We start from the raw sequence: 109127 nt of genomic DNA on the forward strand, positions 1-109127 counted from the left end.
TTCATAGTGTTTTAAAGAAAACAAAATTACAAAGCTAAATTCTTAATCAGCTCAATATTAAAAAAATCAAATCGACAGGGACAATTTTAGAAAAAATAACAAAAAAAACCAAAAAAGGAAAAAAATCATGTTGGAAACACTGTAGCAATTCATAGTATTTTGTGATGAAAGCTACAGTGCTTCCCCACATAATTTAGCTTTATTTATAATAACTTGTAATTGTAATTCTCAACAATGGTTTATAAGGAAAGCTACAGTGCTTTCCCCACATGATTAAGCTTTATTACGAAGTTAAATTCTAACCAACTCAATATTTTAAAAAAAATTGACGAAGATAATTTTGAAAAAAAATCTTACAAAAAAAGAACACGAAAGAAACTGGAAAAAAAACGATGTGAGGAAAAACTGTATCAATCCACAGTGTTTTGTAAGAAAAAACTTGTATTTACTTGTAATTGCAATTCTTAACCAGCTTAATATTTAAAAAATAAAATTGACAAAGATAATTTTAGGAAAAAATATAACAAAACTGAAAAAAAAAACATTATAACAATCCACAATAATTTACAAGAAAAATTACAATACTTTTCTCATATATTATTCAATATAATATTCTTAGCAGCAACACAAACGAGCTTGAGGTTATAATTTATTGCACTCATAAGGGGACAGATTGCTAGTACTAAAATAAAATACATGATTAATAGTTTAAACAATAGGAAAAGCAGCATCACTCAAGAAGCATTCAGGACAAGAAGTTAGAGTTGATATGACATATAGTATCAACTATTAAAAATAGGTGTATGTATACGTTATTTTGTTGAAAAATAAGAGCAAGAATGTTGAGTAATTGTTCCAAATTTAGAAATAAGATGAAAAAAAATTAAAATCTCGAAATTCCATTGCACTATCAATATGAAATGTTTAGTGACACAAGAATACAAAAGAATTGTATTTTGGTGAAGGCAAAGTAGATGAATTTTTTTTAAAATAAAATAATATATTATTTTGATGTATTTTTTAAATAAAAAAAACATTTTGAAAAACAACAAATAACATAATCTCAATTCTTTTTTAAAAATGTTTTTGTTTTTGCTATTCAATTTATTTTCTTAAAATGCTTTTCATATTGATATAATTTAAAAAAAACATTAAATCAATGTTTTTATATGTTTTTTAATAATTTTAATATATCAATATTTAAAAAATATTATTTTAATATATTTTTAATTAAAATAAATATTTTATAAAAACACATGACATTACCCATCAAAGTATTAATTAATTGTATCTGCCGTGAAAGAAAAGTTGGCAATCATTTTGAAAAAGTTTTATTCATTAATTGACAGGACTTTAGCCTAAGGACCCCTTCCATGTCTTCACAGAGTATTGTTAAAAAGTACAATCTGTCTCATAGTAGGTGTTGAAAGATTACAACAGTTTCTATTAGGTCCATTGCCAACCATGGTTTCAAATCAAGTTTTGGATCTCGTATCTCTCTTGAAACCCGGTGTTGTCCGTTTCTTGAAGAGAAAAAATCAGTAAATTCATAAAAATAATAACTTAAGAAAATAATTTGTTGAAATAAAACACACAATGAAGTACTGTGATCTGCTATGCATGAGTTGTTGCATTTCTTTTTAACGATCATTATTTTACATGTATGTTTCTGATAAAAGCTCCTTAATTCATGTCTATGAACTATAACCTGAAAGAAAAAATTGTTTTTAGTTAAACATATTTATATAAAACAACAATTTTAAAAAATAGATGTAATGAAAAAAGAATCTTATTATTTGTTTTGCATGTGAAACAAACAGAATGAATTCACTGGTAAGCATGGTAATGAATCGTGAATCTGCATGTTTGGGTTCCCCGCATCGAATTGTTACTGTCGCATGAAATGCTCGGACATTACTTGTTAAATATATTCTACCCATACAACCTCCAAGATAGATAGAGGTCTGAAATCCTTTCAAAACACCATGTCTTTCTAGCCTACAAGCTCTTTTTATTTAGCATATTTTTTGGCTTTTTTTTTCGAGCCTCGTACAAAAAATCATGCAACCTATACGGTAGAAATGAATTATCAGTTAATAAATGAAAAATAAAATTTTAACATTTTGATAAAAAAAATATTTATTTTGATTTCAATCTTACCTAGTTACAACGTGATTCTATCAAACTCTCCCAACAATAGTGTTGTCAGCTCTATCCCAATAAAAAACGTTGTTGAAGTTCAAATTTGCAAAAGAATTAGTTCATCACTATTAATTATTTAAGTTAATACTAATCCTGAACTTTCCGAACCATGCATCAATCATAGTTTTTATTCAGGATTTTTGGAAACCTGACTCCATTAAAATAGTGGCACTTCCATTGACGATTTAGCCATCAATGTTATTGTTCGGGCAGCCTCAACAATTACGGGTTGCACCAAAACTAGGAAACTTATGCTTACTAGATTGAAAATCAAACACAATGAGCCAAAATAAAACGATCTAAAAACATTAAAATCAATATATTATCTTGATGTATTTTTTTAAAAAATAAATTAATATATTATCTTGATGTATTTTTTAGTGAAAAACAACAATTACCACAATTTCAATTGTTTTTACTATTCATTTTATTTTCTTAAAATGTTTTTCAAATTGATATAATTTAAAAAAAAACATTAAATCAATGTTTTTTTATGTTTTTTAATAATTTTAATATATCAATATTTAAAAAATATTATTTTAATACATTTTTAATTAAAATAAATATTTTATAAAAACACATGACATTACCCATCAAAGTATTAATTAATTGTATCTGCCGTGAAAGCAAAGTTGGCAATCATTTTGACAAAGTTTCATTCATTAATTGACAGGACTTTAGCCCCAAGGACCCCTTCCGTGTCTTCACACTGTATTGTTAAAAAGTACAATCTGTCTCGTAATAGGTGCTGAAAGATTACAACAGTACTCCCTCTTGTAGCCTTAACCTAAGCTGTCAGGAACTGTGGAAACTTCCGAAGGCTACCCGCCTAAGAGTACGGCTAATTAAGCCCATCAATTTAATCTCACAGCTTAATTATTTAAATTTTAAATTTATTTATTAGATATTTTTAATTTAAATTTAATAAATTTTAAAATCCGTTACATTAGTCGAAGTATATGAGAAAAAAGAAGCACATCAACCTTACATTACAATTTTAAACGACCTGACATCTTCCTCCTGTTACAGCTTTTTCTTCAGGTTGGGAAATGCAAAATTCAATTTTGTAGCTGTTCAAAAACATCATAAATAAATAAATAAGCTTGTGCAGAAAAAAAAAAAGCATTCCAAAACTCTAATTATAATATAATTCTTAATTATTTTGAAGATACCGTAAAAAATTCTCAATGATCCAATAACTCGCTTGTAATTAAGATTGTAGGTGGAAAACATATACATTTGAAAACAAGTGTGATCACTCTATTGATTGTGGATGATTTTATTTTATGTTATTAAATTTATTTTGTTAATATTATTTTATGATATTGATAATGTTATAATTAGAATTTAGCGTTGTTTAGAATTATATTTTTAAGATTTTTTAAAATTATTTTTTATATTTTATAATCATTTTAACGTGCTAATATTAAAAATAATTTATGATATTGATGGTGTTATAGTTAGAATTTAACATTGTTTATAATTATAATTTAATTATATTTTTGAGATTTTTTAAAATTATTTTTTATATTTTATAATCATTTTAACGTGCTAATATTAAAAATAATTTATGATATTGATGGTGTTATAATTAAAATTTCATGTTGTTTAGAATTATAATTTAATTGTATTTTTGAGATCTTTTAAAATGATTTTTAGTTTTAAATTAATTTTTATATTTTATAAAATATTTAAAATAAATTAAAAATATTATTTTTAAATAAAAAGAAATTAAAAGAACAGCATTTAACACATTTACACCACTTTATAAAGACACAAACAAAAAGGAGTAATTTGAAGGGTACCGACTCAACAACTATTTCGGTCTAAACAAGCCTCCTTCGTTTCTTCAATGCATGGTATCATCCCTGTCACCAAAATTCATTCAGTAGCAAGCACCCCTTTAGTCTTTAGATTCCTATTGCCATTTGAGAAATAAGTTTCCAAAAGGATCAGTTGATTTAATTTTATATTTTTTAAAAAAAAAATAAAGATTTTTTCCTGGAAGATTTGAGAATTATATATATTATACTACTTTTTAATGCACAATAGTACCCTCTAAAAATATTTTATTTACATTTTGTCATATAATACACACACACACACGTGTCTTCATGTATGTATAGAATTTGAGTATATATCATTGTATAATACTTATGTTATAATTGTGATCATCTCATGACACTAGAAGAATTGGTTCGGTGATGAAGAAGAATGTATCTTTTTTTTTTAGTTTAAACTTTAGAGCTAGCATCTAGAAAAACATTATTAAAATCCTATGAATGTATTAAAGCAATATGAAGGGTATATTTTTAAAATTATTTTTTTAAAAAAAAAACATAATCTTAATTGATGTATAAACTAGTTTGAAAATATTACTTACAGGCAAAGTCTCTGTTTGTTTTTATGTTTTAAAAGTATTTTAAAAAAAATTTAAAAATATTTTCATTTTTTTTATTTTAAATTAATATTTTTTGATGTTTTTAAATTATTTTGATGTGCTAATATTAAAAATAATTTTTTAAAAATAAAAAAATTATTTTAATATATTTTCAAGTAAAATATATTTTAAAATATAATTGCAACCACAGTACATATATATCAAACGCTAAATAAATAAAAAAAACTGTCATCCCACCACCGAAATAATCTGGCACGAAGAAATGACCAAAAATTATATGCATTAGAGTGGTACCACCAAATTCGCCTGCAGGTATTTATGCGAGAGTTTACGCAGTGGGGGAGGCTTTTGCATTCAAGTTCACGCGGAGTGGAGTTAGCATTCATAACAAGACTTTTAATTCACAATTAAAGATTTTACTTAAAGAACTAATTAAACCACCACCCAACATTTGCAACAACAAAAAAATTATTTTTTTTTATGCTAATGCAATTCTTTTTACTTGCTACTGGGTTTGAATTAAATGCATTATACTTATGGATTATAAAAATTAAATGTACTAAATTGGTAGTCCCATCCCCTCTCTCTTTCTTGGCTGGATTTTACGAGGTAACATCCTCACGGGGTCGGCCATCAAGATTTTTATTTTTATTTTTATTTTCATCTTTTAACATAAGATGCCCCAAGGACAAGTTAACCAAACGAAATACTGTAACTCCACCAGTAGGAATCCCTAGAACTTCAGTGGTGTTTCTTGGATTACAAGGTAACAACAGCATCGTCTAAAAGGTTTTAAAGGGAATGAAAACCAGACAACTTACTAAAAGTTGAGTAAAGAATTGAGACATAGTGACAACGTAGCTCATCTTTCCCCTACTTCACAGCTTTCTTGGCAACCGCAGCCAACAATTAAATTCTCCGGTAGCTAAATTCTCCGTCAGATAGCTGTATGCCCATCAGGCAGGGGACAGCGAGCCTCATCCACGAGACCTGGGCTACTGCCTCGGTAGAAATGAAGTACTTGTTCATGTTGACAAGAATCAATGTCACAACACTGGCTTACGAAATTCAAGAAATCCACATCCTCTAACATTGTTCCTTTCATGGAGTATCAATAAACGACCCAACCTTGTGACCAAAAATAAAATCTAGCATGGCCCAGACAACAGGTTGAGTCATGTACATACAGATGATAACACCATGTAATGTTAACTTAATATATGAAACCCTAATCGGTTTCTACAACGATTTCCCATTCTCATGGACTAAGGATCAAGTCCCCCACTCAACATCTCCTGTAGCAAAGCTTGTCAAGAGCCCAGTAGAGAATCCAGTTCTGTAACTCTATCAAGGAGAAGACAGAGGACTGTACCAAATAGAGATTTTTCCATGGCAGTACCAGCCAGGCTGTTGGTTGTTTGTGAAAGCCTCCACTGCTTTGACGTTTTACCCTTGCTTTTCAGGAACTGGAGAAACAGTTAACAAGGCACTTAGAGATTGTTTTACAAGCAAGTCCTGCCAAAAAGAAATGTCAAAATATGGAATAGGCAAATTCATATTAGTAGGTTTAGTGAGTAAAAAAAATACACTATCTACAGACTACTATAGTTCATCGCTAATTTTCTCAACTGCTCAATATCATCATTTTTTTTTAGAATGTCAATATCCTCATAACAAAGCAATTTTTATGAGACACAATCCAACCAATATTGTTTTATTACAAAATTTAGTGGTCTTTGAGGTAAAGCAGTGAAGAGGAAAGTATGAAATTTGTTGTTCTGCTAAATGCCAATCACAAACTTTATCGATAATCTATGCAGTGGCAGTAGGCTGCCATAGAAGGGTTAATTTCATTAACATGGAGATAACTCATAACAGTAGTCTATCTCTAGGTTCAGCAATAATGACAGGATGATTTCAAGTATAGACTATTTTTCAAGTTTCTTGTCAAGATTAAATGTTAGTGCTTAAAAAGAGCAAAGAACCAGGGGCAGGGTGGAGAGCAGTAGAAAATTTCAGAAGGTCTTGATTAGGCCAGCCAAAGAGGTCTAAAAGGGAGTGTACCTACTTGTCAGTAGATCAAGCTTGACTTCTAAGCAAGTTAAACTAATTCTCGTTTGTTTAACAATAGAACTCAGTTCATGGTCATAAATCAGATAAAAAAAACTCTGAAACCTAACTCAATCAACATAATTTACATTCCAGTCCCATAAGCCTGAAAGCATTTAAATATAAGAAGAAAGAAAACAAAGGGGTCATCAATTTGTTCATTTGGGCAGACACTTAAATTGAAAACTCATTTCGCTAAATAAGTAAATAAGTAGCAGGTTGGAGCAGAGACTAATATTTTGAACGTGTGACAAAGCACATGTTCTGTTTTTCAGCTAAAAAAAAAAATAAGAAAGAAAGAAAACTGAATTATAATAGGAGGGTATAAATATCACTGGGCGTGGTATCAAAGCTGTGAACCTAACTGCAATAAGTGTTAGAAATGGATATTTGTGGTCAGTTACGATTTCCTTAAAGAATTTTTAATTCCTGGTGTCATTGCAGCAATCCCTGCAACATCCTTTGTTTTTCACCATTAAAACACTTTAGCAATTTTTATTTTTGCTCAAAACAAAAAGAATTATTAGCGCGCATCAATAACAACATTCATTCTAGTGGCAATTAAAAGAAGGAAGTTGAAAAGCAAAAGAATCCAATATGCATCTAAAGTAAACAAATGGAATACAGTGGAAAAAGGATTGATCGCAGGTCAAGAGCACAAACAAAGAAACTACAAATAGCAAATTCCCAATTCCCAACTCCCCCATAAAAAAAGATATAAAATAATCTAACAGTAACTGAAATGTCCAATGAAAGAGGATGAAGGACAGGGCAAAGATCAAGTTCAGAGAGTCAAAGCAATCTATAAGGGCTACCAATAACAGCTAACAAGACAACAAAGGGGTGAAGCAAAATGCTTTCAACTTGTTATTCAAATTACAAGCAACATTTTGTTCAAAATCAAAATGACAAAGTTTGAGGCTCTTACAGATAACAGATGTTTTCAACTTCTTCCTCTTTTTTTTATATTCCTTGTCACCACTACTTATCAACTTATGATCTCGTAATGGATGATATTTCATGGACGCCAACTGTTCCATTGCCAACTCAAGTCTCCGCTTCTCATCTCTCTGACATGAAAATGATCAGGAATTAGGAAAGAAAGCTTCCAATTTCTACTAAACTGATAAACTGACTACTACATAGAGAGAGATCAAAGTTTACATAAGCCTTATCAAAGCCTGATATCCGTTGCCTGCAAAGCTTAAGTTCCATCTCAAGTGAATGAACTCGAGATTCAACTGGAACAGCACTCTGCTCCACTATTTGCTTTTGCCTACCCCTAATAACTTCCGGCTGCCACACATTCAGAGCCACAGAAGCTTGCCTGAAGAAGGAAAAAAAAAAAAGAAAAAAGAACTCACATCCATGAATGCAAAAACTTCAAAGAGGAATATCCAAATCAATGAAATTGGGAAAGTAATAAACTGAAATCAAATGCTAAAGGACTGAAATGAGTTTGAGATTCAAACAAATTACAGGCTTCTGTTATTTGAAACAAATTGCTCTGCTATTCCATTTTTCTTTTATTTTATTTGTTTTTGCCATTAATACTCTAAAATCATTTGCAACATGACATTTAATTGTTCGAATACAAAACGAAGAAGGAAAAAGAATGATTTACCTGACCTTGTGTAAATTGGACAATTCAGCAGCCGTGGCTCTCATTTTCTCCGTCTCTTGACGCAATCCATTCTCAATTTCTCTTATTTTCCTTTCGAACTCCAAAACCTCACTCTCCTTTCTAAGCACCGCCCTTCTATGCGCCGCAACCTTCCTCGATTTCTCCCTCTCAAACCTAATCCCGAAAAAAAAACATTCATTAATTTCGAACAGTATTAAAAGCAAATTCATCAAGAAAAAAAACATAAGATTTCGATTTTGAAATAAGGATACTTGATTTTATAAGTTGATTTAGCTGATGCAGAAGTTGAATTGTTGGGGTTGGGGTTTTGTTGATTTGGAGAAGGGAAATCGGAGGAGAGGAGGAGGAGCCAAAGAGAGTTCTCAGCGGATAAACGGTGGAGGCGTCTACAGGAAATTGAGATGCAACACAGATCTTTGTAGTTCAATTTGGAATTTTGGATTCCCATTTCCAGAATTTGTCTCCATAGCTCGTCTGGTACACCTCCCATTATTTTTATTTAATTTTTAAAAAAATTTGTAGTTTTAACGGGTTGATACTCCTCCAGTCCTCCTCCTGCTTCTCTGATTGGGTAAACTTTATCTTACCCCCTTAATCTTTTTTAATGTTTTTTTCCAAGAGGTTCCATTATTAAAAGCTAATAAAATTTATCCTTTTCATTTTTTTTCTTCAATATTTATTTTTTTTTCTTTTCCAACTTTTACATGATGTTTCCCATATAAGAATAAACATATACTATTTCCCTACACTCTTCATTATCTTTCTCTTCCCTTCGCATTATTTCCCTCTTACAATTTATTAACTCATCTCTTCACTTTATTTCCCATATAGAAGTTCATATTCAAGCCCGGATACTTTATCACAGGGCACAACCATGACAAGACTAAATTCAATTTGAAGTTTTTATGATCTGAGCTAAAAAAAAATAAAAAAAAATATCCCATGTATAATTCACTCTCGCAAAACCCCCCCTCCCTCTCTCCCAGTCAACTCTTTTGAGCTTAAATGCAATTGGAAAGGTGGAGCTACCAAATAGGAGCTGCATCAAAACTTTAAATAAAATTGAGATTGGCATTGAAAGGCCCTTTTTTTAAAGAAAAAAAAAGAAGAGGGTTACAAGAGCTAAAATGGTGGACTTTGTTCTACTCCTAAGGTTGTGAATTCGGAAAGAAATGCATTTCATTGATAGTTTGAAGATACTTGCTCTACACTGCACAATATCAAACAGTGGATCGATACACATTCCAAATCCAATTAGAAGCTCAAAAAATAGGTCATCATGATTCGGCATTGATGAACTGATTTGGTTAAATCTCGTTCATTCATCATGGTCTAACCGGACCACAAATTATAGGTTCATAAAGCAAATGGATACACCTCAGTTTGTTTCCATAACAACTCCCTGTAAATCATCCTCCCATCCCAACCAAGGCCACTCATTAATGACTGCATAAATCTATCATCTCAAACATTCCTTCGCTCCAAAAGACATTCTCTCAAACAGGGAGAAGTTTCATATTTGATTTGCACAAATATGGGTATTTTCAGCTGCACTGCAGAGTATGACTTGTTTTTTTTCATTTACTGGCAAATGGGTTTGCATGATACTCCAAGGGAATAGTATCCTTGGTCTAGCTTAGCCAATGTTGCCATCTACAAACAGATGAATATCACATGTAAACCTTGAATGAATTTTCTAAATCACCAAGAATTTTTCGAGTCCTATGCATCTGTTACTGAAATTACAATTTCAGAAGTAGTAAAGGTTCATAAACATGTAACAGTGATGCAAATTCTCTTTCATCCACTTGTAATTGCTGTATGCCAAAAGCGTGAGAACTCCTCGCAAGAAAAGAGCAAAAAACCAAGAAAATTGCAAGCCATTAAATGGGTGATAGCTCATAGCTTTTTTGGTATTCAAATCATGCTAAAAAAAATTAACATGCCAGCAGTAACTCAAATACTAGAGTTTTCTCATTCAAAATCCTCAACTCATAATCTAACATTTCAGAACAAATATGTTGATTCTAATTCTATGCTATGAGCTTACCCAGTTTAAAGTTTAAAAAGAGGATATTAAGAAGATAGCAATAGCTTCAAAGACAGAGAACTTGGTTGTCAAGGTCCCATATAAGCAAAAGCACAAGCATATATGTGTGTGGGTCTGTTCAGAATTAAATGTGACATTGTAATTAAAATTAATTAAATTTTCCACATAGCATTTAAAATACAAGCTAAAAGAAGACAATAATGTCAACACAGTTCAGAAGTTCAGCATCAGAAAATATGTTCCGAATTTGACAAAGCTAACAACCTTAAACCTGAGTCAGATAACACTCGTTGAATTTACCAGTTACTTGACTTCGCTGCATTATCTAATCATGGACTAGAATCATGAGGACCTTGCATGACCTAAAGGAGTAGAAATTTCAGGGGTTAATACTTACAGCTATGTATCCAAAATTCATGTCTATTTGAAAATTTTCTTTGAACAGTAAAAATCTTCTTCTTATAAAATAGAGGATTAGAACATCATCAGGTGTGTTGCTGTCCCAACAATATAAGGTTCCATCAATAACCGGGTCAAGAAGTAAAAGATGACACCCAAAGCTATTGAAATAGGGAGAGCTGGCAGAGCCTGGCGCCACACTGACAACAAAATAAGGGTACAGCCAAGTCCAGAAATAATTGCAAGGTAACATGCATATACTGTCATCAGATCATACATTGCAGCCCTGCCCACAAGAACGCTGTAAAACACAAAATCTCCAAGACCAAGTTTAATACCTCTACTAGAAACGTCAGAATTCTCCAAGCCATCCCTCATCTGTTCCTCCCCATTCCTCATTTCTGGTGCACCAACAAGCGGAGACCTTTCCTCATCAACAACTATCTCAGAGTCACGAATTCCAACCACAGTTGAATACTCTGATGAGCTACTGCTAGATGAGTGCCTCTCATGCAAAATATCCACTGACAAGGACCTCCCCCCTTCATCTCTCCTTTGTACACCTTCCATGTTTCCAAAATTCGTATCCTGAATAACAGTATAGCCAGAATTTGCACGATTTTGATTCTCATTTTGATCCACGTTGTTACTTGACATAGCTTGCATCTCCACTGACCGAGAGTCCGAAACACCACCAACCAGAAGGTCCAAACTCCGACCCTGCACAATCCCATTTTGTGAAACTGTTGGACGAGCCTCATAAACCAATGCTGGAAGTTCCTCATCTCGAGTCTGAGCCAACTCCACCAACATCTTAAGTGGCCCACCAGGTGCCAGAACTGCCACCAAATCATATAGTGCCAAAGCTACCAGCAAAGCCCACGTAGTCCACTCTGGTAACTTAGTAAACCAAGCTGCCACAAATATCCCCAATGCCACCATATATCCTTGCCTCACAAAAATCGGTACCCCACTTGAAAACAATGACATTACGCCCACAATTGTAAAATTAAACAACAGAATAAAACAGGTAATTGAATCAACAGGAATTGAGAAATGCTGAATCATTGATAGAAAAATTGAGCCGCCCATTGTACCTGAGAAGCAGCAAGAACACAAAGCTAAGAAGAACACCTAAAATGGCATGTCATTAACAATCAAAAGTCCCAATAATAACTCACACAAATCATAATTGAGTCTAAAGGCATTGGAATATGCTAAATTGTTGAGAAAGAGGATCTATCCATCCATGAAATAACACAAAAACCAACAACAAAACACCATCACAAACACAAAATCAAGTCACATCTATGACATGACCGAACTGGTAACTGTACTAACATGCAATCATGAACTTGAAAAAGCAACAAGAAAATACATAAATCATTGAATCAAAGCGAAAATACATAAACCATTGAATCAAACCTTCAATCATGGATAACAAATATCAAACTACAAAATGAAATCTACAAACATTTCAAAAACCACCACATCAAACTAACAAAACACACTTTAGGAGCTACATCATAGACAAAATTTTCAGCCCAGTTGCCCAACTAAAAACCCAAAATAAACCCACGTCACTGAAATCAACAATCAGCAAGAATACAGAAATGAAGATTCAATACAATAAACTCACAAGATAATTCAAAAAATGTAACATAATTAACTTCACAGCCCCGTAAAAAAAATATACACGAACAGTCGAAGTATGAAATGTACCTAGCACGAAAAAAGCCGAGAACCGCATGTAATTCTTCAAGAATCCAGTACAATTGTAATAATACAAGAGAACAAGAAAAAAAGTAACCACGGCAATGAGAATAACAAACACGAGCGCGTTTAAAAGAGCGCCCTCGAATTTCTGGGAGGTTGAGTCGGAGGAGCTCTCGAGGTAGACGAGGTTAGCAGCGGTGCGGATCGGCGGAGCGGAGGCCGCAGAGAAGGGGTTCGAAGAGGAGAGAGAGTAGACGATGAGAACAACAAGGAGCATGCAGATTGAGACTGGGGACATGACGCCAATAATTTCGACACCGATTGAATCTAAAATGCTCGACTGCATTTTTTTGGTCTTGGGATTTCGCCGAGCAGGTTATGGGTGTGGCTTTTTGTGAGGGATTGCATTCGTCAAAGATGTAGATAGTATTTCACTTCACAGCTAGTCTTCTGTAGATTTGACATTTTTAAGCAATGGGTAAAATGTTTCCTTGTGTTTGGCCACTTTTGCTTTTTGGTTTTTTTATTATTATTAATATATATGTTGTAATATTTTTAATTTTTTTATTATTATAAATGTCTGATTCATGTTGGATGTACCTCAATTAATTTTATAAACTCTAAAATTAATGATTAAAAATCTAATTAATTAATTACACCACTCTAAATTAAATTTTAACCCTTATTAGTTGATTGTGTTATTAGTTGATTGTGTTATTGCGAGAAATTATTACACCAATATAATTTATCACTTAAAATTTATAGACCAAACAAATATAAATTTTCTCTTACATTGTTAAATCTATTCATACTAAAAGCGTCAACAATTATTTGTTAGGCTTGTGTTATTTCTAGAATAAAATTGAATTTGAGCACCTTGTTGAAATCAACACAATTTATTTTATAATAAACTTTAAGATAATATAATGAAGTGAATATATATAGCTTGAAATTATGTAACCGTTTATCAACATGGATTAGTAGATGAGTTAAGTGGACCGCCATATGATTTATTCTGAGCTAAAAAATTATTAATATAAAAATATGATATTCAAGTAATGCCACTATATTTTAAAGAATAAAAAAATTTTGTAACTTGAGATTAACGACTAGGTCCAATAACTTGTGTAGGTTTGTGTAGTTTTTTAATTTTATTATTTAGTTTTGGATTGTTTGAAATTGAATTTTTTAATATATTTTTTTATATAAGTATTTTTTTTATGCATGTCATCATAATCATATTTTCTTTATAAATTTAGTCTATTTACTATTATTTTTTTATTATATAATTAAATGAAATCATTAAACATGAAAAGAAAAAAAGAATATAGAATATAAAATGATATAACGCTCGTGTAAATATTTTAAACTAAAACACAGTTAAATCATTAAGAGGTGTAGGCTCTGATGCTTGTGTAAATCCTTTTATATTAAAATCCATGTAAATATCCAAAATTAAGGGTGATTATTTTCGGTTCGGTTTGCTTTTTATTTACAAAACTAACTAAATTGAATTTTATTTAAAAAAACCAAAACCGAACCGAAACCGGTTCCAATCGACCGGTTTCGGTTTGGTTTGATTCGGTTATTTTGCAAAAAAAACCGAAAAAACCTGTATTGTTTTTTAGGCTGTTTTTTAGCTTTCTGATGGGATTGTAATTGATGTTAATATTGTATAATTTTATTACAAGATTCTAGAATATATTTAATTTTTTTGACACTAAATATTCATTTATATTACATTATTAGTGCTAATATTGTGTTCAATATGTTGCAAGCCTTCCTAATCATATTGTGTTCAATATGCTGCAAGCCTTTCTAATATTTTTTTGGAGTAAAACTCCTACATCAAAGTTTAAATAACACACAGACCAAGTTAAAATTTAAATTACAAAGCATTGCCTTCAAAAGGACTTAAAAAAATAAAAAACCTTATCATAAAGCATTTCATGCAAAAAAATATAAATATACATCATCCCAATCGAAAAACATATCAAGGACATTGCACTTTATTCTTTAATACCATTGACATCAAAACCTGAAAAAAAAAAAAAACGTGTTAACAACCATAATTTATATGAGAATGATAAATTATAAATTTGTTTACACTATACAAATCAAACAGTGTTTTTACATAATTGACTCCAATACAACAAATGTCTTTTTCAAAGAGTTACATCTCTATCAAAGTTCAGCAGTTATACCAGATTATAATAAAGAAAAAGGTGGGGAATGAAAACAAATTATTCTTCTTCAAGGTCAGAAACTGACTTTATACCAAATTCACAAACTTTATACTGTCTATAATTGCTAGCAAATTAATCACTAAAAAAATACCTCTTTTTTCTCATAATCAAAACAGTTTCTTAAGGTCCTTTTTTGCTTCCATTAAAGGAAAAGCAAAAAAGTTCTAACCTTTGAATATCATGCTTTCACCCTTTTTACTTTTTGCTTCACCTGACCAACAAAAGAACATAAAAAAACAACGAAACCCAGAATTCATACTTTGACTCTCTTATTAATTCTTATCAGTTTCCAAGCAACCAAGCAAAGTTTCTAGCTTTAACAAAATTACTCTTAAATTTAAAAACATATAAGGAAGAAAAAGAAAAAGAATACTTAATCTTGAGGAACTGGTTAAAGAGAGGCCTGAAGAGAATATATAATGAATCTTAAAAAAGCCTGAGAAATTTTGACAAATGGATCAAACTGAATTAGAAAAAGGTAAACTTGTTAACAAGAACAACAATAATAATGTTGACAATCTAGTAGAGAAAATGAAAGAAATATCAAAAGTAAGAGGGAGAGCACCAGAGAAATAAAATTGTTGTTTGCAAAGAGAAGCAAAATATGAGACCAGCCGCAGAAGTGACGGTCTCAGACTCACAGAAGACAAGTGAAAAGTATCTCAAGGTTTCTCCGCTTCTTATTTCAAAATATCGCAAAAATTCAACGCTCTAAAAAAAAGGCCGGAAGGCCCCAGATCTACCAGTTTGCAAGATGAAGATTGAAAACTTGTTAGACGAATAGATCTGGCCATGAAGTTTTGTATAGTGATGGAGAAATCATTTTTTATCAGGCTGAGAGTGTGAGAGATTGAGATTTGAGAGTTGTGAGATTTGTGAGGGCTGGGGGGGCAGCTTGTGATGCGAAGTAAGGAGATGCTAGGATGTAAAATTATAAAGCGCTTTTATAGTATTTTTTTTTTAATTGAACCGGTTTGGTTCGGTTTTTTTGGTTTCAGGCTTATAAAACAGAAACCGAACCAAACTGGTTGGTTTTTTAAAAAATCTAATCGGTTTAATCGGTTTTTTTCACTGTTCGATTTTTTCGGTTTAATCGATTTTTCAGTTTTTTCGCTCATCCCTATCCAAAACAATCAAATTCAAATCGGATCTTTCAATTCCGTACTAAATGTGTATTTGGAAGTGTGGCAGCGGTTGCGTTTTAAAGTGTTTTTCATCTAAAAATATATTAAAATAATGTTTTTTTTTATTTTTTAAAAATCATTTTTAACATCAACATATCAAAACGATCTGAAAATATAAAAAAATTAAATTTAAACAAAAAAATTGAATTTTTATGGAATACAGTTTGCACGTGTTCCCAAACGGTCTTTAAATCCACATGTTAAACATGTTTATCCATGGTCCAAAAAGGAAATTCATACATCCCATTTTGCAAATCAACGATGGAAAAAAAATTATGAATTGTAGTTCGAGAATAGTCGAGAAGGGGGTTTCATGTTTTTACTGTATCACTAGAAACATTTCACTCTGGAGTCTGGACTGACACAATGAAATTATTAATTTGCCTCTCATTTAAATAACAATTAACCTTACCTAAGAGGTTATTATGGTCCTTTTGTTTTACATGAACAATGACAATACTAGTTGCTCCCAGAGATTAAAAAAAAAAAATTACATGCCTTTAGTCCAGGTGTATTATCAGTTTTTTATATTTTAGACCCAAACGATGTCAAAAATGTATTGAGATATCTTTTTTTGGTCCAATAATGAAATGTCAGGTTTAGACCCAAAGGTTATTCATCAACTAGAAGTAAAAAATAGGGTTAGACTTGTAAAATAGGCTCAACGTGGCTAGTAAAAAATAGGGTTAGACTTGTAAAATAGGCTCAACATGCCTTTCTTCCTAAACTCATTTCATAAATTGTTGTCGAAGTTAACAAACTTATAAAAATAGGTTTTATTCATGAGGTCAAGTATCCTACTTGGATTTCAAATATCGTGCTAGTGAAAAAAAAAAAAGATGTCAAATCCATGTTTACATGAATTTTAGAGACCTTAACAATGTTTATCTTAAAGATGACTTTCCACTTCCAATCACTAAGATCATGGTTGACGCTATTATAAGCCATAAGAGGTTAAATTTTATGGATGGTTCATCGAGTTATAATTAAATTTAAATGGCACCTGAAGATGAAGAGAAGAAAGCTTTTTAGAATCCAAAAGGAATGTTGTTATAAGGTCATGCCTTTTAGCTTAAAGAATACAGATATCACTTATCAAAAGGAGATGAAAAGAATTTTGTATGACATGTTTCACCAACACGTTAAATGCTATGTTGATGGCCTTGTGATGAAGTTAAAGGAAATAGAAAATCAATTACAAGATCTTTGTCTAGTGTTTGAACAATTATGTTGATTCTACCTAAACATAATGTTTTTGGTGTATCCTTAAGCAAACTCCCAAGGATTCATAGTTTGATATCGAGGAATTGAGATTGTTTAGTCTAAGATTGATGATATCCTAAAGATGTCGAAGCCATGAAACATTAATAAATTGAAAAGTCTCCAAGAAAAATTAGCCTATATACGAAGATTCATTTTTAACTTAGCTAGTAGATGTCAACCATTTACTTGTTTTATGAAGAGGGATGTGTCATTTCATTTGGATGAAACTTGCACTAATGACTTGAACAAAGATCAAATAATATTTGTTTAATCCATTAGTGCTACAAGCACTAGTACCAGGATAATATTTTATTCTCTATATTATTGTTGAAACATGTTCATTGGGAGTGCTATTGGTGTAATAAAATGATGAAGATAAAAGGAGTGTTTTCTACTATATAAATAGGACTTTACATGGGGTTGAACTAAATATACTATATACGTATTACTTTAAATGGGCCTGAACTAAATTTTTCTCTAATAAAGAAGACATGTCAGGCTAATGTTTGTCATAAAAAATTGAAGGCATTATCTTCAAGCATATTCGATGTGGTTAATCTCTCAAGTCAACCCTATCAAATACATTATCTTAAAGTTATATTTATAAGGAAGATTAGTAAAATAAGTGTTATTACTTTTAGAATTTGAATTTTTTTTATGTCTCATAAAAGACAATCAAGGAGCAAACATTAGCTGATTTGCTCATCAATCATCATGTTCTTGATGAATGAGAGGTTTTTTAAGACTTGTCTTATGAGAACATTTTTCTCACTGAAATGTCAGAACCTTGAAAAATATTCTTTAATGGTGGCATCATGACTAAATGGAGTTGGCGCCAGGGTAATTTTACCACACTCGAAGGAGAAGTCTTGTAATTCACTTTCTCGCGTATTGAATGTTGTTCCAACAACATGGTTGAATATCAAGCTTTGGTTATTGAGTTAGGGATGACAGTGAATATAAAGATGCTTTATATTAAAGTGTTTAGAGACTTTCAATTAGTTATTAAGAAAATCATTTCACTTTATAATATCAAGAATCTATAACTCCTTTCATATCACAAGTACACATTGAAACTAAAGACATCACTTGATTGCATTACTTTGTAGCATGTACTATAAAAGAAGAATATGTTAGCCAATGTCATAGCAAATATGTCATCAATACTAGCATCATATAGTGAAAAAATCAAGGTCCCTATATGTTAAATATGGATGGTTCCACCAATAATGAGTGATGTAGATGAGAAAGAATAATTGAGTGTGGTTTTTGTCTGTGAAATTGAAAAAAAAATAGACCATTACCAACTGCTTATCAACTATTTAAAATATAGTAAACTACATAAATATCTACACCACAAGATAGTGGTTAGGTAAAGAGCTTTTCACTTTTTATACTTCTAACGCATTCTTTGTCAATGTTATTTTGATGGACTTTTTTACATCATCTTTGAGAATAAAAACCTATAAAAGCTATAAAGGAAACAAACTTTGGAATTTATGAAGCTCATCAATTGGGTCATAAACTTCTCTTTCAAATCAAGATAATTGGATACTATTAACCTATAATGGTGAAAAAATGCATTGATTATGCTATAAAATACCAAACTTGTCAATTTCATCCTAATTTGATCCATCAACCATCTGAGCCTTTACATATGATAGTTGCTTCGTATCCCTTGATGCTTGGGGACTTGATGTTGTAAGGTCATTATAAAAAATCCTACGGGCATCTTTACATATTGGTCATGACCGATTATTTATCAAAATGGGTTGAAACTGCAACATTAAAATATGTTAATAAAAAGATAATTATGAATTTTATTTAGGAAAACATCATCTACCATTATGAGATATTAAGGAATATCATAACTAACAATGAAAAGAAGTTCTACAATATAACAACGAACAAGTTGTGTGCACAATTTAGTTTTAAATAACATAATTCATCTATATACAATGCTCCAACTAATGGTTTGGTAGAAACATTTAATAAGATATTATACTAAATTTCTAAAAAAATGGTTAATCGCTTAAAAAAGGATTATCATGATAGAATTAAAAAAAAAACACTATAGGCTTATCATACTATATTCAGAATGTCAACTAAAACTGCTTTATATTCTTTGGTATATAATGTCAAAATTGTTCTTCCATTAGAATATCAAACTCCATATCTAAGATTCACAATCCAATAAGGACTCTCTAAACAATGTTCATCTACATCTCAAAGAACTTGAAACATTAGATGAAAAGTGTTTCAAGACAAAACAACATTTAAAACGCTATGAAGTTTGACTTTATAGGGCTTTTAACAAGAAAGTGTGATTATGCTGATTTCAAGTTGAAGATCTCATCTTGGCGGTACAACATTAAATAAATATGTCAAAACATATGGGCAACAAGTTCTTCTTCAAATAGGATGGACCTTATGTGGTTCAACAAGTTCCTCTCTAAATCATCAATGAGAATGAATTGAAGATTGAGCCTATTAATAGTAAATTCATAAAAAGATACTATGTTTGAGACCTAACGTAGCTCCTAGCTCACATGAGCTAAAATTATGGATGATAAAAAAGATAAATTAAATTATGATATGATTTAATCCTTTAACAACAAAGGTATGTATACAACTTGAAACTTGTTTCGAGCATAGTCACATAAATGTTTTCAACTAAAAATAATATTTTAAGTTGCATTGTGACTTGATCCTATATCCATAAAGGTACGTAGGCAGTTTAGAAATTATTATAAGTTAAATTGCATCTCCCCTTAAAACTATCATGATCTATATAATTGTTCGCATGGTGGAAAAAAAAAATAACCTAACAACACAACCATAACATAAAAGCATAGTAACAAAATCACAAGTCCAATATTGTTTACAAGTCTAAAAAAAATATAAGAAGAAGAAGAAAAAAATTTTGAAAACTACCTTAATCAAACATGTAAAAGAAAAATCTACTCGTGTTTAATAGGAAGTTGCGAATCATCGAACTTGACGGTTTGTTAAAAGTAGCAACCGTTGATTCATCAAAAGTAGCAATCATTAAGAAACGGTGCGTCAAGCTCTATAACCATTAAGAAATGGTTTGTTAAGCACCACAACCGTTGAGTAATGATTTATTCAACACAATAATTATTGAGAAATGATTTGTTAAAGCTTCATAATTATTGAGTAATGATTCATCAAACGTAACAACTGTTGTGAAATGGTTTGTCAAGCTCCATAACTATTGAGTAACAACTTATCAAACATAATAACTATTGAGAAACGTTTCATTGAGAATCACAACCAGTGAGTCAAGGTTTTTTAAATGCAGCAACCATTAAGAAATGGTTCATTAAGCTCCATAACCATTGAGAAACAATTCATCAAGCACCATAAATATTAAGTAACAGCTTGTCAAACACAATAATCATTGGGAAATGGTTCGTTGAGCACCATAATCGTTGAGTAATGGTTTGTTAAATGCAGAACAATTTAGAAATGGTTCATCAAACTCCACGGCCATAAAGAAATGGTTTGTCAAGCTCCATAATTGTTGAGTAACTTCTCATCAAACACAACAAGCATTGAGAAATGGTTTATTGAGCACACAACCGTAAAGAAACGATTCGTCAAGATCCATAAAAAGAAACAATTCATCTAGCACTACAGGAGTTGAATAACAGTTCATCAAACACAATAACCATTGAGAAACCGTTTGTCAAGCTTCACAACTATTGAGTAACAACTTCTCAAATGTAGCAATTGTTGCGAAATTATTGGTTAAGCTCCACAACTGTTAAGTAATGATTCTCCATATGCAGTGACTATTGAGAAAATGCTCTCCAAATGAAACAATAATTGAGAAATAGTTTACACACCAAATCCCATGAAAAAAATAGCATCTGTTAAGAAACGGTTCACAACCCAAATCCTGGATGAAATTCTTCCCACAAATCAACCTTAATTTCTATAATGACTGGCAAGATTATGAGCACAAGCATCGTCATCTGTTAACCCCATTTTGGAGAAAAATTGTCAAAAATACTTTGGTCTATAGATACTTGAACTTCAAATAAGTCAAGCATGTCATTGAAGAACTTTGTTGCACCATTACGGGAAATAAATTCTTGCATTAGATGATAGAAAGTGTTATACAGACTCCCTACTACTGGATCAAAACAAAGGAAAAAGTTTGTTGGTTTATCAGTAGGGTTTTGGATTAATGCTTCAGAATGATATATATTAACAAATCGATCAACATAAAATTTGATAAAGAAAGCTTTAGAATATGGTGGTGTTTGGTTGGCTGGCAAAATACTCTAATCTTTACAAATATATAACTTCGTCTATGGTAAAAGAGATGTTATTTTGAATTGGAAATGAAGTTACTGGAAAAAAAAATATAAACACACAAGAAAAGAGGAAAAGTAAAGTAAAAGAAAAACAAGTTATGAGATTCGACATACCTATTGGAAATAAATTTTAGCTGATGGCCTACATTGTTTGTAAGAGAAAACAAGGGGGTAATGTGATTTTTTTATAGCCACGCTGGACTTTGGCCTGATTAGAAGAAACAATTCCAATCATATAAGAGAAATTTGATTAAATTTTCTATTTATAAAAAACTTTCCTCTTAGTAAATTCATCTCTCACCAGCAATGCATTAAACATGAAAGAAATTGATAAATTTTGAATGCACAGAAATTGAGATAAAAAAAGAAAAGGGAACTGATGTTTATCCTTATCCATAACTTATCAACTACTAGTTAGAGTTGGAGACACATTGTCCATTGGATTCAAGACGATGAAACCTTCAAAACAGAATTATACAATAACCATTTTTTAAGAAAAAAAAAGTTTTATAGGCAAATCAAAATTGCTAGTTACTATTAATGCATAAGAGAAAATTTTATGATTTTCGCTTTGCTCCTTAAAATCTGCAATTGCTTCAAATCCAACAAGAAATTTTGATTATATTATTTGATTTAATTTAATATAAATTAGTCATTAAATTTTCAATTTTGACAATTATAATTTACTTTCACAATGAAATATATCTATATTAATTTATTATAAAAAATTAATATGATCAAATCAAATTTTAGTTGAAATAATATATTCAAAGTATAAAAATCTCTTAACCTTATTTTTCAAGTTGTGTCCACTTAAAATTTATTTTAAGGTAAAGTGAATTTGTTTTGATATAGCATATGTAAAAACAAAAATTTTCTACTAATCAAATTTCACTGCGTGTTATTTTTATTTTATTTTCACATAAAAATAAAGTAAAATTGGAATAAATGATGAAAAATAAATAGATCTTTATATATTTCTTGGTGAATAGAAGGTTGATACATGATTTGTATATTTAAAATATTTTATCATAAATACAAGATCCTATAAATAAGAATCAACCAATAAAAAAAAAATATCATATGACATTGACAAAACACTTGAGTGCCCCTACAAGTCTCTATAAATAAAAGGTCTCACCCTAGATAAAGGGAAAAGAATTCTTAAAGATATAAAATTTCATTCAAGACAAACTCTTCAAGTAATAAAGCTCTTCCAAAAACTCTTAAGCCTCCTTCATTTATATTTGAAGTCTATAAAGAACAGAACTCTCAAGCCTTCTTCATCTATACTTGAAGTCTACAATAAACAAAATTTAGTTGGATCAAGCCTAAATACCTCATAAGAATTTTTCAAAATCATAAGAGTTCTTCAAAACACTTTGAAGATAAATCAAAGATACTTTTCAAAACATCAAATCAACAGATCTCGCTCTACAATACACACTTAAATTTATGTTCTAACAAAGCACAAATCTTGACTTGATTACCATAAATCAAATTCAATGAAGTAATTGGATGATTGTTTTATAGTTATATATTTTAATAAAATCTTGTTTAATTTTCAAGTACTCAAAATTATGTTGATAGTTTGACTAACAAGAAGATTAAGTTCTATTCAAAACAAAAATCATCAATAAATTAAAGTGGCAAGTGTTACAAATTAGTTGGAGTGCATATGATTAATAAGAAATAAGATGTCTACAGATAGAAATTTAAATTGTATTAGAATTCATAATATAAACTTTTTATATTTTATAAACAATTTGTATAAGCTTTGAGTTAGAAGTTTATGAAACTATGATGGCCAACTCTATATATGTAATTTTATTCACAAGCTTTTATGCAATTTATCTCTTTCCTTTTTAGTTCTTCTCTACCTTTTACTGCTTTATTTGTCGTTACCTTATTGTTTATTTCTTTGGTGCACAATGATTGTTGAGCTTGGTTTAGAAGTAGAATCCTAGACTCTATTTGATTTGTTTAGTTCCTAATTATAATTTCTCCATATTGGAAGGAAAAAACGAAGAACAAATAGCATTTTATCAAGAAATCAATGGTTGATCAGCAACTTGGTGTTAGATCGATCATCACAACTACCTGTCTAGGGTCTGATACCTACGCAAAGGATCCTTGAGAAAATTCTGAATTAAGAACCGGAGTACACCATTGCAGATATGGCAACTCTAGCTGCAACAAGATAAATGATGGGTGAGTACACCATTGCAGATATGGCAACTCTAGCCGCAACAATATAAATGATGGGTGAGTACACCATTGCAGATATGGCAACTCTAGCTGCTACTGAAATCCACTCAGTTTTCCAAGTAAATGATGGAATTACCATTGAACTACAACACAATCAGAATTTTACACAACATAGAAAATACACAGTGGATCTTTGAGCCTAGAAGCATAATTATCTAAATTACGAGCGAACAAATGACCAGCCATTTCTTATGAGCAAGGAACATAACATACATCATAGTGGGTGACAAATGATTTAGAGAGAAAGTGTTTACTGATTACCATTCCCAGGCTAGAGAGCTGCTCATGAAGAGACGCTGGCATGACTTTGCAGATGACCATCTTAGTGAAGAACAAGGCCACCATGGGCAACGTATGCTTGGCATGAATGGATTGATAGAAGACTGCGAAATGCTAAACCAGCCATAATCACCTTTATAATTGTGGAAAACAATACCAGCATCTGCACTGCCTTCAGTTTTGCATGATGCCATAAGCCATTAACATTGATCTTCACGATCTGTCCCATATGAGACCAATAGGATACAGAATCAAACAGAGATGACAGCTGACTGAAAAGGTTCACTACATTAATGAGCACAAGAAAACGCGAAGGCAACAGTTTGATGGCTCTTTCACTGGCTTACCGTGACAAACAATTTTTGTTCCCAGTGCAACCTAACAGAAAAATCCAAATAGCCTCAAGATGATGATCTAGATGAGACGATTCCATCACGAGATAAAAATGACCAACAGCAGATGTTGCCATCCACAAAACGTAATCACCAATATCAGAAAGCAACCAAGCTGCTTTAACATGTGAGCACAACCAAAGAGGAGAAAGGACTGAGGATTAATAGTAACTCTGTTACTTACAACCCTCCTAAGTTAAAATGGCAAGACAAGCCCGCCCCATGAAGTTTCAATTTAGAGGTGCCTATAAATGAGCTTTGTCTGGATACTGTGACGGCTTAGGGGAACATCTTAATTTCTCATCTGCAAAGACCTCTGGCTTGCATGACATAGTATGCTTTTGTACTCAGACTCACTACTGAACCGAAATATATCTTAAATACCCAATAGCGATTATGTTACTATACAAATTAAAGCTGCAATGTTATCATCATTCAACAATTTTTGTATCCATAAAACTTAATACATGTATGAATTAGAGAACATCCAAAACTATAAGTGAGCTTTGCAAAAGGGGAAATATATCTGATACTAGCTGGTACTAAAATTTGGGAAGCCTGGTTGTCATGATAAAACTAGCTTCTCTTTCACCATATGATAAAAGCCAGGTCACCAACTTGGATGGTCATATGCCAAGCCCAGGTTTTGGAATGCTTTGGCATCTCCGCTCAAAACCAGAAATTTCAACATTGCAGAATTGCATAACAATCAACATGATGATTGGAATACCAATCAGTGAAAGTGTTATGCTCAAACACAAACAAGGGACTGAAAGTATTGAAAGGCATCATGCCCTTCATAACCCAATTCAGCAGGAAATTCAAGTCCTGGCTCTAAAACACTAAGCATCTTCAATGTACCATCGAAAACATTCAAGGACACGGATATACTGTCAACTGATATCACAACCTTCAATTCTTCTTCCTTTTCAGCCAGAAGAACATTCAATATTGAAAATGTATCAAACTTTTGTTTAGGAAATGCCCTTTTCATACTATGAAGACTCACACGGTGCAGAAAAGACCATCCAGAATAATCAGAAGCCATCTCCCAAACATCAAATCCAAAGATGAAACAGCGTCCTATGCCTGCCAAGTGCAAACGGCCCCTTGATTCCCCAAAGTACATCATTTCCCGAAATCTGTTTACAGTCGAAAATATAGGAGGCATTGGCATTATCTTCAAACTTTCAGTATTTACATCGAAATACAATGTGGTTTGTTCATAACTGCACCAATGAATAGCATCATTGCAGAAAACCCCATTTACAAAACCATACAAAGTTGGTGCTTCCAAAGAGTTTTGCAAGAAGCTCCAAGAGTTGGTACGTGAGGAATATAGATAAATTTGGGGATTTTTAGAGACTCGATAATCAACATGAAGACAAATGATCTTGTAGTGATGTGATTTTAAGGGATCAAAGGCCAAACCATAAAAACTTGAATATGTTTTAGAATTCCCGAATTTAGGAACGGGAAAAGAAAGAGTCTTAAATTGCTTGGTAGTGGGATTACAAATAATGCCCTTGAGTTCAGAACATGCATCATCAAAACCACAGCCATAGAAGATGGACATACAAAGGATCAATCCGTTGCAAGAATTCTTTATCTTGAGCCGATAGTTCGGAGACACATTCAAATAGTCAAAGACTGCAGCTTGAGAATAAGAAGATGAATCATCACCAATGAGAGGGATGAACTGGAAAGTCGGAGTGGATGAGTAAAAGTTGTTGAGCAGGAGAGCATTGGGTGTGGGGTTCGGGACTCGTTGGTGGCAAGCATGCCAGATACAGAATTTGGGGTCAGAAATTAAAGAGAGCCACTGTTTTGATACGCACTTGAATTTCAGGAGAGGTTTTGCAGGTATTCGGATGAGAATTTCGGTCAGAAGGTCTTGGTTGCTGGCAATTATTTCCGCCGAAGATAAAGAAACACGCTTCATATCTAAAAATTTTGGTTTTTTGATAACAAATACAGAATTTGGTGTGAATTTCGTTTTATCTAACAGGCTGATGTCATTCTCTTATAAAGATAGCAACTTCAACAAAAACCCAGATCCCAGAATGCAATAAAATTCAAAACCAGAGATTTGGACAATATATAATCAACTAAAAGTGAAGACCCATTTACCAAAAAAAAATATTTAGCTTCATCTCTGAACTGTTTCAAGCTGGTGGAAACATGAGCGTCGTAAAGGCTGCAATTACTTAAACAGCAAACCGGTCTTCTCTCTGATTTCTGTTCCACTCCAAAACGTGAAGTGCTTGCTATCTCCAGCAGTATGAGGTTCTTAGCAAACCCCCTCAGGCTTTCAGGGCTCGCTCTTGAGGGTTGAGGCCGATGCTTTCAGTTACAGTGAAACCATGAGAGCAATTCTTGTTTTTGCAGACAATATTTCTTGATTGTCTCTCCGTCTCTCTATTTTGGTAAGCTACAATTTTCAGTTTATTTGGAGTAATTGTGTTGTTTTTTAAAATATTTTTTATTTAAAATTATATTAAAATAATATTTTTTTTATTTTAAAAAATTATTTTTATTATTAATATATTAAAATTATATAAAAATATTAAAATTATATTAATTTAAAATAAAAATTTCATCTGCCCCCAAACTTTCATTGAGTTGGCATTCACCCCTGTCAATTTCGGTTAGGAAAATTTATTTATTTTGGAAGCTTATGGTTTTATGCATATAAATTCATAAGGCAATAAGTTATATTTTTAATATGTATTTAATATATTAATAAGATATTTAATATGTAATAATTATATATAAATATAAACTTTTAATATATTATTTTAATTGAATAATTATGAACATATCTAAATTAATTCTCTCGAGTTAATAAAAAAAATTAAAAGATCAAAACCTAGATAGCTGTTACAAATCTTTATAAGTTTTTTTGTGAGTATTTCAGTTTTAATTTTTTTTATTATTTTTTTTTTGAATTACAAAATAAATTTTTTCTATCCAAATTATATAAAATTTACATAATTTTATGAGAAGCATTAACCCAAAAGAATGACATGACAGAATTTTATAATCTAAAAAAAATAGAATAAATGCAATACATAGAAACTCTATTTAATATTACAATCATTTTACTATCAAAAACACAATCACAGTTTTTTAATATTTATAATCATCCATCATTAAAAGACATTAATATACATAAATAAATATATTTCATGTTTTAATTCTAATTATTAGCTTTATGTGTGATTTTATAATAATATTTAGAAGTATTAAATCAAATCTAATTTAATAATTTCCTAAATTTAGTAAATTTTATTTAATATTTTTTTCTTAAAAAATCATTTTTTTAAATTTAATAAAAAAACAATCATATTAAAATTCATATTAGCATCCTAAACTATTTTAGAATCAATTAAATAAATTTTTTTGGTTTAAAACCTCTTTTTATTTAGAGAAAAAAATATTTTTCTAAAATACTTTAATTAAGAAATTCAATTAAATCCTAATCCGGATAACATAAAAATCAAAATTATAAATTAAATACTTTAATTAAATTCTAATCCAATTAGAAAAACTAATTCAACATCTAACTTAATTTAAGATTTTAATTTTAATTTTAATATTAAATATTTTATATGTTTAGAAATATAATCATAATTCTACCTAAAATACCTATTGTAATAAGTAATAAGGTATATTAGCCACACCGAAAAATCATTATTCCACCCCTAAAAATTCTATTATAATATAATAAAATATGCAGGGGCATAATTGTAAGTTTGCTCCTCATCTTCTTCTTTTCTAGTTGTCGCCGGCAGTGGGCACACTGTCCACAGCCAATGGCAATGCCAGTAGAGGCAACCAAGGTTGTCGCTGCTTATATCAGAGCGAGGCGCAGTCCTCACGCAACCTCTCTTGCAGTGCGAGCAATAGCCTCGCGGTGTGTCACGAGAAGTGCTGGCAAGCTGGCGGTGCTCTGGCGAGGCAACAGCCAAGTCTATCGCCCTCTCCACCTGCGATGACCTAGCCACAGCAAGGCTGGCGCCGCAGCTGGTGCTTTTTCCAGCCACCCTTTATGATTTTTTTTCTTTGAATTTCTGACTAGATTTAAAAAAAGAATTCTGGCTAGATCTAGCCGGAACAGTCACAAGAGAAAATTGATTTTTGTTTTTTTAAAAAAACATGAGAATTTTTTATTTCAACATAAAAAAAATAAAATTTCACATAAAATTAATTCATAATTAATATCAATAATAATTAAAATATATAATTAATAACTTTAATTATCTAACAGTGACTTCGGTGCCACTATTAAGTTTCCTTCTAACATATGCAAAATATAAACGATAAATTTAATATTTTTTAGGAGTTTTAATGGTTTTATTAAATAAATTTAAAGTTGTTTAGGATTTATATAAAAATCATAAAAATTAAATAATTTTTTTATTTTAAATAATTGATTCAGGGATGACTTGTCTTAAATCATAAGCTATTTAAATATTTAACTTCTAACAGTAATTCACATGAACTATTAATAAAAAATCTCTTAAACCTTTTCGGAATAGAAGAATTGCAATGTCTTTAAGTGCTTACTCTTTTCTTTTATATTTTTTAGGTGTTATGTAACTTATATAGTTTTTCTCTTTGTTGTGTTAAAAAATAAAAAGCATGAAATTCTATTATAGAAAATTTGAAAACTTTATAAATAATAAAATATTAATTTTCCTCCTAAATAATATTATGTATATTTTCAGGATAATTTTAGAAATTTATTCAATCAAATTTTTACTTAATTTTTTTTCAAGTCTCTAATTATAATCTCGTATATTAATTACTTTTTAATTTCTAATCTCTAAAATTTATTTATAATCAAGTTATATTTAATTAATTATTTCAATTTAATTTTTAACTAATAATTTCTAAAATTTAACTTTCAACAAAAATTGACAGTGTTTTTCACTTATTTATTCAAGAGGAGTTGAAATCTATACTTTGGTCCATTGATTGAATTCTTTTTCCTACTTTGATCTCTTCTGGTTTTGGATTTTATTTTATTTTTTTATTTTATTTTATTTATTTTACATTTTATTTTTTTAAATTTTTTTAAAAAAAAAAATCATCAAAAACTTTTGAGGAAGAGATAAAGCTTTCAAGTGACTAGATTTAGCCATCAATAATTACAATTTTAATATCAATGGCTTATCTTTAAAAAAATAACTTAATAAAGATGGTTTTCATCTTAAATAAATTTATATCCTGATTTTACAGACACCAAAACCATCTCCAACAATTGGAAAAAATGATAAACAAGTGATGCTTGTCTATCCATACAAACAACGTAGTATTGTACACCAAATTAAAATATATATATATATATATATATATAAAAAAAAAAAAAATGGATGTCCGCCAAATTAAACAAAAAATAGAAACCAGGTATATAACCCTAGGTTTCATGTGGGCCAGGAGGGCAAGCCCAACTTAAGCTTGCCTGACTCATTTTTTATCTTTTTTTTTTATTTTCATGCTTTTTAATTAAATTCTTTTTAAATAAAATTGTTTAAATAATGTTTAACTAACTATCCAATTATAACATTATTTTTAAATGATGTTGGCGTCTTTCATGGTAATGTTATCAATTGCTTTCTAAATAGTTGTGTATAAGTATAATTTTTTAAATGCATGACATATTTATAAAAAAAATAATTGTAAATTCTTTATATAATTTTTATTAGCATAATTATTAAAAATAATATAAATAATTCTTTATATTATTTTTAAATAATGTTTAACTAACTATCCAATTATAACATTATTTTTAAATGATGTTGGCGTCTTTCATGGTAATGTTATCAATTGCTTTCTAAATAGTTGTGTATAAGTATAATTTTTTAAATGCATGACATATTTATAAAAAAAATAATTGTAAATTCTTTATATAATTTTTATTAGCATAATTATTGTTCTATTTTTTTTAATATATTCACGTCAGAATTATCAATTCATTATTTTATTATTTTCTTTTAAAAATAATACTTCTAAAAAATTGTAAAAAAAAAACGCATTATAAAAGAGGTTTTGATTAAAGATATACATTTTTTACTTATTTCATATCATTAGAATTTTTTTATCTTGGTTTTAATTACTTGCAATTTCTATGTAATAAACAACATAGTTAAAAGAAGATGTATATATTTTTTTTTAAGAAAGATAAATTAATTAATTATAAAAGAGAATTTATACTAACAGTTACATTTTTTTTACAAAATTTAAACTATTGCATTTGTGATGATTATCCATTTTTTATTTACATATAATTAAATAAAGAAAGAGTTTAATCTATGGTTTCCACTTTAATTTTTGTCGGCATTTTTCACAATTTATTACAAGACCGTATCAACTTTTTAATTTTCAATTAAAATTTTTTATAATGCAAGAAAATACATTCATAATACTAGCATATTTTTTCACATTAAAAAATAACTTGAAATCCTACAACAAAGATACTGCAAAAATAAGAGTTGGTCTTCTTACAACTGTGCATTGGGGTCCTAATTCAAGCTTCGAGAATCAGCAAAACATAAAGGTGATGGTGGAAAAACATAGAAGCATGATGAAAAAAAGGAAAGGGAAACTGCAAAAACTCGAACAAAGCAGGCCTCGAGCTCAGCGAAGCACAAGAAACATGCAGAAAGCTTATAATTAAAAAGGCTGTAACCAACCTTAATTGTAATTCATTAAATCAAAGGGGATTTTCGTCAATAGAAACCATAAAACTTGATATCTTGCTGTCATTTTACAGTACTTCTTCAGGGAGCATTGCACAAGCAGAGTGAAAATGGCCACGACAAAATGGTGTTTCCTTTTGACCAATATCAACTACTACTAAAAAGAAACAAATGGCAGTAGAAGTATATCATCTTTTAACGACCACAACCCACCAAAACTGGGGTCCTAAAGATAAAACTAGGCACAACAACGCAGCTTATGCTTACAAAACTGAGTCTAGGCTATCTTGTCTTCTAAGCAGACTCCTCTTCTGTGCTGCCACCTTCACTAGTTCCACTAGTAGCCTCAGCTTCTTCCTCTGATTCCTCTACTTGTTCAGGTTTCACAGGCCCTGGACCAGCAGACACTTTCACCATTGATGGACGCAAGAGCCTGTCACCAAGCTTGAACCCCTTGCGATATTCTTCAAGTACAGTACCTTCTTCAAATTCATCTGAATCCTCACGCATAATAGCCTCATGCAACTATCACAAGAGAGGAAAATCTTGATTTGTCAGAAAATTGCCCAAAATCTTCTATAATCTAAAAAAAGCAAAGAAAGCCAGCTAACATCCTAGGAATACACAAACTTTCATGAACCACAAGCTTATTATACCATCAAAAACATGAGAATTAACACAAGATTTGGTAAAAGTTCGCTTCTTGCCTATCTCTTTTATATGCAAATTCATGCTATAAGTACAATCTGAAGATCATTTATATATACATTGCTACACATTCAAACTCACCGAGTTGGCTCGAAATAAGCAAAGACTTGGTTTGAGTTAAAAGCGTGTCCAAGCCTTCATAAAACCAGAACAAACTTGATCAAATTTTCGAAAAAGTTGATCAGTACTTGACTGAATTTCGAGCCAACTCGGTACCTCGCCTGCATTAAGCCAACGATCCATTTGACTGATCATTATGCCAATCAATAAAAGGGTAATAATTTTAGGTAAGGGTTCCCATTTCAACAAGATCATTAATTATCAAGGCGTGCATATAGTTCATGAATACTACAATGACAGTCTTTCTTGCATCTAGATGCATCATTTTTACCATTTTTTCCCAAACCTTAGCAATTTTACGTTGTCATGTATACTGAAGTTGAGTTGAGTTAAGCTAAGCAACTCACCATTGGATCAAAGGGCTTCCCAATAGTCTCCACAGGAACAACGCCAAGCGAAACTAGAATTTCCATGAATTGCTTGTATATGTTCTGGTAGCTGTTGTTGATCTTCTCTTCTCCTTCTGTTGCTGTCTTAATCTGGGTCTTAGCTCTCTCAAAATTATCCAAAACAGACAACAGATTCTCCACAACTTCCCCTTGGGCATTTGTTACTAGTGAGAGGCGTTCTCTATCTGTCCGCTTCCGAAAATTATCAAAGTCTGCACTAATCCTAAGAACCCGCTCCTTTTCTATTGATAATTCTTCAGTCAAACTGGCCACTTTCCTTTCATTGTTGATTTTCTCATCTTCAATGGATTTCAAAAATGCTTCTATTTCAGCAATTATTGATTCATCATTACTTGCCAAAGCTTCTTTGTAAGACCGGAGGGAAGCCATGACGACTGAAGATGTGTCCTCAGCATCAGCAACCTCTTCACTGCTTGCAGCATCTTCCACCTCCACAGCACCATCAGATGAGTCCTGCTACATAAATTTATCAGCTAACGCATGCAAGCAAAGAAACCATCTCTTTAAACAAAATATATGCAAAAGAAATTGCACAAAACAATAATTTATACTGTCAACTCAGATCTAGAACATCAAATTACCAACCAATCCAAAGATAAGTTATTGAAAACAGATAAAACATAGATAACCACTGCATCAATAAAGTTGAGCTTACACAACATCATAGGTCAAGCAACAATCAATCATCTTAATTTTGTATGGTACATTTAATTTCTTTGTGATCAAATATGTTTCCAGACGAAAAATGTTGGCAGAGCCAACATCCTTGCAAGCCAGCTAGAGAATCACAATTATGTTTAAGGCATATAAATGAATTAGAATTCTTTCCGTGACAAACAAAAAATAAGGAATAAAGGACTGCTGAAGAACAGAGAAAGAAAAAAGTCCAGATCATTCCTTCCTTATCCCAAAAACACTTAGCATTAAATGGAAAAAAGTCTTCTAAGAGCAAGAATGATAATGAAAATGAAGCCAAATCAACTTTGAAAAAGGCAAAGGTCATTGTAAATGAAGAAAACAACTAAACAACACCATTGGCAACAAACTGATGGTCGAAATTGCTTTGATTTGTGAAATCATGAAATCATGTGCCTTATATTCCTGAAAATAAATCCTTCAGGGTTTTTAAAGCTCTCAAAATAAAGTCTATCAAACATCTCCTTCTAGTGTGGTGCATATGGAAGTTCTCAAGATACAATCCATCAAATGTCTCCTTAGATACGGGATGTATATGCCTAGTAAATGAGTTAAGTGTGAAATAAAAATATGCTTGCTAAAAACATTTTCAGAAGTGAAAAGATATAATACAACTTCTCAATCAGTCCAAACAAACTCTTAACTAAATTCTTAAAAGTGAATGGCCACATGGAATTGGATCCTCTATGCCATTATGATATATCTAGAGAAATTCTACTAGAATCTTCTTGGTTGTTTAATAGATTTCATTGTGTGAAGGTATAGTTATATTAAATTGTTTGTGTTATTGTAAGATCAGTAAACTTCATTGCTTTAAATAAAAAATGGAAATGATGGATTGAATCATCATTCCAAATGCAGCCACGTTAACCATACAAAGCAAGATCTTAATGCATTTTTCAATAGCAAAAGTACAAAGTAGATGACAGAATATGGTCCAAATCATGATATTTTTTGGCAGTTTTATTTGAGTTGTAATAAAGATACTGTAAAAGCTTTTTTATTTTTGACAAAAAATTAATTTAGTATTTTTCAAGAAAAAGGTTTGTATTTACAATGTTATTGAAGAATTTTTCACACAACAAACCACGCACTAAGAAGTTAAGTCCACTCAAGCATGGGTTCCAATAACTTTCATTATGCATGATATACTCACAAAAACAACATATTGACCAAACCCTCACCTCAAACCGCTCTTTAAAGAAGGCGATCCAAATTAAGCATCGTATTCTGGCATATAGCGGGATCTTTTGCATTCTGAAGTTCTTATTTGAGATTCTTTACTGGCTAATGTCCGAGTTTGGGAAGCAGTAAAACTGAAATTTATGCTCACTTAGTGTCGCCAAAAACCAAAAGGTTACATGGGGCTCCTAATGCATGGGAAAGGAAAGCTAACTCTAAATTAAGTTTCACTTTTTACAGGTAATTCTGAAACTACAACCCCTCTTTAAGCAATCAGTCTCCTATGAGTAAAAAATGATATTGATTTGAGAAAACAAGTACCTAGTTTGCATACCCTGAAGGTTAATTTAAATGATACTATAATTTTCTCTGATAAACAAAAGTTATACTGAAGCTTAGCACTTTTTAACGCTTTAAGTACACCCAGATATCACATTTCTGCTTCATTATGAGAGATTTCCAAGACATTGTATGACGAGGTTGGTTGCAACCATAGACCTTGAGAAATCACAGCAAGTCTACAAGTTGAGACCATCATCAACAGTAGAAATCTTTCTTTCTTGTTCAGTAAAAGGACTCGAATATAGAAAGCAGAAATATGTGTGTGTGTGTGTGTATCCTAATCTCCCAAAACAAATTCCATTAGAACCCTATCTACTCTTCACTCTCCAACAAGGGAATGCAACTAATTTCAACTCAAACATGATATTCAATCTTTATTTTGCAATGCCAAACTCCTCAAAATCTCAGCTTCCAGTGTGCTTCCTTCAGTCAACTTTTCTGATCATCAAAATACAGCTTTCATGATAACCCCTAAAACACTTGATATCCCTCTTCGAGGTCTTCAAAAATGAAAAATACGCAGTAAGTAAAATCCCAACTTTCGCCCAAAATATGAATTCTTCCCAATTTTCCAAAACAACAATCCACTGCTATTTCTTAGTCAAATTTCAATTGCCTCCAAAATAATAAAAGCAAAGCAATAAAACCAAACCAGTAAGCAAATAATAATACCTCAATTTCTGGTTCTTGGATTGTCTCCTCGGTCTCGGTGGTTTCGGTTTCTCCTTGTGAAGAAAAAGGAACGAACTTTACGAACCGGATGGAAGGTTTGGTGGGGAACCGGAGAGAATTTTTGGTAAGGGAAAAATTGGGAATACTTCTGTTGTTGTTGTGGCTAAAAGAAAGGCATAAGGGATTTGCATATTTTAAGGAAATGCTGCTGCTGTTGATAATCCGTGGCGCACTGAACGGCGGCGTTTTGATTACAGTGGCCATTCTCGTTTTGGAGCAGAGAGAGTGGGGGAGAGATAAGAGTGGAGAAATGGAAAGAGCGAGAGGAGAATTATCTGGAAGAGAGGATAGAGTTAAAGGTTTAATTAAAGAGGGGGGGATCGTCGAATGGCTTTGAATTTTATGTGACCCGTTGGATGGATTCTTACCTTCTTTTTTTTATTATTGTTTTTGTATTATTTTAAAATGTTAATATAAAAATAAATTTAAAAAATATATATTTTAATATATTTTCAAATAAAAATCATTTTAAAAACATAAAAAAAATTAATAATGATAAAAAAAAAAGAGAAACATAAAATGATTTTAAAAAAGAGGGAAAGGAAGAAAGATCATTTAAAATTGTGTTTTTTTTTCTTTAGATATAATTTTAATTTTAATACAAAAAATTTATGCTTGAAATGGCATAAAATATCTTATTTTGAAAAATAAGTTTCAAATTATTTTGATTTGAGAGAAATGATTTAAAAAAGCTTTATTTTTCGAAAATCTCCAAAATTCCAAATTCCTATTAAATTAAAAAGGTACACAAAGCTATTAAAGAAATGAGAATATGGCAACAAAATATAATAAATTATGCAGTGGTTCTTGTAAATATCATTAATAATTATATCCAGTAGGATTTTGAATGTATTTTTGCGTTTCAAAAATATTTTTAGAAAAATTTAAAAAAATTTATATTTTTCTTTATTTTAAATTAATATTTTAAAATTATTTTAATGCATTAATATCAAAAATAATTTTTAAAAAATAAAAAAATATATTATTTTAATACATTTCTAAATAAAATATTCTTTAAAAAAACAATCAAAATTTCATTTTCAATCATACTATAAATATCTTTTGTTGCCATGCGCACACAACTATCTGAGATACCTTGCACCGATGTGTGAGGAATTACTACAAGCAATAAAAATGACTGGAAAGGATAAAAACGTAATTATGTTAGACAAAAAAAAAAGTTAATTACCTTCATCTCTTTTTTCTTCCAAAAAGGAAACGTTTATTTTTCTTCTATTTCAGTCTCCGCAGACGCAACAAATTGGAAAAAAAAAAGTTTTAGGTTTTTTTCAATAGTATTTAATATTATAATAATAGTTATTTTTCAAAATATTTTTTATTCAAAAATATATTAAAATAATTTTTTATTTTTAATATCATCACATCAAATCAAAACAATCAAAAAATATAAAAATATAATTTTAAACAAAAAACCGAATCAACACAGTATTTATCATGTATATAAAAAAGAAATCAATCTATAATTAAAATCGGTAAACAATGTTGAAACTTGAAAGATCGAGGTGTTCCATTTTTAGTGGGGTATGAAAAAATAAAAAATTATATAGTACTTAAGTTTTAAATAACGATATTCTATAAGTTACAGATTTTTTTCATTGACTTATATGTCAACTCTGAAAAATTAGATTTCTCTCTCTCTTTTATTCTTTGGTTTTTCTAAGTTGGAAGAAAAGAGAGAAGGTTGAATATAATTATTGATTTTTAAGGATTTTTGACATGTTAATGACATGGCATTGGTTGCCAGAACCAAACCTGATTTCGATTACGTTTGGGAACGCAGCTGCGGCGTATTTCCAAAAAATTTTAAATTTTTTTTAGTTAAAATTTAATATGATTTATATGTTTTGAATCATTTTGATTGCAGATGTTAAAAATAATTTTTAAAAAATAAAAAATATTATTGATATGTATTGTAGCACGAAAAGTTATTTGAAAAGCACCCACAATCACCATGTCAAACATACTCTCATCGCCTTAAAATTTCTTTAAGAATCTGGCATCTAATTTTTTGATTAATTATTATTATTATTATCATTATTATTATTTTGTCATTGGACTTGATATGAAAGAATTTGTGCTGGGAATGCCAATTTACAAATGGTGATGCAACATGTAATGTTGGTGGTGTTGAAATTGTAATTTTTTATTTATTTATTAACATAAACATTTAGATTAATTTATATATTTTTTAATTAATTTTATAAATTCTAAAATTATTAACCATGTAAATTTTTATAAACTATTATATCAATAACTATACAGTTCAAAACTTAAAACTACAAAAAAATAAAATTTTCATCCCAAACTTTTATTTTTCAAGTGGTTGTACATTTTGCCTTAAAACTGCCTGTAATTTTCTATCCATTTGACAAATCAATCATTGTGAAAAATATGCAGTCAATCTAACTCGATGTATTCAAATTTTTGTCAACTCTATCTAATTGGACTAAATTGCATTAAATTATATGCATTCACTGAAATAAATTTTAAAAATATTATTTAAAAAAATACGACAATATGCATTCAACGAAACTTTTAAAAATAAATTTAAAAAGTGTTTAAGAATTTTTAGAAAAACTCAAGACCCTCAATTAAATTGTGTAAGAAAATTAATACAATTTGGTCTTTCAGAAAAAAAAAATCACGGTTTATGAAAATGTCAAGAAAATAAAAAACTAAATAACAAAAGATATTGAAATTCAATATATATATATATAATAAAAAAATATGAAATTGACCTGCCATTAATTTATTTCAATAAATAATAAAAATTAAAAAATCCTCAAACAAAAATAGAAATTTTGCACCATTGGATTGTTTGTAAAAGATAAGAAAATTGATAAATTGCAATTTAAAAAAAATTGAAAATTTTCAAAACACTCTACAAAAATGTTAATTTTTAAGAGATAAAAAATAATGTTCTTAAAAATCTTTGATATTTTTATTTACCAAACATTGTAAAAAAAATTAATGTCTGATAATTCAAGAAGTGTTTTTATTTATTAAATATTTTAATTTTTCCAAAGATAATAATTTTTTTCTTGATTCTTTGGAAATATTTTAATGATTGAGTGATATTGGAATTTTTTATTTCTTAAAATTAAAGATTTTTTTTAAATGTATGATTTTTTAATTCTTCAAACATTTTTTGATTATTATGTTTTTTTTCTTTAGCATTTCTAAAACAATTGAATAGCTAATCAATTTAATTCAATTAGATTGAACTAGCTAATATTTGCAAATATTTTGATAAAAGTTCTTAAGAGAGATTTATTTGCTGAGTTAAATCAAATTTATCGATAATATGAAAGGTTCCAATAAATTTTATAATATTTAAATTGTAATTAGTGTAATTAGTTATTCAATGAGGTCCACTTTATGAAAATAAATAAATTGGAGAGAAAGAGATACTAGATGAATATATTTTTGTTACTTTTGATGGGTCATGAAAATTTTATTTTCTCTTTCACTTGTGTATGTCTCTTTATTCGAAATAGATTCAATTGAATAACTAACAGGAAGTTATTAGTTTGAATATCATAAAATTTGTTATCAGATTAAGAAAACATAACATGCTCGGGCCTCCAAACAAAAGTCCCCGTCACGCAAGTATGAGGCAAGCCACGCATATTAGCCTTCTAAACTTTTTTTTTTGTCTCCTGCTAGTGATTTTTTTTAAAACAGTAGCAGGCAAAAAGTCATCTATTGCAACAAATGATTAAAAAAACATCAATTATAAAACATTATTTTGACCTAAACACTCAAAGATTTAAATAAACTCATTTATGCTTTTTAAAAAACCTAAAAGAGTCAAAATAAAAAATCAACTCGAAACTAAAAACCTTCTCGAGATTAAATATATTTTTTCAGACAATCTAAAAATAAAATAAGAGCTTATTGGAGCTATTTTTATTAAATAGAACTTGTAGTCACTAAGATCAACTATTTTGATAACCAAAATAATTGTTAACCAATATTTTTTTTTTCTATCATCGAAATGACTTTCTTTCTCCTAACACAAACTAAGAAAAAAAAAAACAAGAGATGATGTTTTGGATAAAAAGTGAAATTTACAAAAAAAAAAATAGTGGGATGGAAATTGGGTATGGTGAGACTAGAAGGACCAAAATCAACTTTTTTTTGTGCTTCAAGTTCGGCATCGAGCTCGACGATGTGGTGAGCCCTCCCTCCCTCTTCTAATTTTGTTTTGATTGATGATGTTTCGAATCCAAAATCAATCAATCAATTTGACTCGATGATGATATCAGACAACTGAGAAATCAATTATTAGAAAAGAGAGGCACTTGGATGAAGAAGATGGAGGAGTTGGTGATGACGATGGAGAAATCATCTACAAAATTGAAGTTCCTGCTAACAGGTAGGTTCGGTTTATCTATATTTATATTTGTATTATATAAACAAGAAAAGATTGTGATAATATCCTTCTGTTTGATTTATATATCCTCAGATATGATTTGCTCTGCCTTGAGGGGATTGCCCAAGCCCTCCGCGTTTTTAACGAGGAGCAGCAGACACCAACATATACACTTGCCAGCATTCCCAAGGACTCAATGCTTAAGATGCATGTCAAACCACAAGTATGTTCTCTTTTATTTTCTTTTTCCTAATAGCCACAAGCATGCTTGGAGTAATTTTGGCATCACATGGCCTGCTGCAGACATCCTCGATTCGTCCCTTTGTTGTTTGTGCTGTTCTGAGAGATGTTACATTTGATGAAGCTAGTTACAACAGTTTCATTGATCTTCAAGATAAGCTTCATCAAAACATCTGTAGGTAGTATTAATATTCTTGTCTGAATGCTCTTTTATTGTTTTTATCCCTCTCCCTCTCATAATACTCACATCCATTGTTTTCATATGTTTTAGGCGAAGAACCCTAGTTGCAATTGGGACTCATGACTTGGATACACTACAAGGCCCTTTCACTTATGAGGTGGGCTCAATATCTTTGGAATCATCTCTTTTCACATGCATTCTGTATTGTCTATAATGTGATGTAATACTGCAAGTCTGGAAGAAGAGGACCACGCAACTCATTTGGCCTGTGCTATAATTATAGTATGCGCAGTAGATGCTTTTTGTAAGATGGGAATGTTTCAACACTTTTGCAATGATGTTTTTATTGTGTCCCGTTATATATGGATAAGTGGCCTTTGGATATTGTCTACTGCAACTTTTTATGTTTTTTCTTTTTTCCTTTCTCTGCCGGACTAAATATTGGTCTTGTAGCAGTATCTTTTCTCTTTATGGATACAATTGTTTGTTGCAAAGTTCATTCATGTAGGTTTTGCATGTCTCCTTGATAGGTTTTCTGACTTTCATTTGCTTCTTGAAAATCAGGATTGTTTTATGAGAACTGAAGGAATACATACTAAATTATAACATGTTTTATGCGCTCATTTTTCAGGCTTTGCATCCCAAAAGCATTAATTTTGTGCCACTGAAACAGGTAACTTGTGCTATAATATTTATTTTGTGATTTGTATGTTTGAATGTATTCCCATTTGCACTGCAATGGTGAGTTTTGGCCATGTCACAAGAAAATCAGTTTATACTAGGGGGACTTGAACTATAAGCCTGTCCTTTTCTGCCCCTTTGCTTAGTTTTATAGGTCTTTTTCTGAATGTACTTGGCACCATTTAGTAGGATTGTGTTAGTTATGCCTTGTTTCTTATATACTCTTGTTAAACATCTTAGTGTGCTTTCACACCAATATTGTCAAAGGCGAAAAGCGCTAGAAGGCGCCAAGCCTATAAAATGCCCAAGGTGCTAGGCGCGCCCCCAAATGAACCAAGGCAAAATGCTATAAATTAAAAAAATATTATATTATATTATATAAATCTAAAATATATACCTTCCCAATTAAGATTAGATCATTCGAAAATCAAAAGAAAATATAAAATACCATAACATAGTCATATAAAGTTATATTTTTCACCCTTATAACAAAATAAGATAATTTAAAATAGTAAGTAGCCAAATAGATTAAAAAAAAAAATCAAATATCATCATCATTATTCATTAATCTTCAAAAACATCTCCATCCATGCTTTCCTTTCCTTCACTTGAATCCTCCATATCCTCTTTTTCATGATTATAATCGAAATCCTTATCTCTCAAACTATTTTGCAAATGTTTAGAAAAAATTAAAGTATTAGCTGTACAAATGTGTTGTTCTTCGACTCCCACCATTGAAAAAGAAAGTGTGGTTGGTGTTTCTCTTCTAAGTGTACTTCATTGTCTGTTTGTTTCCCACTTTAATGATTTCTTTAATTTTTTGGTACCCTAATCTTTGTTTTTTACAGAAACAACCTTAATTTGTTTCTTGTGGTATATTAAAAAAATAGACAAATAGGTCAAAACATAAATCATTAAAAAAAATCCAATAGAAACGGAATAACTTCAAGCAGGCGCTAGCCTTAGCGCCTTGCACCCACTCACAAGGCACTCGCCAAGGCGACTCCTCATTGAAATCCAACGCATGAGGCTAATAAAGGTGTTGAGGCTTTGCCTCACCTAGACCGCCTAGGCGAGTGCCTCTTGACATCACTATTTCACACACAACAAATACCTGGAGAGAATGTGCATGCTTTTGGAGTTAGAAATCTATCCAGACAGTCTTTCTTAACCTTATTTCACATTTCATGGGAGCTTCCTTGTGTTTCTTTTGTTGGCTAATTTTATTGCTGTCTTATTGTCATCTGCTTTGTGCTTTACACTCTCAGTGCCATAAACATTTATGACTGACTAATGGTGATTTCTTTGTCTTTGATTCTCGTAATTTAGGAGAAAAGCTTCAGAGCTGATGAACTGATGGAGTTTTACAAGGTGATTTGGAAATTATGGTGTCTTCATTTTGTTGTCCATTAGTGATGTTTTCAAGTTTTGATATTGCCTTTATATTGTTTGTTTTTCTAATCCTTGAACAACTGTGGTGTTGATGGTTCTAAGCCTATCCTTTGTGAATGATTTTCTTGTAATACGCAGGAGTTTGCGAATTAAATTGTATGCTAGGTGCAAAAAATGCAATTATGCCTTTTTGTCTTGCTATGGGTTCTAACAATATTTTCTTGGCAGTCTGATATGAAGCTGAAGAAGTTCTTACAAATAATTGAGAATTCTCCAGTGTTTCCTGTCATACATGATTCTAAAAGGTATGAGTAAGTTTCTCGATAAAATCAAATCGTTATGATTTTGTAGTTTCTTGCCTGTCAACCTATTGATTTGTTATTTAGTTTTAGTTCCTTTTATTGAATGACATCTTTTCTATAATTTGATATAGTGTTCAGTTGCTTTATATACCCCTGGTAAGAGAGATTCCATCACCCTATGGAGGATGTGAATGCACAAGAGTTAGATTTCCCCCGCACATCACTCAATTCTTTAGATTTCCCCTGCGCATCACCAAATTCTGGAATTAGGGTGCATCCGTAGTTTTCCTTTTCCAATTACTTGCTTTGGCTTCATCCTTGTGCATTATTTGTATCTCTATTTTAGTTTGTGCCCCATTTTATTTTATGATATCTTGTCAAGAGAGGGCACAAATTTGAGTCAGATACAGATGGGGCAGAAACCTTATGTTTTATTTGTATATATGTGGAGTTCAATGGAATTGATTTTTTGAAAAATGAGCAACCCAGCCTGGTCCAATTTTCTTAGGGGGGCAGGGCAAGGCAGATATCAGCAATTACAGTGACAATAGTCCTCTTTTTTTCATGTGGTTGTTTCGATGAGATATTTTAGGTTACTTATTGACACATTTCATTTGATCATTAAGTATGAATGTCGTGCTCTTTTATAGCCTACGGCATCTCTCTTTTGTGCTTTAAGAAATGCAAGTTACTGCCTGTATATATATGCATCTCATGTTTCTTTCTGCAGAACTGTTTTATCTCTACCGCCAATTATTAATGGTGCACATTCGGCTATCACTCTGAAGACTAAGAATGTTTTCATTGAATGCACAGCCACTGATCTGACAAAGGCCAATATTGTTTTGAACACGATGGTAAGAGACTGAAGTTCAGGTTTCTTTTTCACGGTAATTTTTAGATTTATGTACACATTTTCCTTGTTTTCTTAGGTAACAATCTTTTCAGCATATTGTCAAAGAAAATTTGAGGTGGAGCCAGTTGAAGTGATATATTCTGATGGGAGGTCATTCATTTACCCTGATTTATCTGTCTATAACATGGAAGTTCCTCTTTCATATATTACCGGCTCAATTGGAGTCTCTTTGGAGGCAGAAAAGGTATTGTAATTCCTGTTGTTCCTACACTTGTTACTAATTTTGTGCACATGCTTTCATTTAAATTTAAATGAAGTGCTGCTCCATTTGATTTCAGCATTTTCATTGATTAAGTGATGTATCATAAGTAAACCAATTCTGCTTTTGATCATATTAGGCTTTAATTTGAAGATAATTGATGGTGTTGAGTTTACTCAATTTCCTGAAGCAAAGGACTTGTGTGGATTGTTCAAATGCACAAAGCTTTGAAATGGACAGCACATTAAGAAAGATCACGACTTTGATTTTCCTTCAATTTGCAAATTTGCTCAATGATACCTTGAAGTATACTTGCATCTGGCTTTACCAGAGAAAAAGAATTACTGATCTGAACATGATTTATTGTACTTACAGTGTTTGATTTCAATGAGCAGGACTATAGTTTAACTTTGGATAGTTTTCAAGGAAATGCAAGTTGGTTCCTTGCATGTAAGTTGATAACTGATGGTAGCATGTTTAACTTTAGGTGATACTTGATGATGCAGAACCACCTGCCACTGAATTCTAGACTGCTTATTTTAGGAAGAAGTTTAGGATTTTTTTATTTTTTTTAGTCTATCAGTTAGTCCTGTTCCTAGTGGGTTTTTTTTTGGATTAGGTTTGGTATTCCTATTTTCTAGTTGCTTTGATGCTAATAAATAGTGCCCTGGTTAGACATTCAAGATGTAGGGACAAAGATCGATTGATCAAATAAATTGAGTGCTCAGAGACTTAGTTTTCTTGGATTGTGTTAATTTGCCATTCACTTGATTCTCCATAACTTTGTTTACAAGTTATATTAAGAGGAGAATATAGTTGGGGCAGCAATCAGTCGTGGATTACATCTAGTTTATTTGAGAGTCAGTGGACTTCTAGGGAAGTCATCTAAAGTTGTTTTAGCCATTTAAAACAGAGCTCAACAACTGCTGTTGTTTGAGGTGTAATTTTATGTGTTATCAGCATCAAGGAAAAGGAAAACAGATGTTGAGGTGGTGAAAATAATTGAATTTCTGATTAGTTTTAAAAATTTATTTAAGTTATCTGAAAGCAGTTGAAATTTAAGAATTGTTAAGCTGTGTTCAATCACAGGGCATGGATTTTGATGTTGATTCATTCTTGTATTCATTAACCATCCACTGTTGTCATTTACCTGGTAATTTTGGTAAGAATATTAAGGAACGATTTTCATTTTTTTTCCCGATTATCATATCGAAATTGCTTCTGTCTTGAAGAAACCATCTCTTATCAGGGGATGTTGTACAGCACATGTTTTCTGTCGTTGGATGTTGTACTGTACATGATTTCTGTCGTTGGAAGTTCTGCACCTGATGGGTATATTAGCCCTCTAGCATGCTTTCTTCTAGGATTTTCTGTCAGCTATCTGTTTATCAATTATGGCATTGCTGACACTATTCCCTTGTGTCTGTCCATGCAAGAAAGTCTGAGATAGCAATAGCATTGTTTTGTATTTTTTTTCCTTTTTCATTCAGGTTACTAATTTATTAAACCGGATGCAATTGCGTGCTGACCATTCTGTACTTGATGACAACAAATGCAATATCAATGTATCGGTACCTCCAACAAGAAGTGACATTCTTCACCCTTGTGATGTTATGGAGGTATACAACAATGGTTACTATTTTTTTCTGTGTTTATAACATAGCCAATTTGCATACTTTTCTTTTTGCGAATGACAAGGCATCCACTGTCTTTCAAGGACGTTGCAATTGCTTATGGGTACAATGACATTCCAAAGAGAAGGCTCCCATCAATGAAGCCACTGCCCTTGAATCAGCTTGAGGATCTTATCAGAGCAGAGGTACTAAAAGGAGATCTCTCTCTCTCTCTCTCTCTCTTCATGTTATTGCTTTGCTAGCATTTTCTTATTGTGGTTTTTATTATTCTACTTTGATTTCCATGGGCTATTTTATTATTTATTTATTTATTTTGTCTGTAATTTCTAGATTGCAATGAATGGGTTTACAGAGGTCTTAACATGGATTTTATGCTCTAATCGAGAGAATTTTGCCTTGTTAAATCGAGAAGATGATCGATCAAGTGCAGTGATTATTGGAAATCCCCGTTCCTCAGATTTTGAGGTTTGTAATCCAAACAAGCATGCCTAAATGGGCAGAAAGTAATTGTCTGAATTGCTATTTTGGTTCCTATGTCTGTGGTTTAAATAATCTTTGCAGCTTTTGCATGCTACCTATTTTGGCATATCTATACATAATATCTTCACCTCTTTTTCAAATTTTAATTTCCTGTACATTTCTGTAGGCTGTCCGAACAAGCCTCATGCCTGGTGCTTTGAAAATTATTGGACATAACAAAGACCATCCTAAGCCAATCAAGGTACTTATTTCTGGTTCTTGATAGTCCTTGTTATTAGAGAATTGTATATTTCTTACACTATTTTGACAACTCGAATGCATAGATAATTCTACTAATCTCTGGAGTATGCTCAAATATCTATCAAGTATGATAGTGTTCTTGATACTCCGTGGCAATACTTTTTACCCTCATTGGTAGGAGGAAGTTCCTTCATCTAACAGAACAACTATCTAGGGTGCAATTTTTTTATGCATGTCCAAGGGTGTTTGGTTAATGCATCGAGTCCAGTTCATTGCAAAATAGAAGTTTATACTGCTATTTTTATGCGCACATGTGCACATCCTCCCATTATGTCGCTGGTAGCTGCTATATCAATGAGAATCAATAATCTTTTTTCAGGTGTGATAATTTGTTCCTGCTTTTGGCAGGATATATGTATATATATGTGTGTGTGGATAACTTCTCATGTTTGAAATTGGCCAATAGATTTTTGAAGTGGGTGATGTAGCATTTTTGGATGAGAGTAAAGATGTTGGTGCAACTAACCGTCGCCATCTTGCAGCTCTGTATTGTGGCACTAACTCAGGATTTGAGGTATAGTTTGTTATGTTGTTGAGCTTCATTTCCAATCTTGTATGGAATGGCTTCATTACAAGTTTTTGAATGGTTATTATCTGATACTTCATCAATTCATTGATTTTATTTCCTTGGTATTCTTTTTTTTTGATATCTTGCCACCCATTAAAGATCTCTCTAGTTGATTTTCTTATTTGAAGGCATGGCTTTTGCCAAACAATATTCAAATTTGTATGCTTTTGTGCAGCAATTATCTAGCCTAAGGATTAAGTGTGATTTCGGTGTATAGGTAGAGGGTCCAAAATCTAATAATTGCTGGGAGACAAGTGTTTCTCTAGCTATAATTAGGAAGCATAAAGTATCTTCTGCTTAGCAAATTTTAAATTTCTTGTTTATTTTTTTATTATTCTAAATGGTAGTTGTGTTTTTACTCGAGAGTCAAACTCTATTGGTGACATCAGGCAGATTTCAAACCCATAAATATGCTTATAATATTCTAATTCCAGCTGCACAATTTAATGAATAAAGTTGCATCCTATATCTCTAATTTCTTGCACAGCGTGAGGCTTTAATAAATGGATTTCTTTCATAATGCTACAAGCCTGCAGTTAGTCATCCTTTCCCCTTTATCATTCAATTTTTACATCAAATCTGATGTCAATGTCTAAATTCATAAATCCAAAATCCTAAGACCACACTCCATGAAATTCATCCGAGGACTTTTCCTCTATTGTTCTACATCCAGCAATTTTGTCTCTAAATTTTATTAACCACGTACAGAATTTATAGAGTCTAATAAGTTAAATGGATGACATTTTAAACCGTGTTTGCAGCTTATTCATTCCTTGTTGGACAGAATTATGGAAGTGCTGGGAACCCCTTTTGTGCCAATCGGTGACAATACAGGGTACTACATACAGCGGTCAGATGTAAGTATTTCCTGTGCTGCCTATTGTTTTTGAGGTCATTCTGGCATTATTGGTTATGACAACCCTCATTTGTTATTTACTGAAGGCACCTGAATTTCTTCCCGGTAGACAAGCTAGCATCATTTACAAAGGGAAGCATATTGGTGATTTTGGTATTGTGCACCCCCAGGTATCTAGTGATCTCATACCTAGAAGTTTTATTTATTAGCACCATGATATTTCATAACAATAGTCAGTAACAAAATATAGTCTCTTGTTGGTGTCAATGTGTTAAAATCTGAAATTTCCAGTAAACTTTATTGATTGTGCCTTTCTTTATCCATGAAATTGATTATTCTATTCTTGAATTTTTTACTGATTGCTATGTTGGACTCTTTAACAAATTGTTATATACAGTTGCACAGTGCTCCAGAAGTGATTTTTAGTGAAAACAGTGACTTGTAATTTCTGTTGTCCATACATTTGTGGAGAATATTTTATATAAATTGGTAGTCTTTTTGGTGCTGGCAGCGGCTGTTTATTAGGGTTGGGTGGTGGTGAAAAGTATTGTTTTAGCACCGTAATCTATTTTGGAATTTAAGCTTTATTTTATGTCGGCATCAACACTATAAATGAAAAATGAATTTCACAACTGATTTTACATAACAGATGGCCAGTGGCTATGCGGAATAAATTTGTCATAGAAAAGTGTTCCTTTCACAAGTTACATTCAATTTCCTGCCAGTTCACTTTTTCTATGACTCCTTTTGTATGGTTTAAACATCTTTCTGATCAGCAATAAATTACTCAGGTCTTGAACAACTTTGTCATTACGGATCCATGTTCCTTCTTGGAAATTGACATTGAGCATTTTTTGTAAGGTCTACGGTGACAACAAATGTAAGTAACGGTCCTTGTTTCTAGTATAACGGTCCTTGTTTCTAGTATTCGTTTCCTGAAAGCATAAAATTCTTTCGAGCAATGTTACACTTGTCCATACTTGTGGGTGCCTGACATCTATGAGCTGGGCTTAGCATTTGCGCACCAGGATCTGCAAATGCAGGCACACCAATTAGCTCGCTGGCCCCCTTATTTCTTGTTATTTGTAAGTGATCCGTTATTTTTCCTCTTGAGCATGCAGGTCAGCTGGTGATCTGGTGCAGTGGCTTGAATCTTGTTTTGCCTGAGATGGCGATTACTGGCCTAAAATCTGGAGAGAAATTACTGGCCTACACCTGCGAGTACATTGTTTTCTTTAGAGTGTTCGTTTTCCCAAGACAATGAAACTATCGGTATTGATTATTTAGACAATTAAAACTCAGATTTTGATGTGAAATATCTGCTGATGTTTTCCTTAGCTAGGTCTTTTCGTTTCATGTTCTGATTTTTCTCAATATATGTGACTAGAAATATAAAATCAGTACTGTAGTTTGTAGTTTGGGTTGAGATGATTGTTTGAAAGTATTTATATTTTTCCATCCTGAACATTGCTTTTAGATAAGAAAATACTTAGAAAGATAAATTATGCATATAGGTTATATTTTTATTATATTTATTATCCATGGTGTAAGAAAATTAGATATTTATTTTTAATTTATCATGTTTTGTGTGGTAAATATTGGTTTGTCTTGGGTTGTGAGTAGTGGTGGTTTTAGATTTAGTTTTTTTCTTCTAAAATAGTGTTTGATAGTGTGGTAGCGGTTGCTTTTCAAATAATTTTTTTTGCTGAAATGCATGTTAATGATGTTTTTTTTAAAAAAAAAAATTATTTTTGACATTAGCATATTAAAAGATTCAAAACGTATAAATCATATTAAATTTTAAAAAAAATAAATTTTTTAACAATGTTGTTTATACCGCATTTCTAAATATAGTCTATGAGCAAATCTTTGTCAAACAAATTTTAAGAGTTATCACACAAGCTAAGCCCACCTTGGGTCAGGTCGACCCTAGGGCGGCGGGTCTTGTAATTATGGGATGGGTAGAACTAAAATGCATACAACGATTTTTCTTTTCTCTCTCTTTATTTATATAAATTACGCTACATGTTATTTGTTTTTTCATTCCAGTAAAAAGAAACTACAACTAATAACTTAATTCGGGGTAGAGATAGAAAGTAGCTACACAAATCAAGCTAAATATGGGTGTCCAATGTTACAAGTCTTAAATATAAAGAAAGGGTTTATCATCCCATGTATCTGTCGGGTAAATAAGTAGAAAAAAAAAAGTAAATAATTTCTTTCTAAAATATAATAAGAAATTTACTTGAAGGCTAAACATGATTTTTAATAAAATTATAAAAATAATTGAAAAAATAAATTATGAAAATTTCAAAAAAAAAACATTTGTTTTCTAATTCAATTTTTAAATATAATAAGGAATAAGTTAGCAACCTCCTTTATGATTTTTAATATAAATATTTTTTTAATGAAAAATTATATACAACTAATCTTAATGATTAGATGGAGATTTCTCTCTCTCTAATATCTATTAACTTCTTAAGTTACAAAATATATTAAAAAATTTAGGATTTCATTGTAATAATCTATAGTATTAAAAACAATTTTTTTTAATTTTATTTTTAAATATTTTTTTCAATCACATTGTTCTGTGACTAATTTCTAAAAAATGGCCAAGGAAAGAAATTCCAACAATAGAGAATCAAAGTGCAAAACAAGGAGAAATCACATAGCCAATCTTAAATTTTTGCGAAAAGTACTTTTAAGTTTGTCTATTTTTATTTTTTCATTTTCAGTCCTTATAATTTTTTGAATTTTAGTTTTGATGTAAAAGTTTATTTTATTCATTTATTTTATTCATTCTTCAGTCCATGTATGTGATATATGAGACATAAATTTATTGATTGATCATATTCTAATGATAAAAAAAAAAGGTTGATCTTAGTGTCAACAAGTTCCATTCGACGATAAGGGTCACATTAAGATGTTTTTGTTGGGTTCCCGAAACACATACACACTAAACTTATTTACAATGGAGTCACACTTGAGTAATTATTTCATTTTAATTTCTGACCAATGGTTTTTGTGTGTGTGATTCATTGGGTTCTTGATAAATTAGCCAAAATATAAATTACAATTCTAAATAAAATAGGATTAAATAAATTAATTTATTATTATTTTAATAATTGGTTGATTTATATTTGAAAATTAAGTATAATATTTAACAACCTTTCATGATCCTTCAAATATTAGAAAAGTCGTTAGAGATTTTGCTTGACCTTTCAATGACCTGTTACTCGATGTAATTATTATTCATTCGTCAATAATTTCTGATTTATATATTATAACATATAATGTGTTTACTCTGTCAAACCATGTTTGTTCTCAATACTATAGTCATTGATTATTTGAATAAGATCTGAAACTCTTTCCAAATTTCATCTCATTTTGCAAAAGGATTTATAATCAATACTATTTGAGAACAAATGAAACATTTCCTCTAATTCACCTAGAAAGATAAATCATCTCTTGATTACTTAAATACCTGCATATAGTTCATGTTATACCTAATCCATTTATTACCCTTGATTAGAACAATATGTAAAAAGATCAAAGCATAACATTTCTTATATAAGATAACATAGTAATCTCAAGTATAAAGGTCACACAACTGTCACTGGAATTTTTCCATAGACACATATGATCTCTCCACATGGAATTCTCATGCGGGTCATTTGAGCGTACATGTCATCTAACAAACACCTACATATTACTTCTAGGCATCCCGCATATCTCAGCTTATGAGAACAATTACTTCCTTTCATAAAATAAAGAAGATAATATGTACAAGTTTGAACAATTCTAATTAATATTCAGTCTTAATAAAACATTTACTATGAACATTTTAGAAACAATGTTTTAATGTAATCGAAACCTCATAATTATAACAACTTGATAACTTCTTTTGCAAATTACTTTTGTCCTGATAACTTTATTTTTACTTTAAGTTCATTAATAAAATATTTGATCAATATTAGAAAAAAATAAATTAAATATATTTATATGAACAAAGTTGATGCTATATGTACCTAACCAATTAACTACAAGGCATATACACAAACAATTTTTTAACATTCATCTTGCCTGAAAGAAGTCTTTCAAGGTCAAAAGAGAATTGTTTACTAGTTTAATTGTGTGTTTTTTGACTGGTTGAGTTTTTGAATTGATAAATTGGTTTTTTGATATTTTAAAAGCGTTTATTAGTTATCTTTAGGTGAAAATAGACATTTTACTATAGCAATTCACAATACCTTTTTTTCAATTTCTTTCTAAAACTATTTTTTTTCAATTGCATTATTCTATGTCCAAATTAATGCCCAATTTCTAAAAATTTATTAAGGAAAGAAAAATTCCAACAAAAAAAGATCAAAGTATAAAATAAAGAGAAATCAAATGGTCAGTCTCAAATTCATGAAAACATACGTTTAAAGTCTACCTCTTTTTATTTTTATTCCTTTTCAGTTCCTATAGTTTTTAGAATTTTAGTTTTCATTCAAAAGTTTATTTTATTTATTTTTCAGTCTCTGAATATGAGAGAGGAAAAAAAAAGTCGTTTATTGGCCACATTCCGATGATAAAAAAATTGATGGTGGTGTGAACGAGTTCTATTCAATGAGGGGAGCCCATTAATGTGTTTTTGAACATTAATCTTGTCTAAAATAGTATATCAGGATAAAAAAAGAAAAATCTTACCGGTTTGATTTTATATTTTCCACCTTTTTTAGTACTTTGGGTTGACAAATTTGTTTTTTGATGTTCCAATGATATCTATTATGTGTTTTTAGATGAGAATAAGTTCAAAAATGAATTTTTAGATAAAAAAAAACAATCTCTCAATTTTTTAACTACCATTGTAGCCATCAAATTTTAGGTAGGTAGACAATAGGTCGTTAACCACTTCTATAAGGAAAAAAAAAGGGGCAAGTATAGGGTTTTGCCTTGCATGCTGGTGTGCTAGCTTCTCTAATATGAGCCAAGCATATGACCCTTTTTTAGCTTTGATTTTTATTTATTTTTTATTTAAATATAATTAATTAAAATTGATTAATTAAGCACATGTGTGGGATACCCAACCTAACGAGTATTTAGTTTTAATTGAGATTATTTAAAATAAATTGATTAAACAAAATTTTATGAATTTTTTAATAGAATATCATTTTATTTTTACTTAGTTTATGAAGAAGATTGCAACATATATATATATATATATATATATATATATATATATATATATATATATATATATATATATATAGGCATTCTTTTTATGCAGCCTTAATTTTTTCCTTCAATTTTATTCAATCTCTTGCCCATATTTGTCTTTTTTATTATTATTTTATTAAATAAAAAATTGATTCTAATAAATAAAGTTGTTAAATACAACTAGATTTATGACTGTGTTTTGAGACCATATATTTTGATTCATAATTATCTTTCAACTTTTCAATTTAGTCTTTAATTAAATATCATTTGGTTTTTACTTCGTTTTCACATAAGATAATATTTTTTTCTAATATTAGTATGTATTTTTTTGTGCAATCTTGCATAATATTTTTTTTCCTTTAATTTTATCCAATCGTTTTTATGTGTATGTCTATTTTAATTATTATTTGATTAGATAAAAAGTTGATTATAAAAAACTAAGTTATTAAACATTTAGTTGTAAGATCAATTATTTTCATCTATATTTATCTTTCAGTTTTCTAATTTAGTCTTTGGTTATCTTTAACATTTTTATTTATTTATCGACACATATAATTTTTATTTTATTTAATTAAATACATGTATCTGCCTTTTGATTTATGATTATAATAGTTTTTTCTTGGTATCAAAAAACAGTTGGAAAAGCCCATGTATTTATTTTTTTGTGTTGAATTTTTTTTATTCAATCCACAATGAAGCGCGAACCAAGTAGTTAGTTAATTACTTAATGACAACTCATTGATTTTTATTTTTTAAAAAATATATATTATAAATTGTCAAACTTTATACGTAATTTCTTGTAAATAATACTTTTTTTAGATAACCTTTATTTTCCTGGGAAATGAAATTTAATATCTTTATTAAATTATCTTTAGTAATCGGTAATATTTACATATATAATTGATAGTTTTAGAATTGCAATTTTTTATTTGTAAATTAGCAATATCAATTATTGAACATTTAGAATTTATGATTTTTTTCGTTTTTCCTATTATATGAATAATAATTAATTTAGTGAGCATTCTTTTTTCTCTATTAATTTATTTCTTCATATAAAGATTTTAAATAACGTATATAAAATTTAGGTTATATTCACGATCCAAAAAATGGAAATTTCCTCAATAAAAAATGAAGCAACTTGAGGGCCCTTAACTAGAATTCACTAGTTAAATTTCTTTTAACGACGTTGTTTCGGATTAAAAAAATTGAATGTACAAAAAATCTGAGTAATTGTTTTTAATTACTGAGTCGGATTAAAAAAATTTGAACAAAAAAAATTGTCTAAATATTTCTAACATGTTTTTTAGTTGAAAAATAAAATTAATCATGAACTCAAAATGTAATTCATACATTTAATAAAATAAACTGAGTAGTTTTATGCCTAAATAAATGCTAAATAAAAAACTTTAATGTTAACAAAAGACTACGTTAGGAAGTTGAGAGACAAACATAAATAAAAATAATCAATCTAAATGAGTGTTAAATGACTAGACAAAACTCAACTTGAATTAAAAAATATTTTAAGATGTCATTTTTTTTTAATATTAAGATAATGAAATCTCATAATAACTTTGATCAACTCAGGTTAATTTGTTAAATTTGTGATTTAAATCATGAATTCTGATTGAGTTTAACAACTTTTTTAAAACTATATTTTTTTTTAATCATGTGATAGCTAAAATTGACACTCGTATGGAAAAAAACAAAAAAAACAAAAAAAAAAGTTTTATAAAAAGAATGCTTTTTAATTTTTTTTTAAAACATTTTTATAATCTTATTTGGAAAACACAGTAAAAATCAAATATTATAGATAAAATTGCTCATACTGAAGAAAACAAAAAAAAAATTATGATAGATTGAATAAAAAAAATGTTTTTTAATTTTTTAAAAAACATTCTATAATATTATTGGACAATACAATAAAAATCAAATGATATTTTAAAAAAATAGATCTTTTGTAGTAGACGATGCTTCACCCCTTACTTGAATTTCAACCACCAAAAAGGTGCTTGTAAAAATGAGGGAGTGTTTTATGATCTAAAAACTTATTTTAAACTTGTTTTTATTTAAAAAAAATTAATAAACACCTTTAGAACACCATAACTAATAAATCAATCAAATAACCCAAAAAACTATTAAAAATACAAAATTAAACCTAAAAAACCCCACCGCAACACTAATCTACTTTTCCCCATAATATATAATTTTAAAAACATCTCAATGACCCTTCTCTTGACAAGAAAAATAGTTTGACATTAAATTTAACCATTTTATCAACAAAAATTGATAGATTAACCACTTTTTTTCATCTCCATGATTTGTTAGCAACTTTTTTCTCATTCTTCTCTCCTATCAAGGATACACTAAAAATTAAACAAAATAAAATTTTGGATTAAAATATTTAATTGTAAAAGTAAAGAGACCGTAAACAAAATTTGCCACAATCCCAAGCAAAGAGAACTCCCTGAAAGCACCGACAGCAAAGTGCTTTAAAAAATGGCTGACATTTCTTTCTTTTTTTTTCAATTCTGGCACTCTAATTTTTAATTTGTTGTGAAAAATTAATATATATATATATATATATATTAAAAAAATCTAGTATCACTCCAACATTAAGACTTTCTTTCAAGCCTAAATGGACTAAATAAAACAAAAAACTATATACTAAAAATATATTAAAAGACCTTAAAAAAACAAAGTCATTGTGCAAAACCACACCAACTTATCAGTGCATTATTTGTGAAATTGCGATCCCTTTTAGATTTTTCTTTAATCTATAAGGCTGTAATCATATGGTAAAAAATAAATTATAAAAAACTGATTTTTAATAAGCCAATATTTAAAAACTAAACACAAAAAATAATTGAAAGAACATAAAAAACCCCAAGTTATGTTATTCAACTTGTTAACATGGTTATTAAACTCGGGTTGACCTGGCAGGATAAGCAAAACTTGGAAAAACCCGGTTGAGACTAGATTTCTTTGACTCGCTGGATTAACCCGTGACTTGGCAAAACCCAGCTAAGATCAATTTTTTTTTCAAATATATTTTTTCTCCTAGCTAAAAACTCATCTTTTTATATATTTTTTTAGTTGGTTATCAATCATTTTCAAAGTTCATTATATAAATACTAGAAGAATATTTTATTTTTTTTAATATGAAATTTGAAGTCTTTTAGTATACTAAAACTCTATGTTTACAAGAAAAAAATTATGTTATTTTAATATGAGGTAAAAAAATCTTTTTAATTAAAATACTTCAATTTAAAAAAATAACATATTAAAATAATATTTTTTAAATACCAAATATAAAATCTTTTAAACTTCATTATTTATAATATATATAACTCATATTCACATGAATTGTTTCTTAATTTTTTTCCTTGAAATATTAAAATTTTAAATAATTTTTTAATTTTTTAAAATTAATTCAAGTTCACCTAAATTAATTTTTATAATCTAAAATCTAATTTTTTGATCGGATAACTATGCTTCTCAGGGCATGAACAATGAAACCAAGACTCCATTTGGATTTCTTCTTAATTCTTAATAATAACAAAATCCAATCGTAGCATTCCAAAAACATAGAATCCCTGTCTTGTCAGCTCGCGTGACACTCACACGCGCACAAATTCGCTAGCTACAGGGGATAGATAAAGCCCTAATCCAGACTATGTGTCATTTGTACGGTATAATTTCCCGCCTAGTCTCTCCCATTTCCCGCTCTCAAAACCCTAACCCACCCGCTATCAGAAGAAATGGGGCAGAAACAACAACCCACCGCCGATCCAATCTCCGAGCCTAAGAAACGCCGTCGTGTTGGCTTCTCCAATATCGGTTAGTCAATTTCTCATTAACTTTGCTCACTGGTTACCAACTCTTTCCAGTGATTTTTGCTTAATTTAGTGATATTTGTGTTGATCTTTGATGCAGATGCTGGAATCGAGGCCAATCAGTGCATCCTAATTTACCTGGGTACATTATAATCAACTTTTAAGGTTTTTTTTTTGGGAATTTTATTCTACTTATAACCTGTTTGGCTGGTGTCATTGACTCGTTTTTGTTTACTGGGAAAATGTACGAGCAGAGATGCAATTTTCTTTTTGTTATATTAATTTTAGGAAAAGAATACAACTATTAAGAGTTTTTTCGTTCCTTTGTCCTTTCTCTTTATGGAAACTTCGGGAATAAGCTTTGTTCTTGCTCGAGCATTATTAAGTCATTATTAGAAATAGTATCAAGCAGAGAATTGGACAGGTTTTTGCTTGTTTGATAAATAAAAGATTCATGACTTTGAGATGGCTGCATACTTGAAGAGTTATGCTCGTGATGATTGGTTTTCTGTGTAGTTGCATTTATGGCACCCTCTGAAATTTTGGATTTAGTAATTTATTATTTTTTTATTCTTGTTTTGATTTTCATGTGTACTTGATGATCGGTATCTTAGTTTCTAGCAAGGAAGAAGTGGGTGCTTCACACAGTTTTCGTATTAGTCCAGTTGACTTGAATAGCTTTTTTGATGAGGATGGGAAAATCTACGGTTACAATGAGTTGAAGGTAATGCACATTTTCACTAGATTGCTGCTTACCAGGGTTTTGCATGTTGAGCATGTTATTTGTGTTAACTATTTACCATCTGCACACACTCAAGTTTCAATACAAGATTATTTCTCTATGCTACCATGTTTTGTTTTCCAATTTTGTTCAATATCTTTGTATACAGATAACCATCTGGGTTAGCAGCGTATCATTCCATGCATTTGCTGATATTAAGTTTCAGAGCACATCTGATGTGAGTAATGACATTCTTGTTATTCAATATATTGAGTAACTTGTGTTATCGATCAGTTTAGTTTTGAGGGTGGTTCTAGCTTTATGTTCTTAAATGGAATTTTACTGAGTGCTGTGATTGTATGTTGTTAGGGGGGGAAAGGTATCACGGATCTCAAATCATCTCTTCAGGTATACAATGACTGCAATGCTACTGCTTTTCTTCATTTCTTATGTCATTGGGGCCTGCTGATTGGTTTGTTGTTACCCACAGAGAATTTTTGCCGATACTCTTGTTGACAACAAAGATGACTTCCTTCAGACATTTTCAACAGAGAGTCATTTTGTTAGGTGCTTTGTTATGGTTATATTGTGCACATCTAACTCAAGCTTTTATTTAGTCCTTGCACTGCTGTTTGATTTATGATTTCTATATTTTAAATGTTTGCAGATCCATTATCTCAGATGGAGAGATATTGCAACACAAAACCTCCAATGGACATGTTGATTCTAATAGTCATTTAGGGACAGCTATTTCAGATGTCGAGGTACTTGATTTCATATTCAGCTATTAAAGTTTTGTTTATGGTTAGAGTGGCTTGTCTGGAACCTCTTATGTTGAGTGGGGGAATGCAGAAAAACCCTAAACTTCATTCTTGGGTAATTTATTGGGGAACTAGGTATTTAATAGAGTTTGATTTGGATAATATCTGCGAATGATTGCAATTTGATTTTAGAGAATTATGAAATGAAAAGTGGCTGGAACATTACAATGCTCGTTTGGTTTTAGATCTGATTTGAAGTAGATTGTGTGCACAATTCAGAAAGAATGGGAAGGATGTAGATCAGGGGAGATTAAACAAAGGAGAGAACTCTCAAGGCAGAGTCCCCGTATACAATCATAATTCCTGAAATTGTTGCAGTTCCCAGATTGTTCCTGTCTTTGAAATCTATATTAAAAGCACAGTGCTTTTATGACTAGCAGACAAGAGATATATAAAAGATTTATTATCAGTCCAAAAAGAAAAGGTCCTTTGTTTTCATTACCTTTGTCTCAGTTCTATTTATTTGGCGGGGAAAGAGGGTGTTATGGGGCTGGATGCTGACACTGGAATAAACAGTTTCTAGTTCTATTTGCATCTTTTTTCCTAGTGTATTTTGTAGAGGTTTGCTTGAAAGAGATGGCTGTGGTTACTGTTCTTTCCTGCTTTGTCAGGTTGTTCGCATGGTTATAGGAAATACAGCTGCTGGACACCTATACAGTCGCCTGGTTCCTCTTGTTCTTCTTCTTATCGATGGTAATTCTTTACTGGCGTTGGTCTGTCGAGGAATATGCTATTTTTATTGTTTCCTTCCTTGCTGTCCAGGTGTTTGATTCTGAAAAGTTGTATTTTCTGACTCAGGTAGCAATCCCATTGATGTTGATGATCCAGGATGGGAATTGTATGTCCTAATTCAGAAGAAAAGTGATGAACATGGGGATACTCAACATAAACTGTTGGGTTTTACTGCAGTGTATCGTTTTTATCATTACCCCGACAGCACACGTTTGCGGCTCAGTCAGGTTCATTTTCTTTTATTTTAATACATCAGTGGGGGAGCAGGTAAATACACTTCATGTGACTTTCTATAGTAAATTGATGAGATTTTCTATTGATGGCAGATATTGGTGTTGCCTCCATACCAACACAAGGGTTATGGTGGTCACCTTGTTGAAGTACTCAGCAATGTTGCCATATTGGAAGATGTTTATGACTTGACAGTTGAAGAACCATTAGATTACTTCCAACACGTGCGCACCTCTGTTGACATAAAACGTCTCCTTCTCTTTGCCCCAATCCAAGATGCAGTCAATTCAACTGTTTCGTATCTAAAACAAGGAAAACTGTCAAAGAAAACCCATGTGCCTTGTTTTAACCCACCTGTAAGTGCAGTTGAAGATGTTAGGAAAACCTTGAAAATCAATAGGAAACAGTTTCTTCAGTGTTGGGAAGTTCTAATTTATCTAGGTCTTGATCCTGTTGACAAGTACATGGAGGATTTTGTGGCGATCATCTCAAGTCGTGTGAAGGCTGATGTCTTAGGGAAAGATTCTGGGAGCAGTGGGAAACAAGTGGTTGAAGTTCCAAGTGATTATAATCCGGAGATGTCATTTGTAATGTTCAGGTCACAGGACAGTGAAGCTGCTCGCGTTTGGATGGATGAAAACCAGACAAATCAAGAAGAGCAACTCCAGCAATTGGTAGATGAAAGGGTCAAAGAGATAAAATTGATTGCGCAGAAGGTGCATCATGTCTAAACTGTTGAAGCATTCTATTGTATTGCCCCCCCTCCTGCGACGCTGATGCATCTGCCAGAAATTAGAGCTTAGGGTACTAGAGGCTCCCAAGCTGTATGTTGAAGCTGGACTGTAAACGATTAGCTGTAGTTTTTGGGCTTATAATCTTTTTCATGTACTATATTGGGAGACAAGTTTTCCATCCATATAGTTATGCTGACTTTATTGCTTTGGGTTCTGTTTGGCAGATGCCGTGGTGTTTATATATATATATATATATATATATATCCAATTGCGAAAAAAGAAATAAAAAAGAAGAAAATAATGCTGTCATAGTTTAACGTCTCTCGCTAGCCATGTCTTTGTGATATAGAGGAAGAGGAGCATGCTGTTCCAAGTTCCAACCTTGCAAATTATTCTCAACTAGGGGCTGGTCTGATGATACGAACCCATTTGGAAAAGGAGTGTTGAGGGAATGTGGGTGAGGTTTTTGTGAAGAAAATACAAATCCAATAATGGATTCAGTCCAGAGAGATGAAAGGGAGAGGACATAACAGGGAGAAGCTTTATTAGAAAAATAGAAGAATGAGAGAGAGAGAGAGAGCGCTGTCTTAAAACATTTTCTCTCAAGCTCAACCACTTGTACACTTACAGAGTCATCGGTCTTCTGTCAGTTTGAGTCATCGTACAATGCAATCTGTCAAGGATGTTTGTTTCTTGACTTTTTTAAGCTACTTTTATTTATGTCATGTAAGGAGGCTAACCTTTTCATATGCCTGCATCATGTCCAGGGCCTAAAATTAACTGTGTTCGGAGGTGTGTTGGGGCTGTTTAAAAAATAAAAACATATTAAAATATTTTTTTATTTTATTTTTATTTTTTATATTAGAACAACTACTTAAAAAACATTCCACTTGAAAAAAGTAAAAAAGTGTGTACACTCACACTACACTATGAACATGTCTTTTTTGTTTGTTTGTAAGAAACGGTGGCTACACATAACAATTGTGATTTAAAAACATAAAAAAACTAATAATTTAGGTTATAGTCATGAATGAGTTTAATAAGTTGGTTTTATTTTGATGAGATATTAAAAAAAAGACAATGATAGTAAATAAAAAAAAGTATTTATATAAAAAAAGAAAAATCATGATAACTTGAAAAAAACATTTGAAAGCATGAATTGGAAAATAAATAAACAAAAAATCCTAGCTCAAGTAAACCTGAAGTATTGTGATAGACATGTAACCTGGATTAACTTATAAAACCCATGGTCGAGGTCATTAGATCAGGAAAACTTGATTGAAAAGGAATTGAAGAAAACCACAAAGTCATTTTAAAAAAAATTACATTGAACGATGAAATAAAAAAAATAAACCAAAAAAAATGTTGACTTGCATTAACTTCTCAAACCCGTGACCTGGATCTTTATACCGGAAGCACCATACATAGAAAAACCGAGAAGCCCAATCCCTAACAAATCAAACATTGAAGGATAAAATTGAGGGAAAATCAATTACATAAAATGATCTAAAATAAAAAAATGATAATTAAAAGAATGAGGGTGAAAATAAAAAAAAATAAATTGGAGGCCAACTAAATTTTTTTGATTGAAGGGTTAAATTGAAAAGAAAAATAACTTTAACAAAAAAAATCAAAAGAATGAGGACTAAATTGAAAACAATAATACACCATAAACTTGGATTGAATGATGAAATTCAAAACCAATAAAATTTTTACAAAAAGATCAAGGAAAAAAATAATAAAAAAAAATAATATAGGACAAATTGAAATTGAAAGGCTAAATTGAAAACAAATAAAAATTTCACAAAAGAGCCAAGAATAAAAATTAAAAATAAAAAGAATAAGAACTGAAGTTGAAATACCAAAAATAAAGAAGACTAACCTGTAATTTTTAGGGAGGCAAGAAAAAAAGGGTTCACCAGGTATAAACCGCTTCACCGCAGCCAACGCACACCGCACTAAGAGGAAGAGGACACGATCGCTCTTTAAACAACATGGATGAGGGCAATTTTGGCCATCGAATAGCGCCACATGTGTCGATTAAAGTGTACGGATGCCTCCCACTCGCTGATATATGGACCACACGCCCTAACAACCTTTTCTATTTCAATATTAATTAATATTGATTAAAAGACTAAATTACCCTCGATAAACCAAGAAATTACAAAAAAAAAACAAATTGAAAAGACAAAGATGAACCTGGACCAAAGGTAAGTTTTTTTCTTTTTTACTTTAAAGGCATTTAAGTAATTTAACAGTTAATTGAAAAGTAAAAATCCAAAATTGCTCCTACATGCTAGGGATTTGTTTTTCTCCTTGGGAATTTTAGTCTTTTTATTATTTATAACAAAATAAAACGACCTTACTACCCCATCACCAAATCAAATTTTGTGGACTGAAAGGGTAAAATCATAACTTCATTGTTGAATTTATGAATATTGAACTACAATGAATATCACTATTTGAACCCCTTTTTTTTTTAGTTTATTTGTTATATTTTGCTCAAGAAAATTAAGTCATGACCCATTAATAGGGCATGATAGTGATCATCTCTACGTTAATTTTAAGTATGTCATTTTCTAGTTTGATATTAAAATTTTAATATTTTTATGATATCCCCCACATAAATACCATTTACATTCAGGTGCTTGCACACATTATAATCGAACAAAGGTCGAGTTCAACTGTTAGACTAGGTATTCAATCGAATGTTTAATGTGTCACCATTTAATTATATTAATAAATTTATTTTTACTGTTGAATGTTTGTTCAGCCTCTAAATCAAAGCTTTCTAGCAAATGTCTATGACTAAGTGTCCAATCATGAGAAACAACAAATGTAGACCTAAAAGCAGCTCCAAATTTAGGAGCATAAAGTATTATTTCATCACTAACATCATCATCAATATCAATATAATTATCAACATCATTATCAATATTTACTATCATATTCGAGTCTAACATCTCATTATCTTCATTGTCACTAGCTTCAAAATAGTCAAATCTATGCTGATAAGTGAAAGGATTGTCAAATATATTATCATCAATCATTTGTAGCAAATCACCCAACAATAAACTGTTTTTCCCTCTATTAACTGACTTTGAAGAACTGACAGATTGTGTGGACTTATACATATTTGACCAGAAGTTAGGACATATAAAGTTTTTGGTCGACTACTCGTATACAATACCATTATGTTCAATCTATTTTGGATGAAAGAATCAATTATTATCTTAAAACTTCCATCATATATAATTGGTACAAGATAATACCAATGTTCATCAATTTGAAACCTCTAAGTTATTTCAATATCATTATAATTCCACCTAAGTTCATGACAAATAGTTTATTTCATTTCCACATATGATATGCCTAAATTATCATTTAACAACAAACTGCTCCTGTCATTGTATGTGATACTACTGTTCATAGCAGGAACAATAACGTCATAATAATATAACATAAATATGTTATAAGACATTATATATATATATATATATATATATATATATATATATATATATAATTGGATTATGATCAATTGGATGTAATTTTATCTAAATTGCATTACCCCATACCCCTGATTGTCAAAATTCATATCAAATTCAAACAAATTCTCAAAATTTAATGCAATGCGTTCTTGACCAAAATTAAACATCGTTCATGATATCAAATCTAGTTGATATTTTCATGCTCAATTGCATGAAATCAAATCCAAATTCAACTTATTTATAATTCAATGCAACATGTAATTCATCATAATTCTACTAAATTCATGCTCTATTGCATGAAATCATTAAGTGTAGTTGATAACATTATTGGTTGATTACATGTTGCATTAATTCTTATTTAATTTAACTTATTTTCATGTTCAACTATATCAAATTAATCCTAATTGATGCTATTCATAGCTAATTTATCATTAATTCAACAGATCCTAAATCCAACATAAACATTAAACAATGATTTCATTTCAACTAAACCAAACATGAATTCATAGAGATGTAGTATATTTACATTGCTTGTAGGACTAGAAAAACAATTGGGACAATAGGGGCAACGACGATGACGACGACAGATTTTGAAGAGAAAAACACCATAGGATGTTTGAAAACTAAGATGAGTTTGATTTTTTTATGTTTTAAGAAAAAACAAGTGATTGGTGCGTTTTTTTTTTTATATAGAGAAAGGGTGTGGGCATAGGTTTTTTGAGAGAGAAATGTTACATCTATCTATATTTTTAAATTTGGAAAGAAGTTTAAATTTTACAATATGATATGCTTCTAAAATATAATTTCTTAAGTTATCACACTTTAAAAGTGCGATAATTATTTTATTACGCTTGAAAATAATGATATTTATCACCTATCATTTTTTTAAAGCATTATAAAATAAAAATATATTAATTTACCAAAAAAATTTCAAATGTTATTACGCTGCTAAAAATCTTAAGTTACTATACTAATTCAAAAAAAAAATCACAAAAAAGGACTTAAGCCAGGTGGGCAGCCAGCATGCAGCATCTCTTATCGAAAAAGACGTTACTATAATTATGCAACTCCTCCTATTACTTTTACTTTTCAAAACCCAATAATTAACATCCAGTCCATGCCAAATCATCGCATGTATTGAAGGCACTGTATTACAATAACTTTGATATGAATTTTTAATTTACAACCATACAAAAGATAGGCTGCTATTGCGTTGTTAATAATAAAAATCCCACATATTTCTCAATAAATAAAATAAAATTTATGGATGGATTAATTCATTTATCCGCAGGGGAATATATCAAGTCACCTTGTCTTCTATTTATTTATGACAAAAAAAAAAACCAATATTGTATTATAAAATGCTGTGGAGCTGAGCTGATTTGATCTCCTTTTATTTTGCGAAAGAGGAAAAGGACTAATCGAGTTCCTCCTCCTCTTCCTTTTTCTAACTAAACGAACCCTAGATTACCTCTCTCAGTTTTTTCTTCGCAGGTTGATTGATTTTACTGGGCTCTAAAAATAGAGGCTTTGGATTCATCGAAAGGAAGGAGACGTTTCGATATTTCTTTGTTTAGGGTTTGTTTGGCTTGAAATCTGTAGAGAAATGGGGAGTAGAAAAGAAGAAGAGAGAAACGAGAAGATAATTAGAGGTCTCATGAAGCTTCCTCCCAACCGTCGCTGTATCAACTGCAATAGCTTGGTAATTCTTGTTTTTTTTTTTTATAGTTTTTAATTAGATGAATTTGTTTTTGTTTTGAATCTTTTTATATATTTGACAAATGCAGGGTCCACAGTATGTTTGTACTAATTTCTGGACTTTCATTTGTACTACTTGCAGTGGGATTCAGTGAGTATTTTCTTCTGCTTTCTTGGTTTTCTTGCTGCTTGTTATAGTATTTTTATGATTATTTTTTTTTAAAAAATTGATAAAGTCTGTGATTGTTTGGATTTGAAGCAATGCCTTGTAGTCGGTGTGAAATTGCCTTTCATTTTCGACTGAAGCCGACATTTATGCATGGGTTGTGTACTACTCATTTTCTTGTTTTGATATATATATGTGCATGTTATACAGTCGAGAGTTTACTCATCGTGTGAAGTCAGTATCCATGTCGAAGTTCACATCCCAAGAAGTTGAAGCTCTTCAAAATGGTGGCAATCAGGTTGGGTGGTGGTGAATTTTTGTTGGCTTTGGGAACAGCTGGGTTTTTTTTATTGTTATGTTGACCAGACATTAAAATGTTTTCAGCGTGCAAGGGAAATATATTTGAAGGATTGGAACCAACAAAGGCAGAGATTGCCTGATAACAGGTGCAACATCTTTTCTGTGGTCCTACTACTATGCTTGTAGTTGATAAAAACGGAAGTTGTTTGATTGTTTTTTCTGCTTGCAGTAAAGTGGATAAAGTGCGAGAATTTATAAAGGATGTGTATGTGGATAAAAAATATGCTGGAGGAAATACCTCTGATAAGCCTCCAAGAGATTTGCAGGTAACATCGCAGTAAACAACTGATACACTATATGGTAACATTTTACTGAAATTTACACTTCAGGTTTTGTGTTAAATCAATTCCTGTTTTCAAGATGTAGTATGAAAAGGTGTGATGGGCTATTTTTTAATTTTTCTTTTGGAAAGAAAATATGGAGATTTTCAGAATTTTCTATCTCCCTGGAACATCAGAATGGTGTTTTGCGTTTCTCTTCTGGGAAGGGCAGATGAAAAATATTTTTTTGTTGGATGTATAGGGATGTTGTAACTCATTTCAAAAAGTTTAATGAATGAACTCTTACTATCTATGTCATGTTGTTATATTTCTTTGCAAATTCTCTTTCTTCAGCCTTGAATAAGGGCCTAATAGGTGTGATTCATAAATGATGTTGACAGAGGATTAGAAGCCATGAAGATGAGACAAGACGTGCATGCTCTTATCATTCTTATTCTCAAAGTCCTCCTTATGACTTTCAATATGAAGATCGTCGTTATGGAAAGCAAACTAACACACTTACTCGCAAACCTGGTTCAGATCGAAGTCTTAATGTTGGAAAGATGGCTAGTTTTATTTGTAGTCCTACCCGCTTAAATGAAAGGGTGTTTGAAGACAGGTTTGCAAATGAGGGTTCTGTTTCTCGAGTTTCAGACTATTCTGTGTCTAGTGGTGGAGATCCAGTCAGATCTGGTGCAGAATCACCAAATTTTCAGAAGGATATTGCTTTTAGTCCACCTATTCAGCCTTCAAGGGATGGTTTAGGTGACGTAAAGCATCAAAAGGCAAATTCATTTTCAGAGGCAAGCTTTAAAAGAGATGCAGATGGGATTCCACATCCACAGGTCATATTTCACCTAGTTTTTATGCTAATAATGTGGATTTGTTTGGGCAACGTGTGATTGGTGATTTTCATATAAATGCATGCCAATGGTAATGATACTGGAACATTGTTGTGATTTTCATACACAATGTGTAACCCCTTGCCTTTAATTTGTTTTACTGTGTATTAAGACATAGATCATACTAACTGGAAATCTTTACTTGTGTCAGCCTATTGATCCAAAACAAAATAGCAATTAAGCCTACTTTTATTCTTATTTTATTTTTGATACTCTGATCCTATATTCATGTCAATGCCAGACATCTACTGGTAGGCTGGTGCAGGCAGCGTAGATGTCATTGGCTTTGATGAGTAATTTATTAAGAAATAGTCTTTGACTAGCTTGCAAAAATGATGGCTTTGATGAGTAATTTATTAAGAAATAGTCTTTGACTAGCTTGCAAAAATGATTAGTTACTGGGATGCCACATTAACCTATTGGCTTTTCATCATGAACCTTGGAATTAGCTCATTACATGAATAGTTGTGCAAGAGATATTATAGTATATATGCTTCAAGTTACCGTCTCGACAACACTTGCATTAAAGTTGCATTATATGTGTGCCTGTGTAAGATAGTTGCATTGTAGCTGTATATTACAAATCATGGATTAGCTCTTTTATTACATATGTACACCATAATATGCGTGTGTATTCCCTCCGATATTATTTAGGGAAAGCTAAAGCCAATCCTAGCAGATTGGCTTAAAAATGGCTTCATTTGGATATGGAGAACTAGCAATTGATACATTTTAAAAACTTAGTTAATGATTGTAATGTTAATTGGACATTTAGAGCCACCAATTTTTTTCTTATGGCTTTAACTGTGGCATGAAAGTTTAAAGTTAATTAGCAAATATAGCATGACATGCCAGCTTAATTTATTTCAAACACAGTTCTGAATATTATGGTATTTCCTGTTTTTTCTTCTAGACATATTTAGACAAATGAAAGACCTTTAATTTTTGTCAGTTTTAAGCTGTAGATAGCATCTTGTTTTTGCAATAACAGTAGTTTTATGGTAACCTTTATGTCAGGATTCTTACAAAGTGATTCTGAAATGGAAAAATGATTGGTTAGCCAAAAAATATCACATGGAGTCCGTATACTATATATTAGGAGTAACAAATCAGTAAGGCTAATTATTGCACTAAAAATGTTTAAAATGCCAGGTCTCTTTTTTAAGTTTAATAAATTAGCTATGATTTTTGGACATAGGTGGAGGTTTTGGATACATATCTGTGTCAGATGTGAGTGCCCTTGTGTTCTTATAAGTTTGTATAATTGAAGGTTCGTACTTTAACAAAATGGGTATGATGGTTTACAGAATTGTAGTTACAAAGAATATCAACATGTACAAGTCTTTGATTCCGTCTGTCCTTGTAAATTAAAACTTCTTAAGAAAATCAGTTATGGTCAAATAAAAAATGCTAAGGGGTCATTAATTGCCAGTGTATAATAACCACTGGCAACTTGGCAAGGTTTTCATGCCATGTACAGGAGTATAGGTCCTTGGGATGACTATTGCCCTTTGAGGTATACCCCATTATTCACTGATTGCTTTCACCTGTATATTTTGGGGGATCCTTAATAGTTTGGAAACTGATAGAAGGTATCCTTTTATTGTTCTTTTAGAAAAATAGGCATTGCTGATATGGATTGGACCAATAGGTTAGTTCTCATTAGCTAGATCACTCTTTTAATGGTACGCGATAAGGGAAAAAAATATATTTGGTCTGTATGTGGCATCATTTTTTTCCTACCTTGTTACTGTTTGTGGATTACTTTGGCCTCACTTTTTTAACAAATGATACTGAATTGTCCCTCTATTCAGAGAACTACATCATTAGGAAGCATGGGATCATTTGATAGCCTTTCTGTGTCCATCAAGTCATACAATTCGGGAAGTTTGCTGGATATTGTCGCAGAAGCTGGGCAAGCTGCAGGAAATCCCCAGGAAAATATGCCTGCTTTTCCAGTGTCATCCGTTTCTAGTCATGCTAGCTTGGACCTTTTCAAGGAACCAGTGGCTCCAGAACCAGCCTCTCCTATGGCTCCACCAATCGATTTATTTCAGTTACCAGCAACGTCGCCAGCTCCATCTGTAGATTTGTTTCAAGTGCCCCCAGCTTCATCTATTAATTTATATCAGCCTTCCCAAACCTCTCTTCCTTCAACTCTAGACCTCTTTGGTGGTAGCTATCAGCAGCAGTCAGTTACTTCCTTGGATGAAAAATCTCCACATTCCTCACTGCCTAAAAATGAAGGATGGGCAACTTTTGATGGTCCTCAGCCCATAGCATCCACCCCAGGGCCTGAGAATCTCACATCTTCAGTAGGACCTTCCAATGTAGGTTCATCAAATTTTGACCAAGTTCCATCATCACATACAAGCATGCAATGGCCACCTTTTCAAAACTCTGTTGATCATAGTTCATCATCAGTTCCTGATCCCTGGCTTGGTGATGTGCACAGTGTACAAGCCACTGACAATACAAGTTCTCAGGTATGCTATCTATGGCCACAGTAAATCTGTGTTTCATGTATCTGTTTTGTGGTCCTATATTGAATAACCGGTGTTTCTATTTGCTGATGGCTAAATTATGCTGTACAGAATTGGAGTGCATTTGAGTTTGATGATTCAGTGGCAGGCATTCCCCTGGAGGGCATTAAGCAAAGTAGTGAACCACAAACATTATACAATCCTTCACCAACTGCTGATCAGTATTTTGGCTTTGGAGCTTCAGAGGTTGCTTCTACCTCACAATGCTTAAAGATATTATAGTTCTTCGAAGTTAGACTAATAAACTGTGTTTTGCAGGACTTTAACAAAGATGGGATTCAAAGAACTGCCTATAATGGAGTACTTCCTGGTCCTAGTGAACCATCAGATATTGTTGCGGGGCCATCATATACTCCTTCAGGACATCCTTTGGTGGTTTGTAATCTTCACTTTCACTAGTTTTATGCCTTATGCAATATGATCTTAGCCATGATAATTTTAGATCAGTGAATTATTTATCCATCTATGTCAACAGGAAGAAACAGAGTCTCATGCGGATCATAAATCAATTAACCCGTTTGATCTACCATACGAATCTGATTTGGAGCCGAGCAATATGGTATGAAATAGTTAAAACAATTTGCTGATTGGTGCTTGATACTGTATTAAGTGCTTTGACTAGATGTTGTCTGAAATAGTGTCTACACTATCATCCATATCATTTCCTTAGTTCTGTTAGCTCTCTTGTCATCCATATCATGTTGTTTCATACTTGTATAAGCTCTCCTCTAATGTTTGCTCGTTTGTGCTACTGACCATTTCAAGGGAAAATATTCAGGTGATGGAAAGGGTTGTCTTAGATTGTTTTTTTATGCACTTGAATATAGGGTTTTAACTCCTCTCTCTGTTTCTCTAGGCTGGCTATTAGGCAAGTGCTTGTGATTATTCCAAATAAATTTGAATTTATCACTATTTTGTGATGTGTAACCATCGTGTCAAATTTAATTGATGGAGTATGGACTAATGTTCAACAACTCTTAATAATTTAGAGTTTCATCAGTATAATCAGCAGTAACCAGTTCTCTGTGAAGGAGAAGGTAATCCAATGGGGAGTAGTACTTTTGTGATTTCATCCCTTGAAAATTTGATGTTGTTGTCTCTGTTGGTTTGTCATTTAGATGTGAAAGTGGAAAATGTAAGCATATTGAAAATTTATCATGTCCAATCCAGGGGCGAACAAATTAAAATTAAAAGGTGATAGTTGCAGATCCACTACATGTAATAATCAAGAGCAGCCTATGATGTTCAAGCCTTAGTTTGTTAGTTCATGTATAATGTTGTTTGTGCACTTGTTGTGTATTGCAAACCAAATATGAGAATCATCAAATTCAAAAAAAGTAGGAGTGTGTGTGTTTGTTTTGGTGGGGGGGTTGGGGGTTTGTGTGCAAGTTGTAGATGACTATAGTGTCCTCAGCTACCACGGTCAACTTGTAATATGGCACCCAAAAGACTGCTGGACGAACATCTTTATTCTTATGCAGATGCAATAGTATGGCACCCGTTTGATGTGCTGATGTAACACAAATTTGAGTATGTTGTCTGCATTGGCCTATCTTTTCATGATTTATAGGATTAAGAGGGCTGCTTGCCAAGCTTTTTGTCCTTATGCCTTGCAAGATATTATAAGATGAACAACCTATGAAATGGCAACAGTTCCTTGTTTAGCACGAGATTGTGTTGCTATATCATTTTTAACTGATGTTGGTAGGAAAGATGTATGAACTCTATTCCATTAAAGGGCATTCTTCATGCTACCATCAAATAACATTTTGATGTATTAACTTCTGTGGCATTTTTTAACAATTAGCTATGAATAGGTATTTTGAGAATAAAATGTCACTAATAAAGCTGGGGTGTTATTAGTTCTTTTTGAATGTTAATAATAATTCTTGTAATAATACTTGGCAATCATGTTTCTAAGTGATGGATCATATGATGGCAGGTTCATTGCTAAACACATCCTAGATGACATTAATAATCTAATTGGGGTAGTATTTTGTCTACTTTCTTGGATATGTAACAGTCATGCTATGTGTTGCATTGTAATTTGCATTCTAGCTCTGGGGTGGTAACATTGTTTGGGTTGAAGTGACACTTTTGTGAAGTTTCATCATGCTTCTAATGAGGAGCTTCTTGCCAGAATTAGGATATATATGCTTCCTCAATGAAAAAAAAAGAAAGAAAAATGATTGGTAATCATGCATCCTTCTCCTTCTATCTTACATGACTGTATTTAGTTTACTTTTGTTTTAGATATGCTTATCTAAAATAAAATGAAGGGAAAGAAATTGTTGTATTGTCTTCTGAAGAGAACCTGAAAGGTCTTATGGATGCTTTGTTCTGCTGAATTCTATCATCACTGTCCCCCTTTATTAAAAGTTAATCTTGGTGTGTCATATTTCAGTTCGTGGACATGAGCTCTTTGGAAGCTGCACTGCCCAACGCTAACTCATCATCCAGCTTCCTTGGTGGTGTGACTCAACCATGGTTTCCTCAAGATCTAGCGATGACATATATCCCTGCTGCACCACAAGGTTAGCTGTCCACTGATTCCGACGGGAGAAACTCTTATTTGTTTCAGCTTTTGTTCTTTGGGGATTATTATGGCCAGACAGCACACTGAAGCATTATGTTGGATGCTTAGATGCTAATCTGCCCAAGCATTCAAAACAATGCGCAGCTTCTCATTACACAACTATGAAAGCATTGCATACATCTCTGGCAATGTAACTTGCTTTTATTTCATCCAATCTTTCTTTTTGTTTCTGTAGGTGGATTAGCATTTATGGCGGGACAAGCACCCAGCCCTCAATTAGGGTAAGCTTCTGTTGTAGGTGGTGGTTGTGAGTTTTCTGTCGTTGTCATTGTTGTTGCGCTTTTGTTATCGTAAATTTATTGCGGTAGCCTCACTTGCCTTCTCAACAGGAATGTTCAAACACAAGGGCCTGTTGCTTCTGTTGGAGGGAATCCATTTGCATAGTATTCAGTAATCGAAAGTAGTTTTCTTAATCACGTTAAGTTTGCTGTTGGAAGTTTTCCATTGACCTCTTGTAGCCAGCCACTTGGTAAGTCAGGATGATCGAGTTACGTCATTATTAGTAATAATATTATTTGTCATTTTTTCCCATATGAATTATTTGTGAAAATAAATGCTTGATGTGAATAACTTTCTAACAATATGCGAGGCCATTTATTCTTTTAGTTTTAACACTCAATATTCGAGGCCTAGTGTTTGTATCCTAATTATATTATTAGAACTGGTTCTTGGCACTACAAATTGTAATGTAGCTGTTAAAATGTTAGTGTGGTCTTTTTCTATCTATTTGAGAAGGGTGAAATCGTTCGCGGACAAACTTTGATGTTTAATCATATGGCACATGGTTTTCTATTCTATTCTATTCTATTCTATTCTATTCTAGAGCATGGTTGCCTGTTTTTCTTATTTATTGCTCATCAGATTGCGACCTTGAAACATAAAAGGGTTAAAAGGCCAGTATTTGTTGGCCAATCCATGAGGGTAAGGGCTGCCATTGGTGGTGGTGATGTTTGTCTCAGCAGCCAGGAAAAGGACTGCTCGAGGCCTTTAGAGTCCCAGGGACCCAAATTCTCCTTGATGAAAGAGATAATGGACATTCTCGTAGAAAAGAGAGAGAAATTATGGAACTGCAAGCCCCATCGAATTTCAATTTGTTTTTATTTTTTTAACTGAATGGACAATCTAAATTGCATAAAAAAAAAATTGATTTTAGCGTCTGTGAAATTAGAATTTGGGGACCAAAATTGAGATTGAGGGGGTAAATGTTTTTTTTTTGGCATTGTTTATGTAGTGCTTTTTATGCGGTGGAGGTTTAGCAAAATTTATTTTTAGCTCATTTAGTTAGATATTTTTGTTTTGGTTTATAAATTTTATTTTATTTATTTTTAAAATTTTAGATTAGAAAAAAAAGAAGAGAAAGTTGTTCATCGGTCATTTTATGACAATTAAAAAACTCATTATTGGTATCATTAGGTTGATGAAATGGGTTTAATTGAGGTGTTTTATTTAATCTTTATTTTATAGGGGATTTATCTTATGGGGAAAAGTTAATTGGGATAGAGAGATTTCTTTTCAACTTTTTTTTTAAATAATTTTGGGGTGTTTTGAAATGGATTGGTTTTTAAGGTTAAAAAAATGTTTTTGAATTAAAATAGATTGAAAATATTATTTAAATTTCAAAACTCATTCCAGGTGAATGACAAGTTATTTGTTAAAAAAAAAAACGGTTAGGTGTGTGGAATTGGCCTTGCATGATCTCACACACCAATTTTTATTTTTCTTGGGCTTAGCACACAAGCCTTAGATTCTTGGTCCCCATGTATATATCTCTTCTAATTTTTTTTTTAAAAATTTTATTTGTGATTTTCGTTTGGAAGAAAAACCTTAATTTGATATTAAAATTATTGTTCATCCTTAAAATAGTTTTATAGAATTTTATGGGTGTTAAGGGTTTTTTCCAATTACTCTAGGAGATAAAAGATTGCTCATGAATGTTCAATAAAAATAAAAATATGGTTTTGCTTGTGATTAAATATATAAAACAACTACATGATGTTAGACTTAAGTAGCATATTAAAAATGATTATTTCTTGAAGCAATTTTTGCATGATGAAATGGTTAGATTTGCATTGATGTAATGACAATGAGTTTGATGCCTGCTATTAGGATGAAGATGCAATGCGAAGGAAAAGCATGGTAAGAAATAGACTTGCTTAGCTTAGTAAGGACATAATATTTTGTAAAAAAAATAAAATTATAAGGAAAACAAATTAAGATATTGAAGGAAATTAATATTTTTTTTCTTGGTTGAGCAATAAGATAATATACATCAATTTGCAATGGTGATAATATTGGAGTCTGATTCTAAGACTGGGGCAGAAAAAAACTGAAACGAAGTTATCAATAATGAATCTAATTAAATGTCGATAACATTTTATTATTTTGTATTATGAGAGATATATCAAATGATATTTTAAAACTAACCCATTAGCATAACTTCCCCGATGCCAAAATCTCCACGTGGTCAGTATAAATGATCACTAAAATCTTGAAATAATATGTAACAAAAAGGTTAAATAAAAGCTTTTTTATATAAAAAAAAATATATACCTTTTGATCATGCTGTTCGTATTTTACTTCAGGTAGGAAGTTGTAGCTGCCATGGTATACATATTGTTAAATATAATTTATTGTTTAATATAAATATTAAGTTGTTATCTTTGCAAGAACATCTTCGTCATTAATGATTTAATAGAAAAAATAAGTTGGTACATGAAATTAATTATTTAATAAAAATATTAAGTTGTTATCTTTCCAAAGAAATGTTCCATCATTAATTATTTAATGAAAAAATTAACTTGTTAATGAAATTTAACTGCTCTTCCTTCAAAGCCAGTGAAGTCATCTTACTCGTCCTGCCGATCCGTTCAATTCTTAACCAATCCGTTCTATTCCTTGACCTGATTCGTTCTGAAGTAGCCTATCACGTGAGGCCAGGCATGCGTGGCCAGTCTTTGATGTGATATCAGCCCAAGTACAAAAGTATTTTTTGAAATAAATTATCTTTTACTTTAAATTATTTTTTTATCGTTTTAATATACTTATATTAAAAATAATTTGTAATAAATCAAAAAAATATTATTTTAGAGCTATTTCAGAAGCAAGTTTAATATCAGTCGAGCTATTTCACAGGGAGGTTCGCTGGTGATAAAGAGAGACAGGATAATGATCGTGAGGGTTGGAGACGGGTTTGGAGTCGCTTTGTCAGGCCATTCAGACAAGATTGATTTGTATCCACTCATGTGCAGGAAAAACTGGCAAGCTTCGTTAGAACATAAGCTTTGTATTCAGTAAAAGATGATGCTGGCAGATGTATAGAGATGCTATGGAAATATGACGCTGGCAGATGCATAGAAATGCCACGCTCCGACAACCTTATTAATGGATTTAGGAGGCGGCGGTTTAAGGGGGGCCAAGGTTGCTATGAAAGGGAGGACCCAAAAAAAGAAAGTACCAGAGCTTATCCAGAGGGCGGAGCATCGTTCCAGTGATGAGGAAGAAGACCCTTTGAGGTAAGTTCACCTGCAGCTTTGAAATAAAAAGACACGTCAACCTCGTGCTTTCTGTAGAAATGATGAGCTAAAATTAAAGATAAGGCCAAATGTATATACATTGTTTGAACTGTACAAATCTCTATCCCATCTGATGCACATTTTGGGTTGAGATTTTTCTCGATACCCTTCATCTCTGCGTTCAGGCTCTCATACCAACCACTAAAACCTTCTTCCCCAGCCTCCCACATCGATCAGGAGAACCAAAAAAAAAAAAAAAAAAACTATGGGGAAAGAAAGAATGGGGGAAATATGCTCGGTTAAAACGCCAAAATTTTCTTTTTCCTAACTCAACCACAAATATACACTTTGTACATGGGATGAGAAGCCAGGGTTCAGCTGTTAAGCTTGGCCAAGAACTGGGACAGATTGTACTCTTCAGTGTACTGTGATTGATCCCAGAGCTCCTCCAGTCCACCAAGGATGGCTTTTAACCCCTTCCCAGTGCCCATTAATTTTGGATCTCCATCAAAGCTGCCGTCTGTGCGCTTTGATGCAGTAGCTCCCTGGAAATTAAACCACAACGAAATGTCACCAAAAGGAGATTGGGGAAAAAAAGGTTGGTCAAATTTAGGCTGGCCTTAAGATAAAAAAATAACATCAAAGAAACAAAAATGTCAGTAAGTAAAAAGAAAGATGCAATGCATTTTCTCAGAACATATTGGTTACAACTTTTCTTAGCAATACCTTTGCTCTAGTTTCAGCTGACGCAAACAAATCGAGCAATTGATCTGTGTTCATCGTTTTCAGACTGGCATTCTCTGCATTAATAACAGCATTGGCAACCGACACTTTGAACTTTTGGAGACTCATAACTTTCTCTTCCAGAGTGCCACGCATGATCAGGCGATGGACATTCACAACTTTCTTTTGCCCCAATCTGTGTGCCCTGTCCATTGCCTGCAAGTACATCATATGACATAATTAACTAGATAAGCCATTTAAAATCAAAGAGAGGCGGAGAGCTACACCTCTTTGACAGAAATTCAAGCATATCCAAAATACAAAGTTATACAGGAAATCATGGGGGTCCATATACTAACAAAAGACCGCATTTGATTTCATCATCGAAATTGCTTATTATAATTTGGGTACAAATCACCTGCAATGCCCCAGCTTCTGAAAGAAGAGCAATGCTTACAAAGCAAGGTCAGTTTGGCAATGTGCTGGTAAGTCACTTAGATGAACGCACTTATAATGATATATTCATAAATTCAGAAGTGTACGTAACATCCAACAGGGCCACTGAAATTTTGTAAGGTGTTGAAGGTTGCCTGGCTTTCAACTAGTAGAATAACCTTTGGGCAGTGAATTGGTAAAGTTCCTAACAAGTTACATGACAGGCAACACATGGTGCAAAGATTACAAATATCATTTGGACAAAATGATGATGGGAAAACATCTCAGACAGAGAGTTTTCTTACCTGAAGATCTCGCATTGGATTCCAATCATGCTCCATAAAGACAAGGGTGTCAGCAGATGTAAGATTCAAACCAAGCCCGCCAACTGCCAAGAGAGCCATACGATAAATAAACTTTAGTAACTTAAACAACTGGAGAAGCAAGGTTATCAAAATCGCAATCTAAGCCATAAAATCACACGATTTCATGATGCAATATAAGTTAGCCGATTCAAATCGCTTCAAAAATTGCACTGTGCTAAGATCATGATAAAATCACTTTTTGACTTGGTGAAATCTAGAACTCATGATTTTAACAATCCCAGTTTGCAGCCTTTTGGGCTTAGTTTTAACTGTTATTCATGATTTAACACCTCCCAAAATTAGTCTATCATTCACTCAGCAAGAGCTTGAGTGCAGCTCTAAATGCATTCCAAACTTCCCAAAAGCCATAGAAGACGAACATAAAGAGAGATGAATAGATGACAGAATGAAGAAAAGAACAGAAAGATTGAGCTCGCAATAGTATCCCTCGAGATCATGCTCCTTGTCCCACTTAAAGAAAAATTAGCCCTCTGCTTGAGATGTTTGTCAGTCAAACCTGTGATAGAAAAGTAATTTTTTTTTTGGGACTGGGATAATTGAAAGTGTTCTTATCTGTTTGTTTGATAAACAGGCGAGGATATGAGAATGAGCGGTAGATGATGTGATTCATTCCTGTTTTTTTTTAATTGATACAGTAAAATTTAAGAGATGCCCATGAGCTGAGGCTTTCTCTGCTTCAATTGACACATGCTCGATATAAAGTATTGGGCTATCATGTCTCCGTTATGGTTTCTTTTCTTTTTTTCTAAATATACTTTTAATTTGTTATTACAATAATAAAATTTTCTAAAGTTTTCAAATATATGCTATCTTTTATCAAAATAATTTGAAAATTGGTTAAAAAACACAAATCCTAATTTTTATTTTGTTCAAGACACGTGTTTTTTCATTTTATAAGTTTCACAAAGTTGATTCCTAGCATTTAGAGTGTTTATTGAACAGTCATTATGTAAAATATGTAAAATCTTACAATTTGATTTCATGATCTGACCTTTTGGACCCTTCATCGATTTTAATTGGAAAAGCGATTTTAAAAACCTTGGGAGAAAGAGTGACTTACCATGAGTCGTAAGCAACAAGGCATCAATAGTAGGATCTGAATTAAAAGCTTTTACAATATCAAATCTTTTTTCTGGCTCAACAGATCCATCCAGCCGCAAGTATGTGACACTGCTCCAAAACAAAGTGCAAATATCAGATATTTTAAATTTTATCGCTGTACAATGAAGAAAAGCAAAAGGTTGCAGTAAGATATATTTTCCCTACGAAGAACTCTACTAAATGATGACCAGAGCATCTAATAAATGATGACCAGAGCATCTGCTTCTCAGCAGCAAGACATAGGTGGAATGGAAAGTCGATTGACTATGGAAACAATATCCACTATCCATTTACCTGTGATATTTGCATTCTATCATTGACAAACTAGAATTCTAAAAATCATCCCATTAAAAGAATTTTGGGTGTAACCAAGTATCATAACAAAACACTGGAAGGCAGGATTGGATGGGTTATAGGGTTAATGTCATTTTACCAATAATGACAAATTTCTTTAGTACACATACATCATAAGTGTGTTGCTCATGCATGTGATGCCTCGCTTCAATGCTGCAATCCTTATTGAAGCAATTCAATTATGTGTTTTGATTTAGAGAAATTACATCCCACTGGCAATTCAATGATAAATATATTTTTTTATTCTTGCTGTGACAATTCCTTTTCTCAGTTCAGGAGGATAATTCATATTATGATGCCTTTAATACTCTGACTAAGCAATTACCTCTAGCAGGAACCTTTCTGCATGCAAGCAATGAAATGGATAAAGAAAGGACTGAATGAGTAAAATGAAACCATGTGAAGATAAGACAGAAGTAACTACAAACAAAACGAGATATATATAGCGAATTTGAAGGTATAGAAGGTTAATGAAAAGAAATTCCAAGAATGGACCCGTACAATAGAATTAAACACAGAATTAAGGCATTCATATAAATACAAAGCACAAAAGGTTAGTTTAAAAACAGGAAACAGGGAACTTACTTCTTCATTTGGGAATGAAACAAGTCCCTTTCAATAATGTCAAGAAGGGCCTACATGAAATTTGATTATTAAGCAAAGAAGGATCATAGAAGAGAATGCAAGATGAACATTGTAAAGAAGTAAATTTAGTAGAAGAAAGTCAATTACTTTGTGCTGCGCAAATATCAAAACTCGGTGCTGCCCAACACTCACAGCATTATCAGAACTTGAAGCATCCACACCTATTCCACACTCTTCCAGAATCTCCTGGAGAGCAACTAGTTTTGGAGAGTGGTGAAGCTTATGAAGTTCCGAAAGTATGTCACAATTTGGAGGTAAGAGTTCATGTAACTGGCAGACAAGTGATTCGGGCATTTTTTCACCAGCAACAAGCAATGGATGACTACAAAGTTTTAACAAGTATTGAAGTGCCTGAAAGATTAAAAAAAGTGGCACAACTTAGTTTGTTCAAAACTATTACATCGCACAACTGAGGGGGAACAACACACTGCCAACAAAAAAACACATCACCTGAAAAACGTGTGTGGAAGCTTTTGGTGAAGCACTATTTCCTTCTGGTTGTGCTGAATCATCCAGCTTTACCATGCTTGAAATCTCCTGTCTAACAAGGGAACCGGAGAACTGTTCGTAAAGTTTTAACTGGACAGGGCTCAGGTCACAATATCTGTCTTGAATAATTTTCTCTGGCAGGTCAGATAATACTTCATCTTTTGTTCTTCGTAAGAGAAAAGGCATGACCTGTTGTATAAACAACATCAAAAGACAACCTATAAGATCTGCAACACCCCAACAAGGTACATTCCCCTACTCCCTCCAAGTAAGGGAAAAGGGAAAAGTGAGAACAAAAGGGAAAACGACAGCACCTGCTTGTGCAATGCTTCCATAGCAAGTACCCCAGCTTCAGCATCCTTGGCAGAGCATTTAGGATCTCTAGCAGCCAGCAAAGGTTTCCCATAAGTGGCTTGAAACTGCCAAAATTTCATCAAATCAATAATCATACAGGAGAATGGATCACACAACATAAGAATGGAATTGAAGCACTTGGTAACATAAGAGTTTTATAGAACCAAGCCAAAGATTTTAGTAGTTTGATTAGCCTACCAGGAACAGGAACTAGGAACTAGGAACCAAGGTATAAAGGTTGCATCTTTTTTTATTTAACCAATTTTAGCTATCTTATATGTAATTAGCATGATATTTTATTTTATGAACACATGATAAAATAGATCTCAATATGAAGATTTTGGTAAAACAAAAAAAAAATGTCTAAAAGATAAAAATGCTTGAAATGAAAATAACAAAACAAACATTAACAATCACCACCATAATCAAAAGACAATCAAGTGGAAAAAATTTGGAACAAATGTTACAGAGTGCTAGTAGATACTGTGATTATGTTTGTGTGTGTGTGTGTAGGAGATCCCAAACTCCTAAACATGTGAGATAATATCTCATAAAAATAAATGTACTCAAAAAACAATTCAAAAATTGGGTTGCTGTTATCTGTCATTAGCTGTACAAAAAGTGCTAATTTACAATAACCAGCTATTGTTTTCATAACAGAATTGTAATTTCCAGCAAGTTGGGCCAATGGAAAAATTAATAATACACAAGTTCTGCACAAGAATCAAGTGCTATAGCATGGCTGAAGGTTCTCAATGAAGTTAGAATGCTGCACGCACACAAAAAAACATATTTTAGGGAAAGGGAGAAAAGATAGGTAACTACATGACATTATCATGAAAAGCAGGTGAAAAGATAGGTAACTACATGACATTATCATGAAAAGCAGGTGCAATCCAATACAGTAATTTATGGTAGCTAGAACCATCAAATAAAGGAACCACACAGAACATAATTAAATCCATTAATGCTACTTAAAAACAAACAATTAACATGCTTCAATGCTTTCATCTTCAGGTTTTCTCTTCTAATATTCACATACAACAAGTCCACGAAACAGCATAAAGAGAACTCAGCATTCAGAAACGGTTCATAAAATAAACAGCTTCCTAAGAACCAAGACCTAGGACACTTACTTGTCTGTCAGTTCCAAGGAACCCTGGCATTAAAAAGTCAAACAGGGACCATAAATCCATGATGTTGTTCTGTGAGAGAAAGCAAGTCATTTGTCAGAAAAAGAAAAACGTTATGTTCAGTGTGTTTTTGCACTAGTGTTTGACCTGAATTGGTGTTCCACTAAGTATTAGGCGATGCTGGGCTTTCAACTGCTTCACGGCCGCTGTAATTTTGGATTTCGCATTCTTGATTATATGTCCTTCATCTAAAATACAGTAATTCCACAGGGCCTGTCCAAGGTAATCAATATCTTTGCGAACCACATCATATGATGTTATGATGACATTGTGCTTAAGAAATTGTTCTCGAAGACAGATGCGCTCTTGAGCAGAACCACTATATTGTAGAGTACTAATTAAAGAAGCATCAATGTACTTCTCTATCTCAAAGGCCCAGTGTCCCACAAGTGTCGATGGGCAAACAATTAAAGATGGTTGAACATCCTCACAGTTATTCAAAGCACGAAACTCTGCTACATCAGATGCCACAATTGCTGATGCTTGCAGGGTCTTACCAAGCCCCATATCATCACATAGAATTCCATGAAGCTTGAATCGTTTTAAGAAGGCCAGCCAATTTATACCTTCTTGTTGATACCTGGAAGCACCAAGCATATTATTATGATAGCTTGGGCGCATGAAAAGAGCACCAGTAGAATTAAAAGATGGGATAGAAGATAGAAACCCATGGCAGATGAAAGGCACATCCTTTGAGAAAATTCAAAGCAAGAGTCATGGGATCCTTGCAAATCAAGAGGAGATGCTGGTCAAACACAAATGATCCTGTTTTAACTTTTATGTCTTTGATAGGTTAGTTGGTCATTTTATTGCTTAGAGTTATTTAAGATGCTACTTCTATTTTAAAAGTGAAAAACAGATGAGTTACTGGGTTTAGTGTTGTTGATTTATTGTTCACATGAAGGCAAAATTAGGTATTTTTCTTTTTTAGCTTCTATTAGCATGGAGTATATACCAGCAGGGAGACCTAAAAACATAAACATGAAGATCATGAGTTACAAAATATGAGTAAGGGAGAACTAAAAACATACAAAGAGCGCAATCAATTCTGCTGCTAAACTTCACAAGATATGAACAGAATATATACCTCCTCAATGTCACTTTTAATTCAGTGCAGAGCTTGTAATCATCAATATGGGAATTGTCAAGTAGTTGCTCCAAAAATTGTGCATCCTCTGCATTTCTTGCCAACCCTTCATTTAGTCCACTAGGAGGGGCTAGGCCTCGAGCTAAAGGAAGGAGAGGAACAAGAGCAGCAAAACTACGTGTCACACTCTGTCTGACAGAATGATCACAATCACTCATGCAACGTAGAAGAGGAACAACCAGTAGCCTAGCATAGGGGACCAGCTCCACTCCCAGTCCCTGAACAAGTGAACTAATAAGCATGCCAGCACCTTGTCTGGCATGGACAGACGTTACATCCCCTAGCATAGGAATGGCATCCTCAATTACAGCTGCCATGACATTTGTTGTCATAGATTTGGCCATTGAGGTAATACACCTTGAGGCAGCTAATCTAACTGCAACATGAGAATGGCGCACACATTTGAAAATGCAAGGGAGAAGTGTGAGCAATTTAGGTTTCAATGCCTCATCCAGTAATGGAGCAATAGATCGCACCACCTGCAATTCATAAATTCAGAGAAAATAATAAGCTAACAAAACACTCCCTTCAAAAGGAATAGGAAAAAATATCTAGCTTTTTTATCAATCAACTCATCAAGTGTCCTGTCCAGTAATGGAGCAACTTCACTTTTCCTCTTGACCTCTCAAGCACTCAAAAGCTTCCTAAAGTGCACTCGCTCATCATTTGTAACAGTAATGTGTTCTTCTATCTATGTAAAGAAAAAAGGCAGATAAAGGAGCATAGCCTTCTCATTCTTCTTTTGATTTAATATTAGAGTTCCTGAAACAGGCGGATAATTAACATGTCCAAATTTCAGTAGTGAGTTGGACTTGAATTTAGCATCCATACTTCAGTCATGTTCTGTCAGTGCGGGTAACTCAGATTTTGCCCCATTGTAACAGAGTAGAGGACTGATTTTAGGTTGATTTCCAAAAACAAAAAAGTCTAGATGATAAATCAGGATGGTAACCACCTGGATATTATTTATAAGGATTTGAGGATCCTTAATGGATGCGATAGTTTTTTCAAATTGTTGTTCATCTGCAGGACTTCCAGGCTTGAGAACTTCGACAAGGCAATCCCATAGTTTTGGTAGCTTATCAAATAAATAAGCCCCAAACTTCTCACATAAATGTTTCAATGCATGTTCAGAACCTCGTCTGCTAATAAAGCCCTCAACTCTTGAGCGGTCTTCACCACCAGCTAGCATATGAACCTTGGACTTTTGTTTCCCTGTACTAATCCCAAAGGAGAGGAGATCTTGATCATCAACAACCTCTGTGGACCCAATGATTCCAGCCTGGGGTGTCTCACAAGGATCCATGCACGTCAAACTACAAATATTCTTAATCAGCTTATCATTTGGACCAGGCTTACGTGCAATACAACGTGAAATTAGCTCTGCAAGAGCTTCAGCAGCCTTTTGTTGCAATATCTCCTCCTGAAAATGGCATGCAATATATATCAGAATCCAGAAACAATTGTACTTAGTGATCAAAACTGATTCCGGTTTATGGCAGCAGCAACAAACAATTGTACTTGGTGATCAAAACTGAATCCGGTTCAAGACAACATCAACAACAACAACAACAACAGTAGGGAGGAAAAAGACCTGCTCTCTTTTGATTGAGGCCATCAGGGGCAAAATGATCGGATTCAGCCGTGCAGGAAGCTCTGACATCCAGACAACTGCAGCAGCAACTAATGCGGAGACAGTAACATGCAAATTACTCTGGAGAACACAAATTGTAACAATAAAGAACAATTTTATCAAATGAGAGAAAATGGAGAATGGAATACTTAAAAATCAAGTCAGAACTCAGCAAGCGATCCAGACAGGGTAGCTGTAGACATCTAAATATCAGCCAAATTTTAGATCTAGATAGATGTGTAAATGATAAATCAGGTGATATCGAGTTCTCCAACTTAAAAGGATACAAATGCTCAATAGAAAAGCATTAGACAAACACAATATCACACCTGGAACATACCTGAACACATTTTAAATAGCCCGAAGTTGTCAGAAGTCGCTGTTTTGATGAATCAATATCATCAACAATGTTGTGTCCAGTAGATTCATCACCAGCACTATCATTGCATGATAATGGTAATTTTGATGCAAAATTGATTGCCTCATCAGGACTCAATTTTTCCACGTCTATTTTAATAGTTGACAATGAATTCTTGAACATGCCAGATGACTCGGTGACATGTAATAGCTGGCTGGCCTCATTGCGCATCTTTGTATAAGTCCTTGAGAGCTCAGAATATGGAAGAACTGAATCTTTTGTTGGAAGTGCAGGGTCAGAACAAGATAACATATCGAACAGCAACTTCTCAACATGATTGGGAAAAGCAGGCATAACCCCATGGATTTCAGAGGATTCCTTCCTTTTAATCTCTTTGAACAACGATATAAGAACCATTGATGCTACCTGATGAAGTCCAACAACTATTAAGAAGAGAGAGGGAGAGAGAATGGTAATTTAACTTTAAATATGACTGCTACCTGCCGCTGAACCCCTGATAAAGAGGTGAGAGCATTCCACAATGGATCTATTACGTGTTGCATAGAATCCCCACGCAACTTAGAAGCGAACATTCCCAAAGCTGAAGCTGTAATCACTCGAGTATAGGTTACTGAGATTTCAGCATCAGCACCTACAATTATCTTGACTGTGCTAGCAGAAGCATCCCCATTTCTTTGCTGAGGGATAGTTTCTTTCTCAAAATCTAAGCCAATGCTGCTGCAAGACTCATTTTCAAGCCTTACAGCTCTCATTTTAGCAGCTGCTTTAAAATGAGACTTTCGAGGTGGAGCCACAGGCCAAAACATCTTTGTAGAATCTAATGGTGAGCCATATGGAGTAGTTGTAAGTTCTATCCAAGAAGCCATGTATGAACTTGCAGCAGCTTCCAAGTCCTCTGCTGGGCACTAATGTCAGCGAAGAAATTTGAAAAAGAAAGTAAAATTAGCAAGTACTTGTAGAAAAAGTGAGAAGCAAAGGAACTAGCTGAAAATTATAAACATTAGAGAAAAATTTCCAGAAACACTCGAGTTAGCAAATAGAAAAATAAAATGTAATTTTAGTCGGCAACTAGAAAAGTTGCCTCTACAAAAATAGTGCTTGTCAAAATTTTAAATTCCAAAGTATCAAGTTACAATTGTAAGAACTAGTCTGACCAAATATAGTTTTTACAGGAACAAGAATTTGCAATTCAACTCACTATTGAGATTATTACTGCCATGCCTCTAGTTTTGTGAGTATCCTCTGAAGCATATGAATACATGTATAGTGTCCTACTCTTTGAACCGGATAAATTTATGCCTCGAAAATGAAAATGCTATAGTGCTGCTTCCAATGCACAAGAAGTTTATGGAATTGCATACTTTGTTGAAGTGACAAAAAAACAAAATGCAAACAGTGTATGAAAAAACATAATGAATCCAACAATGAAATGAAAAATTCAACATATCTGATGCACATCATTTCATGCATCCAAGTTATATAGGAAACCTGGACAAGGAGCCTCCAAACCCTCTCTGAACAACGCAAAATTTCATCATTTGATTCCAACAGCAGATTCTGAAAAACAATACGCAGGGTATCTCCCAAGATAAAAGAGGGCCAAAATGATGTACTGGATGGCTCAGAAATGTTCCTCTTATAACCAGCTTCAAGCAATCGCTCCTGAAAATCAGATTCTTAAATGAAACATGATAGAATAGAATCCTCAGCATATAGAACCCCCATGCTAGCATATGCTTAATGACATTAAAGGAAACATATATGAAAGGAATGAGAACATTTGTTCATGAAGAGGTCAGATGAAATAGATATGCAAGAATTCTAGTTTCGGTGAACAAATACTTGTGAGGGAATGAAACAAGTGTCATTGCCATGATGATTTGACTCGGTAATTTTAAAAAATTGAGATACTGAAAAGGACACTTGAATAAAAAGAAATTTAAAAGACTTACCAAAGTTCGAATCGCTGAATGTCGGACTGATGTGATACTATGCCTCATGAATGGCCATAATCGTGGTGCCAATGTTGATAACATGTATGGATTTTCTTGTAAGTCTCTTCCTTCTCCAACATCATCAACATGTACCACTTCATTTAAATCCAACTCTTGTTTATCTTTTGATGTTTTCTTGGGAATCATCTCTTCCTGGGAATATATTTCTGCCAGCAGGTTCATCACACTGCAACAAAATAACTGATGTTCAAACATAAACTCTTTTATAATATTTAATTGATTCAGACTACCATAACATGTGAATAGTCACACTTGAAAGATAGTCCAAGTATCAAGATATCACCAAAGTCCAATGGATTGAAACCCTGTCATTTTTGACAAGTTATAGTTCCAAACATTAACCAAAGATTATAATCCTCTGCAGATGGAAGGAAGGATATATGACTTTGTTCCAGGAAAGGGAAGAATGCTAGCACCGATTCCAAGAAAAAACATTCGTAAATAAAGCCCAGTGGTAAGAACAATAAATAAAGCTGAAAGAAAATAGCCATATTGTATATGCCGCCAGTAAATGTTCCCAATGCCAGCAACAATGAATTGACATGGAAATTTTCCTCTTAAAACCCGATCCCCTGTGCTTTCAAAGGTCAGGAGTACAAATGTTTTAAAGTGCTCCTGTTTCAAGGTTAACAATGGATCACATAATAGAATGTTGATTTTGAGGAGTGCACAATATTAGGAGATACAAACCTAGTGCAAGTTCTATTAGTTGATTTATAGAATAAAGACTAGGTGGGAAGAAGTTGAGGCCAATAAAATCTTAAAGGAAAGGTCACTTCAAAGAAAATCATTCTACATAAGAAATGGTGCAAAGTTAGGCACCATATCAGCAATCTTAACTTTGCACAATCTTCTATGGGGAGAAAAAGTGATAATCAATGTTTCAGTGTAAATCCGGTGGGTTAGAGATTTGTAGCATAGGAACATACAAAATGGATTTTTATGTTAAGCATCATCCAAATTTTGTGTTTTATGACAGGAGGGAGATGGATTTTACCTTCTTGTTTTCCTTCTAGAAGTTAACATAGTTAATCTAGAATCTAGCATTTGTGGGATACATGAATGGTTCCAGGTTCAATTGATAACATTTCTTAAATGCTTTGGGAAGGCTTTGGGGAAGGCCAAAGACTGCGAGCTTTTTTTTTGGATTCTAGAATATGTAATCACCACATCAATGGAAGCAACGCTTTGAGGGATAAGAGTAGGATTTTTACTTTATAGGTTCTTCAGCTCAAGGGGCCTTTGAGTGTATGTAGCAGACATCCAAAGAGACTAGAAAGCCCTATTGTGAGTTTTATTAGCTTCAGGATATCTTCATCTTTTGGAGGATGCCCATGGTGTAGAACAACCAACAAGAGAACCATTTCTCTGACAGAAAACATAGGCACCCAAAAAAATGAAATAGGAAAACACAAGGAAACTACAATATCAAAATAAAACTTCTTTCTAAAGCACAGTCCAAAAAAATATCTTGTGGTCCTGCATTGCCCATCCTCCTTTCATGCTTATTCACTTCTGGTGTAATTGATGCTTGATGCCAGATGTGGCATTTTATCACTGTTGGGAAAAAATAAACAATTTTGCTGGCTGATCTTTTTGTAATAAAGACTTGTAAACTAGCATTGCCTAGTGGTTTGAGATATGGAATAGATGTTTCGTGATTTGTTGTGAGGATTCAGTAAACCCAGTATAGTGGAGTTGTTATGGATTTGTGTGAAGGAGTTTAAAAGAAGGAATTTCATAGTTTTATGAAATTTTGGGCAGAAAAAATTATAGAATTTCAAGAATCAATTTTCACCCATGCAGCGGTTCCAGTATCATAGATCTTTTTCATTTGCATCTTTATAGTCTACTAGTGTAGTACTTCTAGGACAGTTTAAGGTCTCCTTTACCTTTCATCAGAGGGGACTGAAAAGTCCTCAGTTTTCTTGTATCCAGAAAAAGAAAATCATAAGAAGTGAACATGCAATACAGGCATCAGATATCAAGAACCAAGATGAAGAATGGAAACATGGAAAAAAACAAAAACATAGTGGCGGTGATGGCACCAAGATGGCTTATGCCATGGGCACATTGTATATATTACATCATACTTTCCAAGCACACAAATAAGAGTATATAAAGCTTATTTTTACTAGTAATATTGCTTGTCACCCAAAAAATAAAAGCAAATACCAAGTCACCCAGTGTGTAGATGTACCTGCTAGTGGAAGGACTTAGATCATCCAAATCAAGCAAGATATCCCAAAGTAGCATAACAATGGAATGCAATGTCCGACCCTTCATGGAAACAATTGCAGCAGAAGTAGGTATTAGAGCATCTGCAGCAACTGCCCTGACATCATCATCAGGGTCCTCCAGTCCAGCTTTACAAGCAGGTAGAATGCAGCCAAGCAAATCAGGCAGCATCTCCTAGTGTAAACAAAGAGCAGAGATGCATGATGAAGAAAAATACAAATGACACAGAAAAGAAAAGAAAAAATAATTACAACTTTAATGTGTCTGTAAATTAATGAAGTGGATGCATGAAGAGGCCAATGCTTGAAGCTCAAAATCTTAAGCATTGGTTGTTTCTCTTCTGTCTTCTCTCCACTTGCTGGGTGTTAGTTCCCTCCTTAAAACATCAGTACCTTGCCTCGATTTTTTTGGGGCATGTTTTTCCAATCCAGTGCTAGATATCTCTCTCCCTTTAAGCCCCCACACCATTGGTGTGAACAAGACCCAAAAGCAAACCCTCAGGATCTAGGCAAAGAGAATTACTACCAAAGCTACCTAGACCCATGAGCAACAGTCTGCTTGGCATATTCTTTACAAGGCAAACACAATAAATTTTGGGCCACTAGAAATATCTTTCCCATTTTCCTAACTCTATTGGCATGTGTTTTTTTCTAGCTTTCTATCTCATCTGTCTAAGAAATATTAATTAGAGCTTGCAGAAATCAAGAAAACAAGCTAAATGTCCATGAAACCCTCAAAAAGAGAACAAGATCAATTCACCATGGCATTTTCCAGAGTAGATGAAAAGAAAAGATAAGTACAGTAGAACCTGCATAGAAAATAAAGGCAGGAAATCTATGTGTAGTACATATAATTAGTTGGTTTGGAAGCTGAGAACATTAAAGAAAGCATGTGCATTACAAATGATGAACATTTTGTTATTCAAGGAATAAAGAAACAGAATCTGAAACTGCCACTAATCCAAGTGACTTGCCCCATCATGCCACAAAATAGGTAAAGGATGTAATACATTATCTATCCCAGCCGTGGAACCAAAAAGGGGCATTTGGACTTCAAATTTAGTTTCCACTTTCCCAAAGAAATATGCATCGAATATGGGAATAAGGAAAAATTGTAGATACACAGGAAAAAGGGAAGATCAAGTGGTTTAAAAAGGGTCAGGCACGACCCAAGTTCCAGTTTCAGAAACAAGATACTCCAGTCAGGCCAGCTAAAACCTGAATGTCACAGTACAGACAAGGTTGTTGAAGCCTTGATTGGGCCTATTAAAATCCACCCAGTGATCAGTTCTTGTTCAAAATTCTCTACGTCGAAAATTTTGAAAAGTTCAAGACACTGGGTTGAGTCTCTCACTTCTAGCTACAGTCCGTGCTGTTTTTTTTTTTTTTTTGCCCCCTTTTGCATGACATGTGCAATGAACACTTCAGGGGGTTATAAATGGGTCTCTCTATCTCACATTCAAGGGGAATGGAGGGATCCCCTACCTTATCATACATTCTGGATCTTTCCAAGTTTTCCTTTTTTTTCCTACATCTCTGTCCTTTTGGAGGATGACTCCCTAACGCAAAGCACTTTTCTACACATGTTTCATTCAATTTTCTGATAAAAGAAAAATAAATAAACAGTTTGAAATAAATTTCATCAGGTCTAGAATAAGCACTCAATAAACCAAAGAGAGAGAAAATTCACCTGTCGAACAGCAACCAAATACTTGATGCCCAAAAGGCTTCCATGACGAATTTCCCATTCTGGCCTACGCTGAATAAGGAGGAATGACAGAAAAATAAAAATCACCGAAAAAGCACCAGGTATGCATCATACCCAGCATCTCCAACATAATAGAGACTAAAAAGCATGTTGTTATATGATATCTACCTGCATTTGAAGCAGAATATTCAATGTTTCATAAACTAAAGAGTGATGCATATACTTAAATGCAGCACCTAATGCTTGGGCACAAGTTTCACGTACTGGAGCAACCACCTGGTCAGATACATAGTCTCCAAAACTGCACAAAAGAAAGAAAATTCAAAAGCATCACATACATACTAATCCGAGGATGGAACGTATAGCCCATGCAATAATCTTAAAATCAATATATATAGTTCCCAGCCAAATAATGGGTGAAAGATTGAAACTTAAGAAGCAACAATTTATAGGCAATCTAAAAGAATCTGCACACTTACCGATCTAGTGATAATATGCATAAGAAACGAATTGCACAATCTTGAAGAAATTCATTATTTTTTATAGAAGAATGTCTGGCCAATTTAACCAAATTCATCAGCTCGCAATTTTCAGGAGAACTGTTCTGCAAATTTGACTTCATAAAAGAACCCTGATGTTCAGGGTAACCCTTTGACTCTACCATGCCAACAGCTCTTTCAGCAGAATAAGATGCAACATTACCCTTTGACTCTACCATGCCAACAGCTCTTTCAGCAGAATAAGATGCAACATTAGGGTAAGATTCGGGCTCCATCTTAACACAACTACCGATATCAACTTGGCTATTAACCTGCCCAACAGGCAAATTCCATCCACTATGCTCAAGTTTTACACAAATGTCACTACTACCGAGATTGCTAGTAGAGACCATCATATCCATTGTCTGGGATGACACATCTTCAGATTTATGTCTTTTTGGATTTGGCTCAAACTCATCTGTTAAAACTTGTAAATTCAAATCAATTTCTCTCTCTCTTTTAATGGCATTTGAATATTCTCTCTCTCTGAGTTCATCAAAAGCACCATCCAAGCTCAAGTCAGGCACAACCAATCCAGCAGAACCACCATGATGAGTTACGATTTCTCTCAAAGCCATGACACTGCCATGGCGAACCTCCCAAACTGCCAAAGAATTCTCACACAAACTACTGTTAGACAATGGAACCACAGTACAATCCTAATCTAGCAAAATAAAAACAAAAAACTCACCAGGGTCAAACATATCAACAATAAGTTGTTCAACAAAACCATGGAAAGGCCACCTCCCATCTCCATCATGCTCCAAGTTGTCTTCTTCATCAGCATCTGCCTGCATAGAAAGAAAGCATCAAATTGCAGCTCGACACTGATCAGGTAGAACAGGTAAAAGCAAAGGAGGTATAAGAAATATGACTTTACAACAGCAAACAATGATAATATAAGTAAACTATGATGGATGTTTCACCAATGGTATTTTGTCAGTTAATCAAACCATTTGGCACGTCCCATTTTGTAGATCCACTTTCCAGAATAACACCACAATTCTGTTACCTTCCAATATTGAATTATTCTTTTATAGAACAAGCATTGAATTGATTCCATTGACCAAAGCATATTAGGGTAGTCTCCAAAAATGTCTTCCTTAAAACTTAGGATTCACAATGATAGAGAAGTTATTCAGTATAAGAATTGATCTTTGTCTCTTACAAATGTTTCCAATTCCTGTTGCTTGATGCTCTCGTCTCTCACATAAACTAGATGAAGGACAGAATGAAATATATAGATCTTATAAATGGCTTTTGCAACCGAAAATTAGCTATTTCTTTCAATTGTAGTTAAAATAAAAGAACAAAAATAGGACTCTTGGTAAAGTCAAAAGATGAATCATTGTAATCAGTATGGAGAATTACAATTTATAAGCCCAAAGATTTCTGGTGCATACCCTTATCCATTGTACTCTGATACTGTTTTTAAAGTTTGGTCATCTAAGACCCTTTCAGTCTCTCCAGTTTTACCCTTCTTTAACAGATAAGAAATTCCATTCAGTGAAAGAGAAATGAATACCACATGGAAAATTAGACATTTGCCCACTGATACGATGTACTAAAACAAAATAGCTCCAAATACGTATGAGTAGCAGCCAGTAGGCTCTAGACACAAAACATCAAAACAGGCAGGGAAAAAACACTACTTAACAGTTTATTCTAGTACATGTGGTTTTAGGTTTGCCAGCTTAAAAGATATCTTGCTCATGCCCTTGGACTTGGCAAAAGTCTGCAATAAGTGGGCACACATGCACCTTAGATTGATGTCTGTCTCTCAAAAACATCTTCCTATTTGAAAAACTAAACAGTATGACCCTAAGATAAACCGATCAGCATTAAAGACTTTAAATCTGCACAAGTAAGATAATGAAAGAAAATAAAATGCTCCCTCAAGAAAGATGAGCGATCAAATGCATGAAGGAAACATGCATAATGGAGCACATCATTTACTTCTCAATGTCTGTATATTCAAGAACAGCTGTGCATAAGCAGTGACAAGGGGCAGTAAGAGATATATTGTGGTACCTTTTTAAAGCTAAAGGTGTCTGTATTTGAGCCCTTTGGAGTTGTACTCTGAGGACAAGCAACCTCTGTATCCCCATCCTCTGACCAACTTTTCACTTGGTCTTTGGAATTTATTTTTGCTTTTCGCTTTAGGAGATTCAGCTCCCTTGCACTTGGTCTTTTGGAAATTACACTTGGAACCATACTTGCAACAAGTTGCTGGATGTTATGCACAGACGGGTGTTTGTAAAATCTATGATCTAAACCGTTTCTTTGAGACTCTGGTCTGTGGACAACAAGGTCTTCATCTTTAATCACATCGTTGACATCCATAAACTGCTCACAAACATCTAAACCTGCACAAAATTTCAAGGTATCTGAGCGAAAACACTTCAGACAATATGTCGGCAGTCCATTACATCAAACAGACATTCAGGAGACAAGCCAGCGAGAAGGAGATAGCATATTGAACATTAGTGCTTTTCTTTTTCTTTGTTTTTTTTTTTTTGTGTGTGGGTGGGTTGGGGTGGACAAAACATTGGAGAATATGCATTTTCCCTTCTCCAAAAGATGAAAAGCCAGAACAACAATTGCACAGAACAGCTGGAGGGGTTAGTATATTCACTGAGGACACTCTTCTCCAAACCAGATGAAAGCACCATTACTAGGCAAAGAAAACACTATTTTGTCGCAAAGGAAAGAAAGGTAATAATGGCATCAATTACTAACCCAAACGACGTCGCAGGTTTTGTTTCTGGCGAGCCAATCGCTCCCGTGGATTCTTAGAATTGTCATTTGCAATGTCATATTCCTGGGATCAAAAGTGATATCAGATCTTGACATAGATGGATACATATCAGAACATGGACATTTGAAAGGAAGTGGACCTAGCCAAGCTAGCACCAAGCAGTTTTGTGTCATGCAAATTCCTTGCCCATCCAAAAGAAAGTGAACCACCCCAAATATCTAATAAAGGGACCTGTACAAGGAAGGGGGATGGGTGCAAATTCCCAATGAATACCCCAACAGGTTTGTGAAGATGAAAAGTTATTACAACTCAGAGGTGCAAGTTTGAATGATAAATGATGAAATTTCAAGTTTTTTTATAAATTTTCACAGCATATGAACAAGTCCCCTGATCAGCACCATCAGAGATTACTATTGTCCTAGTAATGCTGATGCATATGCAAGGTGTGGATACCAGCAATGTTCATTACTAAAATAATTCTTCAAGTACTGATGAAATTGATAACAAGGAAAGCCTAAAGATTCCTCTTGCTCCCTCAAACCAAATCATTTTTTCTTTTTCTTTTTCTTTTTCTTTTTCTTTTTCTTTTTCTTCATTTCTTCTTTTTCTTTCTTTCTCTCTTTTTTTTCCTGAAAAGTATTCTATATATCAATACACTGGTACTAAATCAGCCAACTTCAGCTAAAATAATATTTACGCAGGACTGGTAGCAAGTTTCCTTCACAAAATGCCTTATGTTGATTTAACTTCATAGATGAATTATCTAATATAGTCAATGGCACAACTCCTCAAAAGTATTCATCAATTTTGTTCCATAATGCAATCTAATAGGAAATTGGCCCTGCAAACTCTTAAGTCATCCCCACAGAAAAAGTAGTCTTCCTTGATTTTTTTTCCATCCACCAAAATGTCACATGGCAAGTTAACAGTACCTAAGCAGTCAGGGCAAAAAAAAGTAACTGAATACCCATCCACTAAGCATTTGTATCCACCTAAAATGAGTTGAGTCCTACTGAAAACACTGCTTCTGTGGGATATACCCAAGCACCACTCTACACGTCATTCCGTAGAGCCAAGTTTTCCAAACTCAAATGACATGCTCAATTTGCACTGCCAATTCCTCTCTTATGGCACCCCACTCAGTTAAAGAAATACCTTGAAGGGGGGAATTCAATCTGTAAACCTATCTAATCAGGTTATGACATTAAGAGTATGGGTTCAGAATGCTAACCATCCCATCTGGAAAGAATAATGATGGATGACCAATCCATGTAGAGAGCCTCTCCTTTATACAGATGCATTATGATAGATTTGATGACAGTTAAACACGTCATAAACACTGAAGAAATTGAGTTCTTTGTTGTTTCTTCACTTCAACTTCTCTAACCTCTTACATCTTTATCAGCATTCCAGCACTCTCCAAAAAGAAAAGGTGGCTGGAATCCCATTCCCTTGGTTCAACAGTTAGGAATGTACCCCGTTCAATGGTTTAAGTTGTTTTAATGTTACAGTCAATCAAATAACAAACTTTGTATAATAACCAGATTCCTAACTAGGTAGAAAGCCAGAATGTAATCCCTTCCTTCTTTTCCTAAATATTACGTATAATCAAAAGAAAAGATTAAATAGTTGAAATTGAATCAAATGTAGTCATTCCAAGAGAGTTATTGGCAAATTGGTGCTATCTTTTCACAAAGCTGCTAAACCAGTGAATCACCTGTTATTACACTGTTTTCAGGCTCAAGCACCAAAGGAGTTGGATTATGGAGCCATGGTTGTCACTTGGGGCATTCCAAGCTCCATAGAATATGAACTGTGAAAGCATTCAGGGGCAAGGTTCTTTGGAGGGAGGGGGGGGTATCAAAAGATACGGGGTTGTATTCCACTTCCAGTACTTCTTTTTAGGATGACATGCAAAGAAGAAAAGACAAAAACACTTGACAGAGAATAGATTTCCTTTATATTTCTGATATACAATGGAATCTTTTATCTAATGTACATGATGCCAAACAGTCTACTCATTCATTATTCTTATAAAACTTCTTTTGCTAATCAAGAAAAATCCAAAGAGCAATGGAATTTCATGACAGTGCAAGAAATAGTATTACCTGACCTCCAGATGCCAACAAAGCACCGAACTCCAACACTTTGTTCATATCAAAGCTGTTAAATAGGTGAAGAAAAAATAAATATCAATGCACAAGAAGACTTTTTTTTTTCTTGTACACTAAATAAAATAAAATCCACATACAATAAATGTAAAAGAGTGCAAAATCAATCAATCAACAACCTTCTAAATAAACCGTTTGATATTATTTGAGAATGAAAATTAGGGCATGCCACCAAATCTTCAACATGACCCGAAACCCCAATCTCAGACATCTTTGTTTCGACAGAAGCAAATAATTCAGTCAAAGAAGTGTGCTTGACATTCTGAGCAATAGCCCCAATCGCATGAGCAGCTGCAACTCTTGTATCCCAGTTTTTACTATGGAGATTCTGAGAAACCTATTTTCACAAGGCACTTATATTAAGACTTGATGTCAATGATAACATTATTGCAAAAATAAAATAATATTATCATCATCATTTCCAATATAATTAAACTGATATATTACAAGGAATAGAACCATTCAGTAATAGTTCACAAGAAAAAGGTCACCACAAAACTACGATATCATAACCAATTGACCCATACAAGAGGTGATTAAGCCAAAAGGGTCAATTCAATCTTTGAAAATTACATCAAAATGACAGGCGAGCAACAATTTCAATAATTAAAAAAACATTGCAAACTAAGTGATTAAATGTGCATTAAGGCAACAGCTCATGTCTGGTACACTTCAGCTTAGTTACAATTTTCTCTACATTTACTGTACCAGCCACTTTTCACTGGTTAGAGAGGCCCTCTTTAATACTTAAGAAAGGATGTTCATATGGGACAGAAAGATTTGGTCATAGGAATTTAGACCACATACATGCTGGTAAACAAAAACCACCTTGACCAGATCAGAGTAAAAAACAATGTTGAATCAGGCTGCCATTTAGCTATACCATCTGGGACCATATTCTGATATGTCTATCATCATCTTCACTCATACTAATCGAGTCCAATTACTCTTTTACCTTATGCACCATATGTTTGCATAGCACACTTAACTAAACCATCACAAGTTAAAACCCCTCCCTACATTATCCTAGGGGGTGCCACCTCTCCCTCCTTAAAAACATACTTTTATACAAACCTTACATCTACAAATACCCTCATCTCAACTAGCGCAAAGTATATGGAATCTCAAAGAACACCCTCACAGGTCTTTAACTATTCCTTAGATGCTCATGATCAGGACCAATGGTAGTTTATATCAAAGAATGAATGAAATGGGCCAGGCATCAAGTGCTTTTTTTGGTCTGTAAAGGAGTTTTATATGTTTTAGGTCGTTTTTTAATCACCAAAGAAACTAAGAGAATTTAGTCAGTACTAGATTTAACAGCACACATTCTCCCATTGACTGATTAAGATAACTCTAAAATCAAGTAATCCACCTTCACCTTGATTTTTAAATTTTCTTTCAGTTCAATCACATTTTATTATCCCCAGCTCCCATCCCATGTACCAATAAAAAGTCATGGCGAAAAGTTTCACAAAAAGCTCAAAAGTAGATTGAGGTCCACATCACCTCCTTATCATTTCCAAAAAGACATTTTACCCCTTATGTCCTCTTCCATAGTAAGCATTCTCCATCAATGAAGCACAGAAAAAAGAGCACAAAGAACCCATTTTCACTGACAATAAGTCCATTTTTTCTAAGAAAAAGTATCAATAGATCCCATACACCATCTATGAATGCCTCAAGATAACATATGAGCACAATTTAACTCTTAATCCAACTTAGTAAAACCATTTGTGATTCTCTTCTTCCTTGAAAACATATATATAGTTCAAGAAACAACAACATAAAAGGCATTTCAAGAAACCAAAATACAGCATGACACCAAGGGCCTCAAACCCACCCAAAGAAAAATAATACAAAATTGGCAAACTTTCCCTAACCTTGGTGAATAACCTCCACAAAAAACAGCCACGAATGTTCCTATTTACTAATGATGGCAATCCAACCCAAAAGAATTTTTTTCGTTTCATAGAAGAAGATATATTATAGAAATAACAGAATGGCCGGCCATAAAAGAATTCGAGCACAAATCATCTCTAACAAAAAGAAAACAGAAAAGAAACAAATCTCAATACAAAAGGTGAGTAATCTAGTCCCACTAAATTTATGCCCACAAAACTCCTCTAAGAGCCCCAAAGCATTATATCATGAGGAAGGAGCAATATTGACCCGCCCCACAACAGCCATCTAGTCATGAAAAAAACCTTCAAAATCCTAACATTTCTCCCCATCTAGTTACACCAAAAGATTACAAATACCACATGCTGCCACAGAATCATACCCATCCTTTGGGCCTATTGAGTCCCCACATAAAAAGATCAGCAACAAATTTTATCATTAAAGAAGATTAAGTGCTCGAGAAGATCCTTGTAATCAATATCAGGCACCCTCTTTGAAAGATTCTCGCCAACTATTCACTTCTCCATTTTCCAAGGATCAAATCCCACACTGTCCAACCCAATGGAAAATGCTTAACTTGTAAAACATGAATCAAGCTTCCGAAAAAAGCATCCAAAACTTCAAATCCTACACTACAAGTCACCCTTGCCTCACTTTAACCCAATTTGATCTGGAAACATAGCCAACCCACCTCTACTTCCAGCCAGGCTTTAAACACAAACCCAAATGCTCTAAAAGAAACATCTAAGGCATGGTTGTTTCTTTCGATTCACGATATGAATCACAGGATGAATCTTAGATGTACATGAATCCTATGATTCAGTCACAATTCCATTCCATTCAGTACAATTCAGTAAATTGTACGAGTCGACTCAAATCAAAAGGTAAAATGCATAATTTTAAAAGAGTAGTCAGAATTGGGAGGCTTTAGTCTAGAATTAATGGATCATAACAATGTATAAGAAATTTTCTTTAATAAATATTTCTACTTGAAACTGAAATGAATTATATATTTAATTTCAGAAAGATAGAAAAGGGTGAAAGAAAGCAAGATTCCAAAGACAACAAGAATAACAAAGGTGATATCAACATAGAGAAAGTTATTACTTTTTATTAAAACTAGGAAATCTAGTAGTTTAACTAGTTAGAAATGGGTTATTTATTTAACTTGGTAAGGAGTTCATTTATAACAAGGTTAAATAAATAAGCCATTGTTTATAAATAGTGCAGTCCAATAGGTGTGCAGAAAAGAATGGTGCAACTCCAATGAATGAGATGTATACAAGAAAAGCACGCCTAACTAAAAGTTCCCCTCTGTTGTCTGCTTAAGAGATTGAATACATCGCTAGTTCTTTTACAAATTTGAAAGTCGAAAAAACTTATGGGGATGACACTACAAGAGAACAATGAACGCAAAGTTCCATTTTTTTTAAAGCATCCACTACCTAAAGTGAATAGAAATAACAGAAATGAACAAACTCTTGAGCCCTAGAACTTCAATTCCCAGAAAAAAAAAAACAAAAATTCATAAACTGTCTTAATAATTCTGCAAAGCCACATAGATAATCCCTTAAGAAACTCTTTCTTTTCACCAAAATTTTATACGTGGGGACATGGTATTGAGCCATTCTTTAACTGTCAAAAAAATCCCTTCAGGATACATTTACAACTGGCTGAAAACAACCCTAAAGCTCTAAATTTCCCTTTGAATGAATCACATTCTATCGACACCTATGCCAGAACACCATATGCTATAATGGGAAATAAAGAGCTCATATGGACATTCCAGATTAAAAGCTCCATCCTACACATTTATAATTATGTCTCATTCAACTCTTAGCAGACATAACAATTTCACTTTCACTCTCAAATCATAGCATTTGCCAAGTAAGTTCATGTTAAACAACCTTAACCTTTGAAAATCAACTCATCTACATAAAAGATGGAAAACAAAACCTGGCATCTCAACCATTAAAACCAAGCACAACCCACGGCTAGCTACTTTTTTTTTTAATAGGGTCTTCTCGGCAAATGAAATTGAAATGGTGCTGACAAAAGCTAATCAGTTAACTTCAAAGAATCATGTGCATAAAACCACCACACAATAAGACAGAATAAAAAAAAAAACCTTCTTCAGGAGAGAATGCAAGTCTTGAGGATGCGATTTCGCAATATCCCCAATCTGTTTCGCAGCAGTCAATCTTGTAGCTTGTGTCGAACCAGCTTAAAAAAAAAATTACATATATATATTTTTTATGTAATTAAACATGAAAACTTGAACAAAATCAAATCAGATCCAAAAATGACAATTAGAAAACAAAAACTTACTGTCTAATAAAGTGAGTAGCCGATTGAGACGTGAAGATTGTTGCTGAGCCATAACATAAACTCAAGAACCTCTACCACTTCCAATTCAACTACAAAACCGCATCGTTATTATCCAAAATTCACTCACTCACTCACTCCTGCTACCAATTGATCCCAAGAAAAAACATTCAAGAAAAAAATGCGTTTCTTTATGCGAAAAATGCTTTTATTAAAATGAGAACGGAGAATCCAAAGGATGGATGATGCACGGATAAATGCATGTGTGTTATAGAAGGGGGGGGAGATTAGGGTTACCAGACGAAAAGGAGAAGCAAAACGGCAGCGTGTGACGGTTGTAACAAAACGGGATAACGAAGCTACTTTTTACCCTTTTCTCTCGTGCTATCTGTTTGTTTATGAATATAAAATATGAATTTGTAATGCAAAAATATATAAATGGATAGTGTGCAAACTTCCGTTTCATCCCTATAGAATCATCGATATTCTAATTTTATCCTATAAAATTTTCAAATATCGTCCTTCTAGTTTCCAAATTTCCAATCTTGTCTTAATGCCAACTTTTTTAAAATTCGATCTCTTAATTATTATTTTTTCCGGGTTTTATGTCTCTCAACTACATTATACATATTATTATTTTGAGAGAAAAATAATGAAATAAAAATATGAAAAAACAGTTAAATGGTCAAAGTACCATATCAATTTAGTTTAGTCTATCTTTATATTGTTATTTTAATATATTATGTTCCTAAATTATATTTTCTTGGCTCAAAATATACATCGGCTAAGAAAATAACAAACTATAGCCAGAGAAAAAAGTTTATTCTTTTACTGAAAAATTTTAAATAAGGAATTACAAAATAAAATTCTTTTTAATTTTAATTCTTTTTCTTTATTTATAATGTTTTTACTAAAAAAGCCATGCCTCTAGTATGACACGTGTCACGTTTCAAATACATAAAGTTTGGACACGTGTCACGTTTCAAATACATCGTGTATTCTATACTGAGCAAAGAAAATTAGTTGATGGATATAATAAACAAAAGTAATAGTATAAGCACAGGCTAGAATGATACAGGGACATTTAATACTTTAATTAGAAAACATATCAACTTGGTTGTTACTGTAAAAGGGGTTCTGCGCTACACAAGGCTAATCTAATTTTTTTCGGACGCAAAAAATAAAAGATGATAAAGTAATGTAAGTGTTTTCAAAAAAAGCAAAAACAACCGATACTTGACTCATTAATTCGACTAAATTTAACGAGATTAGCTAATTTAATAATACAAATAAAAAAATACAATGATAAATAAAATGGAAACAAATTACTGTGAAAAAAGGGTCAAAAAATCCGACCAAGCTCCTTTGAGTTAACACGTCAAATATTTAACATGGTCATGACACTAGAGTATTCTGACGTTAAAGAAAATTAATTAACACCAAAAAGTTTAATTATCAAACAATTCAATATTGAATGGTGAAATTATAAAAAAATAAAAAAAATACAACAAAAAAATATCAAATCAGGTTAACCTACTAACATTATGATAATAGGCTTAAGATTGAGATGACCTTATAAAAAGAAAAGTAAAAAATAAAACACTTTAATTCTCAATCAATCAAACATCGAAGATGAAATGAGATAAAAAATTAAATGTGGGAGAATCTTATTATCTAGCAACCAAGAAATAATAAAATGAAAATATTATAACCCCATTGGAAATAAGATGGATAAAATTTAAAGCTCAGTTTGTAGCAAACAAATATTGATGAACAAAATTGATAAAAAAAAAATCCAGAAAGGTTCAAAAAACCCAACCCAAGTCTAGTTAAGTCAGCATGCAAAATTTGCAATCTAGTTGTGATATTAGGGTAACTCCATCAAAAGTAAATTGAATAAAACTTTGAACTTAATTATCAATCAACTCAATGTTGAAAGGCAAGGTAATCTGGATCATTTTCAAAACAATTAAGAAATCTAATAGAAAGCAAATAAAAATGATAATGGAGTTCAATATCTAATTAAATAAATGTTAAATGATAAAACTGAAAAAACATGAGTTAAAAAAATAGAAAAAAAAAAAGTAAACTCATGCGAATATCTTAAACCTGAGTTAATATCTCATATTTACAACTCGTGAAATTATAGACTTGAGCTCAGTTAAGAAAATTAATATTCAATCAATTTAATGTTTAATGATAAAATTAGAAAAAAATCAATATAAAATACTTACCAAGGTAAAAAAACATAAGAATCAAAAGAATGAGTACCAAATATGATAAGAAAAAAACTAAGGGGGGATGAAATCACAAAACAAATTCAATTTTAGAAATTATCTTAAATAAAATAAATAGCAATCAAAATATTAAGAACTAAATTTGATACATGAAAAAATTAAATGAGGATAAAATTAAAATAAAATTTCAATTTTATAAATTATTTCATATGAAAAAACAATAATTAAAAGAGCATGGATCAAATCTGATAAACAAATAAATTTAAAATTTTGAAATTTGAAAGCTCATCACAAAAATTGAGGGACAATGAGAACAAAAGGAGGGAAAATGTTGAACGCTGGCCACATGGACCATCGCATCATAGAGGTGCTGTGATGATGAGTTATGGAGCGTTTGGAAATGCGGGTCAACCCGTGTTTTTAAAAAAAATTAAATTTTTTTGCTAAAAATTAGTTTTTTTATGTTTTGGATTGTTTTGATTTGTTTATCTCAAAAATAATTTTTTAAAAATAAAAAATATTATTTTAATATATTTCTATATAAAAAATACTTTAAAAAATAATTATAAATATACTATGAAACAAGTCCTTAATAGTCATCTCGGGAGGTGGCATTTGATAGGAAAAAAAAAACCGATACATTAGCGTGTAGAGTCCTCTCATTTGCTGGTAATTGTGTTATGCATGTCAATTATTTTTTCAACAATACTGTTGCTAAATTGGTTGGCCTTGATATTAGCTGTGGTGACTACAGGTGGTGGCTTGGACTATAGGTTAGGTTTATTACTTAAGGTGTTTGTTTGTTCATCTTTAAAATATGGTTTGTTTTGATTTTTTATTTTAATTATAGGGATTTGCACAATTAGGCTTTTAGAATTAAGAACCAAGATATCACTAATGCATGGAGAGCATTCGAGAACGAGGTTGAAACCGTGTTTCCTTAAGTTTTAATTATTTTTTTTGCTAAATTTTTTTTTATGTTTTCATATCATTTTGATGTGCTGATTTCAAAAATAATTTTTAAAAAATAAAAAAACATCATTTTGATCATAGTTTTGAAGTTCGACCCGGTCTAATGATCGGGTTACGGGTCAGATAGGTTGACTCGGGTCAACAAAAAAAACACCTATAGAAAACACCTAACTAGTTATAAAGCAATACTTATATAAACCAAATTTAAATTTTAAACCAACAATATAAATTTAATTCAATATCCAAAACACAAACCAAATATAAATTCTAAAATATTCAAAACAAAACATCCAACAACATAAATTCTAAAACAACAACACATTCACTTTTGTTGAATGAACACATTAAGTTCTTCTATGTCTATAGGAGCAAAATTTGAATCAAATGTCGATGGAATTGAGTCAATCTCGTTAACACTTAATAAATCATCAACATGTTCCTTTGAAACTTCATCGTCACAATCATCTTTAGTCTCATTAATATTTATGAGATCTACATTTCAAACACAATTGACAAATAAATATTACGTGTTAAGAAATACTTTATTTTAAATAATATTTATCACTAAATAATCAATCATTAATTACCATCATCTAAAGTATTTTATATGGTCATAGTTGATAGAGCTTGGTGAAAACTTAATACAACATGTTTACATCAACTTACTAATGAAGTAGTTGTTCTTGGTAAGAAATCATCCTGGATAAGAGCAATATGTTTATATTAAGGTATTGCCTTTAACACTGAAATAGAGTGATCTAAGTAAATTACAACATTATTACAACGCAGATTCAAAGAATAGCATTAAACATCTAGTACTGGTATTCTAATTATTTTCACAAAAGTATGGTTGATTATAATGCACACACTCAAAGAATGTTGATTTGTTTCATTTTATTTAGCTGGGAGGCAAGGTACTAACTGCACCATTCATCAACTTATTATGTCCAAAATTCTGCGCATCATACAATACGAAACATAGATTAATTAGATTCTGCAGCAACCAGGCATTTAAACCATGAAAGCACCAGTTAAAATGAAATATCCAATATCTTTTTAAACGATAGTTAACTGCAAAGTCCTATAATTGCCTTAAAAAAAATTCAAACCCGAAAGATCTTATCAGAAAATTCAGCATAAATCAAACTCTTGACCAATCAGCATTAGAAAAAAATACACAAAACAATCAAAACTAGTAGCCTTCATTGGCATCACAGATCAAACAAAATCACATAACCAAATAAATCAATAAATACCAAACAACCAAATAACACAATCCATCGACAAAACTAACTTGCAAGATAACAAAGTGAATAACATCAGCATACTTAATATCCAAATTAAGAGACATGCACCTTGTCGTTCACCATATCATCAAGATCAGTATTAACAAGTGAAAGAGTAAAAAGTTAATTCCCATGATAGACATCAATTAACAGTTAAACATTCTGCTAGAATCATTTACAAGCAAATTAGTCAGTAAATCAACCTTACTTGAAGAAAAGAGATCAAGAAAAGAACATGCTTGTTGAATCAAGAAAAATGAGGCAGAGATCAAGAAAAGAATAGAGAAACATACCTGTGAGTGTGAATTGCGAATGAATCGTTGCAGAGATCAAGAACTGCAAATCGATGCCAGATCAAGAACTGCGAGTTCAAAGAAGGCATAGAATAAAGAAAAAAGAGAGTGAAAGAAGGAGATTCATGAAGAGAAACAAGAGTCTAACTTTATTTGCAGATTTGAAACAGTGATCAAGAGTCTTCTGCTTCTCTACTCTTTGCGATTGAAATTGCTTTTCCTTAATTAGGTTTTATCTTTGTTTACAATTGCAACAATTCTGCATCGTTCATCTTCATCATTTGATGTCAATGTGTGTGTGTATGTGTGTGTGTGTGTGTGTGTGTAAAAAGAGTTTGGGTCTCGGCCGGGTTTACCCGAGTCGCTCGGGTTTCGCCGAGCCAACTCCTAAGCGGGTTTTTGCTTAGACCCGGACTGGTCCCAGACCTGGGTCGACCCGCCGGGCTGGGCCGGGTTTCAAAACTATGATTTTGATGCATTTAAAATAATATTTTTAATGTTTTAAATTATTTTGATGGGTTGATGTTAAAAATAATTTTAAAAAAAATAAAAAATATTATTTTAATATATTTCCAAATAAATTTTTTTTTGAAAAATAATCATAACTATACTTTCAAATACTCTTTTAATTCTCTAAAAAAAGCTCTTATTATTGAAATGAGAAATTTATTTTGTTTTTTTTTCTTAAGTTTTGAAGGCAAGATAATGAATTGCTAAGGTGCATTGTAATTAATCACTTGCTTTGACAACAGTAGCAAAGGATCTCCCAAACAAGTATGCATAAAAGTATGCTCATTGGAGAATGTCCAGCAAATTAGAGAAAAGGATGGCCTTTGTATATTGCCAGTGCTGAATTTCCATTTGAACTCAAATGGGAGATGAGAAAAATGCTCAATGTATGCCTTTGATCCATAGGAGTTGCTCGTCAGGCAAACTAATCCTACAATTTACTTGTTCATATGATTCCTTAAAATATAAAAATTTAGGAGAACTTCTTAGCTTAAACATGTTTTTGGATAAAATGAATAGTTATTTCTATTTATAGACAGTTATAAAAAAAACTAATTATTTGACTCTTAAATATTTTTGTTCAAAAAAAAATTAAATAGGCAGGCTTTTCCAACGCTTTTTTTTGCATGAAAAAATCATGATAGATAAAAAAACTTACAAATATATCTAATTAAATAAATTAAAAATTATTTGTGTAAATAAATGAAAAAAATTATTAACGATAACAAAACACAAAACTAAAAACATCTAGAAAAAATATAAATCAAGATATTTGATATTGTAACATAAGTTGTTTATACGGTTATGTTTAATGAATTTATTTATTAAAATTAATTTTTTATTCAATTAAACGATAATAGAAACGTGTGTGTATATATATATATATATATATATATATATATATATATATATATATATATATATACACTTGGAATTAATTTAATAAAATAAAAAAGAAAAAAAATATTACATAAGATTGCACATATTAGAAATATTATATAAAAATAAATATTTTTTTATTTTTAAAAGTAAATTTCATCTATATAAAACATAAAAAATCCTAGATGAATCAAAATAATATCTTCAAAAAATTAAACACGTATAAAATATTTTTAAAAATAAAAAAATAAAGGAGGGATATTAATTGAAATATAAATCAAAATATTATTTTAAAAAATATATCAGTGAAAAGAAAGACCAAAATTAGAATAAAAGAAGCAACGATAGTCTAGGTGCTGCAAAAATAAGAAAAAAAACAAATCAATTTATAGCTTTGATCAGGTTCAATAAGTTGATTTTGTTTTAATTAGACAATTAAAAAATAAATAACAATAATGAACATACAATTTTAGTTTTTTAAAAAAGAAGACCTCGATTACTTAGAAAAAATATATTTGGAAGTACAAAACTGGATAAAAAATGGATAAAAAGAATCAGCCCGATTCAATTTGAGTTATCATGATGGACATATAATCTGAGTAATAAGAAATAAACTATCCCGGATTAACCCACAAAACTTGTAATTAAAAATAAAAACTAAAAGTGAAATATTAAAAAGATAAAAGGGCTAACTTGTAATTTTTTATGAATGAAAAAGAAAATATCATCGGTAACAAACTATTTATCCTCTGCTATCACGTGACATACCATTAAGAAGAGTACGAAACCGTTTGGGAACGTGATGCAAACAGCGTTTCCAAAAAATTCAATTTTGTTTTTGCTAAAATTTAATATGGTTTGTATATTTTTTATTGTTTTAATATGCTGATATGAAAAATATTTTTTTTAAAATAAAAAAATATTATGACATATATTTCAGTATAAAAAATTATTTGAAAAGCAATCGTGATGACACTACCAAACATCCTTTGTGATGTCATGCTTCCACTGTTCCACCAATGTCGCGGGGTTGGTATCTCCCAATTTTTGTTCACGCGCTATGTTGCAGGGATGTTAAATTGTAATGATACATTGAATACATCTAAAATAAAAGATATTTTCTCAGGAGCATGAGACAAAAAGCTGAGATGACCATGAGAAAAATTGGTAGCATGGCTTTTACTTCATAATAATTTGGAGATACCAACATTTGGTATATTTATGATTGTGTTTTAAAGTATTTTTTTAAAAAATATATATTAAAATAATATTTTTTTTGTTTTAAAGTAATTTTTTAAAAAATATATATTAAAATAATATTTTTTTATTTTTAAAAAAATATTTTTAATATTAACATATCAAAATGATATAAAAATATTAAAAAAATATTAATTTAAAATAAAAAAATAAAAATAAATTAATTTTTTCAAAAATACTTTGAAATATAAAAACAAACCGGCATAACAATACTACTAGTTGTTTATCTCTTTTTTTTTTTTCCCACTTAGATATGGATCTTCCTGCTTTGTAAATGGAATGACACAGCGTAAGTCAGGAGTTGAAGATAGTTTATTTTATTTAATCCTTGTAAGTTTCATAATTGTTGCAACATTAATCTTCGTTAAACAAGCAAACAAGAAGACTTTCTTACAATGAAGGAATTGATGTTTGGACTATTAGATATGGATAAAAGATGTGGAAGAATTATTAAAATACATGTAGTTAAACCTATATAAATTAATACCTGTGGAGATATTAAAATTTACTAATTAATCAAAATATTGTTTAATTGATAATTAATTAATTTATACATCAATTAATAAAAAAAATTAATTTATCAACATATTCTTCTTCTTACACTGAACTTAATACATGAATTATGGATTGTGATTATACAAGTATTGCCTAATTATAATTATAATTATTATGTATATTTACTTAACCAAAACAAGTTCATAGAAATAATCAGTGCCATTAAATACAAATCATGAATATATCTATTTTTGCAATTAACTAAAATTACATTTTATGTATATTTAATTAATATATTCCATGAATAATAAGTCGAGCAAAAAAATCTATATAAAAAAACATACAATATCATAAATAGTAAACTAAATATATTCTCTTCTCATCTCAAAGGTGAAAAAAAATCAATAATAATGGATGAAATACAAAAAATATTATGTGAGTACAAGATATATATTCCAATTTATTTCCAAAAACAGTTGCAACAATGTTTGTCATAGAAGTTTAACATGTAAATGAGCTAAGCAACAATATAAAATAAATTTAAGAGGTCATCAAAGCATTTATTAGCTAATATTAACAAAGATGATACCAAACAACACATAATCATAATCATAAAATTTATAAAGCTAGCTAAAAAAAGTTTTTTTTTAGTGATTTGTTCATTACCAAGAACATGTAAATATAACTGATGAATTAATCATGGGGGAATGTAAAAGAGTTTTTAAGGAACATGTATCACGTAGAATTCCATAATTCTATTTTTTCAAGGTTAGCTTGAAAAGGAAGGAATTAGAGAGTGTCTGGGAGTGTAATAGTGATTGCTTTTTAAAATACCTTTTATTTTCAAATATATTAAAATAATATTTTTTTATTTTTTAAAAATTATTTTTGACAGAAATGATACCAAACAACACATAATCATAATAAAAAAAAGGATTAAAAAACATTGTGGAAAAGAAGCCATATATGAAAATAAAAAAGACATGACAGATGGATACGAGAAATTACATGGAAGACAAGAGTTGAGAAAAATAAAATAAAATAAAATTATTGTACAATTAAGTTCATTATGTGAACCAAGATAGAGATTGGTAAAAATTTATTTTTTTAGTTTGTTTTAATATATTAATATTAAAAAAATTAAAAAAAATTATTTAAATATATTTATAAATAAAAAATATTTTAAAAAGTAATTATTATCACACTTCAAAAAACTTCTAAATTGAGTAAACATGAACCATTAATAAATGAATACTAAACCAAGCATATTGTTTTAGTTTTTTCTTGGTTAATTATTAATATTAATGATTCTTTATATTTACATTATAAAGCATATTCAAATCTATTTATTTAATCATATTAATTA

At 31.9% G+C, this 109127-nt stretch overlaps 8 protein-coding genes and 1 long non-coding RNA gene across 19 annotated transcripts; 3 read left to right on the forward strand and 6 right to left on the reverse strand.

Annotated features, from left to right (window-relative positions):
• Positions 1–5670: 5670 nt before the first annotated feature.
• Positions 5671–8951, reverse strand: LOC133669154 (F-box protein SKIP24). 2 transcript variants are annotated; one of them, XM_062089191.1, is made up of 5 exons: positions 8609–8951; positions 8337–8510; positions 7877–8039; positions 7641–7782; positions 5671–6069 (listed from the first exon to the last, which is right to left on the reverse strand). In XM_062089191.1, the coding sequence occupies exons 1-5, from the start codon at positions 8845–8847 to the stop codon at positions 6050–6052; spliced, it is 738 nt and encodes a 245-aa protein (XP_061945175.1). In that variant the 5' UTR covers positions 8848–8951; the 3' UTR covers positions 5671–6049. The 2 variants fall into 2 exon arrangements, with proteins under 2 accessions (XP_061945175.1, XP_061945176.1); XM_062089192.1 differs by having other exon boundaries at positions 5671–6118; positions 8609–8948.
• Positions 8952–10034: 1083 nt separating this feature from the next.
• Positions 10035–13000, reverse strand: LOC133668940 (presenilin-like protein At1g08700). 3 transcript variants are annotated; one of them, XM_062088951.1, is made up of 3 exons: positions 12529–13000; positions 11145–11903; positions 10035–10196 (listed from the first exon to the last, which is right to left on the reverse strand). In XM_062088951.1, the coding sequence occupies exons 1-3, from the start codon at positions 12866–12868 to the stop codon at positions 10108–10110; spliced, it is 1188 nt and encodes a 395-aa protein (XP_061944935.1). In that variant the 5' UTR covers positions 12869–13000; the 3' UTR covers positions 10035–10107. The 3 variants fall into 3 exon arrangements, with proteins under 3 accessions (XP_061944935.1, XP_061944936.1, XP_061944934.1); XM_062088952.1 differs by lacking the exon at positions 10035–10196 and adding an exon at positions 10550–10769 and having other exon boundaries at positions 12529–12999; XM_062088950.1 differs by lacking the exon at positions 10035–10196 and having other exon boundaries at positions 10550–11903; positions 12529–12998.
• A 9510-nt stretch (positions 13001–22510) lies between these two features.
• LOC133669363 (uncharacterized) lies at positions 22511–26941 on the reverse strand. The gene is made up of 4 exons (XR_009833887.1): positions 26628–26941; positions 24088–24325; positions 23659–23748; positions 22511–22858 (listed from the first exon to the last, which is right to left on the reverse strand). It is a non-coding gene; the product is annotated as an uncharacterized LOC133669363 (long non-coding RNA).
• Positions 23878–26628, reverse strand: LOC133669362 (F-box protein At5g07610-like). Its single transcript, XM_062089462.1, has one exon. It carries the CDS (start codon positions 26437–26439, stop codon positions 25249–25251), a length of 1191 nt encoding a protein of 396 aa, XP_061945446.1. The 5' UTR covers positions 26440–26628; the 3' UTR covers positions 23878–25248.
• A 4228-nt stretch (positions 26942–31169) lies between the features above and the next one.
• LOC133670064 (uncharacterized) lies at positions 31170–35717 on the reverse strand. 3 transcript variants are annotated; one of them, XR_009834003.1, is made up of 4 exons: positions 35332–35717; positions 32377–32895; positions 31991–32130; positions 31585–31726 (listed from the first exon to the last, which is right to left on the reverse strand). XR_009834003.1 is itself a non-coding variant. In XM_062090488.1 (3 exons), the coding sequence occupies exons 1-3, from the start codon at positions 35593–35595 to the stop codon at positions 31496–31498; spliced, it is 1014 nt and encodes a 337-aa protein (XP_061946472.1). In that variant the 5' UTR covers positions 35596–35712; the 3' UTR covers positions 31170–31495. The 3 variants fall into 3 exon arrangements, 2 of the variants coding, with proteins under 2 accessions (XP_061946472.1, XP_061946474.1); XM_062090488.1 differs by lacking the exon at positions 31991–32130 and having other exon boundaries at positions 31170–31726; positions 35332–35712; XM_062090490.1 differs by lacking the exon at positions 31991–32130 and having other exon boundaries at positions 31170–31726; positions 32377–32892; positions 35332–35711.
• Positions 35718–39504: 3787 nt separating this feature from the next.
• On the forward strand, positions 39505–48994 carry LOC133669908 (phenylalanine--tRNA ligase beta subunit, cytoplasmic-like). Its single transcript, XM_062090237.1, has 19 exons — positions 39505–39588; positions 39681–39790; positions 39881–40010; positions 40091–40206; positions 40299–40365; positions 40840–40881; positions 42219–42260; positions 42510–42586; positions 43314–43440; positions 43516–43683; positions 45189–45317; positions 45416–45517; positions 45663–45797; positions 45979–46053; positions 46519–46626; positions 47442–47537; positions 47623–47706; positions 48328–48416; positions 48658–48994. Exons 1-18 carry the CDS (start codon positions 39505–39507, stop codon positions 48394–48396), a joined length of 1761 nt encoding a protein of 586 aa, XP_061946221.1. The 3' UTR covers positions 48397–48416; positions 48658–48994.
• A 7340-nt stretch (positions 48995–56334) lies between these two features.
• LOC133670262 (histone acetyltransferase type B catalytic subunit) lies at positions 56335–60024 on the forward strand. The gene is made up of 10 exons (XM_062090790.1): positions 56335–56575; positions 56672–56713; positions 57186–57295; positions 57462–57530; positions 57662–57700; positions 57783–57859; positions 57960–58056; positions 58725–58806; positions 58912–59072; positions 59172–60024. The coding sequence occupies exons 1-10, from the start codon at positions 56497–56499 to the stop codon at positions 59805–59807; spliced, it is 1392 nt and encodes a 463-aa protein (XP_061946774.1). The 5' UTR covers positions 56335–56496; the 3' UTR covers positions 59808–60024.
• Positions 60025–64621: 4597 nt separating this feature from the next.
• On the forward strand, positions 64622–72623 carry LOC133669730 (probable ADP-ribosylation factor GTPase-activating protein AGD14). Its single transcript, XM_062089973.1, has 13 exons — positions 64622–65003; positions 65089–65150; positions 65376–65463; positions 65550–65611; positions 65695–65791; positions 66187–66630; positions 68502–69173; positions 69282–69416; positions 69489–69605; positions 69706–69789; positions 71635–71764; positions 72002–72047; positions 72156–72623. The coding sequence occupies exons 1-13, from the start codon at positions 64908–64910 to the stop codon at positions 72208–72210; spliced, it is 2088 nt and encodes a 695-aa protein (XP_061945957.1). The 5' UTR covers positions 64622–64907; the 3' UTR covers positions 72211–72623.
• A 2446-nt stretch (positions 72624–75069) lies between these two features.
• On the reverse strand, positions 75070–100227 carry LOC133670034 (TATA-binding protein-associated factor BTAF1). Of its 6 annotated transcripts, XR_009833995.1 has the most exons (30): positions 100130–100227; positions 99836–99924; positions 99636–99730; positions 95725–95942; positions 95543–95597; positions 93416–93497; positions 92708–93042; positions 91368–91467; positions 90617–91280; positions 90306–90438; positions 90120–90188; positions 88393–88604; positions 86130–86358; positions 85666–85839; positions 84657–85082; positions 84139–84582; positions 83760–83879; positions 83121–83588; positions 82106–82644; positions 81106–81598; positions 80962–81030; positions 79786–79890; positions 79433–79660; positions 79070–79333; positions 78923–78972; positions 77943–78052; positions 76802–76884; positions 76065–76277; positions 75438–75883; positions 75070–75354 (listed from the first exon to the last, which is right to left on the reverse strand). XR_009833995.1 is itself a non-coding variant. In XM_062090434.1 (28 exons), exons 1-28 carry the CDS (start codon positions 99885–99887, stop codon positions 75713–75715), a joined length of 6201 nt encoding a protein of 2066 aa, XP_061946418.1. In that variant the 5' UTR covers positions 99888–100221; the 3' UTR covers positions 75387–75712. The 6 variants fall into 6 exon arrangements, 1 of the variants encoding a protein (XP_061946418.1); XR_009833994.1 differs by having other exon boundaries at positions 75070–75348; positions 99836–100221; XR_009833993.1 differs by having other exon boundaries at positions 99836–100221.
• Positions 100228–109127: the final 8900 nt, after the last annotated feature.

The sequence above is a fragment of the Populus nigra genome, chromosome 12 (genome assembly GCF_951802175.1).
Source record: "Populus nigra chromosome 12, ddPopNigr1.1, whole genome shotgun sequence".
Classification (NCBI taxonomy): domain Eukaryota; kingdom Viridiplantae; phylum Streptophyta; class Magnoliopsida; order Malpighiales; family Salicaceae; genus Populus; species Populus nigra.

What these genes read in the sequence shown, in the direction of transcription:
- LOC133670064 (XM_062090488.1), bottom strand. Translation starts at nt 35,595, where the DNA reads ATGGCCACTGTAATCAAAACGCCGCCGTTCAGTGCGCCACGGATTATC. An exon ending in TCCAAGAACCAGAAATTGAG is followed by an intron (nt 32,896 to 35,331) that starts GTATTATTATTT and finishes AAATTTATGTAG; the next exon opens with CAGGACTCATCTGATGGTGC. An exon ending in GGAAGCCCTTTGATCCAATG is followed by an intron (nt 31,727 to 32,376) that starts GTGAGTTGCTTA and finishes CTCTTGTGATAG; the next exon opens with TTGCATGAGGCTATTATGCG.
- LOC133668940 (XM_062088950.1), bottom strand. Translation starts at nt 12,868, where the DNA reads ATGCAGTCGAGCATTTTAGATTCAATCGGTGTCGAAATTATTGGCGTC. An exon ending in CTCGGCTTTTTTCGTGCTAG is followed by an intron (nt 11,904 to 12,528) that starts GTACATTTCATA and finishes GCTGCTTCTCAG; the next exon opens with GTACAATGGGCGGCTCAATT.
- LOC133669154 (XM_062089191.1), bottom strand. Translation starts at nt 8,847, where the DNA reads ATGGGAGGTGTACCAGACGAGCTATGGAGACAAATTCTGGAAATGGGA. An exon ending in AAATCAACTTATAAAATCAA is followed by an intron (nt 8,511 to 8,608) that starts GTATCCTTATTT and finishes TTTCGGGATTAG; the next exon opens with GTTTGAGAGGGAGAAATCGA. An exon ending in TCCAATTTACACAAGGTCAG is followed by an intron (nt 8,040 to 8,336) that starts GTAAATCATTCT and finishes TTCCTTCTTCAG; the next exon opens with GCAAGCTTCTGTGGCTCTGA.
- LOC133669730 (XM_062089973.1), top strand. Translation starts at nt 64,908, where the DNA reads ATGGGGAGTAGAAAAGAAGAAGAGAGAAACGAGAAGATAATTAGAGGT. An exon ending in CAGAGATTGCCTGATAACAG is followed by an intron (nt 65,612 to 65,694) that starts GTGCAACATCTT and finishes TTCTGCTTGCAG; the next exon opens with TAAAGTGGATAAAGTGCGAG. An exon ending in GCACCCAGCCCTCAATTAGG is followed by an intron (nt 72,048 to 72,155) that starts GTAAGCTTCTGT and finishes CCTTCTCAACAG; the next exon opens with GAATGTTCAAACACAAGGGC.
- LOC133670034 (XM_062090434.1), bottom strand. Translation starts at nt 99,887, where the DNA reads ATGGCTCAGCAACAATCTTCACGTCTCAATCGGCTACTCACTTTATTA. An exon ending in GCTACTCACTTTATTAGACA is followed by an intron (nt 99,731 to 99,835) that starts GTAAGTTTTTGT and finishes TTTTTTTTTAAG; the next exon opens with CTGGTTCGACACAAGCTACA. An exon ending in CAGCTGAAACTAGAGCAAAG is followed by an intron (nt 75,884 to 76,064) that starts GTATTGCTAAGA and finishes TTTAATTTCCAG; the next exon opens with GGAGCTACTGCATCAAAGCG.
- LOC133670262 (XM_062090790.1), top strand. Translation starts at nt 56,497, where the DNA reads ATGGGGCAGAAACAACAACCCACCGCCGATCCAATCTCCGAGCCTAAG. An exon ending in AGTTTCAGAGCACATCTGAT is followed by an intron (nt 57,531 to 57,661) that starts GTGAGTAATGAC and finishes GTATGTTGTTAG; the next exon opens with GGGGGGAAAGGTATCACGGA. An exon ending in TGTTCTTCTTCTTATCGATG is followed by an intron (nt 58,807 to 58,911) that starts GTAATTCTTTAC and finishes TTTCTGACTCAG; the next exon opens with GTAGCAATCCCATTGATGTT.
- LOC133669908 (XM_062090237.1), top strand. Translation starts at nt 39,505, where the DNA reads ATGGAAATTGGGTATGGTGAGACTAGAAGGACCAAAATCAACTTTTTT. An exon ending in AACTGATGGAGTTTTACAAG is followed by an intron (nt 42,261 to 42,509) that starts GTGATTTGGAAA and finishes TTTTCTTGGCAG; the next exon opens with TCTGATATGAAGCTGAAGAA. An exon ending in TTGGTATTGTGCACCCCCAG is followed by an intron (nt 47,707 to 48,327) that starts GTATCTAGTGAT and finishes TAAATTACTCAG; the next exon opens with GTCTTGAACAACTTTGTCAT.
- LOC133669362 (XM_062089462.1), bottom strand. Translation starts at nt 26,439, where the DNA reads ATGAAGCGTGTTTCTTTATCTTCGGCGGAAATAATTGCCAGCAACCAA.